The 141,072-nt window shown below is 56.7% G+C and overlaps 1 protein-coding gene and 1 non-coding gene across 3 annotated transcripts; both read left to right on the top strand.

The window, feature by feature from the left end:
- Positions 1-39,479: 39,479 nt before the first annotated feature.
- On the top strand, positions 39,480-130,214 carry PDZRN3 (PDZ domain containing ring finger 3). 2 transcript variants are annotated; one of them, XM_059664542.1, is made up of 10 exons: positions 39,480-40,573; positions 47,634-47,720; positions 53,597-53,704; positions 119,046-119,293; positions 119,672-119,759; positions 123,240-123,338; positions 124,605-124,667; positions 125,834-125,935; positions 127,069-127,185; positions 127,936-130,214. In XM_059664542.1, the coding sequence occupies exons 1-10, from the start codon at positions 39,851-39,853 to the stop codon at positions 129,382-129,384; spliced, it is 3,084 nt and encodes a 1,027-aa protein (XP_059520525.1). In that variant the 5' UTR covers positions 39,480-39,850; the 3' UTR covers positions 129,385-130,214. The 2 variants fall into 2 exon arrangements, with proteins under 2 accessions (XP_059520525.1, XP_059520526.1); XM_059664543.1 differs by lacking the exons at positions 39,480-40,573; positions 47,634-47,720; positions 53,597-53,704 and adding an exon at positions 106,822-106,965.
- On the top strand, positions 126,488-126,626 carry LOC132215995 (small nucleolar RNA SNORA67). Its single transcript, XR_009448681.1, has one exon. It is a non-coding gene; the product is annotated as a small nucleolar RNA SNORA67 (small nucleolar RNA).
- Positions 130,215-141,072: the final 10,858 nt, after the last annotated feature.

Below are 141,072 nucleotides of genomic sequence, written 5' to 3'. Positions count from 1 at the left end.
TATGATGGTCCCCTTGCCCAGGCCTGAAGCCTGGGTCAGAGGCGTCAGGCTTGGGCGGGGGGTGGAGCAAGCGATCAGAGGGAGATGGGGGTCCCCTGACCAGGCATGATTCCTGGGCCAGAGGCCTCAGGCCTGGGCGGGGGTCAGAGCCAGTGATCGGGGGGAGATGGGGGTCCCCTGTCCAAGCCTGACACCTCCGGCGGAGGCGTCTGGCCTGGGCAAGGGGCCAATCAGGCGATCGGAGGGCGATGGGGGTCTACGCCTCTGGCCGAGGCATCAGGCCTGGGCAAGGGGCAGAGCCAGCAATCGGAGGGGTTTGGGGGTCCCCTGCCCAGGCCTGATGCCTGGGCCAGAGGCATCAGGCCTGGGCTGGGGGCAGAACCAGTGATGGGGGGAAATGAGGGTCCCCTGCCCAGGCCTGACACCTCTGTCAGAGGCGTCAGGCCTGGGCAAGGGGCCGATCCTGCGATTGGAGGGTGATGGGGGTCAATGCCTGAGGGCTCCCAATATGTGAGAGGGGGCAGGCTGGGCTGAGGGACACTCCCCCCACACACACACACACCCAGTGCACGAATTTCGTGCACCGGGCCCCTAGTATATATATATTTTTATTGATTTCAGAGAGAAAGGGAGAGGGAGAGAGAGAGATAAAAACACCAATGATCAGAGTGAATCATCGACCGGCTGCCTCCTGCACGCCCCCTACTGGGGATGGAGCCTGCAACCCGGGCATGTGCCCTGACTGGGGAATAGAACTCCTGACCTCCTGGTTCCTAGGTTGATGCTCAACCACTGAGCCACACCGGCCAGACTTTTCTGGGATTTTTAACAAATGTTTTCTGTCCTCAATTAGTTGAATCCACAGTGAGAAACCCCCGGAGACGGAGGGCTGACTGCAATGTGTGTTTTGGGAAACGGTGACTACCCAGTTACTCATCCGCCGGCTTGGTCTGCAGGGGCCGCACAGCTGGTTGGCTTGTCTCCGTGACGGTTGCCAGGTGGTGACTGATTCCGTCATTCGTTCCGCGTTTACTGGTTGCATCGTCCTGGAAGGAGGAGCCTTCCTGTCCCTTCATTAATTACTTCATTTGTCCCCGGACGGACCCTGGCTCCCTGTTCTGTGCGGCAGGTCATGACGATCTCCCGTTTTCCCCGTGTGGTGAGGGCGCCTACAGGTTGGCGCCTGCTCCCTTGGGCACGTCCCCGACATCCTCTGAGCACATTCCATCTTCTGGAGTAACGTCAAGTTCTGGGTTCATCTTGCTTCTTATTTCTGTGTCTGTTTTGCCTCTTCCCTGGATCAGCTATCTCTCTACGGGGCCTTAGTTCCTTTCAGGGGAAAATGGTATTTTGAAATCGAGATAGGTTTGCATGTGGCCACCAAGGCCTCTAGAGCTAGGAAATACACAACGGCCCCAAGTCGACTCAGAGGCACAGGTGTGCACACACTCCCCTCTGCTGTGTCCATCTCTATACCCATGTCCATGGCCATATAGGTAGACAGTGAGTGTGTGACGACCTCCAGGCGAATGACCTCCAATTGCCGTTCAACAGAATGAGCTGATTCTGCCCCCTGCCCTTTGTTGCCCTAAATTCCCTCCCCAATGGCCTGGAGCTCAGCTGCTGGGCCCAGTGTCTTCACCTCTGTGCTCTGCCCTGGGCTACACAGGAAGTGCTTCCAGAATGGCTCACCCATGCTGGGGGGGGAGGAGAGGGGAATGAAGACCCATTAGGTAGAGGCAAATATCTGTTAGTAATTTCTTGGTATGCACCCTGAGAGTTGATAGTCCAAATACAGTGTTCAATCAAAGGGCATACTTTTGAAGATTCTCAATACATATTGTCAAGCTGACTTCCGTCCTCAGCAATGACTAAGAGCAGATGATCGATAGCAGCTTACCAGCGTTGAATGTGGTCATTCCCCAAAAATGCTTACGAATGGGTAGGTGAGAAAACGGCCCTAGTATCAGTGTTTTTCTTGCATTGTGAGTGCAAGTTATTAAAGTTATTATTGGGGGGAAACCATTTTGAAACCCCAGATACTTTCTGAGAGTCGGCTTGTAGAAATGAACAGATCAGATCATAAACTAATGCCCCTGGGATTTCCCCCAAATCTGGGGAGGCCACGCAGTAGGCAGTGTCCAGGGAGGCGGGGCAGGGAAGACCCGGCCATCACCCAAGGAACCATCCTTGCCCTTCGCCCCCCAAACTCTAGGCTGTGGGTTTTGTTTGGGGTGACTTTTCTATCCCTCACCCTGAAAATTCATTTTAACCTGAGATCCCTGGATTCTGAGGTGGGTGGGGAAGCAAGGCCCCTACGCTGTGCCTTGCTTCCTACTCCGGCCCCAGTGGGCGGGCCCTGTTCAATAACTGACTTCCAGAGAAAACCAATGTCATTATAACGTCCTGTGGATCTGACACTGATGATAAATACGAAATGAATCACAGATAAACAAGAAGGGGCTCCATGGCTCAAGCAGAGAGGATCCGTCCTAAGCAAACCACGTTCCCTGGACAGGCCCTGGGTCTCCCCAGCAGGACCCAGGACTGTAAATGACGCCCAGCAGGTCTCCTTCATTTGCTCATAGTTACATAGACTGCCCACTGGGAGAGCTGCCTGGCCCTTCACACACCAACACAGTCCCCACAGTCCACCCAGCCACCCCCACTGAACTATCCCCTACTCGCTTTATATGTGTGTGTTTGTTTGTTTGTTTGTTTCAGAGAAAGGAAGGGAGAGGGAGAGAGAGATAGAAACATCAATAATAAAAGAGAATCATTGATCAGCTGCCTCCTGCATGCTCCCTACTGGTGATCAAGCCTGAAGCCCAGGCATCTGACTGGGAATTGAACCGGGACCCCCTGGGTCATGAGTCGAAGCTCAACCACTGAGCCACGCAGGCCGGGCAAGCCCCGACTTCCTTTAAAGTGGTGAAGTCTATAGTAGGGGAACTATATCTCAACTGAAAACATAGACAACTGCCTAAAGCCGTTTCAAAGATAAGAACTAACCTCTGCTGGGTGAGTCAGAGCCTCTTATTCCCCTTTAACACGAGGAAACTGAGGCTCACAGAATAGGGGGGAAAGTGCCCCAAAACTTGCAGTCATAAGTGGAAGAACCAAGACTCACACCAACTCTTTTTCCTTCCAAACAGGCCTTTCGCCAGCAGCACGCCTGACTTCAGGGGAGACGTACAGGTGCAGCCTGCGGTCACGGCAGAACACGGCCTCTCCACGGAGCCCTCGGCCGCAGGTAGGGGCCGTGGCTGACGCCTGGGAGCACTGTTTTGTATGAGGGTTCGGGGTCTCTCTGTTTCTTCCCCAGGGATTAACTGCTCACCTGAGCAGACTGACGGTTTCCACCAGTAGGTTCAGCATGTGACATCACAGGCCCTGAGCGGAGTGTCGGATGTGAAATCCTAGGGTGTGTTTAGCTGCCGAAAGGACAATAAAAGGGCGTTGGGGCTGTGGGTTTAGGACAGACGGGGCGGCCGTCACGTAGGGTGGAGCAGAGCTTCCGGAAAGTTCAGTGCTCGTGCGTCACCCGGGGCTGTGGCTGAGGTGCAGGTCTGACAAGGCAGACGCAGGTGGGCCTGAGACTGCGTGTCCCGCAGCTGCCAGGGGACCCGGGGACGCCAATGCTGCTCGTCCGCGGACCCCACTTGGCAGCGGGTTGTGACCGGGGCTGCTGTCCTGTTGGATTCTCCGGAGCCCCTGTGACAAAGGCACATCCTCAGGGTGGCCCAAATCGCAGGGCGAGACCCTCCGGGAGGGAGGCCAGGGGAGCACAAGGTCACCAGGCCCCGAGGGGCTCGGTTGGAGCCCTGGTCCACACGACCCTGGACGTCCAACGCTGGGCCCTCCGACAATACAGATTCCGTGGAAATCCAAGTGTGGGCCTCTTTCAAGGTGTTGGTTCAGCCGATCGGTGCAATGTCAGTGATTCATGGGACCGCGTGCGGGACGAGCTGTGTGTGGGGGAGGCGGGCACAGTAACTTGGGCCCTGCCCGTCTCCGGGTCCCGCTGTACACCGTCCTGGGAAACGGACTAACAGTGACAGATTCTGTGATACGCGTGCTGGGTGGTGATGTGCACATGCAGCTGGGGTTTTGTTTGCACAAGAATGTTGGTTGTTCCGTGGTGCAGACTGGTGGGGAGATGGAGAACGAGGGAAACTGGTGAGACTTGAAAGCAGGAAATGCTGGCGGCATTGGACGCGGGTGCACAGTCGTCGTAACCAGATTGTCAGTTCCGTTTGAGAGGAGCCCGGCTCTCCGTGTTTAATTATGTAATGTCAATGTTCGTCATGTCACTAGCAAGTGGACACACACACTCCCACATACTCACGCACACTCACACACACACTCACACACACTCACACACACTCACATCCACACATACACACACTCACATCCACACATACTCACACACAGACACACACACTCACACACACACACTCACACACACATACACACACACAACACACTTACATACACACTCACACATCCACACTCACACACACTCACACACACATTCACACTCTCACACACACTCTCACACACATTGCAGTGGCACATGGTGTTCTCTGGGAAGGAGAGTGTCTGTGGGGCCAGTTGTGTGCAGAATTTCCCCATTTGGCTCTGAACCCCTTTCTCTTTCCCACGAACCCCATCTTGCCAAGTAGAATCTTTGAAATGAATAAGATGTCCTGTGACAGCGCTTCCGCGACTCAGACTGCGATGAAGTGTTTTCCTCGGCTTTGAGACGAGGGAGAAGCCCTCTGCCATGTAAGTCCCGCGCAGACCGCGTGGCCGACACGGGGTCGCCTGGGAAAACGGATTTAGGAAAGCGGGTTTAGGAAAACGGATCGCCCGCCCCTGGCTGGAGAACAAAGTGCCTTTCTCTCCCATCCTGTCCGCAGCCCGGTGAACAGGGATGAGGTTTCCCGCTTAGGGGGAAGGGACGGGACTTGGCCTTTTTAATCAAGCCCAGCCCTGGAGCCGAGCAGAAAGCGCGTTGACTTCGCGCTCGGGGTACCCCGAAGCCTGGAGGCCGTGTTCACACTGTACGTTTACCCTGACGACGAGTCACCGGGGTATTTGTACACAGAGCCAGACGGCTGGGTATGGTTCCAGAGTGTTTATACAAAAGAAGTCAAACGAATAAAATGTAAATTCTCTGTTTTAGAAAAGAAACTGTAGAAACACGTCAGAAGAAAAACGGCTTTCTTCTACTTTGGCGTCAGGCAGGCAGTGCACCGAGTTTTTCTCATTTCCACAAACTGTGTTTACACGCGTGTTGCCCTCCCTGAGGCTCCTCCAGGCGTTGGCTAAAAATAATCGAGACTTGTGGTCCCGGGGGACAGGTCCCATGGCCCTCCGGCACCCTGTTTTCCACCGAGACCAGAAACAAGCAGCTGAGAGAACGCGGCCAATTCAAAACGCCGCTGGCACACCCCGTTCCCCGGAGACGAGGTCTCGGTGGGCTCCTTCCCGCCCCCGGAAAATCTGCAGAGCAAGTGGGTCCCATCACACGTGGGGGATTTGAACGGCGTCCAGACATCTGTGAGACGTGTCCTTTAATCGCCTCCGATGTTCACTCCCACGCCTTGTGCACCAGCGCTCGACACTGCCATGCGGCCTACAAGCCGGATGGGGTCCCCGCCCCCACCAGGGGACGTTCCCAAAAGCATTTGTTCCCAATTTCCACGGTCAGGGGGAGAGGCTCCCGGCCGGCTCTGCCTCCGCTCCCCTCCTTCCTGACCACCCTCGCCGGCAGGGACTGCCTCCTCTGCCCGGAGTGATGCTCACTTCACTGCTAATGAAGAAAGCGGGCCGTGAGCATGCAGCAGGCGTGACGTGTTGTAGAGCACTCGAGTGCAGGGGGGTTGGTGGATAGTATGTGCCCGTGCCCCTGAGCTGGGTGTTGTGTTGAGGACGAGGGTAAAATGGGCAGGAACGATCAAAGACGTAATGACTCTGGAGGAGAACATGAGTCCGGCTGGCGTGGCTCGGGGGTTGAGCATTGACTTATGAACCAGGAGGCCACAGTTCAATTCCAAGTCAGGACACATGCTCGGGTTGGGGGCCCGATCCCCAGTAGGAGGCCTGCAAGAGGCAGCCGATCCATGAGTCTCTCTCATCACTGATGTTTCTATTCCTCTCTCCCTCTCCCTTCCTCTCTGAAATCAATACAAATATATTTTTAAAAAAGAAAAGAGCACAAAAGGTGCATCTATACTAGTAATTCCCATCGAGGGTGGCAGGCAGGCAGACGGAGCTCTGAGGCAGAGGGGGCAGAGGGAGGGGGACGAGAGGAGGCTGGGCAGATGTGCGGTCTGTCCCCAAGGACACAGCTCACACCTGCAGCTGCTGCAGGACATCAGCCCCTTTCATGTCCCCGTTCGAGTGAGACTGTGTGGTCACCGTGTTCTCGGAAGCCTGAATGTGGGCACGAGGACAAGAGTGGGAAGGACACCCCAAAGGAAGTGAAGGATCAGCTTAAGGAAGTCAAAGGGGGCGGCGTGTGCGGCCCTGCCAGGCCTGGTGAGCAAAGCCAACATCAGAAGGCATCTCAGGGGTTAGCAGCGGTTCTCAACCTGTGGGTCGCGACCCCTTTGGAGGTGGAACGACCCTTTCACAGGGGTCACCTAAGACCATTGGAAAACACATATATAATTACATGTTGTTTTGGTGATTGATCACTATGCTTTAATTATGTTCAATTTGTAACAATGAAATTGGGGGTCACCACAACATGGCATTAGGAAGGTTGAGAACCACTAGGTTAAAGCATCGGCCTGCAGACTGAGGAGTCTCAGGTTCAATTCCCAGTCAAGGGCACATGCCTGGGTTGCAACTTTGATCCTCAGCCCAGTCAGGGCGGTGCAGGAGGCAACCAATTGATGTGTCTCTCTCACTTTGATATTTCTCTCCACGCCCCCTCCTCCCTCCCTTCCACTCTATCTAGAAATCAGTGGAAAAAATAGCCTCAGGTGAGGATTAAAAGAAAAAGAAAAAGAGGAAGAAGAAGGCGGCTAGTTTGTTACCTGTGTTTGGGAAGTGACTTAGATTGCCTTCTTAAAATTACAAAAATAAAACTCTGGTCCACAGTAAACTAAAATAGAGATGAGGAAAAAGACCCATAATTTCCCATGATTCCTAGCACCTTGTGTCCGCCATGGTGAATATGTGGTTGGATTTTTGAGAGAGAGATTTTCTCTGCAGAAGTAAACCCCCAATTGATCTGAAATATGCCGTATTCTCTCCATGTGTACAGTTATACATACCTGTTCATATCGGCAAATATCATGCATCTTTGTTCATTGTCTCATGAAATCCTGTCGTAAAGATTAACAGCGACAGGTTAGGCAAGTTCCTAGGTGGGAGGGCTGGGACCTTCAGACTCTAATCTTCGCTGCTGTCAAAGCCGCAGTGCCGCGAGCCTTCCTGCGGGGAATCTGTGTCAGGTTGTCTGATCACTCCCGCACCATACGTGACTAGAACTGCACTTTCTCACTAGACTTCCTGGAAATTTTAGACTCGCACTGGAGAAGGTCGGTCACCCAGGCCATGGCCTGTTGTCACTGCATCCCCAGGGGCGGCAGGAGCCAAGCTGAGAGACCTCTGACTCATCTCCATCCCCCGACAGACACCTGAGAGTTCTGAGTGATGGGTCCTGTGTTCTACTCTGGCTGGCTGGTTCCAGAACACTCTCCACCACAGAAAAACAGGTGGTTATACACTGAGTGGCCAGATTATTATGACCACCTGACGTTTGTAGGCAAATTAGCCGTACTCTGCATCGTATGGGATATGGAAGCCGAAGGCCTGTTCGAACACCTTTGCTGTCTGCAGTTACCAAGATAAAACATCTCCAATTCGCACAGGAACACAAGAATTGGACAGTAGAGCATTGGAAAAAAGTCATGTGGTCCCATGAATCACGTTTCCAGTTGCATCATGCAGATGGCAGAGTGAGAATTTGGCGGAAACAGCATGAAAGCATGCACCCCACATGCATGAATACAACCCTTCAAGCTGGTGGGGACGGTGTTATGGTTTGGGGCATGTTTTCCTGGCAAGATTTGGGCCCTTTAATTCACGTGGAACAACGTCTGAATAGTACAACATACGTTGCCGATCAAGTTCATCCTATCATGTTGATGGCGTATCCCAATGGCGATGGCTTCTTCCAACAAGACAATGCGCCATGCCATGGTGCTCATATTGTACAGGAGTGCTTTCAAGAACATGAGGGAGACTTTACCTTGCTTAGATGGCCCCCACAGTCACCAGATCTCAATCCAATTGAGCATTTGTGGGACGAAGTTAAAAGAGCCATCAAGCAGCTGGTTCCACAACCATCAGATCTCACAGAACTGGACAGTGCTATTCATCAGGCATGGTGTCAGATTCCTCGCGTCACCTTTCAACATCTCGTGGAGTCAATGCCAAGAATAATCGCTGCAGTATTGAAGGCAAGAGGTGGCCCAATGAAGTACTGATGGGGTGGTCATAATAACCTGGCCACTCAGTGTATATTTTATTGACTTCAGAGAGGAAGGGAGAGGGAGAGAGAGAGGAATATCAATGATGAGAGAGAATCATGGATCGGCTGCCTCCTGCATGCCCCCCACTGGGGATGGAGCCTGAAACCCGGGCATGTGGCCTGACTGGGAATTAAACCCTGACCTCCTGCTTCATAGGTCAATGCTCAACCACTGAGCCACGCTGGCCGGCCAAACAGACAGGGCCCCTCGATGCTGATTGGCACATGACAGGTGCTCAGTGACCCAAGAGAGGTAAATGGGTGTCATCGGTGGCCGTGGACCTGAAGCACTGACCGGAATAAGCCTGCCCTTTACCCGTCAGCATGATATTCTAAGCCCTCCGTAACCACAGCAGGTGTGAGAGTGTCGGTGTCCAGTGACCGACGCCAAGAGGGGAAGTGCCCAGAGAAGGACTAAGGTCATGGGGAAGCTACCCAGAACCTGGTCTCGGTGCCCCTGTGTCCCTGCGGAGGGTCCGCCGGTGCTAGGTGATCCAAGGTCGAGCTGCAGCCGCAGCCAGAGCGCAGCAGCATGACGTTCCGCAGGAAGCCACGGCTGCCAGCAGCTGTCGCCGCGGCCGGGCTGAGTGACACAGCACAGCCGGCTCCAGAGGACGGCGGGATTAGCCGGGTCTCGGCTCTGCCAGCCCGAACAGCCACGCCAGCCGCAGATGCCACGGGCGATCGGGTGTCACCTCCGCTCGTCCCCATCTGTGCGTGCGGCTGACCCCAGAGCCGGCCTCCTGGGCAGCTGGGACCGGGGGGCATGAGCAGCAGGCAAGAGAATTTGGCAACTGTGTGTCTGATGTGCACGGCTAAGTCACAGAAATGACCAGGGCGAGCTGCCCGCTTACGACCTCATTTCTGCGTCTCCTACAGAGCGCGCGCTCCCCAAGCAGATCTCCATGCCGGAGACTTAGGGCCACGCACAGCTCAGGGACCGGCTGGGTCCCACGTGGGCTGGGCCACACGCTGCCCCGTTCACCCAGACGGAGGAAGGTCACCTTGGGCCAGTGTCTCCGGATGTACAGTCGCAGGTGAAACTTGAAACTGTGCGGCCAGACTTTTGGGTCTGAACATGAGCTCAGTCCTTTCCAAGCTGTGTGACTGCAGGCAAGTTTCTTGGCGTCTCTGAGCCTCCGCTCCCTCACCTACAACAGGAATGCCAGCACCTCTCAGCCGGGCATCGGGATTAAATGGCACAAGCCGCCGTTGCCCTAACCGGTTTGGCTCAGTAAATAGAGCATCGGCCTGTGGACTGAAGGGTCCCAGGTTCGATTCCGGTCAAGGGCATGTACCTTGGTTATGGGCACATCCCCAGTAGGAGGTGTGCAGGAGGCAGCTGATCGATGTTTCTCTCTCATCGATGTTTCTAACTCTCTATCCCTCTCCCTTCCTCTCTGTAAAAAAAAAAAAAAAATCAAGGAAATATTTAAATGGCACAAGCCGCTTGATGCACGTTGGTTGAGGTTTGGTAAATCACCGTAGCTTCTGTTATCACCGATATAACTTACCCGAGGTTTCTCACAGTCCTGAGGAAGGAATCAGAGACACACCTCCACACCCCCACCGAGATTCCTCAGGTTTGGGAACCACCTGGGACATCTGTCTTTTTTCTTTAAATCCTCACCCAAAGGTATGTTCATTGATTTTAGAGAGAGAGGGAGAGAAAGAAAGAGAGAGAGGAGAGCGCAAAACATCAATGTGAGAGAGAAACAGCTATCAGTTGCCTCCCATATGCACCCAACTGGGGATGGAACCAGCACTCCAGGCCTGTGTCCTGCCCGGGGATCGAACCTGAAACCTTTTGGTGCACAGGACGACCCTCAGCCAGCTGAGCCACTGGCCGGGGCTGAAGGAGACGCTTACTCAGTGGTTTGGGGAGAATCTCTTGTTCCCTCGGCTTCAATGAGACCCACACACTCCAATCGCGCCCCACGCCCACCTTCGCCGACACACACACGGAACCCGCCGTGGAGACGCGGTGCTGGATGCTGAGGCGCAAATACAGGCCCTGCTCACCGCCTGGCCTCAGCCCCGCCACCTGCTCACGTTCTGGTGGGAAATATTCCATTTCCCCACAGAGGCCCGTTTCCTGAACTGCAGAGAATGTGCATAGCTGGCCCACAGTTAGGCAATTAACAGACTGAAGCACAGGTGTGAATCTCAGCGTCTGGCGGAAGCAGAAAACCAGGGTTTTCTTGGGGATCCATCCAGTCCTGGGAATCATACTCATCATGAAGCTCCAGCCAATGTGGGCAAGACAGCGGGCGTCATTCCAAACCAGTCCCCAGCCCCGGAGCCAGGCGCTGGGACGGCTGAGACGGCCAGGGAGACAGCGCGGATTCCACGGGACCGGGGTTTTTAAAACCCACTTAGAAATGCCCGTGTCACACACAGGACGGCTCACCGCTACGTGTGCAATGAAACATATTGAGAACCAGGAGACAGAAGTGCTGAGTCACAGGCACGCTTTAACGTTAAGATGTGGACAGACATTCCCTGTGAATACGTGGCTCTTACCACGCACACCGCCAGCGTCACGGCCGCTTCCCCGCTCCCTCTTGCGGTCCGCTGGGGCCCCAGCCCTCTCCTGTCACTAGGGCCAGGTGCCTAGAGAACGGGACCTGGGACAGCCTCATCGCTCACAGTGGTGGGCCTCCGCCCCGCTGGGAGGTCCGTGGGGATGTCGGCAGTGGCTGTGTCCTCCCCGACGCACCAATCGGCGTGAATCCCATCCCCCAGGCATTCTGAGGTCCTGAGACCTGTCACCCCACCACCACGGGTCCCCCAAGTCAGGCTCCCCCTCAAACTGATCTTCTGGAGTGTGGAGCCAGTGGAGCCTTCCAGGCACTCGGAGCCACTAGTTCACACTCAGATCTCCCCTCTCTCTCTCCTCCTCTTCCCCCCCCCTCTCTGAGTCTCTCTCTTTCTCCCTCTGTCTCTCTCTCTCAGCTCTCTCAGTCTCTCTCTCTCTCTCTCTCTCTCTCTCTCTCTCTCTCTCTCTGAGTCTAATTCTCAGTCTCTCTCTCTCTCAGCCTCTCTTTCTGAGTCTCTCTCCCCCCCCCCCCACCCCCGCCCGAGTCTTCCCCCTACCCCCTCCCTCTCTCTCTCTCTGAGTCTGTCTCTCTATCTCTGTCTGTCTGTCTCCCTCCCAGGCCCCTCCGCTCCCCTGGGCCGCTCTCGGGATGACGCTGGCAGGCCATGAATCACAGCGGCTATTTCTGCTCTCGCTCTGAGAATGTTTACAGCACTGGGAACCCGGCCGGTGGTTTAACGCTGTGTATATTTTCAGAAAACTGACTGGTTTCCAAAGTCAGCGGACAACGGTGGGACCCACAGAGGCCTTCATGTGGGGGCACCGGTCCTGGGGCGCGTGCTGACCTCCGCCCCCACCTCGAGGGTCCGGTCCGGAGGCGCTGACATGCTCTCTCCTAACAAGGCCGGCCCCGACCAGGGGCTCTGAGCTGTGAAAGGAGAAATTCAAAGCTCAGTGCCTGTGAGGGGCTCCGTGAAAAGCCCCTGTGGCCTGATCAGGTGACCCCTTCCACCACCCGCGCCCCCGAGTGCGGGGGACGCATGGACCATTCCGTTAGCACACAGCGCCTCTTGGATCCATCTCGCCGTGAAATATGAACGTAGCAATTACAGAATTTTCCATTCCCCATCCCCTATCGTGTTCCTCGCGTGTTGGATCCTCCTAGAGGAGCTTTTAACTGTTTTCATATGGGCTTCGGCGGACATCCTACAAGATTCAGAATAGCCAATAATTTCCTTGCACCCTCGCTAGTCAGGTCCCCACTTCGTTTTTCTCTCTTCTTTCCTTCTTTTTTGTTTTCTTGCTACAAGTTTTAAAATACGACTAAGGCAGATGTGTCTGCTGATAGCAGGTCTGAGGTGTGGGGGGAGGGGCACGGGGATGTCCAGGGGCCTGTGTCTGAGGCTGGAACCAGGGGCCTGGCGGGCTGCCCAGCGTGGTCAGGGCGGGGGGGGGGGGGTGTCGTTCTGGTGCCGACACAGCCCCCCGAGCCCATGACCGGGAGCAGAGACGCGGGTGGGTCAGTGCGCGGCCGAGTGGGGCTGTTGCCTGGACCCCGGCTGACTTCCCACCCCGTTTCCATCCCCGGCTCCATGGCACTCAGGCCCGGGGAGTGCTGTCTGCTGTCTGGGTGGCTGCTGGCTCCCACGGGCTCGCTGGCCGGCCACCCGCTGCGGGTGGAGACGGGAGAGTCTGGCGTGCACACACCCCGGGCGTGGGCAGCCCGAGGCCCGCAGCCCAGTTTCACTGGGTTGAGGAAACTGGTTGGACCGGACGCCCATGCCCTGGCCCTGGCCCTGGACTGGCCTGCGGTGTTTATCATGTTCTCCATTCCCTTCTGGTTGGAATGCTCGTTCTCTCCCTTAGAAAAGTGAAAAGGATAAGAAAATGGAAGATGACAAGTGGCTGGGGGTGTTGGTTCTGGCTCAGCAGCCTTACGCTTCATGAGAATTCCTTTAAATTGTCCGGCATTTGGGAACGGCACGGCCCCACGGCCCTGTGATTGCTGCCTGCACGGGAGTGACTGTGAGGACGGCCGGGACCTCACTTGGGCCAGCAGGAGGGAGGGAGGGGCTCCGAGGGAGACACGGGCGGACCCAGGCGGGAGCCTGAAGGTGGCGTGGCTGCTGTACCCACGTGGCACTTGGCAATGATGACAGAGCTCTAGTGCTGGGCGGGTGAGGGTGATGGGGGTGGGTGATGGGGGTGGGTGACAGGTAGTGGGTGACGGAGTGGGTGACGGGGAGTGGGTGACGGGGAGTGGGTGACGGGGGTAGACAGAACAGGTTTGGGCGTGATGAGGTCCAGAATGACAGGGCGGCCAGCCTGTTGATGTGGCTGAGGCTGAAGGGGGCGAACTCTCGGTGCTGAGAGACCGCCGCCCCCGGTGGGGCCTGTGTCTCCTCCTGTTTCCCAGTCGTGTGCGGGACAGGAGAGCGAGGCTCGGCGCCGAGCTCAGGAGCATGTAAACGTCGGACTTAAATACAGTGGGGAGGGTCGGCGGGATCCGCCGTGCAGACAGCACGCATTGCACAGAACAGAAGGGGCTTGTAAACTGGGGGAAATTCGGGGGATATTTTCCCAGTTCGGGTCAGAAGGTATTCACAAATACTTGCGTGTTTGTGCCGTTTCCAAGCTCAGAGGGGCCTGGCTGGGGGATTTTGGTGACTCTGAACAATGCCGAGGAACCAAGTGTCAGATGGGCCGGGCTCCCCTGCGGCGCCCACACCAGGGCGCCGGGCATCTTTGGGCGAGGTGTGTCCGCTCACTCACTCAGGCCTTTCAGCGAACTCCCCAGGTCCCAGGAGCAGGAGGTGGACGGAGGGCCCCCTGTGGGAGGTCTCACTTCCGCGGCTTTAGGCCCGTCCACGTGATGTGATGCCTCTAGCGGACCATGTTCTCCTTCCCACCCGGGCTCCACGAGTTCAGAGCTAAAGGTGGGAGGGCCGCTGACCTGTGCGAGCCCGGCTGGGGAGCTGCCCACGCGCCTCCCGCAGCTCTGCCCTCGGCTCCCCGACTTCCTTTCTCTCACGCGTCCTGTTTCATGCAACTTGTTCATCTTGCCTTTGGGAGTCTCTTATAGGTCAGGAGTAAATCAATACTGCAGGGCTCTGTTCTGGTGACTTCGGGAAAATCGCTTTTACTCACACGGGACCCTTGGCCCATGTAACTCAGTGATATCGTCCACCAGCCCAAAGCAGAGGCGTGGTCCTTGGGTGGTCAGCAACACGTCACCGCCGGCAGCGATGGGTTTGTTACCAAATAACAGGGACTCGCCCCCAGGTGGAGGACCCCTGAGTCCATCTGATCTCTGAGCTTTGAAACGAAAACCGCTGCCATTTGCTGGGCGTGTGCTGTGTGCCAGGCAACGCACTACGCACTCGACACGAATCCTTTCATCTGATTCTCACGACAAACCTGCAAGTTTCTTCCTATTGGTGCCCCTGCTTTCCTAACGCGGTCGTACAGAAGTTATGTGTGTCGTCCAGGGTGGTCCAGCTGGGAAAGAAGAGGCCTGGCGGCTGAACCCAGGTCTGAGTCCAGGGCTCGCGCAGTTCATCTCTATCCCATGAAAGGATCAGCCCTCTGAATTCTTTACCTTTCCATGTGCCCCGAGCAAAGAGCCCTCCCGTCCCCTCCCCCTGGAGTTCATCAAAGCTCTGCAGGGTGGGTTTCCGGAGACACGGGTCTGTTCCCCGTCTCAGGAGGCTATGCTGACACTTGAATGCACTGTTTCGAGGCTTTCCCGTGAGCTGGGTCCGTTGGAACATGCACAGCAGCGTAGCATTCCTGCCCGGGTAGCGTGAGCTGGCAGGGCGCGACCTTTCGTGGAAGGGCTGGGATTCACAAGGGCCCCTCATGTATGACGTCTTCCTCCCCGTGCCTTCTTGTTCTAAGGAGCTTTCTCGGGGCCTCTCTTGCAGAGCAGTGGGGGTGTCATTCAGAGCAAAGGAAGGCCTCACCGCTGAGTGTGAGCCCTCAGATTCACCTGAGCTTTACTAGGGCAGCACTTTGCTAGCCTCTGAACATTGGTCTCTCCGTCTGTAAAGCATAAATAAAAAAGTCCCGGTGTTGCCCGCCTGGCGTGGCTCCGTGGTTGAGCGTTGACCTATGAACCAGGAGGTCGCGGTTCATTCCCAGTCAGGGCACATGCCCGGGTGGCAGGCTCAATCCCCAGTGTGGGGTGTGCAGAAGGCAGCCGATCAATGATTCTCTCTCATCATGGATGTTTCTCTCTCTCTCTCCCTCTCCCTTCCTCTCTGAAATCAATAAAAATATATTTTAAAAACAAAGTCTCGGTGTCATAGGGTTTTTAAAAGGATAAATGAGATCATAGCCATAAAAACATGAGCGTGGTGTTTGGCACAGTGAGCGCCCCGAGAATGTTAGCTGTTTAGCAAACATTGCCTCCTGGGTGATGGCATTCATTCTGCGGGTCGAGAGTCATTCTTACTCACAGCTCAGCGTGAGGCCTGCGGAGCGCAGACGATCCAGCATCTTTCTGGATGGGGACGGCTTGTTATTCCCACGGAACAGACACGACGTTTTCAGCCCTGCAGCCCTACGCTCCACAGTGTCAAGACGACAGAGCAGGAAGGAAGAGGGTTCAGGGGGCACGGGGCGCGGTGGGCCCGGGAGGCCGGCACCCACAGGAACCTGGGGAGTCCGCGTCTGCGGGAGCCAACCCGGGGGCGCTCCCACCTGCGCCAGGAGAAGTTGGCGAGCATCTGGCCGTGAAGGGATGGCTGTTGAAAGGGTCTGCGTGTCTCGACGACTCCGCATCCTGCCCACCCGAGTTGCCGCGCCGACGCTCCCCACCCTGGCACCCCTGCTCGCCCACACCCACGTTAGGAACGGCTCCTGGCGAGGACCTCCCAGGCCACAGCATCTCCGTGCTGACCGTGGACCCCAGCAGCCGGGAAGGCCTCTGCTCCGAGCCGAATGCCCTGGGGATGCGCTAGGAAGAAGCCCACGTGACATCCAAGAGGACGTTGCTGCCAGAATTCAAACTCAACTCCCTGTTGCTCTGGAGCTGAGCTGCCCAGTAGCATAGGCACTGAACACAGGCACTTGCTTCCATTTAAATCAACCAAAGTGAAATACAGTTCCCCATCCTGTCTGATTCGCCCTATTGCACGTGCTCCGTAGCCACCTGGGCCACCGACCATTGAGCTGACCAGAGCAGGCAGAGAGTATTTGCATCGTGACTGGACAGTGGGGCTCTAAGGCATACGCTCAAGCATCAGGCACAAATGATTTATATGAAAATCGTGTCACAGCAAGGAGAGCTAGGAATCCCACGCCCCTGGTGATTTAGAGCAGCCATAAATCCTCTGGCATGCCACCTGTCACACGCAGGATCCGAGCCCCCGAGCCCCCGCCTGGCCTCTGGGCCCACCTCAGCGACTTGTAACGCGTTGAGGGAGGGGGAGGAAGCTGTGAGTTTTCTGAGGCTGCGTCGGGGAAGGCGGGAGTTTCTGAACAGCTCTGTCTCTCCCCAAACACTCCCCGTTGGGGGCCAGGCACGCGTGGGTCCGCAGCCCCCAGCTCTCACGGCCCCAGCCGACACCAGCATTAAACTCTGGCGGTGAAACGCTCAGATGGCACCTGCGTGAAGCTGGTGAAAGCCCGAGTGGGCGTGGTCACCTCAGATGGGCTAGAAAAAGAGGTGAAGGTGAGAGCAGAGGCGGGGTGAGGGGGTCCACAAAGTGTGTCTGACCCAGTCAAGCCTTGGGTCACTCAGCTACGCTTCTGCTGTCTGTCCTGCAGTTACAGTCTCTTTCATGGTGACAGCCACCGTCTTCTCCGCAGACTGGAGGTGAGGGCGGGAGGGAGCCGGCCAAGCGACCCCGTAGCCTGGCCTGAGGCTTCACGGACATTCGCTGGGTCATTCCTTCACCCACTGAGCGACTCACCCCCAGGAAGGAGATACAGCAATACAGGTTGGGGAGAAAGAAATAAACTCATCTCCGCTTGCAGGTGACATGGTTATCTGCGTGGGAAATCCCAAAGAATGGGGGGAAAAATACAAAAATCAAAAAATCCCTCCCACGACAAACAAGTGAGCCCCTATTCTGTATGATTCTGCAAGGCTCTGCATTTGTCAAAACCCACTGAGTTCATAGCACAAAGGCGTGATGGACGGGATGGAGGCGGGCAAAGCTTCTAGCTTTGCATGGACTTCCTGAGGCAGCGCCCCCCAAAAATTCGTGATGCGTGGACTGCTGTTCCTCCCCATGGGACGCTGGGCGCCACGGCTTAAAGAAGCTATAATCTTACCCGTGTACAACCAATAAGTGATGCAGGCGAGATTCAAACCCCACCATCTGGCCCCAGACCTCACACATTATAGCCTGTGCCTCTGGGCCCTTAACACCTAATGTCACAGCAACGTGGAAGGAATTTACATTTTGCCAGGTCTCCCAGGCTGCCCGGCCTCTGTGCCCCGATGAAGTCCCAGGGGCTGTGTGGGGTCCCTCCCGTGGGGCCAGTCTCAGGACTCGGGGGACAGAACCTCCTCCCAAGGCTGTCCTGAGCCCCGTTCCGTTTCCTTTTGCTCCCCACTCCAAAGTATTTTTTAAAAAAATTTTTTTTATTGATTTCAGAGAGGAAGGGAGAGGGAGAGAGAGATAGAAACATCAATGATGAGAGAGAATCAATCAGCGCCTCCTGCACGCCCCCTACTGGAGATCGAGCCCACAACCTGGGCATGTGCCCTGACCTATGGAACCCCGACCTCCTGGTTCATAGGTTGACACTCAACCACTGAGCCACACTGGCCGGTTCCCACCTTAAATGATTCATCGCCACGTGGACTTTGCTCGATCATAGCAGCTCATCTCTGGTTCGTCTTTCTCTGGGTCTTGCAGGAGAGACACAGAGACCCAGGTAAATGCATGGCCTCCACGCTCATTCTCATGACCACACTATCTAGTCCTGACACACAGCCCTGGGACCGCTCAGCAGGTTTGGCTGAGAAGAAAAATAAGCCAAGGATGGGAGGGAGGCCCCGGGACAGGACCCTTCCCTTTCACCCCGGGGATGATGAAAAGCAGCTCCGCCAGATAGCATCAGGCAGCCCAGCGCAGCCCAGAAAGATCTGTGGGCTCCTTGGTTTCTGTGTTGTTTTACCTCTAAGTTCAGACCTAATTGTAAGATAATGGCTTGAGAGTCCGATAAAACTCAGGGAGACTGTCGTATTGGGGGCGGGGAAGCTTTTATTCAAATTGGATGTCTTTGATGATAGAAAAAAAAACCAGGGCAGATGTCAATTGGCATTTTACAGCAATTGCCTAATTGCTAAATTCCTCCCTAAGTATGGGGCTTTTTTTTTTTTATGAACAAAAGAGCAAAGATGAGTTCTTTTCAGCAAGAATTTCCAACCAGTCATCAGTCATGTCCTGCGGTGTGACATGAGCTGACGTTTCAGTAGAAAAACGGGCTTTCAGTACACCACTCGGGGCCCAGCTCGCACCCCTGTCCGTGTATCTGAGCGCCATCGGATGTTTTAATGCTCCTGCAGTTTGTAGAGCCACGGCGGGCTGCACACGTGTTTCCTGAGGAATGAAACTGGGGGAGATTTCGCAAGTCACCCTGTTCCATAAACAGCCGTTTCATGGCTGCGCCGTAAACTATATTAGGCTGGTTGCTGCTTTCGCCGGTGCTGTGGAGCCTATAAATTAGAGACTCACGCCGTGTAAACAGCGAGGGAACGGTCACGAAACCCCACCCCCCCCCCTCGCCACCCCCACCCCCAGGCCATGGCAGACAGACGACTTCTCAGAACACTCTGGATCTAAGATAAAACACCAACAAAAGACCTTTGAGAATGCCTCGCGCTGACGCTGACGCTGACGCTGACATGACCGCCTCCCCATCCTCCCCGCTTCCTCCCTGCTCAGGGAATCTGTCCCCCATCCCGGAGGCAAAGTGATCTTTGAAAAATGCAAACCGGGCGATGTCGCTCCAGCTTCTCACCCACGACGGGCCTTCCACCACAGGCCCAGAGTGAACCCCAAAGCCGTGACCTGGATGGGCCCACGCGCCCTGCCCGCTCCGCGTCCTGGCCTCCTCCCTGGCCACTGCCTCCGCCCAGCACACATCCCCGCTCTCTCACCCTCCGGCGGCCATGCTCATCCTGCCACAGGGCCTTTGCACTCACTCCTTCCTCCTCCTGGAAATCCGCGCCCCACAGCTCACGCGTCTCACCGGCTTTGTTCAGAGAAGAGATCCTTGTCCTCACTTTAACACTGCCCCCCAGCGCTCACCCTGCTGGGCACAAACCCCTGGTCCCAGCCCCACCTGGACCTGGTCCACCACTTCTCACGGCACAGGCTCCCTGTTCATTTGTTAGCTACTTATCTGCTTCCTCGTGAGAATGCCAGCTCCATGGGGCAGGCCGTTGCTTTTTCACCGCTGTGGCTCCCGGGCCTTGTGCGGGTCTCCTCGTAGCAAATCCAACAGCATTGGCTGAACTGATTCATTAAAAGCCAGTGCCACCTCTGCCCCAGCCTCGTGTGCCCCCTCCCGTGCCAGCCTCTGCCCCAGCCCCATGTGCCCCCTCCCTTGCCAGCCTCTGCCCCAGTCCCGTGTGCCCCCTCCCATGCCAGCCTCTGCCCCAGCCCCATGTGCCCCCTCCTGTGCCAGCCTCTGCCCCAGTCCCGTGTGCCCTCTCCCCTGCCTTTGGGGAAACATCATTCAGCAGGGTTTCCCCACACGTGGGCGCATCAATCTTACAATAACTAGATCTCAGGTACTGAGCGTGCTCCGCGGCAGGTATCATGCCACGCCCTTGACCTGCAAGGCCTGACTCATTCTCAGAGCAGCACCGCCAGGAAGTGACCCGAAACTGTGCCCATTTTGGTGACGAGGCAACGAAGGTGTAAAAGCTGGGGCGGGTCCAAGGCCGGGGTGTGCAGGCAGAGCTGCCCTTGCCCTCTGACCGCAGAGTCGCCCTGCTGCTCTCCTCTGTCTGCACCGACATGCTTCTCAGAGTTGGAACAGAACCACGTCATGTCGTATTTTTTAAGCTCTTGGTATGTTTTGTGTTTAGTGAAGACATTGTGAATGCGTATCCACGTGAAGGGAGGGGACCTGCCATTTTAATCAAGGAGACGCCCCTTTCCGTTACATTTTTACAGTAAAATGCATGTTGTTTGCACAATGCGCTGGCTGCCTCGGGCACACGAGTCAGGAGAATGTGAGGCAGCCCAGCATATCGGCGATCGCGGCCCCAGCAGGGCCAGCCTGGAGCAGCGGAGCCGGCCGCCCTGGCCTGGTCTCAGCTCGGGAACAGGGTCCCTGAGCCTCGTGCAGAGCCTCCTCCTGGAAAAAGGAGCAGCGTCTCGCCCAGGACCTGGCTCCAGCCCCGGCTGCGCATCTGCGTGAATTTTGAAGCTGAAACTGCTCTAAACGCACATCCCAGGTTGCCTTCGTTTGGAGCTTTCAGCGAGCGACAGAGACCATTTCAGCGGCTCAGAGCTCCCGGCTCAGTCAGAGCAGCCATGGGCACACCCTCTCTGAGATCCATCTCCATTCATTAGCGCCAGCGAGAGGCTTAATTGGCTCTAATCACCTGGCATCGGAGGCAGGAGCAGGTAATTTCCCACTTGGCTCCAGAGCCCTCGCAATAATTAAGCCCTGTCTCCACGGCTCCCTAATGAAGAGCCGGGAAGAGTGGAAACCCAGCACAGTCAGTCTCCCAGCCCCATGGATACGCGGCTCCCTCCGTCCCTGCGGCTCCGTTTGGGTTTTCATCAGAACTGAGGCACCAGCCAACTCGGGGAGATGCAAGCAAACGGCAGCCACAGGCACGAAGCAGGTCCCCGAACCCGACATGAGGGGGAAACGCTTACCGAGCCGAAGGCAGATGTGGGAGAAAGCGGACGCCCCACGACAGGCCTTTCTGTCCTGATGAACGTGGATTTAGTGGCTGCCCAACCCTTCAGACACCTGGGTGGACAGCACCCTAAGCATTGAGGTTATGAATTTATATGTAACTAGAGGCCTGGTGCATGAAATTCGTGCAAGGGGCTCAGCCCTTGCAGCCCCGGCTTCTTCTGGAAGGTCATCTGCTATTCAGCCTAATTAGCATATTAGCTCTTTATTATATAGGATATCAGAGCATGTTCATGTCCGTGATCTCACAGGAACTGGAGAGGAGGCAGTTTTGTGCGTGAGACACGGGTGCTGGGGTGGACGGCCGGGTTCCCCCGACGCCACCAGGGACCCCAAAGGTACAACCCAATGCAAATTAGTTCATCGCTCTGCGGCTCACTTTCTCCTTCTGTGACACGGAGAGGATAAAGCACCTCCCTCTCGAGGATGAAGGTGACATCCGTTAGGAAGTGGGGTGCCCCCCGCAGTGTATACACACTTGGAATAAGTAGTCATTCTGATGGGTTAAGTCAGGAAAGAAAGAAGCATCAGCTGAGCTAGCAGCTGTTAAGGGGTGTTCATTTTCCAGGGGACACCCCGTATGTACAGACGCTTAGAACGTCGGCCTCTAGTGAGCTCACCGTGGATGGTAGCTAATGGTGAGGCTCTCGGGAAGGTCACAAACCCCAGGCCCGATGGCGTGGCACACAGCAGCAGATGGCACACTGCCCCACATCCCAGGGCAGAATGTGGCCCACTGCCCACTTCTATGCGGTTCACACACTATGGATGAAAGGAAGAGGAATTAGTTGCCTGTGAAAATTATATAAAATTCACATTTCAGCACCCAAGTAAGGTTTGTTTGAACAGAACCACACCTGTCAGCTACTAATGTCAGTGTCCACACTAACCGTGGCCTATCTCTGCCCTCGTCCTTGGCCTCATGAACTGTGGCCTGTCTCGGCCCTCGTTGGTGGCACAGCGGCCCAGCTGTGACAAAGCTCTAATGTCCCGCAAAGCCGGCGGTATTTACGGTCTGGCCCTTTATAGAAAAGGTTTGCTAAGCCCTGGGATGGATGTTAAAGTTACAAGATTCAGACCTCAAAGTGGGACAGCATAGGAATAAGGGAGCGGAAGTCAGTTTCCACAGACAGGAGGGGGGATGAGGGCCGTGCTCTGGAGCCAAACGGGCCTGGCTGGAGTCCTGGCTGCAGACGCCCGGGACCTTGGACACGTCCCTTACCCCTGTGGGTGCCAGCCTCCTCCTCCAGAAACACGGCTGCCTTCCTCAAGATGGTTCGAAGACGGCGTTCGAGAACACACACCACACCGAGGACTCAGTAAGCTTCCAAAGGTTGCGGATGACTCAGAACTAGAAAATAGGAAATGAGACTCAGAGAACCAAGTCCGAGTCCTGGAGAGACAGGGCGGGCAGCAAAGGCCTGTCCTCAGGTTCCTACCGGAGCCAGAGGCGGGAAGGGAGCCAGTCCGCCTGGGGCCTCCTCACAGCGGGGTCCTCCCTCTAGTTTTAGATCCAGAACTAAAGCAAAGCCATGGCCCAAACGTGAGAAAATTACCTGGTTTTATGAGATTACTTGGGCTTTGAGTCCGAAAGGCCGGAGCCAGCGTCCCTCGTCTATCACTCCCTCTCTGTGTAACGTTGAGCAGTGACTTCCTGTGAGCCTCAGTTTCCTGATCTGTAAAATGGACATCACAAAGCTTCCCTGGCCTGTGGTTATAAGGTTGGATAGCGCGTATAAATGCTTAGATTTGTTCACGATGAAGAGAAAAAATGCCTAGCAAACACTACCTTTGTGAGTGCTCTTTCTGTTACTGCTTTTAACCAGTTTTGAAACCTTTCAAAAAATAGGTTTGTTGCCCTGGCCAGTATCCTGGAATGGTTAGAGCACCAGCAAGTGCACCAAATGGTCTTAGGTTTGATTCCTGGTCCAGGGCACCTATCTGGGTTGCAGGCTCAATCCCTGGCCCTCATCCGGTTGCACGCAGCAGGCAACCAGTCGATGTGTCTCTCTTTTATCGATGTTTTTCTCTCCATCCTCCGCTCCAGTCCCTGTCCCTAAAAAAAAAAAAAAAAATCAAAGGAAAAAACATCCTCAGATGAGGATTAACAACAACAACAAAAATAGTTTTTTTGTTCTCCCATTTGGCCCCAACAAATTTTCATGAAAAATTCAGACCTTTCCAAATGTTCCCATGGCCTTTGACATGACCGCACGATGCAGGACACGTGTGTTGTAAGGAAGGCGTGCACAGGGTGTTGCAGTGTAAATTATTGATATGTTTGGAGCACATGTGAAACGAGACGTGGGGGAGGGACAGAAAGCAAATAAAGAGACGCGTCTGAAAGAAATTAGATTTACGGGCACAATTAAATCCCTGTGAAATAATCCTGGCTGAGTAATAGCGATGTAAACAGCTGAGAATAAATTAGAGAAAATTGAGTCCATGAAAGTTGTTTAACGGCAAGGGGGTGGGGGTGGGGCGGTAACGCTAAAGCCGTAACCCTCACATTGCCCTCAGCGGGCGGTTGGCCTGATCTTTAATGTGGAGATGATGTTGCTGGAATTCAGTTGGAGGACAGGAAAACTACCCGCCTTCTCAGTGTCTTGTAGAAGCAAGTAACGCATTCTAACAAATTAACCGTGATTTCCCGCGTGGCACCTGCACACACACATACGCACACTCACACACACTCACACACTCACACACACGTGCATGCACACTCACACACACTCACACACACACACATACACACACTCACACACACACACACTCTCACTCACACACACACATACACACACGCACACACACATGCACACACACACTCTCTCACACACACTCACACACTCACACACAATCACACACACGTGCATGCACACTCACACACACTCACACACACATACACACACTCACACTCACACACATGCACACTCACACACACTCACACACACACTCACAACTCACTCTTCAGCTTTATCATCAACAAGTCTGGTTCCCTCCCCCGACTGTCCAAAGCACAGCTCCCCGCTCAGCACTGGTGCCCGTGACGACCTGGATGCATCCTAGCTAGTGTCCTCTCGCTTCCCTCCACGTGCACGTCCCCTCCATCCTTGAGAACAGACCTCCAGGCCTGGCCAGAGTGGCTCAGGGGTTGAGCATCCACCTTTGACCCAGGAGGCCAGGGTTCGGTTCCCAGTCAGGGCACATGCCCAGTTTGCGGGCTCGATCCCCAGTGTGGGGCGTGCATTCCCAGACCCTGAGTGACAACGCGGTGTGGTGCTCCTCCAGGGTCTGAGCCTGACGCTGTGAGAGGTCAGATTGCTTCTGGGGAGAGAGACAGTGTGAGAATCTGGCCCAAAGGAGCCCAAACCATGTCCTCCCCTCCCCCGCCCTCCCGCCCCAGTTCTGGCTGCTCAGAACTCACCGACATAGCCTGTCTCACAACCACCCTGACATGCATCAAATTCCATGCTGACTTAAACATTTTTGGACACATTTTTTAAAAATATTTTTTTATTGATTTCAGATAGAGGAAGGGAGGGGGAGAGAGAGATAGAAACATCAATGAGAGAGAAACATTGATCAGCTGCCTCCCGCACGCCCCCTACTGGGGATGGAGCACACAACCCCTGGCATGTGCCCTGACCTGGAATCAAACAAGTGACCTCCTGGTGCATGGGGCAATGCCCAATCACTGAGCCACACCGGCCGGGCTTTGGACACATTTGAAATCTACAGAGATCCTGGGGCGGCAAGCCCTTAACTGAAAACTGATCGCCTGATTTCACTGTTTCTTGATGGACTGTCTGGCCCATAGACACAGGACCTCAACGTCCAATGCCCACAGGAGCACATTCAACAAAGACATGCGCTCTTTCCCGCCTTTCTTGAAAGATGTGGTCGTCCGCACGTTGTCCCCACATCTCTGAATCAGCGGCAGGAAGTGCTCTCTCTCTGGGTAATGTTTGCGTGAGCACAGTGACACGCAGCAGGGGGGCCTGGCCGTGGGGAGAGGCATTGTCCCGGGCAGGCTCCGAGGTGAGCGCGGGAGGGAGCAGCCTGGCCCCGGGAAACAGGCTGCTCAGCAACCAGGTACATAAGGAAACAGGAGGCTTTGTTCCTGGTTAGAACATCACCTGGCGCCGGGCAACCATTCTGCAAACAGCACCTGCCACTATCACCGTTGTTACTGTCACTGGCTCCAGCGGGTGGAGCTGGAGAGGGGAATGAGCGGGCAGAGTTGGGGCAGCCACTGAGTGGGATTAAAGAAACAATTTACTCACTTTTTCCATCCAAGCTTTTTGTCCTGAGATTCCTCTCTCAGGTCGGTGCCTCCCTCTCCCGGGGTCCCAAGGTCCAGTCCTACCTGTGCTTTGAGGCTCAGCTCGAGGCCTCCTTCTGGCCTGGGACCCCCAAATAGCATCCAGCGAGAGGAGCAATTGTCAGACGTTCGGGAACTGCCTAAGCCAGTTGTTAAACACAGTCATTTAAAAAAGCCAAATCACTTAAACTTGGAATTCAACAAATTACATTTTTTTTAAAGAGAATGTATTTCCTAATGCTTTGACCATATCGTATTACTATCTAGGAGGCCGTTTAGGCGTGTCCTAAGACCTAGATGATGGAAATACTGTGTAACGGTGGCCCCCGCACATCTCTCTCTGACTATGTGTTGGGGGGATTTTAGGGTGGCAGCTTGAACTTGGCCATAATTGGAATATTTAAATTTATGGAAATCAGGCTTCCTCCAGGACCGTTACTATAAAGCCTGGACTGAGCTTCTAGATCAGGGGTGGGCAAACTTTTGACTCGAGGGCCACAATGGGTTCTTAAACTGGACCGGAGGGCCGGAACAAAAGCATGGATGGAGTGTTTGTGTGAACTAATATAAATTCAAAGTAAACATCATTACATTAAAGGGTACGGTCTTTTTTCTTTTAGTTTTATTCATTTCAAACGGACCGGATCCGGCCCGCGGCCGTAGTTTGCCCACGGCTGTTCTAGATCCTTCTCACACTGAGCTCAGAGCAGCATCTCCATACTGAGAGTTAGGATTGATCGAGCCCTAGCTGGTTTGGCTCGGTGGATAGAGTGTCGGCCTGTGGGCTGAAGGGTCCCGGGGCCGATTCCGGTCAAGGACATGTACCTGGGTTGTAGGCTTCTCTCCGGCCCGGGCCCTGGTCCTGGCGCCTGCAGGAGGCGGCCAATCGATGTGTCTCTCTCACATCAATATTTCTCTCTGTCTTTCCCTCTCTCTAAAAATCAATGGGGAAATATCCTTGGATGAGAATTTTAAAAAAGAATGATCAAGTCTAAGATTTAAATGTGCATTCTGCCACCGTCCATTATAAGATAGTATTCAATAATATCGGTAATGCGTTTCTGCTCAAAAGTCAAAAAGGAATAAACAAGGTTACCCGAAATCCAAATTAAATACCCAACAAACAAGTTCAAAATGTTTTCTAGCAGGATGTGGTCTTGTGATGTGGGCCAGCTATAAACAGCTTGGGTTCTTGCACAAGAGAAGAAAACTATTTCAGAGACAGAGACATGGTAAAGGAAATAATCCCATTATGAAAACTGCTAGGAAATCATGAGGAGAGACAAAAATCCATGGGGGGGGGGGGGGGGGGAGGGAGATCGTCAGGGAAGCCGGAAAACAATCGACCATAGAATGTAAAACTTTTCTAACAGCAGCAAAGATCCAGGGATTCAAACATGGCAAACTTCGCAAGCACTTTGTAGCTTTCAGTGCGTTCTAAGATACAAGAGACACAGCCCAGTTAGTACTCGGGGTATGTTTTGTCGTAAAGCACTTCCACATTCACTGGGAAATGTCAAATCAAACTTTTAAAATTAAATGTGTGGGCATCTTTCTAACTTTCTGTGTTTGTCAAAGAAGAATTTCAGCTGGACGTGACCCACGAGGTCCTTGAGGAAATCATTCCTGAGACTCGGGAAAACTCTAAAGCGCGTCCCTTACCGGCCTTTCCCCGAGGGGGGGTCTGCGCTGGGCCATGTGCGTGGGCCCGAGAGGGGACAGTGGCCTCGCTCCGCGGGTGGACGGGACCCTGACATGTGCGGCAGCTGGAGCTCAGGTGCCCTTGGGCCTCCTGCCTTGTGGCTTTTGCTGGGAGGAGAGATGGCGGGTGGGCGCTCAGATTGCGTCTGGATTCACATGCTGTACGTGGAGGCGGCGGCTGCTCACATGTCTTCGCCCTTTTTTCCCCCAGGAGAAAAGTCAAATATTTTAAAATGTTTCAACCACCAACGCACGCTGTGATTATATGTTTTCTTGACGCTACAATAATTGTTTACATAATCTGTGCCTGTAAACACTTAAATGCAAGGTCGTGTGTTTATAAACAACCGAAAATCGAAAGGACAATGGGCCGATGTGAGGAAAGTCAATAAACCCCTAATTAAATCCCCCTGGGCAGACATCTGGCTCTCCACGGAGGCTCCCCAGCGGGGAGAAGACACGTTGTAAGTGGGGTTTCCTGAGAGGGGTGCTCAGACCCCGCTCCTCCGTGTGCCTGGAGGCTCCTCCCACCAGCAGGGATCTGAGGAGCTGGCTCAGTCCTGACCGTCCCCCTGGAGATGGACTCAGGCCCTCGGCTCGGCCCCACAGACCCCCTGCACTTCAGAGGCAGCGACAGGCCCAGGGGGTCTGAGAACTGCTCACAGGACCAAGGGAAACCCATTTCCTCACTGTGACACAGGCTGTTAATTAAAGGATAAGAAACGCCTGGCCGGCGTGGCTCAGTGGTTAAACCAGGAGGTCAGAGTTCGATTCCCGGTCAGGGCACATGCCGGGGTTGTGGGCTCCATCCCCAGAGTGGGGCTTGCAGGAGGCAGCCGATCCATGATTCTCCCTCATCACTGATGTTTCTCTCTCTCTCCCTCTCCTTTCCTCTTTGAAATCAATAAAAATATATTAAAAAACAACAAACAAAAGGGTAGGAAACGACAGCTCACTGAAGAGACACAGGTGAGGGCCTGAAGAAGGAGTTCTGTCCTCCTGGAGCTGGGAGCCCCGCAGACGCCCGGAGAGGCGAGCGGCCTGGCTCGCCAGCGCGGGAGTCTCGGAACAGGGACAAGAAGCTGTCCCCGTGGGTTCTATGGGGCCTCCTGCTGCACTCTCATTGGCCACTGAGGCTGAGTCAACCTCCAGCTTGCCCCCCCCCCCGGGGTCCCCAGAAATCCTGGATTGGGGAGGGGACTGGACATTACAACCCTCCAACCACAGGAGGCTTGGCTACTGTTGGCCACCAGCGGCCCCTGGGGTGGGGTCCAAAAGCCAGCTCATCGGCACAACCAGGGACACGGTGTTGTTGTCATCGCTTAGCAGGTGCCAAGGGGCTTGGGATTCATGAACCAGCAAGGGCCCCTGTGGACGAAGACCACATACACCAGAGCAATATCTTCAGGTCCTCTGAACGATGATACATATATATTTCTTTTTTTAAAAAAATATTTTTTATTGATTTCAGAGAGGAAGGGAGAGGGAGAGAGAGATAGAAACATCAATGATGAGAGAGAATCGTTGATCAGCTGCCTCCTGCACGCCCCCTACTGGGGATCGAGCACGTAACTCAAGCATGTGCCCTGACGGGAATCAAACGGAAACCTCCTGGTTCATAGGTTGACACTCAACCACTGAGCACACTGGCCAGGCAAGATATATATATAAAATCACTATATCACAGTGGGGGAAAGTGAGACAGTATGGGAAAAATTCTGAGGGGAGTTTCAAATGACTGCCAAAATCGCATTAAATTATTGAAAATGAGAAATGAAAGGAGAAAAGGAAGTGGCCCCTGGTAGTGAGAAATGGTAGAACTAGCAGAACCCTTAGCATTCATGTCACCATTTCATTGCTATTTCACCGTTGACACTGAGGTGCGGGGCGGGGGGGGGGGGGGGGGGGGCGCAGGGGGCGGGGTGTAATGCGCCCCAGGCCACAGCGGGGATGGAGGGCCCGGTGGCCAGCTCCTCTCCTCCCCCCACAGGGCCATCCAAAGACACAGAGCTTTCATTTGTTTTTCCGTCATAAAGGCAGGAAGTATGTGCGTTCCCAGGAAAATGTTTATATGTTGTTGAAGTGGAGGCTAAGCCCCAGTGCACACACACAGGAAAACAAGCACGCTGCCTCCAGCCAGTGCCTTCCTGGGGCCCGCTCTGCCTCACACCGCAGCACAGGCTCAGGCTCGCTTCTGAGGAGAGAGTTCCGTGGGGTTGTGTCGCTTCGCGTTGGCAGGAATTCGTGCTCCTTCCTCCCACCGTCACTTCACGAGTGAAGTGATACTCGCAGGACCCAAACCCCACACACAAAACCAGGCGCGCGGGGGAAGTGACTGGAAAACCGTCGCGTTGTCCTGGGGTGACCTCTGGCAGAACGGGCATGGGTGGGCAGTGAGCATTCTTAGGGTTCCATTTTCATTTCACACAGGACTGGAGAATCATTGTCATTTCAGGATGGCCAGCCTAGTGAGTGCTCTTTTTCCATTTCCGCAGAGCAAGCCCCCAGGCCTACCATCACCTCCAGACCACGCCTTCCACTCCAGAACCAGCCCTGAGCCGCAGAAATTAAAGAGCAACAGTGCAGCCAGTGCCCGATACACACGTGATGAGAGCCAGGCAGGTGGGATGGATCAGGTGGGTCTCTAAGCGTTCAGTTCCAAAGGACTGTGGACTTGGTTGCTAAGAGCTCCCCGCCCTCCCAACCCTCCATAGTCAAGCAGATTCACTGGCTCCTACGAATCTCAAGGAGGCTCATTAGTTAGATTAAAGCAACAGCAATAGGTCATGCTGAGTTTAAAATTAATTATGGAATTTAATCACCAGAGACAACCATGACGTCCATCTTTGTCGGATTTTCCAAAGGCCAAAAATGTCAACAAGAACCATTGTAAATATTTGCGGGTTGCCCTCTCTCTTCTAGACCTCGGAGTGGCTCTCAAAAGATCCATGTAGCCAGTGTGTGTGTAGGGGGTGGGGGGGGGAGGGAGGGGTGTTCCCTCCCGCTGTTTTCTCTTAATGAGCTTGGACTCCCGTATTCAGTCCAAAGTGAGCCTCTGCCTTCTGCTTCTGCTCTTCGTCACCCAACCGCCCCCAGGTTGGGACAAAGCACAGCCACCCATAACCGCTGGCAGGGGCGGCTCTGGGCCCCAGCTGCCAGCCAGGCTCCGCGCAGACCCCGTCCGCACGGTGGGAGCTGCGTGCCCCGGGCAGCCTGAACCTGCTCTGTGGAGGTCTCCCTCGCCTGGCCATTGCATGCCAGGCCCGAAAGCTGTCAGGGTCGTGGCCAGGAACTGTGTAAAGTCACTCGCACTGGTTGGTAGAGCATTCCCTCCACACCAGCGCGCCCTCCCCGCCCCCCCCCCCCCCCCGCAGCCCCCGGCCCCCGCTCAACCAGATGCTGTCTCGCCGATGAGAGTATATAACTTCCACACATGACTGTGTTGTTGTTAAACTGTAGCCTCATTGGCTCTGCCACCGAAACGGTACCCAGTGGTGTCCCTCCGGAAGCCTGAGGGTGTCCCCTCCGCTCCCCCATCCGCACCCACTGTCGCCCCTTCACCTGGACACGCAAGCGGCCGCCTCTCTGGTCCTTTTGCTTTCACTCTCCTTCCATTCACCGGGACCTGCTCTTCCTCAGTAGAAACATCTCCCTCTCCATCACTTCCGAGCGTAAGTCAGAGGCCCTTGGGCCGCGTCCCGAGCTGCCACTCCGAGGGCCCTGCCGATCAACCAGCGTCAACAGGCCTCACCGCGGACCTGGCTGTGACCGCCACCTCATTCGTGCTGCGTCCTGAATTCCAGCCATGTTTACTCTCCACATGCCGAGGGGACCCGGTGTCAGGGGCGCTGCACCTGTGTCAGTAGCTAGGTGCCCGCCTCGTAGGGTCACCGCGTCTCATCGTTGGGGAAACGTGGGCACGTAGTTTCTTTTGTTTTTATTTTTTCTTTATTGTGACTTCAGAGAGGAAAAGGGAGGGAGAGAGACAAAGAAACATCAGTGATGAGAGAATCATGGACCGGCTGCCTCCTGCACGCCCCCCACTGAGGATCGAGCCCGCAACCCGGGCACGTGCCCTGAACGGGAATCAAACCATGATGACCTCCAGGTTCATAGGTCGATGCTCAGCCACTGAGGCCCGCCGGCCCGGCTGTGGGCACGTTTTGATCGCCTCTTACGCGGAACGAAGTGCAAGGGTAGTTGCAGGCCAATTGACTGGAACCATCGTGACGTGGGGGCGGGAAGATGACGTGATGGAATCTGGCCCCGGGATGTGAAACAGTAACCGTGGAGGAAGGAGCAGAAATAACGCCATGGAGAGGACCTCACCGCAGAGAGCCGGCTGCTCGTGCGAGGCCAGGGCTCACGCAAACGCAACAACAGAGAGAGAGGGGAGCGTGGCCAGGTTTCCACACCCAGTCAGCAGTCAGGACCCGGGCGCTCAGGGAAGACACGGCATCCTCCACGTGTGAGGGGCGGAGGCTGAGTGGAAACCACCACGTCCCTCCACCGTGGACAGCCCCTCACAGGCCTCTGCAAGGTCCCTCGCTGCCACACTCTGCAGACACGCTCCACCCGGCCCTGTGCTGGGGCGCACAGTCTACACCGGGGACGCTCTCATCCCGCTGAGCACGGATCTCGAGGAGGATGGGGACCGGGAGGAGAGAGGAGGCCAGAGATTCCAGGGCCGGGACAGAGGAAGAGTTGGACAGGGACCCCCAGGAGAGAGGAGTGTTTGATGACGGCCAGCGCTCGTCCCCCCTCCGCCTCCCCCCGCACACCCCCACATCCAGCTGTTTCCTCCACCCTTGCCACCAAAGCGCAGTGATGTCATAATTGTCCTTGCAGGATGGCGGACTGGTGGGGGCGAAGGCCTGGATCGCTCTCGAAGGCTCGCAGCAGGCCTTCTGGTGGTTGGGTTCGGGAGCCCTGAGCTGAAAATGCCTGTTTTGGACAACAGTACAGTGGGGCTTGACTTACGAGTTAATTCGTTCCGAGACCGAGCTCGTTAAGGAGCTTGTTAACTCAAATTACTCCATCAACTCAATGCAAAAAATCAGCGAGAGACAGCTGGTATCTCAAAAAACTCGTTAGTCGGGACACTCGTAAGTCAAGGCCCCACTGTATGTCAACAGGAACATCCGTGTGACAGGTCAGTGGAGGGTCATGGATATGTGTCGGTGCACTGGAAACGGTACAATATGCTGCTGCCCGTGCCGGAGGACACACCGGGAAGTGGCCGGGCGTGCAGCGGGGCTGTGTCGTGTCTTTGTCCTCTGGCACTTTATTCTAAGAGATGGCATCGCCCGTTCCCTGCGGGGACCAGCCAGGGCCACTCCAGTGACCGCTCCCCCTGCCCGTGGCAGCCCCGGGTCCACGGATGACGGAGAAGCTGGAGATCCCAGTGGATGGAAAGAAAGGAGAGGAACCCTGAGCCGGCCAGGCCTGTATCCCACGGAGGGCGGTCCTAGGAAACGGCCTCGCCAGGCTCTTGATGAGGGGAACAGCCCGAGGCTGGCCCAGCTTTTCCGCCTCACCCCACCCCGGCAGCGGTGGAGGCCTGCCTCTCCCCGGGGGCTCCTTGCGCACTCGGCCGTGTCTTCTCCGGGTCTGACTCACTGAAGAGGAGAAACCACTTGTGGCTGTAAAACCAGCGAACCTCTCACCTTTATTTAACCTCTTGCCCTTGAAAATATACCTTTTTATGGTTCGCATGTCATCCGACCCAGCCGACTCTCGGCTCTCCCTCCGTGAGTCACCGGGAGAAGCAGTGGAAAGGGAGAGTGACCAGGTGGCCTCTCAACCTCTCCTTCTCCCAGCACCTGAGCCCTGCAGCCACGGCCCCCGTCTGACTGACACAGGGGCTCCGGTGCAGCTTGCGAGGGGCACGGAGTCCTAGGGTTCGTGCATGAGCCATTGTCCCTGCCCTGCCTGTCACATACAGGCAGAAAGCCAGCCACGGGGCCTGGGTGCCACGTCGGCATCCGCACCGAGGGACACGGTGCACGTCGGGGAGGAGAGCAGAGATGGCTTCCGGGGAAACACGTCAGGCACCGACCTCAGCAACCGAAGCTGCTTCTCTGGTGCTTGTGTCAGGCATGTCCGTGGGAATTCTCAGCCCTTTAAAATGCAGTGGGCAGACTTTTCAAATGCAGGGGAGGTTGAGCACTTTTACAGATGAAGAAACCGCGGTGAACAGTGAAATGCGGGTTGTGCAAATGTCCTGTGGCCAAGACGGGCCAGAACCAGGATGTGCAGGGAGGCGGGCCTGACTCCAAGCTCATGACACTCCACCTCCCCTGAGTCCAAAGTACAGCCCTTTACTGAGCATCTGTCTATGGAAAAGTCCAGGCCACTCGGCGTCACTGTGGCAGTCTGAATAGTCTCAAGTTGAGCTGATTTTGTTTTTCAAAAAACAGTGTATTATTCACTTATAACAGTGGCCGCGGTGGGCCAAATCCCGCCCTCCTGCCAACAACATTTTCTCAGGAGCAGCCTCAGCCGTTGGTTTGCACATTGTCTGCGGCAGTTTTCTGCGGAATAGGGATGACCTGGCCCTCTAAGCCGAAAACATTGACTATCTGGTTCTTTACAAAAAGGTTTGCCAGACCCTAATATGGACAATCACCCCTGTTGTTTCTGGGATGAAACTCTTTCTAGGGATATTCGATGGCTCAGGGTTATTTCCACTGTTAAATTAAATGTCCATATTATTTGTTCAATTCAATACATTTTTATTAAACACCCCCCCCCAAAAAAAAGCCAGATGTCCATGGTTTGGGGGGGGATTTCTGCACGGAGAAGAATATGCAGCCTTCCCCCAAGTAACATGTGACGTGTGAGACCGCCTGCCACTTTCCCCAGAGGCTCCCTGCGTTTTGCCACCCCCTCCCCGGGGTGTCTTCAGTTCCTATAGGGCTTCCTGCTTCTATTCACAAACCGGCTGGGGGGTTATGGTTGCCTGGGAAGCAAAAACAAAGCACAGCCCAGCTGGCGTGGCTCAGAGGTTGAGCATCGACCAATGAACCAAGAGGTCACGGTTTGATTCCTGGTCAGGGTACATGCCTGGGTTGCCGGCTTGATCCCCAGTAGGGGCCGTGCAGGAGGCAGCTGATCAGTGGTTCTCTCTCATCATTGATGTTTCTGTCTCTCTCTCCCTCTCCCTTTTTCTCTCTGTAAAAATCAATAAAAACATATATTTTAAAAACAAAAAGCCCCGAGGACAGGGTCCCCGCACGCTCACTTACCCCCGCAGGTTAAAGGGCCATCAGAGCCTCTTTGGTTCTGCACAGAGCCACCCCGGAGGAGCACTGGATTCCAGCGTGATCTGGACTGCACCCGGGCCCCGCCCCCAGGGAAATTACAGGTTACGCAGAGATTCCCACCGGGACAGGCGGCACTCGGGCCTCGGGCGCTTTCGTCTGTGGGATCCCACTCCTGAGGCCCTCGGTGCTGTCGGGACGCGGTTGCTGTTTGCCAGGGCGCGTCCGCCAGCAGCTGGACACACTTTCCATTGGGCCTGCACAGAAACGTGTTACCGTCCCTGAAGTTTTTCCACGATTGCGCTGCGCTGTGACAAGCAGCAGGGCCAGCTGGGAGAAGTGCTTGGTGTCTGTTTCTGCACCGCCTAGGAAACAGCAGGGAGGGCTCAGGCGGCTCCGGTCTTTAACTTTGCAGCAAATAGTTACATGAGAAAGAGAAACCCAGCCCCTGTAAAACTCTCTTCCTTAATGGTGTGAGTCAGCTTCTCACTGCCGAGTGTGCACTAGATCTGGGTACCAAAGCCACAGTTTCAGGACAAGATTCCAAAGAAAGGCGATGGCACAGTTCTCCTGATTGGCTGGCATCTCAAGAATGGTTTGCCCAGCCCTGCCGGTGTGGCTCAGTGGTTGAGTGTCGACCCATGAACCAGGAGGTCACGGTTTGATTCCCAGTTAGGGCACATGTCTTGGTTGTGGCCTTGATCTCCAATGTGGGGCGTGCAGGAGGCAGCCAATTGATGATCTCTCTCTTCTCTCTCATCATTGATGTTTCTATCTCTCTCTCCCTTCCTCTCTGAAATCAATTATATATATATATATATATATATATATATATATATATATATATATATATATAGAGAGAGAGAGAGAGAGAGAGAGAGAGAGAGAGAGAGAGAATGTTTTGCCTAAAGCCCTTCCAGAAGATAAAAAGGCATTCTTTTGGTCATAAAATGATAAAAAGGGAAAAAAACACAACAATGGGCAAGCCTCTTCTTTTGACCGTCAAATGGTCCTTAAATGAAAATAATTGTGTGTTAGACGCCAGGGGGAAGGGCCCTCAGGAAACCCCAGGTCTGAGCTCAGACCCGTGTATGCGGTGTGTGTGTGTGTGTGTGTGTGTATGGGGTGTGTCTGTGTGTGTGTGTGTGGTGTGTGTGTGTGTGGGGGGGTGTGTCTGTGTGTGTGTGGGGTGTGTGTGTGTGTGTGTGTATGGGGTGTGTGTGTGTGTGTGTGTGGTGTGTATGGGGTGTGTGTGTGTGTGTGTGTGTGTGGTGTGTGTGTGTGTGTGTGGTGTGTATGGTGTGTGTGTGTGTGTGTGTGTGGTGTGTGTGTGTATGTGGTGTGTGTGTGTGTGTGGTGTGTATGGGGTGTGTGTGTGTGTGTGTGTGTGTGTGGTGTGTGTGTGTATGTGGTGTGTATGGGGGGTGTGTGTGTGTGTGTGTGTGTGTGTATGTGTGTGGTGTATGTGTGTGGTGTGTGTGTGTGTGTGTGTATGTGGTGTGTGTGTGTATGTGGTGTGTATGGGGGGGTGTGGTGTGTGTGTATGTGGTGTGTGTGTGTGTATGTGGTGTGTATGGGGTGTGTGTGTGTGTGTGTGTGGGGTGTGTGTGTGTGTGTGTGTGTGTGTGTGGTGTGTGTGTGTATGTGGTGTGTATGGGGGTGTGTGTGTGTGTGTGTGTGTGTATGTGGTGTGTGTGCGTATGTGGTGTGTATGGGGTGTGTGTGGTGTGTGTGTGTGTGTGTGGTGCTGCCCGAGGCCACCCTGAGCTGCAGAGGCCCTCGGATGAGCCGCTGAGCTCCCCTCTGGCTACTGAGGCCCAAGTGGACAAGAGACTGCTGCCACGCTCAGGGCCTGCTGGTCACATCAGCCAGCCTGGTGACACCGGGAAGCAGTATCCCCTTCCACCCACGGAGGGGCAGCCTCGGCGGCCCCACCCACACAGGCAACACCCCGGCCCTCCCCACCCGCCCGAAATGACACCTCAGAGCACCTGTGTGAAGTCTTCAGGGCTTTCTGCACATAAAAATTAGTCAATTAGCAATGATTACCGTACGTTAGGCAAGCGCGGGTTGTTATTATCCTAATTTTACAGAGAAAATGAGAGTGGTGGAGGTGCCAGGAGAAAAATTAAAATTAACGAGTTCCTAGATCATAGGCCTGAGCTGCAAGGACTTTAAAGAGCTTGCTTGTTAAAAAAAAAAAAAATGCTGTAAAGGGAAACTTGAATATTGCAAAACAGACTTTCCGAATTAAAACTGTTCGATTTACTCATGGAACTAGCGCTGGGATTCTGTTTTTCATTTATGACTGGAAGCTGCTAGGTTTTTTTATTTCATACCTTCCTATACATCTGGGAGGGCCGGCCATTGAGTTTGATGGGAGATTCCGTCTTATCATGGATCTTCACTCTTCAAATTGAGTTCCTCATTTATTTATTTTTCCCTTCTTAGGAATAACCCAGGGTCTCTGATGTTTTAGGAACCTGAAAAATGCGTTTGGATCCGGGAATATTTGGGTAAGTTGCGTTCAATGAGTGTCCACTGTGAGCCAGTGCCCAGTGTGGCAGCTTTCTTCAAGACTTAAAAGTTGAATTTGATTTTAGAAACTGGCCCATCATGTGATTTAGCTGAAGGAGGAGGGTCTGTGGGTGCACAAGCCATTTCGAATGAATTTATTAAGAGGAGCATTGAATCGCCTTCTACATGCAACTTCCCTTCCCAGATGACTGCTTCCAGGCAGGGGTCCTGGTGATGGCTGGGAGGGTGACTGGGGTGCTGGGCCTTCACTAGAACTATTGGGAGAAGGATGCTCTTCGGGTGGGTGTGGCGAGCCTGCGGGATGCAGGGGCTATGTGTGCCACATGGAGACCTCCGGGGAAGACCCAACTCCCCGCCCCCCCTCCCCACCCCATCCCCGCCCCCGAGGAGGGCCCAGCAGGCTCAGCGGCTGTCTCAGCTTCTGCTGTGAACATCCACGCTGCAGTGAGCATTCGAGTCCGCGCATTTGTGTGGATGTTCGTTCTGTTCTCGTGGGTCCACGCCAAGGAGTGGGATTGCTGGGCCACACGGTCACTCCATGTGGGACATTCTGAGGAACATCCAGACTGTTTTGCAAGGAGGCTGCCCCGGCTGCCGGCCCACCAGCCACGTGGGGAGGTTCCGAGGTCTCCCTGTCCTTGCCCGCCCTTCCCCGCCTGTCCTCTGATGGTCACCAGCTGAGAGGGTGTGCGGCGATGCCCGTGGGAAGCCCGCCGCTTCCCAGCGGCTCAGTGACCCAGCAGGTCCCGCGGGAGCTGGCTGTTCAGAATGCAGGAGAGATGTTGTGACGGGAGTGGTGTCCTGAGTGCAGGTGTGTTCCCCAAACAGCCACCCTGTGTTCGGCTCCCTGTTGCGGTGGCATCACCTGTGAGGAGGTCTGAGAGCAGCGCTCACCTGGAGCAGGGGAGGGAGCCCATCCTTGTCCGACATGAGGGGGCACCTGGACACGATCCTCACTCTGAAGGAACCAGACCTGATCAGCTGTGTCCCCGGCTGCCCAAAGCCCTGCCCCGCTCTCCAGCACCCCCAATCCGTTCAAAGTCCTCACCACGTGTGCCCTGTTGGGCCCCTGGAGATGGGGTCCTGCCCACCTCTCTGCCTTTACCTGCCTCTGCTCTCCCCTCTCTCCCCGGCGTTCAGTTCTGGGCCAGCTCTATCTCAATCCCTCAGCACCTCCGCAGTCCTGTCCCCTCTGCCCAGAATGTCCTGCTGTCACCACTGGCTCCTTCTCACCCTTCAAGGGACAGCTCACACCCCTCCCATCAGATACCACCCCTCCCCCACCCCCCAGGATCAGGCTCCTCTAGTTTCTGAGTCCCCACTCTGTTCATTTCAGCCCTGAAACACATGCCTGGCCACCAGCCTGACAGGCAGGGGGGTTCTTTCCCTGAGGCTAAAATTAACCCGGAGGCACTGCTGGCTCACACAGACTCTCCTTTGCCTAAAGAGGCGAGGCCCCCACCGCACCCCACCCCACCCCCTGGCCTCAGCTGCAGCGTTTCATCAGCCCCTGGTCGGCTGTGGGGGCCACGGTTCTCAGAGAAGCTACGCCCAGAGCAAGCACTGATCTCCCGTTGACGGTGTCTGAGAGCTGGGCCTGGGCCTCAGAACCAGTTTGGTTTGAAGATTATCACCCTGTTGACACTCGCCCACCCTGGGACAGTGAGGAGCCCACACAGCTCTGTTGCAAGAACCCGTTTCTTGCCCAGTCGCTGAGACACTGTGAGCAGCTAACACCGGGAGGGCAGACCCCGCACGTGCTCACCTGGACAAAAGCCGAGCCAGTGACCCCACGGCCACCACAGAAGGGCACCGATTAGAGCACCGGGATGAAAGGCCCTCGAACGGCAACAAACACCAGTTTAAGCCCCAATTAAAGGTCACTGCCCAGTGGCGGCTTCTGAAGGGTCAGTTCCAGCAAGTAGCCCCTCTGACACCATGGCGATCCTTGCACTCGATGAAGCAGTTAAGTAGCGGAGGTCAGAGGTCGCAGCAGCAGCCACAGAGGGCGAAGGAGAAACAGAAGCAATGGGCGAATGGACGCTGTCACCGGCCTCCCAAGCCCACAGCCACCCTGAGCCCAGCCAGGGGGTCAGCTTCAGAAATTGGAGCGTTTTCTCAGCCTCGGGAGAGAGTCCCCAGTCCGCGGTGATGCTGTGAACCCCCAGGGCTCCCTTCCACACGCAGAGGCGCCGCTGAGACCGGCCCGAGGCCCCCCCGACCTGGTGCGAAAGGCCCACATTCATGGGCTGCCACTTGCCACCTGGATGGAACCTGGACCAGGGCGTCAGTGTCACCTGTAAGCTGGTCACCTAGGGACTCTCCAGACCCTGGGTCAGAATCCGCATCCGCAATAACATATGGGAATCACCTCTCCACGCGGCCCTGCAGGACTCCTTGGCCTTGTCCCGGCCTGAGCTGCCCGCTGGAGGCGACGGGGGGGGGGGGGACCCGACCGCCCACGCGGGCGCAGAGCGGGCCTCCGAGCCCGGGCTCCCCGCGGTCCTGCACGAATTCGGCAGCGGCCGTAAGTGCCGGCATAGCGGCCCAGCAAGTTCCGCCGGCGCCGCCAGAAAAGCGAAGGGGGCGGGGAGGGGCGGGGCCCGGACTGCCCAGGGGGCGGTGGTCCCGGAAGGGGCTCGGCGACCCGGGCGGGGCCACAGCAGCCCAGGCTCCAGACTCGGGGAGCTTTTCTCGGCTGGAATTTGCCTTCAGAAGCGAAAACTGCTGGAGAGGGGGCGAAGAGTCCCCGGAGAGGGGGTGCGGCTACGTCCTGGGGGCCCGGCCTCTCGGCGACCCCAAGGCCTCCCCGCCCCCTCGGCCTCCCCGCCGCCTCCCCGGAGCCGCGGGCGGGCCGGGCGGGATGTGTGTGCGCTCGCGCTCGCGCAAATACGGCGGAGGAGCTCCGGGCCTTTTCCGAGACGTCGGCCGAGTTGGGCTCAGTCCGGGGCGAGCGCGCGCGCGGCCGGGTCTGCGCTCCTCGCAAGGCGGGCGGGAGGGAGGGCGCCGCGCCCGGGCGGCGACCCCGGCCCGGCCCCACCATGGGCTTCGAGCTGGACCGCTTCGACGGCGACGTGGACCCGGACCTGAAGTGCGCGCTGTGCGGGAAGGTGCTGGAGGACCCGCTGACCACGCCGTGCGGCCACGTCTTCTGCGCCGGCTGCGTGCTGCCCTGGGTGGTGCAGGAGGGTAGCTGCCCCGCGCGCTGCCGCGGCCGCCTGTCGGCCAAGGAGCTCAACCACGTGCTGCCACTCAAGCGTCTCATCCTCAAGCTGGACATCAAGTGCACGCACGCGGCGCGGGGCTGCGGCCGGGTGGTCCAGCTGCAGGCGCTGCCCGCGCACCTGGAGCGCTGCGACTTCGCGCCCGCGCGCTGCCGCCATGCGGGGTGCGCCCAGGTGCTGCCGCGCCGAGACCTGGAGGCGCACATGCGGGACGCGTGCGACGCGAGGCCCGTGGGCCGCTGCCAGGAGGGCTGCGGGCTGCCCCTGACGCGCGGGGAGCTGCGCGCGGGCGGCCACTGCTGCGCGCGGGCCCTGCGGGCGCACAACGGCGCGCTGCAGGCCCGGCTCGCCGCGCTGCACAAGGCGCTCAAGAAGGAGGCGCTGCGCGCGGGCAAGCGGGAGAAGTCGCTGGTGGCGCAGCTGGCCGCGGCGCAGCTGGAGCTGCAGATGACCGCCCTGCGCTACCAGAAGAAGTTCACCGAGTACAGCGCGCGCCTGGACTCGCTCAGTCGCTGCGTGGCCGCGCCAGCTGGCGGCAAGGTAGGTGCCCGCCCGACCCCTGCCAGGCCCAGTACGCAGGGCACCTCCGGTTCCAGGGCACTGGGATGCCTGGGGCTCCCTGGGCGCATCTCTGCCCCTCCTCTTTCCGCTGCTTGCAGCCAGATCACCAGGAGCTGGGCGCTGAGCCCACCCAAGCTTGGCAACTCTGGTCCCCATAGAGGACCAAGCACACGGGGTGGATAGGGTCCGAAGCTTCAAGGGCCTGGAGAGACAGAGAGGAACCCACAGCCGGGGAGAGCCAGGGGGCTTCTAGTTTCACTGCTCAGACCTGCTAGGCTAGGGTATCTCCGTGGGAAACCGTGGTCCCTACGTAGTGACACAGAGCAAGATGTTGGCACGCGGGGTGAGCTATGTCCAGGCTTCCCCGGGGCCCGGGGCCAGTCCAGGGTACGGAAGGAGGCCAGAGAGGCCGCCTCAGGGCGGTCAGGCTCAGCCGCGGACGTGCTGGCAGTGTCTGCTGACCTTGAGCGAGCTGCCCGGACAGGGATGAACACAGCCGGGCACCCTCTGTGCCTTTCACCCGGGATCTCGGGAGGAATTAAAGGAACCGACACCAGGCGTGAAGCAGTCATTGAGACCGAGTCCCGTGAATGTGAGCTGTTTCAGTATCTGGGCGCTGAGCTGACCGGCTGGGTGACCTCGAGACGTGACCCAGTTGCGCCGGTGCCTCTAAATGTGAAGTGGTTGCTGTCAGCCTTCAAGGAGAGAGGGCCCTGTAAGGAGGCCCTGGCGCTGTGCCTGGGTGGGGTGGGGGTAGGGTGGGGGTAAGTGCCCAACAACTGTGCCTGCAATGATCTTCAGGCCCGAGGCCTCCCCGGCGCTTGCTGGGAGGCGGTGTCTCACACCGTCTGAGGGCAACTTTGCTCGGGGCCCAGCGCTGAACCCTTCTCAGCTGTTTGCCTGCTGCTCACAGGTCACTGGGGACGCGTCTCGTTTGCAGATGAAGGAACAGAGGCCGGGGACGGACAGTCATGGGCCTGGGTCCCAGCTGTTAGGTGGGGGTTGGGTTCTGCACCCACACATGCCCGTGTCTCCCGCCCACACTCCTGGCCCCTGCGGTGTTGCCACCGGTTGAAGCCACGGGTGCCATTTACTGAGCGTGGACTGGGCACCAGCCACCAGGGCCGCACTTGCTATGCGTCACTGCTCAGTCCGCTGAGGGGAGCGGGCGGGCTCACAGAGGTCCCAGAGCCAAACAGAGTCAGACAGCAACTCGGGGCAGAGTGGGAATCGCGTTCTGCCTCCGCTGAACCTCGGGACCCACGGGCACGGTGGCCTGTAATCCTCCATTGTGGGATCCCTGCCTCGACCCTAGTAGCACCAGCCCCCATGTTTCCACAACCCAAAATGTCTCCAGATATTGTCCAGTGTTCTCTGGGACGGGGGAGGGGCGGGGGCGGGGGCGGGGAAATCACCCCCTGAGAACTGAGGTTTCCTGGTTGCAAAGGCCACGTTTTCAACTACAGGGGGCGGGACTCCAGCCGCTGCCCCTCTGGTTGCCTGTCCATATGGCTCCGAGGAGGAGACATTTCTGCCCCAGGGCCCGAGGCCTGCGTCTGCTTTCCCTCCCGCTGGCCCAGCCCCCTCCCCCCAGCGCACACCAGGCCGCAAGTTTTCCGACCCCCTCCGCCTGGCCCCGCCTGCCTGTCAGCTGCAGCCTGAGCAGCTGGCCTCGCTGAGCTCAGGGCAAATATTTACAGCTCGGAGCTCACCGGGGACCGCACAGGCTACAAAGGACTGCAGAGGCCAGGAGTCACCCCAGCGGGGCCCGGGCGGAGGGGCCCGGGTTCCTGCTGGCCGCGCTGTCCTCTGGACGCCCCGCGTAGTTTTAAGTGATGCTTGTTTATAAATAAGCCCTCCGCTCCCCAGGGTTGGCACGCCATTCATTGTTAGGCGAGTTTATTATTTCTCTTGCCTTTCTGTTTCCTTTCTGGAGTGTTTGGGTAAATTCTCTCAGAATCAAAAAATACGGAACTTGGATGAACACTGGACGCTGGTGAAGCTCTGAGCGGGAGGGTGATGGGGCCTTCGGCTGGGGGCCCAGATGTTGCCTGTGGAGTTTACAGAGCAAGTCTCCGGGCGTTGGAGCCCCGACTGCTCTCCGGCCCCAGCCCCGCCTCAGCCAGGGCTCCCGGCTGCTCCTCCGGCTCCAGGTGCCCCCTCAGGGCCCTTGCTGCTCCGCAGGCTGTGTGAGAACTGGCTTATTGCATCGGGTGAACTCTGCCCCGCCGGACGGACACTGTTTGTTCTCCGAAGGCAGGCGGGTCGGTGTCCCCAGAAGCTCCTGCCTGCACAGCAGCGTTGCTTTTCCATGCATCCTGATGTCTGCACCTGTGGCAGCTGAAGGAGACGGACGCGGCCAGGAGCTGTCGGCGCCAGCGCTTCGGGGCCTCGCCCTTGTCCCATAAAACGCCCTGGCGTCGTCTAATGTGTCTTTGCCGGCCGAGTGCTCCGGGTGTGCTGGTCTCAGGTTCGCTTCTCGAACACCCCACGCACGATCGGAATCACCGGGAGAGCTGGTTCACACAGATTCCCGCGTCTTACTCCGAGGTTCTGACCCACGACGGGCGTGGGGCCCGCGTTGGTGACACGCTCCGAGCCAGGCGGGCCACCTGTCACACTTCGTAGCTTCTCAGCTCGACAGAGGTTCGGCTCCGTGCGGAGAAGGATGCGCTGGGCTCCTCTGCGCGGTACTTCCTTCCCGATCGTTGTCTACACGGCCCTCCTGAACGCTCTGAGGAACACCAGGGCGAGTTCCGGAACCCCCTGACCGCCTGCACGACGCAGTCCGTTAGGCGGCCTCTCTTTAACCGACGTGGAGCCCCGTGTGGGCTGCCACAGCCTTGGCGACACTGGGCTCGAGCGAGTGAAAGGGCTCCGTTCCCTGCCTCGGTTTCCCTCCCTGATGTACCCACCTGATTCTGAGAACAGGCATTCCACAGCAAAGCATCTTGGGATTTCTGGGCACAGCATCCCGGGAATTGTTAACGTGGGGCTCCTCCTAACCCCCTCTGCTGTGCCCCACACACACACCGTCTGTCCTTCAATCCTGTCGAGTTTACCCCCACACATGCCTGTGCCCTGAAGGTGGGCACTGGCCTCAGCCCCATCGGCTGCCCACCTTTGCCCACACCGGGGCCTCCGGACCTCGGCCCTGTGCTCTCGTGGCCTGTGTGTCGGGGGTGGGCGTGCAGGGCCCTGAAGGCGCTGAGCAGCATCCCTGGCCTCTGCTCCGGGCTGAGGCCTGAAGGAGGGCAGGCTGGTGACCAGGTGAGGCCACAGGTTGCCGTGTGACGTGTTCGTCTCGTGGAATCACAGCTGGGGAGGTCCGCCCCACGGCCCCTGCTGTCCTGTGAGAGGCCCGTCACCCTGGGCAGCCTGTGCCTTCCTCTGATTTGGGGAAGGAATGCTTCAGGATGGGGAGCTGGGGGCTACCTTCAGGCACGGAGCCACCGTCTGCCGTCCACCGTGTGGAGTGTGAGCGGCGGTGGCGCCTTGGACGGGGGCGTTGGTTCCCAGGACGCGTGGGCAGACGCCCGGATTTCACCAGGAACGCGGGCGAGCTCCGCGTGAGACCAGGGGTGTACCCTGAGGTCAGACTCCGAGGCCAGGGACACGGATGTTCCGGCATCCGCAGGTTATTTCACTGAAACAGCTGACGGACATGTGTATTTGGCCAGGGAAGAACTGAGACTCTTCACGTATTTCTCTCACATTATTTTTTAAAAGTCCGTTTGGCTTGTGGATGACCATTTTGTGTCTGAACAAGCGATTTCTGTTCCCCGTCCATGTCCCCTGCCCCCGGTGTCTCTCTCCCCCTCTCCGCACTGACTTTGGGGACAGACACGAGTCGATAACAGTGCCGTTGACTCTCATCCACTTTGTTGTTTTGTGTTGTTTGGTGTTTTTCCTTTTGTTCATCCTCATCTAGGATATTTTTCCATTGATTTTTAGAGAGAGTGGAAGGGAGAGGGAGAGACGAGAGAGACACGGATGTGAGAGAGACACATCAATTGACTGCCTACCGCACGCACCTTGACCAAGACCGAGGAACCTGGAACCCAAGTACATACCCTTGACTGGAATAGAACTTGGGACCCTTCAGTCCTCAGACCGACGCTCTAGCCATTGAGCCACACCCACCAGGGCTCTTTGAATTCACTTCCGAGCATCATTCCAGTGACTCACCCGCAGGCCTGAGCGCTTCCTCTCTGTCCTTTGTCCGAGAATTCTTCCCCTGGAAGGGAGGAGCGTGGCAGGGGGTGGGGCTGGTCCACACTGCTGACCGTTAGGATCAGTTTGAAGGACAGGACACAGACGTCTTGTGTAGGGAGTGAGACACCGCCTTCTTTAGATGGAATGTCTGGCACCAACTCCCCTTCCCCGCCCCCGCCCTGCACATATTTGCGCTTTCCCGTCCCCGGGCCGCAGACGGAGCCGTGTCCCAGCTGTGCAGTCTCTGGGAGCTTCGCATAATCCGAGGCTGAGGTGTCGGGTCCCCCAGATACACAGACGGGCGGTCAGTCAATTACAGTTCTCAGAACCCGCCGGGCAGCGAGTCCCACAACCGCGGGAACCAGGGACACCCGTCCTGGGGAGGAGAGAGACCGCACTGACAGGCGTGGACGGACTCCGGGGACCGCCACACCCATAGGAGGTGGCGTGCGTCCAAGCGCCCCAGCTGGGCTTTTTGGAGAACAGTGACATAGAAGCGGGACTTTGCCCATAGAAGGCAGTTTCCATTCCATAAAAATAAACAGCCGCCATAAGGTGTCTTTTGACAAAGGACATTTGATTTTTCCTTGTTCCCTGTGACTTCTATTCCCCCCACAACTCTTATCCAGTTAGACCTTGAGTTGAAAGCTGGGCAGACTGTGATCTGGGCAGTCTTAACATTGATCTAATGCAGGGGCCATTTGGATATTTATAACATCATTCCCAGCCCCGACAAAATTCAACTTAAAAAAAAGTAGCCTGCTCTATTCGGTCAGACATTTAATTAGCTCGCCCCTCACCCTTGGCCAGGCCAGACCAAATGGTTTCACAGGCCTTCTCTGGCCCGCGGGCCGGACGTCCCCACCCCTGCTCCAGCGTGTCATCTTAGTGAATCACCGTGAGGCCGTGCACACCGAGCTTCCATTTCTGCTGGCACTTCCGGGCGGACACGATGTGACCGTCCAACGAGACCCTGCAGTGTTCTGAGGCCCGACTGCCCCTGGGCGGGGTCCTGGCTGGACGCTGGGGCGCTGAGGACTGCTAGAGCTCCCTACCACTCCCCACAAGGAGGAGGGATGTCGTTGGACCCCAGGATGGCAGGCGTCTTTCTCCCCCGCCACCCCCCCGACCCCAGGCTCTCGGTGGGAGCTCCTTGCTCCCCTGGGTTCTGGCTCCCGGGGACACGTGCCATCTGGGCAGAGAGATTTGAAGCTGATGTTTTTAGTGATGTGATTGCGCATTCTCCATTAGTCGTGTGTGTGTCTGTTTGTGCCTGCGTGTGTGTGTGTTATATGTGTGTGAGAGGATCTGTGTGAGTATGTGTGTGGGAGAGGATGTGTGTGTGTGTTCTGTGGGTGGATGGCAATGTGTGTGTGTGTGTGTGTGTGTGGATAGCAATGTGTGTGTATGTATGTATGTGTGGAGGGCAATGTGTGTGTGTGTGCACTTTCTGTGTGGGGGAGGATCTGCGCACGTGTGTGTCCGTGTTCTGTGTGTTCGGCTCCCCTGGCACAGCTGTCCGGCCCATGTGAAGCGGGCTGTGCACAGCAGGGGTGCTGGAGCCCCACCCAGACCCAGGCCGGGCAGAGAGGGTCAGTCAGAGCTGAGCCCAGGCCACGCAGGTGCTGCATCTATTCCCAGAAAGAGCAGGAGACAAAGGTTTGATCAGGAAACAGTAAATATCAGGTCTCTTGTGCGATAAGCTGTCAGTGTTTCCAAGAAAGCTTATAATGAAGGGCTTCATGTTTTAAAATGCTGCATTTAAATAAGCCCGTGTTGAAACAGGATACGTGAGCAAAGCAATTGCGAGCTTACAGCCAGTGCACACACGTGATGTGCAAACCGGCAACATGTCAGCAAGCGTGGGGTTAACGCCACACCCGTCAGGCCACAGTTCGCACGTGGGCTCACCTGTTCGTGTTCATCGGTCTGTTCCGTGAGCGAGTTTGCTCGGCAGCCCTGGCTTCTCCGTCCCCGGGACAGGCGCCCATGGCCGTGAGACCTGCCGGGCGGCTCCGCATGTTTGTTGTGAGGCGTCGTGTTGACTCGCCCGCCTTGAGCCGAGTGCTGTCCGTCACTCCGCGCCGCACCTCCTGTGGTCGCCGTGTTACCTGTGACAACGCCCGCCCCTTCACTAGATCAGGATTCCTCAGGTTCCCTCGGGTTTGCACCTGACTTTTTTGGGTGGTTTGTTTTAATATTTTTATTAAGTTCAGAGAGGAAGGGAGAGGGAGAGAGAGAGAAACATCAATGATGAGAGAGAATCATTGATCAGCTGCCTCCTGCACGCCCCCTACTGGGGCTCCAGCCCACAACCTGGGCATGTGCCCTGACCAGGAATTGAACCATGACTTCCTGGTTCATAGGTTGCTGCTCAACCACTGAGCCACACTGGGGGGCTGCTCCTGACTTTCCATGTGCTGTCCGCAGCGTCACCCCAGCAGAGAGGACTGTGGACGGCCGCACATGTGCTCAGACAGCCGGGCAGGCTGTGGGTACCGTTCATGACCTAAGGGGGGTGCTCCGGTGGGGAGCAGACAGACAGTGGTGCTGACAGCCCCAGTACCCGGGTGCATCATGGGAAGACGCACTTGCAGACCAGGGTCTGATGGAGTCTCGCCAGGAGTCTCCCATGGTCACACCAGGGCCGCCAGGTGTCCGCAACCTAAACACAGGGCGTGGCTTCCGCTTGGCCCAGCGGTTCCCTTGCTTACACTCCCCAAGAGTGATGTCAGCTGGTGATCCATGAGTCCACTTAGATGGAGCGAGTCCCTGCCGCCTGCTTCCTGTTGGTGAGTAATTGTGGCCTCCTCTGTTCCCCCAGGGCGAAGAGACCAAAAGCCTGACCCTGGTCCTGCACCGCGACGCTGGCTCCCTCGGCTTCAACATCATCGGGGGACGGCCGTGTGTGGTAGGTCCCTTCCTTCCTCAGTGGTTTTCCTTCCCCGGGCGGCTGGGAGAGGGACGGGCCTGGGGAGGGAGGGCAGAACCTCCAGCGCGTCCTTCGCTCCCTCCTGTAGTTGGAGACTTCGTTATTTATGTCTCGTCCCCAGACTCGGGGACTCTGTTTGGTTGTTTCCTACGGTGGCATCGTCCTGGTAACACGTGGCTTGTTCACGCTGCTCGGGTTGGGGGTGATGTCTGCGTGTGGGGCAGTCGAGCTGCCCAGGTGGTGGGGTGCGTTCAGGTGGCACTGAACTGGAGTGTGGGCTCCGCTCCGGGTCATCGCCACAAGTCGGGGATGGGCCCTTGTTGTGGGTCTGTGAGCTTCTTTCCTCCCCCCATGGCCTGGTCCACCCCCTTGTCTGGAGAGAAGGGGCCAAGTTCCCTCCATCAGGGTAACTGCCAGGGTGTGTCAGTACCGGGCTCCTGGGTGTCAGCTCCATGTGGGGTCACCTGAATGGTGTCAAAACTGTGTTGTGCACAGAGATGCTGTCTCCCAGCTTGGTTGTTGCATTTATAGAGCACAGACAGATTTAGCATAATTTTCTCTCCCTCCTCCTCCTCCTCCTTCCCCCTCCTCCTTCCTCTTCCTCTTCCTCTTTAATCCTGACCTGAGGATATTTTCCTCATTGCTTTTCAGAGAGAATGGAAGGGAGGGAGGGAGAAGGAGAGAGAGAAACATGGTTCCTAGGACTTTGGATTGAGCATTGGCTTGAACTTGAAGTCACAGCTGCATGAGCCCCTCACAGGAGAGTCGGCCTGTCCTTGGGGCTTTGACAACGGTGCTGACGTCTCCTTTCCGGATGGCGTCTTCTCCCCACTTGGGGCTGCATCGTCGGTGGAGCAGTTAGAACACACACAACATTTACCCATTAAGTTCACTGTCTCTTATGGGCCTGCCATGTGGTGCCCAATTACAATAGAAGCATCAGAGATGACTCACCTCAGATCAGGTGACACACGTAACAATAATGAAAATGTTTGAAATGCCGAGAGAGTTACCACGTGTGACACAGACATGCAGCGTGCAAACGCTGTCGGGAAAATGGTGCCGACAGACGAGCTGACTCGGGGTCACCACAAACCTTCAGTTTGTCAGAGACACATTATCTGCGAAGCGCAAGAGCTCGAGGTTCCCTGGGGAGCAGAAGGGAGCCCCGTGCCCAAGAACCGCATGGCGTGGAGACGCGTGCCCGAGACTCCGAGACTTTGGGGAAACCTTCTCTGAGAAAGCAGGTGAGGGGTGGAGTCTGCACCTCTCAGGGGCAAGAGCACACACCCGGCCTCTGCAGTGAGGTCCTGTGGTTCGTTCTTTTGCTTATTGAAGAACATGTTTTAGGTTATTTTCTTTTTCCTTTAAAAAAGTAATTTAAGCCTGACCAGCCTGGCTCAGTAGTTGAGTGTCAACCTATGAACCAGGAGGTCATGGTTGATTCCTGGTCAGGGCACATGCCCAGGTTGTGGGCTCAATCCCCAGTTGGGGGTATGCAGGGGCAGCCGAACCATGATTCTCTCTCATCATTGATGTTGCTATCTCTCTCTCTCTCTCTCTCTCTCTCTCTCTCTCTCTCTCCCTCTCCCTTCCTCTTTCTCTAAAATCAATTTTTTAAAGTGATTTAAGTACCACCCAGACTGGATTTTGTAGCATCCTGAATGTTCTTGGTCTCTGTGGTCTTTCTGGGAGAGCTCCAGGCTGCCCTCTGAGGAAGATTTGAATCCACGTGCAGGACTTGCCATAGTGGTTTTCAAAACGTGTCTTGACAAGCAGAAATCACACAAGAAGGCCTACGTGCATTCTGCACCATTGCCTGGAGACCTGGAGGGTCATTGAGAGCCAGCGGAGAGGCCAGGTGGGCAGCAGTGCTCACACCAGGCCCTGATGTAGGCTGTCCATCACGGGCGCCTGATGTTGGCTGTCCATCACGGGGCCCTGATGTAGGCTGTCCATCACGGGGCCCTGACGTAGGCTATCCATCACGAGGGCCTGATGTAGGCTGTCCATCATGGGGGCCTGATGTAGGCAGTCCATCATGGGGGCCTGATATAGGCTGTCCATCACGGGGCCCTGACGTAGGCTGTCCATCACGGGGCCCTGACGTAAGCTATCCATCTGTCCATCACGGGCCCTGACCTAGGCTGTCCATCACGGGGCCCTGACGTATGCTGTCCATCACGGGGCCCTGACGTAGGCTGTCCATCACGGGGCCCTGACGTAGGCTGTCCATCACGGGGCCCTGACATAGGCTGTCCATCACGGGGCCCTGACGTAGGCTGTCCATCACGGGGCCCTGACGTAAGCTATCCATCTGTCCATCACGGGGCCCTGACGTAAGCTATCCATCTGTCCATCACGGGCCCTGACCTAGGCTGTCCATCACGGGGCCCTGACGTATGCTGTCCATCACGGGGCCCTGACGTAGGCTGTCCATCACGGGGCCCTGACGTAGGCTGTCCATCTGTCCATCACGGGGCCCTGACGTAGGCTGTCCATCTGTCCATCACGGGGCCCTGACGTAGGCAGTCCATCTGTCCATCTCGGGGCCCTGATGTAGGCAGTCCATCATGTAGGCCGCGCTCAGCACGCCCCCAGTGTTCTTCATGAGTTCTCCATCCTGAGGAAGTGGCCGCCGCTTGGAGCATCACCCCCGCCCCTCGGAACCGCAGGCCACGGTCAGGCCCTCCCAACATTTCACCTCCCAACCAGGTCCCTCCACCTTGCCAACAGCTGACTTTAAGCGCCTTAGGAGAGGAGCCAAAGAGGAGATAAGGAGACGCTTCTTAAAAGAAAAATGTAGCTATCGGGGTGGACTTGATGATTTTCTTTGACTTCTGTTCCCACCCTCAACACGGTCTTTATTTTTTAAATAGATTTTTCTTGATTTCAGAGAGGAAGGGAGAGTGGGAGAGAGAGAGAAACATCCATAATGAGAGAGAATCATGGATCGGCTACCCCCTGCACATCCCCCACTGGGGATGGAGCCCGCAACCCAGGCATGTGCCCTTGACCAGGAATTGAACTGTGACCTCCTAGTTCATAGTTCGATGCTCAACCACTGAGCATTGGGCCTACACGATCTTGCTTTAACCTAAACTGGTGTTTGCTGTTGCCCCTTCTCTCTGGGTTTTGCTGGGATGTTCAGATGCTCCTAGAGAACAGTGACTCGTGTTGGCTGCCGTTTTCTGCAAGAGGAACCCACGCCAAAACCCCATCCCATCTCCCTCTTCCTTCCAGCCAAGAAATGCGCAGCCGTTAGAGCAGAGTGAACACAGATCTCTTTCACTCGCTCTGCTGACATCACCTCCGAGGGAGAGCTCGGGCTTGTCCATAAATCCTTTGTGGTCCACGGAGACGCCCCAGCGTCTCTGGTGGAATGTTCCGCCCCCTGGAATGCTGGTCTTCTGCATCCGCGTGTGTGTTTTAGACGTTTCTTGGTGGGAGACAGTATTGCACTCAGAGTGTGTGCCCAAACAGTGGCGCATTCAAACTATCCTGAGTTTGAACCTGACCTATGCTACCTTTTAGCTGTGTGACCTTGGGTAAGTTACTTAACCTCTCTGTCCCAGTTTTCCATGTGCGGAATGAATACGAATAGTGCCGCTTGTGGCCGTCATGTGCATTACATGGTGGACAGGGGGGTAGATATTGGGAGAAACACTGACTGCTCTTTTTAGGCTGTGACTTGGGTTTCTGTGAATCACAGTTATAGCTCCGTGTGTCTGTGAACATCATCTGCGTTCCATCATCTGGGGCAGTGGTCATTAAACTGCGGCTCGCGAGCCACATGCGGCTCTTTGGCCCCTTGAGTGTGGCTCTTCTACAAAATACCACGTGCGGGCGCGCACGTACAGTGCGATTGAAACTTCGTGGCCCAGGTGCAGAAGTCGGTATTTTGTGGAAGAGCCACACTCAAGGGGCCTAAGAGCTGCATGTGGCTCACGAGCCGCAGTTTGCCGACCACTGATCTGGGGAGTGTGGGCTCCCCCTGAGTCTCTGCTGTGGCACTTGAACAGGTGGATGGAACCACGTCCAGAGTCCTCCCTCCCCTGGGGGGACACGGGCTTTGTGGCTGTTCAAAGAGGGAAATGTGGTCTTTTCATAGTTTTTTTTTTTAAAATATATATTTTTTTGTTGATTTCAGAGAGGTAGGGAGAGGGAGAGAGAGACACACATCACTGATGAGAGAGGATCGCCGATCGGCTGCCTCCTGCTCGCCCCACACTGGGATCGAGCCCGTCCCTCCGGCCTGTGCCCTGACTGGGAGTCGAATCTGGGACCCTTCAGTCTGCAGGCGGATGCTCAACCACTGAGCTACACCGGCGAGGGCCATAGTTATTTTTTTAACAAGCGGAGTTCCGAGTTTGCGTGCAGATTGGCAGGGAGGTGGGCGTCTCCGCCCCGTGGACTTGGGGTTTGTGTGAGCAGCCTGAGCCCCCCCAGGCGTTGTGTCTGGAACCCACACTGCTGGGCGTTCAGTGTACAAGTCGCTGGCGCTCGGTGCCAGGCTTGGGAAGTCCATCGCGGTGCTGCTGGGAAGACGGCCGTGACCAGGCTGTGAGCGCGCGTTTTATGAGCGTGGGGGCGCGTTTTGACTTTGAGAAAAGGAAGGCGTGTGGGCAGGGAGCTTGCTCCTGTCCCTGGAAGTTTCTGTCCGGGCGCTGGAAGATCTGCAGGGATTTGAGGAGAGTGGGGATCAGAAATTACTAGGAAGGGGTGGGGGGGGGGGGCGCGGGCGGTGATAGCATTTCTGATGCAAACCAGAGCAAAAATAAAACACTATTGTCACAGTGAGATGATTACATAGTGGAAAGCTATCGAGCATCGCTAAGTTAAGTAAAAGCCTTGTTAAGGTCCTTTAAAAGCTGCCCGTATTACCGAAAGCTCTGTGCTGGCGAGGATGTGGGAAACGCCTGTCTGGGGGGCAATTGGGCAAAAGTGGCCAAATGTGCGTGCCCTTTGCCCCGACGCGCCCAGTGCTGGGGTTTGCCCCACAGCAGCACCCGCAAAGCCCTTCGAGATGCAGGAGGAAGGCCTGGCCCATGCGGCTCAGTTGGCTGGAGCGTCGTCCTGCACACCCAAAGGGCTCGGGGTCAATTCCCCGCCAGGGCACATGCCCAGGATGCAGGTCCATCCCCGGGCGGGTGCGCACAGGAGGCAACTGATCAGTGTTTCTCTCTTGCACTGATATTTCTCCCTCTCTCCTCTCTCTCTCTCTCTCTCTCTCTCTCTTCCTTCCTATTTCTAAAAATTAAAAATTCAATAAACATATCCTTGGGAGGATTAAAAAACAATTAATTTTAAAAATGCAGAAGGAAGGTGTTAGCACAGCCTGTCTCTCTGGAGCAGGACTTACGTCTCCGTGTTGGGTGCTGTTCAGCCACAGAAGGAGTCAGGCCGACAGTGGGACTGAGGGGAAACTCAGCGTGGTTTTTAAAGTGAAGGCAGCAATGTGGAGAGGGGCAGACATGGTGGAGAAGGGCAGACATGGTGGAGAGGGGCGGACACGGGTGGAGAGGGGCGGACACGGGTGGAGAGGGGCGGACACGGCGGAGAGGGGCGGACACGGCAGAGGGGGCAGATGCAGTGGAGAGGTGGCACCTGCCGTGGTGTGTAGAGGAAGTGTGAACGCTGACTGAGGCTGCCTGGGCTGGCGGGGGCCGGGCTTACTCTGTACCGTCTGCTGTGGTTTGAATTGTTTTACCATCGTCTGTGTTCCTTTCAGTTTAGAACAGAAACTGGGGGAACAGACCGCGTTCATTGCGTTGCCGCGTGGGCTGTTCCTGGAGTGTGAGCTGCGTTGCCTGCCCACTGGCGCCTGCGCTCACCGTGTGTGTTTTTAATCCCAGGACCACCAGGATGGCTCGTCCAGTGAAGGAATCTTCGTGTCCAGGATCGTGGACAGCGGGCCGGCGGCCAAGGACGGGGGCCTGCAGATCCACGACCGCATCGTGGAGGTACGTGGGCGTGGCCAGCAGCCGTGGGGCCTGGCGGTGGGTGCGTGGCAGGCTCCGTGTCCGGCTGTGGGACGGGGACGTGGGCTGTGCGGTGCCGGTGCTGTGTGTGTGACTTAGCGAGGAGCCGATCGCGAGCGGCGTGGTCACCGCGTGGCCTTTGCTCGCGGCTGTGCGTGGGTTCTGTGCCGCGTGGAGCTCTGTGCGGAAGCCCTGGGCGCGCTGCGTGGGCCCGGTGCACACGGGACTGTAGACGTCGGTCCCCAGGGAAGAGCTGTGTCGGCGCTGAGCGGTTCTGATGTCCCCGGGCTCACAGCTCGGGCGTTTCCGAGTGAGTGTTTTCTCGTTTGTCTTTGTCGCCTGTTGCTTGTAGAGGCTGGTTGTCGGGGACGCGCAGGCGGCTGGTGTCGAGGATGTCACGCTTCCCCACCCGGCCGGCTTCCTGCTTTCCTCACCGTGGACCAGGCTTGTGCGTTTATGCGGCGGGAGCCTCGCCCCACAGCGCGTGGTGTCCCGGGCGCCCGGCTGCCTGCCGAGGGGCGACCCGTTCGCCCTCCTTGTACGGGCTCTTGTCGCCAAGTTCGTACAGAGGAGCATTTTTGCAGGAGCTTTTGACATTGGGTGGCCCTTCCGGTGTGCGGACACACGGGCTCCATCCATGGGCTCTGCTGGCGGGCGCGTGGACTGTGGGCCCACGGTGCTGTGCAGGGCCCACGGAAGCTGGTGCGTTAGGGGGACACCGGCAAACGGCGCGGCTGCCTGGTGCTCGAGTTCTGCGCACAGGCACATGGCCTCGGGGTTTCTGGGTGCATTCCTGGCCCGTTTCCAACGCGTGGGCCGAGCCGCGAGCCGAGCCGAGCTGGTGGGACACTTGGGGCTGAAAGAGCTGCTCTCCCGTCTCCCTCAGGTGCAACCCTGTGCGAGGCCATGGCTGGGGGCGCTCGACCGGGGAGGGGGATGGCCGTCCCACCAGGAGACGGCGGGGGAGGGGGCTCACTGGCTGTGAGGGGGAGCCTGGGTTTTGTGTCGAGGACACTGTTAGTATCGCCGCAGCCTGTGACTTTCTGAGGGTTCTTAAACCTGGGCTCCTCGTGCCGTGGTTGGGAGGGCACGTGGGCGTGAACTGTCTCGTTCCCGGGAGAGCGGGCGCCTCCGGAGACCCCTGTTCGGGAAGATGCGAGCAGCTCCCGTTGTCGAGGGGCCGGGGAGCAGCCCTCTCCCCTCAGCGTGGATTCCACCCGTGTCTGTGACGGACGAGCCCGCAGCCGGGCGGCGTTTTGCAGAACCCTGACCGCGTCCCATCCCCGAGGGGGCTCTGTTTCTCTGCCATGCTCGACCCCCACCCCCGACCGTGTCTAATGGGGTGAAGGGCTCCGTGGACTTGTCCACGAGAGAAGTAACACCCGTCCCTGGCGCCCTGACGTCTGACTGTGACATCAGCCGCGGGCCCAGCTCCCTGCCCAGGGGTGGGGGCTGGGGCGGGGCCGGAACCATCGCTGCCAAGCCCCGCTCTGCCCACGTGGGGGCACGTGCCCCTCCCGTGGACTCCCTGCTTCCATGGGGGTTTACGTCCGTGGCTCCCAGTTACCCCTTCGGAGCAAGCACTTAGCGATGAAGAATAAATCAGGAGCGACGGGTGTCCCACTGAGATTTTCAAGCGAATGTTAGGTTAAAAGTGAGATCTTCGGTACTTTTCCGAGGACAGGACAGAGCGTGAAGCCCTGGGGAAGGTACCCGTCACGTGCCGTCACCGGCTGCACGTGGCCGCCAGACACTCAGCTGGGAGTTACAGGGTTTGAGGGACAGCCACCGTGTCTTATTTTTTTTCATTGTAATTTTTACTTTCTGCCCGTTGCTATGAGTCAGACGGAGCTGGCTGCACGTGCGTCGCACTTGGAAGGTGTGTGGGATGGTCCGGCGCGCACTGTAAACGTGCTTTCTGGAGAGGCGCGTGGGGACCTTCTGGCAGGTGGATGAGGGGCTGGAAGGGAGAGGGACAGCGGGGCTATCCACCAGGTGCCGGGCAGTGGGGTCAGAGGCCGGCGCTGGGGGTGGCGGGCAGACACGCTGGCCGACTGGCAGCAGCGAGCCCTGACCTGCAGGGATGCCCGTCCCTGGGACCGACGACAGGGGGCGCCGCAGAGCTCAGGTGCCTCTGTGATGACCGGTGACCCCGGGCCCCGCTGCACCGAGCGCCACCCAGTGCTCTCCTGGCTCCCTAAGGGGCCGGGCCGCAGGCTGAGACCCTGCTGTGGAGGCCGAGCTGTACCTTCCGTGCTGACCCCACGTCCTTTCTGACACTTACCCCCGCGTCTCACACCTGCCGGGGGCCATCTGGGTCCTCGCCTGCTGGCAGACAGCGCAGTCAGCTCTGATATTGGAATATAATCCGGCCTCTGCTCCCTGCACCCCTGGGCCTGGCGGGCAGGGGTGGCCCTGAGGTTGGAAGGTCGGTGGGGTGGGGTGGGGCCGAGGCGGGTGCTGCTCTGGGGATGCTCCGGAGCAGGTCACATGACCGAGCTCTGTGTCTGCCATGTCCCCAGGACCCAGCATCCCGCCTGGTGCAGGGGATTCGCCCGGAAACATCTGTCGCCTGACTTGGCCATAGATTTCCAGGTCACACAGCCAACTTCTGAGGGTCCCACTGCAGGAGGTCAGACGTTAGAGCAGGAGGGGCAGGTGACCCTGTGTCCTCAGGTCTCGGGACATCGGACCTCTGACAGCGACAGGTGGAGTCTGCCAGCTGTCCACACGGGGAATAGCAGCGGCTTTAAATAGCCTCGTCCCCGGTGCCGGGCGGGGCGGGGCGGGGGTGGGGGTTAGGAGCAGGCAGCTGCTTTATTTGGAAGCAAGTGACTATAGCTGCCAAAGAGAGGAGTGTGGAAGCCCTGTTACTACTTTTTTTAAAACAGTTTTTAAAATTGATTTCAGGGAGGGAAGGGAGAGGGAGAGAGAGAAACCTCAGTGATGAGAGAGAATTGCTGATGGGGTGCCTCCTGCATGCCCCACACTGGGGATCGAGCCTGCAACCCAGGCAGGTGCCCTAGACCCTGACCTCCTGGTTCATAGGTCGATACTCAACCACTGAGCCATGCTGGCCAGGCTGTGCTTTTTTTTTTTAAGACGAATCTAAAGGTGTGATGCGAAGATGGAGGGATCCATGTTGGAGACGCCACTCTGGGTTTTATAAACGACCCGGGACAAGCGGCTGCACTTCAGATGCGCAGGCTTCGTGTCTCAGTGAAGACCAGGCTTCCTGTGCAGCTGCCGGCCCCGGAGCCGCGTGCGCTGGGCTCCACGCGCTTCCCCCAGCGAGTCGCCCCTGGCAGGTGCGCCTGCTGCTCCCACAGCCGAGCAGATGTGGGAAATACTTCACGTGGGTCCCCTGTGCTCCGCCGTCTCGGTGGCTTGGGTGAAATCGGTGTAGCTGAGTTCCGGAAGGTTCCTTCTCCGGCTTGTGTTTTGAAGGTGCCATTTTCTGCCGTGGGATTTTCACACACACACACACACACACACACACACACACACACACACACACACATACCAGGAAACAATGGCTTCATTCAGACAAGTTGTCAGGGAAGCGCTGACCCCGGTGGGACCGGGAGGGCCTCTCTGGAGAGGATGTGACGAGGGTCAAATGGGAGTTCCACTTTTAATTTTTTGAGGAAACGCCTGTCTGCATTCCGCCCGCAGTGCGAGGCTCCCTGTTCTCCACACCCTGATGGCAGCCATCTGACAGGGCGAGGGGGTAGCTTGCTGTGGTTTTAATTTGCATCTCTGATCGGTGACATGGGGCATCTTTGTTATGCCTCTGGGCCACCTGCGCGTCCCCTTCAGAGCCGTGTCTATTCAGGCCTTTGCCTACTTTTTATTGGGTTGTTTGTTTGGTGTTGAGTTGTATGCGTTCTCTATACGTTTTGGATATTCGCCCTGTGTCCGTTGTATCATCGGTGAACGTCTTCTCCCATTCCATGGGTTGTCTTTTCGTTTGTTGATGGTTTCCCCTGGTGAGCAGGATCGTCCTAGTCGGACGTAGCCCCGTTCGTCGATTCCGGAACCATAAATCACAGGCAGTGACGTCGCCGGCAGTTCTCACGCGAATGTTTTTGGTGCTCTGTCTCCTCGCGCGCAGGAAAGGAACTAGCAATGATCCGATGTGTTCACAGTCTTTACGGCCATCCTATCGAGTTACACAAGTCCGAGTGTTTGCCACAGGGATGGAGCCTGCCCAGCTTGGAGGTCTCCTGTGCGTTAAGGAGCTAATGTTTCCAGGACCACACTTCGGAGCAGCGACGTCTCCTCGTCTCCTCTCCTCGCAGCCTCGGGAGCTGGGGGGGGGGGACCGGTCGCACTTGACCTCACACCACAGTTGGGATTGTTTAGCACCGGTCTGGACAGAAACGGGCGCGACGAGGGGGAAACGTGGATTCGGTTGAAAAATGACCTTCATGTCTTCTGGGTTGAGTCAGTATTGGCCACGGCCTTTGGCTGTTTTGCGGGAATAAATGTGCTTGTTGGACTGAACTGGTGACTTCATCTGTTTTCTCAGACGTGTCGGGGAGGCCGAGCAGGGCCCTCCCCCCCCCCCCCCCATCAGCCCGGTCAAGTGCTCGGCTTGGCGGTGGGAGCTCCCACCGTCTCAGCCAAGAAGACAGGTCTGTCGGGGCCGTGGTCTCGGTGCTGAGGGATTAGCGGTCGAGAGGCTCCGAGAGAGGGGTTAGTGTGCGCTTCGGCCCCGGGAGGTACTTAACGTTGGACATTCTTTCCTTTCGAGGCGAATGTCAAATATCCGAGGGCTCGACCGGCTCGCTAATCCTGACAACTGCCCCTGCTCTGTGATGCTGGAATAAAGGGCGTCTGCCCCGTTCATGGCAGCCTCCCGGCCTCGCACACCCCTCGTGTCCGAGACGTGCTGGTGGCCTTCCCGGGGCCAGGAGCCAGGAGCCAGGAGCCAGGAGCCAGGCAACCTGCGCCGTGGCTGAGACGGAACAGTCTGTCCTCGGGGCGGGAACACCATCAGGATCTGCTGAGATTGGTTTATTTATTTTTAAGATATTTTTATTGATTCCAGAGAGGAGGGAGAGAGAGAGAGAGAGAGAGAGAGAGAAACATCACTGATGAGAGAGAATCATGGATCGGCTGCCTCCTGCACACCCCCTACTGGGGATCGAGTCTGCAACCCGGGCATGTGCCCTGACCGGGAATTGAACCGTGACCTCCTGGTTCATAGGTCGATGATCAAACACTGAGCCATGCTGGCCGGGCTTGATTTTTTTTTTAATTGTTATTATTGGCTTTGAAAGGCTTTAGAGACCCGAATGCTAGCTGTTCACTCCAGCTTGGGTATCTGCAGAAGGAAGGTGCTACGTAAGTGATTTTTAACCTTGTTTTCTGTGTGAGTTGAATTCCATGGACACAACGTAATTGATTTCTGGAAAGCTATCCTGTTGTCCCTCACTCAAGTGAAGTCCGAAATTTCCTGAGACATTCACCTCCAAACCTAAGCCCGTCTCTCGGTCTCTGTCCTGCCCTGTCCCAGCCCGAGGACGCCAGCCGGAGGACGCATTCAGACACCAGCTCTCGGCTCTGCTCTCTGGGTCTGAGCGGGCCCCGGGGACAGAGCTCAGGGACCCACCTGCTCCAAGGCGGACCAGGTGACTCTCGGGGCTGCCCCTCAGGCAGCTGTGGCTTTGATTTGATTGAAAGGTATGTGGCCTGGAGCCGACGTCAACCCGGTGCCATGGTCTTTGAAAAGTGTCCCTGGGCCAGACCTGTTTACCCAGGAATTCCGCCCTCCAGGGAGCGTGGCTTCAAATGTGTAAGGATGTATGCCCAAATGGGGCCCTTCTGACACAGCGGTGATGTCCGAGCAGTGGTGGCCGATGCTGTTTTCTCAGATCCGGGTTTTGCCACGAAGGCAGGGTTTATGGTGGTACAGCTGTGGGCAGGGGGTAGAGCTGCCCACCCCCGCGTGTGGAGAAGAAAGGGATAGAGACCCTTTAAAGGGCGAAGCACAGGCACCCGGAGCCTCTCCCTTGGGAGCTGACTGCCTCAGGGGTTCATGTGGAGGGGGGGCGCGTCTGCGTGTTGTTGAAGTGACATTTTCATTTCTTCATGAGGAAAGTCATGGGTAAGATGGACGCTTATGAAAGGGAATCCTAAGGGCTCAGTCCACATGCGGGACGGAGTGAAACGAGGCTTTTTTCTTGAGGGCTTGCATGCTCCTCGAAGCAGGTGACTGTGATGACGAAGACCTGGGCCTTTGTAGGGCTGCCACACAGGTGTTCGCTCCCACAGCCAGGTGACCAGGAAGAAGCACGGGCACGTTCAAGGACCGGACGCTCAGGGTGACCACCTGATGGAGCCCGGGGTCCTCTCTCCTGGGCACCCCCCCACCACCACCGTGCCCTGGGGACTGGAGGCGTCACACGTGACAGCTGGAGACTCCTCTGGCCTCTGGGACCAGCGTGACGCTGGGCAGCCAGCTGGCTGGAGTGGCCAATTTCCTCACAGGGGACACATCCCTTTCTAGTTGGTTCTGGGGACCCACTGTCCATCACTGAGCTCACAGGGAGAGGCTGGGGCCGGCGGGGAGCAGGTGCGGGGCAGGTGAGGGGGCGGGTGAGGGCGGGCGAGGACTCCCCTGCCTCCAGGTGAGTTCATCCTGAGAGTGTTATTTATGAGCAGCCTTTCCCTTGTGACTCATGTAAAGACGAAGGATCCCTGTAATTACTGTCATCACCTACAGTTCACGTCTCCCGTCTCGCGATGCCCATCGCGCGGCTCCGGGACTGTGTGCCCAGAGCTGGCCGTCCGTACTCGCTTCTTCACTCATTCATCCCGCTGTGCGTTCACTCATTCATCCATCCGAGAGGTGCCCACGCCCTCTACCTGCCCATTCCCGTGCCCGGTGCCGGGCCAGAGCCGAGAGAGGACAGGAGTCCGGTGGCTCAGGTCCTCGGAGGGAGGGCAGAGCCAGCTGCGAGCCAGACGGGCGTATCCTGGGCCCTGTGTCGTGTGGAGAGCGAGTGCCGGGAGGAGAAGGAGGCGGGTCGGGGCAGGACGGGGTGGAGGCTGAGGCAGGGCCACTGGGCCTGTTGCCCTGACAGCAGCCCTGTGACAGATGAGGAAACCGAGGCGCGCTGTTGAAGAGGCAGCAAGGTGACCCAGGGCCTTAGTCACAAGCTCCACTTTCATTGTTTTTATTGAGGGCATTTATTATTCCATTTTACTTACGGGTCTGTCTCCGCCGTCAGGACGTCCCCTCCACGAAGGCCAGTCCCCCTCCCTGTGTGGTCCCCGAAAGACCCGGGCCCTTCGTTAACGTGTAGGTGAGGGCGTGGGAGCTGGAGCTTTAAAGGCGCAGCTGCGCATGAATGTCGATGTTCAGAGGCGGCGGGCAGAGAGGAGGAAGGTGACTGAGGTGTGAAGGTTGCCATGAAAACACGTTTCTCCGAAACGCGCCCGCTTGGCCTTGGGTGGGCGCGGTTTCCTGAATGACTCCTGGCAGGAAGCAGGGCTCCCCGTGGGGGTTTAATGCAGAGGATGTTGAATGAGAAGTAGGCTCGGGGCTTGCTCCACCGGTCGAGCTGATAAAATCTGTTAATCATCCATGTTGCTTTGAGCCCTCAAGGAAGCTTTAAACCTCGGGAACCCAGGCCGTGGCTTTGAGCTTTCATTTCTTTAGTGTGGAGACTGCGGGCCCTGCCTTCTTTGATCGTTGGCACATCATGCTGTGGAGGACAAAGGTGTCGCCCACCTGATGGGGGGGGCGGGGCATCCAGGTCCCAGGTGAGCGGGAAGAGCTCCCTGGGTGACGGTGTCCCTGCGGCTCACCTGCCAGGTTCTGAGAGCTCGGGCCCCAATGTCCTGCCGCCTGGACGAGGCTCACACCTGGTTCTGGGCGTCCCCTCCAGGGCGAGTCTGATGAATGACTAGATACTTCCTTCTGCTTTTCCCCGGGACCGACTCTGTCCCTTCAGGCCCAGGCTCCTGCCTCATCTTGCTGTGTGGCTTCCAGCAGATGGCTCTCCCTCTCTGGGTACCTCCGTTGCCTTCTCTGTGCAGGTGGGATGGCGATAGCACTCAGGAAGTTGTCACAGTTCAGCAGGCACTGAGAGCAGGCCGCTCACCTCTGCTTTAACGGGCCAGGTGGTAGGTGTTGTTGGCATTTGGGGCTATGTGGTCTTTGTTCTGGCTGTTCCACTCGGCTGCAACATGGGGGGAAATCCGGGCATTTGAGAATTATTGTTTGTCGTAGAGAATTTGCAGACAAGCCCACGTAGGTGAGTGGCCCCTGGCTTTCAAATGAAAGTGCATGAAAGGTAGCTGTTAGACTTGGGGCGCCAAATTGAGAACGCAGCCAAATGCAAAGAATAGGGAACTTTTTTAAAAGACAGGGTTTTAGTCTGTGTAAGTGTGATTGTAAGAGGCATGTTCTTTCTCCCAAACACTGCTTTTTTATATATTTTTTGTTGAATCCTCACCTGAGGCTATTTTTTCCATTGATTTCTAAAGAGAGTAGAAGGGAAGGAGGGAGGAGAGAGAGAGAGAGAGAGAGAGAGAGAGAGAGAGAGGTGTGAGACACATCGATGGGTTGCCTCCTGCATGCCCTGACCTGGCTGGTGATCAAACCTGCAACTGAGGTTCATGCCCTTGACTGGGAATCAAACCTGTGAAACTTCGATGTGTGGGCCGGCACTCTAACTACTGAGCAACACTGGCCAGGGCCTAAATGATGCTTTTGATTTAGCCAGCTCCTCTTTTTTTTTTTTTTTTTAATTAACATTTAGTACTTTTTAAAAAATTATCTGCCTAGCTTCCCGATGAGCCCCTGGGACACCCCACCCCCAAGCAGCTTCTCCCCAGCACAGAGCGAACCTGGGATTCAGTTTCATTTTATAAAAAGCACTGGTTCCACTGCAGAGGCCTAATTTTGGAAATAGTTTTATATTTTTCCTTTTTTTTTCACATTTCAGAAAAACACACACACGAAAGACAGTTTTTTTCATACTTAAAGTAATACGTTTTTGGTTTTTATAGAAAAAAAAAATACAGAAAAGCCGGTGACAGTGAAGTCCCACCAATGAGAGGAAACCACTGAATATTTGGTGTTTCTCCTACTTTTCATTTTCGTACACAGAAAAATATACTGAGGGTCAGCCATTCAACTTACTCAGTGACTTTTCTTATTTCTGCTTTTCTCTCCTTGCCTGTGAGACACAAATGGAACTAAAGGGTGTCCACTGCTCTACAGCTCACTGATTAGAGTCGATTCCGTGGTCTGGAACAATGTTTTAAAACCTTACTGAATCGCCTGCCTTTCTGAGACATGATGACAACATCGTCTCCCCTGTCTTCCCATATTTCCCCCGATACACTGTTCATCCTCAGACATGAGACATTGACATATTAAATGGAAGGTAATGAGGTTAGTTGTTTAAAAGGGGGGAGAAACATTCTAGACTTGTGATGACTTTTCTTTGCAGCCCCTAGTTTGATTACATAGCTTCTGATCGGAGGCCTTGGATTTAAAATGCATCGTTATTAACCTAAAGTAGGAATAAAGAAGAGCCACACACTCTCTTTCTTTCTTTTTCTTTTTTTATCACCACAAACATGAAAGATTCCGATCATCAGATGAGACACAGTCCCGGGAACCCAGCTCCCTCACTGAAGACTGGTGACCAGCGTCCAAGCACAGATAACTCATTCTGTGCGGCTGGAGCAGCTGTTGCCTTGAATGCAGCCCTTTTTCCCCGGAAATGGAAAAGGTCTCATGAAGAATGCCTGTGTTGTTTCTTTTTGAAAGCAGCTGGCTTTGCATCCTTGAGCTGGGATTTTTTTTTTTTTTTTTTTTTTTTTTGGTTCAAAAACAGGCTCTGGAGGTTTTCCCTGTGCAGGGGCCGGAGGGGGAAGGAGAGGCAGCCCTGGCCCGTCCTGTGCAGGCCCAGCCCAGCGTGGGGGTGTGGGGGCCGGGACAGGGAACCCCAACACCAGCCCGGCTGTGTCACCATCACAGCCCTGCCCTGTGGAGCCGCCCGGGAGGCAGAGGCTGGGGCAGCAGAGGGCGGGGACGGTGGGATCCACAGGGCCACTCGGGTCCCTGCCCAGCCGTCTCTGTGGGGACAGGGAGACCCTGGGGCCAGGAGGCACCCAGGTCCTGGGCTGTTTCTGCAGATTCCCCGGGAGACCCGCATCCTCAGGGCCCCTCGGGTTCCCGGGGCAGAGCTGTTCCCCCCCGGGGCATCTTCTCTCCTGGGCTGGAGTCCCTGTCCGTAGGTCACGTGATTGATGAATGTCTGTGCCTCCCTGTCTGTCCCCGGCACCAGGCACCTGCCTACCTCCCCACAGGAAGCCCCAGGAGACCGTCCCCCACCACTGCCAGGCTTCATCTCTCGGCTTTGTTTAGGGGCCCAGCATCTCCTGGTGAAAACATTCACGTCATTCGCCAAAAGGAAAAAGTTGCAGTGATGGTATTCTTCATGATGCCTATTTACGATACTTTTATATTATTAAAATACTAGAGGCCCAGTGCACAAAATTCATGCAAGGGGCTTGGCCCTTGCAGCCCCGGCTTTGTCCAGAAGGTCATCCAGAAGGTCGTTCGGCTGTCCAGTCTAATTAGCATATTACGCTTTTATTATCATACATGTTTGTAGCATTAATGTCTGAGCCCATGATTGTTGGCAAAGTCTTTACTTTTTGCTCAAATTCTTTTCAAGTGAAAACATTCATCGCTTCTGAATGATGATAGCTTATCTTGGCGATTTCCTTGGTGTTTCAGCCACTCGCCAAATTTCAGCGATGAGAGAGCGAGTGTGTCACGGGTGCTCGTGTTACGGTGAGGACCTGGACGTGGAGAGGATCCCTCAGCCCGGGGCGGGCAGTGGGGGCATTGTCAGGAGGTCCTACCTCCCAGTCCCTGGGCGTGTTTCGTACCGACGGCCCTTTCTGAATCCCCTGCCGCCTTCCGAGGAGCTGAGCACACACCCTGCGGGTATCCCGTGCCGGCCTGCGGCCTCGCTTACGTGAGCACTGAGCTATGCGGGAGGACGTGGCAGGAGGACGTGCCTCCAGCTGTCAGCAGGCCCTGGTTACGCCTGGTCTTTTCATTTTCATATGTTTTAAGCAATAGTTGCCTGACATTCAGAAAGAGAACCCAGGTTCCCCTCGGCGCCCAGGCCCCTCTCCATCTCCTGGATGCTGTTTTCTCCGAGGTTCCCTCCTTCTGCCGGGAGCCGTCAGGGCTCTGCCGAGTTCCGGGCTTTGAGACGCACCCTGACCCAGGCTGCGTGCCGGGAGCTGGAGGCTCAGCCGCAGCCGGTCCGAAGCCGCCCTGGCTTTAAGGACGGGCGCCCATCCCAAGATGGCAACCCTCAGTGACCCCGAGGACGGACTTGTTCCTGAACGTCCTGAGCTGCGGGTGTCTGCAGGGCTGGTCCTCAGGGGCGCGGGGTGTAGCTGGCTGTTTGGTCTGGGTGCCCCCCCTCCCCGAGAACGGAGGCGAGCCTTCCTCTCCCCCCGGGGCCGCTCAGGCCCACAGTCCACGCTCTTCCTGCCCCTTTGAGTCGCGAGGGCTCCTTCCAGGGGACGAGCGGTGGCTCCAAATGTTCCTGGAGGATGTCTTCCTGGGCGAGAAACCGCACTCCGCTGCGACCCTAATTGCTCTGAAATGCAGAGACCGGCATGTTTCATTCTCCTCACCCGGCACCGTATCGGCTTGGCCCGGTGGTTAAAGCAGCACAGCCAGGCAGGCATGTGCTGGGAGCTGGTCTCCCTGGCATCCAGGGATGTTGTGGGGCCTCGAGGCGTCCCAGGCACCAGACAGGGCCGTGTCACAGGGAGTGCGGTGGGTGGGGGCCCATTTCTCCGAGGCTTTTCCCGGTGGGCATGGGCTGGCGTTCTGGGGGACCACGTGTCTCTGGCTGCGTTCAGGGTGTTTCTGAGTTGTCACTGTTACCCTTCTGCGTGGACGGTGATGCCACTGTTGACGGTGTCGCAGACACAGAGCGCATACCGTGTGCCTGGCGGTGTTCTTACCACTGCCTTGTGTCCGTGTGCGCGCGAGAGAGAGGGAGAGAGAATCCTCACAGCGGCCCGTGAGACACTATTCTGGTTGTTGTCCCCGTTTCATGTTTGAATGGAGGGAGGGCCACAGGAGTGCTGTAACTTGGCGGAGGTGACAGAGCCCGTCAGTGTCACAGCTGGGACTTGAGTGCAGAGAGAACCTGTGGGTCTACATACACCTGCCACCACACACACTCCTCTTCCCGCTCCATCTGGGGCCCTCGTGGAGGCCGCATCTCGGGCTCGGGCCTCGCACCCCCCAGCTAGTGCCCTGTGCGAGGGGCGGGGGGACCCCAAGCTCCAGGCTCTGCCAGCGAGACGGCTGCCAGGGGTGTCGGCTACTTGCTCCCCAGCCCTGTTCTTTCCCACCCGTGTTTCCCTTCCGCCCCGTGGCCCCGTCAGGATGCCATGTGTGTGCCACGTGTGTTTCAGCCTCGGTGCCCACCCGTCCAGGTCCTTCTCCGCAGTCATGTGCCGCCGCTCCTCTGCCTGGCCCTGGGCTGAACGGGAGTCGGCCCGGGTGCAGGTACGAGGCCTGCGTGACTCAGCTTGGCCGACCTTTGCACCCTCGCCTGTCACACGGGGTCAGTCTTACTCAGAGGACCGGGAAGGAAAATGGGCGGAGCGTGTAAAGAAGGTCAGGTATCTTTTACTCCGATTCACAGTCCCAAATGTCATCTGATTGTTCTGTTTTCCGCAATAACGTTGCCTCTTTAATTTGTCGGGGCCGGAGCGTCAGAGACGGGGCACAGGGGTGGGCGCACAGTCTGTGTGTGTCCGGGACGTGCTGCCCAGAGCGTGGGCATCGGCTGCAGGACTGGGCTCTGTGTATCCCCGAACGGAAACATTTACCTCAATTCCCGACACCACGTCGGAGCATCTTCCCATTCCAACCTATTACGCTTCTCCACGCGATGGCACCTCCTGGTAACGGGGTTCACACAGCAGGCGCCCCGGGAAGCGCATGGGATCATCTCAGGTGTTCCTCATGGCCCTGTACATTGGGAGTTTCTTTACCGGGAAAAAATGTGAATTGCAAAGCGCATACATATGTGTCTCCATGTGCGTGTATGCACATATGTACCAGTATGTGTATCTCTGTATATGTATGTTCGTATGCATGTGTGTGTTTTTGTGCATGCATGCGTGTGTGTGTCAGCAACACCACCCTGAGGTGGGCGTCCTGGGCGCAAGCTCAGCCACGTCCGGGCACCCGCCACCCCTGGTCCCTCCTGACGTGCAGGGAAGCCTGAACTTGGACAAGTCGCTGCCCTCGCCACACTCTGGGCTTCGGGGTTGGGCTTTGAACCCGAGCGACTCGGCCTTCCTGCCGTGTGACATCTCTCGGGGGACATGCCCTGTGCTGGGACCGGGAAGAAAGGAGCCCATTCTGTCTGTAGACAGACCCTCAGTTAATAGCAGACGAAGACGGGTGTCGCGCATTCACCATTGTCCGCCGCAGCCCCTCATCCCGCACACAGCGCCCCTTCTGCGGCGAACGGGGACAATGGCACCCTTCAGCGCGGGACGGAGCTGTCGAGGGTGGCCTCTGCGATCGATCGGGCGAACCTCACGGTCGGCAAACGGGAAGCACTTGTGCCACAGGCCCTGCCAGCAGGAGCTGGGGGGTGGGGGTCCTCGACAGCGGCTGGCGGGGAGGGGCAGGGGAGGGGGGCCGGTGCATATCTGGCCGCTCCCTTCCCGCTGGTTCGGGCATTTCCCTGTGGCCACGGCTCCTGGGTTCTCCTTCACCAGCATTCGCTTCCCCGGTTTAGGTTTTGTTTTCTTCTTCTTCGGTGAGAATTGCTTCTCTGGGCTCGGACACACTGGCTTCCCCGCACGTGAAATTAAAAGGCTGTTTAATTTTTAGCCACAAGAGGCGTTGTGTGAGCGACCCTGTCACATCCTCATCAACTCCTCTGCTTTATGACCCTCATCACCCTCTTAATGAGAGCACGTGCCAGAGGCTCTGCGGGGAGGGCTCCGCTCTCCTGGCCCCCAGGGCCGGGGGGTCCAGCTCCCGATGGCACCGCAAGTCGGGATCGCTGCTGAGTGAGCCCCTTGCGCTGCGGCCCGTTGGGGACCCACCTCTAACAGAGCCGCGAGGGTGGGGTCCTAGGGACGTATCTAACAGAGCCGCGAGGGTGGGGTCCTAGGGGCGTACAAGTTTTGTATATTATGTTTCATGAGTCCCAGCAGCTCCAAAATGTCCATTTTATTTTATTTATTTACTTTTTTGGGGGGGGGCTCAAGTCCCCAGTCTCAGAGAAAGCCCACGCCCGCAGTTGTCAGTGTGGGGTAAATTCTCTCTCTCGCTAGCATCTAAGGTGCGGGTGGCTGCGGGAGACCCGCGGGGCAGGGGGGTGCGTGCCAACCTGCGTTCCGGTGGACACGCGTCCGAGGCCCGCAGCGTTCTCGCCAGCCCCGCCGTCCAGGCCGGCGCCCGCCCCTGCCTTCCCGGCCCCCGCGGATCACAAAGGAAGCGAGGGCCATGTGTTTCTAATTCATTTGCATGTAGCTCATCAAAATGCAGTTTGGTGCGAGCTCTTTGGTGTCCAAGCAGCAGTTGGAGCCTTTTTATGAGACTTTTAACCACCACCCACCGCCCCCCAACCAGGAAGCCGGGACTTGCCAAGAGAAAATGAAGTCAAGGTTGGGGCCATGCCGTGTGCTCCCGCCCGCCGTGCTCCATGGGCGGGGCACTGACGCCCTCACCAGTGCACAGCTGCTGCTCCACGCACTGCTCCCCCGTCACTGGTTAACTCTCTGAGACCTTCCTGCCCCACCAGGGACCTTCCTTTGCCCAGTGACGACTGTCTGTCTGCTGGGACGGTGCCCGGGGCGCCCAGGGCTCTGGGCCAGGCTGGGCCCTCAGCTCGTGACCTTCGGGCAGTTATTCTTCCTTCATCAGAAAGGCTGCTGAGCTCCAAGGAAGAGTAGCGACTGCCCTTAGGGCTGCACAGCTTTGACCTCTGAGACCACAGACACCAGACACGGCGGGCGAGCACAGTGGGCGCCGGCTCGGGCCTCGGTTTTCTGTTGAGGGACGGGCAGGTGATGTCCCAGGCGACTCGACACCGACTTGGCGTCTCCAGTCCCCCGGGGGGGGGGGGGGCGGTCAGAGCGAGTCCTGGGCTGTAGGACAGGTTCTCCCGGAGCCTGAGGCACCTTCTGGGCCGCCTGGACCCAGCCCACGCCCCCCTGGCAGAGTAGAGACTTGAGCCCCAGTCTTTTGGGTCCCTTTTCCCTCTCCTCTTGAAGTGGTGAGCGTGGGAGGGGCGGTGAGCGTGGGAGAGGTGTCCTGGGTGGAACCTGCACAGGGAGCTTAGGACGGCGGCCGCTGAAGCGCACATGTGTTGTTCACGAGGGGACCCCTCCGCCCCTGAGTTATGGGTGTTGGTTTGAAGAAACCTTTGTCTTAAAATAAGTTCTCGATGCTCAGGATTGGAAGCAGCTGGGCGTCTGGGGACGGGCAGAGGGTTCAGATCTGCGTCTGCGTCTGCGTCTGCGTGTGTCTCCGGCGGCCGCGGCAGATGCTCCCGAATGACACACATACCTGACGTGCCGGCCGGGCCACAGCATCCGTGTCTGCCGGCGGTTTGGGTGGCCCGCCCCCCCTCCCCCGCGTCTCCCGCCGGGGATCCAGCTGTGGGAACCCCTCCTCCGTTCCCATCTGGCCGGCCCCCGCGAGTCGAGAGGATGTGGGAGACGTGACGTGGAGCAGGAACCCAGGGCCTGGTCAGCGGGTTCAAGGCGATGCACTGAGTCCCGGGTGTGCGCTCCCACCTGTGTCTCGGGCGCAGGGGCCACGTCTGTCAGGAACGGGGCCGTGGCGGGTGGCCGCCTCGTTGCAGCGTTCAGGCCGGAGAAGGAAATTACAGAAACATGCGTGGGGTTGTTTGGACCCAATGTAGCATCAAACAGCTTGTGGCTTCCCTATCTCAGTCCCTTTATGAAATGTGTGTTGAAGGTGCCTGTCCAGATGGTATCGCACTGTTTACCTTGATGTCCCACAGCCTGTAATTACCCACAAGCCCGAGGCCTCAGCCTGTGCCTCGCCCTCCCCTGCAGGGAGCCCTCAGCTGGTTTCGGGGGGCATGGCTGGCATCTGCAACTGGTGGGCGTGTGTCCCCGGTGGTGTGTGTCCCGTGTGAATGCATGTCCCGTGTGGGTGCATGTCCCATGTGGGGTACATGTGCTTACGTGTCCTGTGTGGTTGTATGTCGCATGTGGTTGTGTGTACCATGTGGGTGTATGTCCCCTGTGGGTGTGTGTCCTGTGTGGGTGTGTGTCACACGTGGCTGTGTGTCCTACAGGGGTGCATGTCCTGTGTGGGTGCTGGGTACACGTTGCCCCCCCACCCCAGTGCACGTTCCTTACAGGGCCTCTCTCCAAGTCACTGCAGATGGTGAGAACGGCCGCGGAGGGAACGCAGGTATGAGGCGCAACTGCTCCGATCGTGGGTGGACCCACAGCAACGGGGTTGGGCCCATGCTGCCATCTGCCATGTGACTTGTCAGGTGCAACTTTCCCATGACCCCACGTGCTCTCTGAGTCTCCTCCTGTCGCTGTGGGAGCACCTGTTGTAGACACTGCAGCCGCCAAGCCTGTCAGAGCCCCTGAGCGTCCTTTGGGGCCTGAACTAGCAGTGATGTTACTTGTGGGGACTGGGGTGTTTATCTAATGACTTGGTGATGTTACATGTGGGGGGTTGGGATGTTTAATGACTTAGTGATGTTACGTGTGGGGGCTGGGGTGTTTACCTAATGGCATACCTTCTTCTGTGACTAGATCCTAGGCCCCTAAAGCAACAGCAGGTTATGCTGCGGCCACATTTTCATGTTGGAAGGAGACTGTTTGGAAAACCCAGGATTATAAATTTAAAAGAAGCTGTCATTTGTTTGGCGTTGTCTTATAACTTTCCCAACAGTGAGTCATGTGTGGATCATTTAACATAATAACAAGTAACATTTATGACGTACTTATGTAGCCCAAGGACTTAGCAGTTAGGTCCACATTTGACCCTATTTCTTTCATAACTCTGGAAGATAATGAAATGACCCTCTTCGTTTACCAGATGGGGAATGGCCATCCAGAGAGGGTGAGTCAGCTCCCCGAGGTCACAGAGCTGCACATGGACGTACAGAGTTGAGCTCTCGTCTCCCCACACCCCCTGTGGCGCCCCGGTGATGGGACAGACACGCCCCCTCCTTCAGACCTTTGGACGTCAGCACCGGCTCTGTGCTGGCCAGTGCACACGCCTCAGACACTAAATAAAATCAGCACCTTGTCTTCTCCCCGGGGAGGCAGAATTTGGGGGACCAGCAGGGATGGAAGACCCACCAGAACTCAGCTGCTGCGGTAACGGCCCGGCCCAGCTCAGCCCCGGGAACTGTGCGCATTGTTTGTCGAGTTTGCTTTGACCTGAAAGAATCCTGAGCCAGAGAGCATAGCGGGCCGGGCCGCTGATCACCACGGTGTCACCAGACCACCGAGGGGTCCGGGCTGCCTGCCACGACTGGAGCCGGTTCAGCAGAGAGCGGGTTGAATCCTACGTGAGCGTGTACTCCCATCCTGCCGGCAGCGTGGGAGGGCAGCGGGTCACCCACAGAATCTGCTCCGCCCTCCCCGTACACCGGCTGCTTGTGTTGGGTAGAAGGACAGAGGTTCCATGGGGAAGGAGGCAAAGGGTAGACCACATGGGCAGTTTACAGGGAATGGGGGCTGGAGATTTGCACAGGCCTGTGGGTATGCAAAGGCTGGGGGTCTTCAAAGGGCTGGCGGCTCTGGTTTCTGCAACAGGTTCTTAATCTTCCCATGGCCATAGGCAGCTCCCTGAGGGGGAGGACGGGCTGCATTTCCAGGTGAGCTCCCAGGTCCCACCTGCACCTCCCAGCCCGGTTAGAACGTGCCTTCTGTAATCAGAACAAACCAGTCCTGGTCACAGAGCAGGATTAACACTTCTTACAATGGTAGCCGGTCCCCAGCATTCTATTTCTGCCCCTGTCACCTGTGCACGGCCTGCGGCTCGCTCTGGAGATGTGGGCAGCTGCCGGCACTCAGCACCCTGACGAGGGCAGACCTCTCTCCAGGGTTTGTTTCACGTCGGAGCTTGGGGTGACTGGGGCCGGGGCCAGGGCTCCATTTTTCACGGGGATCTGTTCATAGGTCTGACTATCTGTGTTTTCACTCAGTCTACCCAGAAGCCGTAACAAAAAGGATTGATAGTCGGCCTACATATGGAAAGCTCAGGACTGAATGTGGCGGCGCAGATACAGTAAAATAAGAAGTAAGCTGGCAAGAGCGGACAGGGGGTGGATTCCCTGCTTTCCGAATGTGCTCCCACACGTCAGGGGAAAAGACAAGCTACCCAGGAGAAATCGAGCCAAGAATGCCACCCGCAGACGTATAAAACGTGCTCGGCCTCGGCCATAATTAAGGACACGCAGAACGAGACGGTGTTGGCAACGGTGCGCCCGCCTGATAACATGCAGCATTGATGAGCCTGTTGACATAAGCGCCCCCGTAAACGGTTGGTGGGCGTGTAAATCGGGGCGGCCGTTGGCGATATCTGTGAAGACACGCGTTCCGTCTGGCTCATGCATTCCACCGTTAGGCCTCTGCACGTGGCTGCCAGGGAATGCGTGTGCCCACGAGGCAGAGGCTGGTCTGCCCGGTGCGGTGGGTGCCCAGCCACAGGCCGCCCTCCCCCCAAGTCAGACGCAAGCCCGGTGCCGCCGGAACGGAGGGCATGAAGCTGGGCTGCAGGCCTCAGGGGTCAGAGCTCAGGCCTCCTTGTGGGAACAGCAACTGGGTTCCCCGGAGATTGTGAGCAGGGTTAAAATTTGGGGACTACTGTTAGGGATGTGGGGAAGCTTTGGGGTTTTTTAAATTTTACTCTACACTTTTTAAAAAATATATGCTTTTATTGATTTTAGAGAGGGAGGGAGAGGAATAGAGAGAAAGAGAAGCATTGATGAGAGAGAATCATTGATCATCTGCCTCCTGCACGCCCCCTACTGGAGATCAAGCCCACAACCCGGGCACGTGCCCTGACTGGGAATTGAACTGGTGACCTCCTGGTTCATAGGTTGATGCTCAACCACTGAGCCACACCGGCTGGGCTATTTTATACTTTTTTAAAACAACTTTCCCCCCATGCATTCAGTTTATTTAAAATAATTAAGTGTGACTGCAGTCTATTAGGAGGCCGTTCTGAGAGTTGCCGACCGAGGTTTCGCTCTGGGTCCGGATCTGGCCGAGGCGCTGTCCCGAGCTGCCCTTCGGAAGGGAAGGCATGGGGCTCAGTGTCGGGGCTGAGAGCTGCTCATCAGAGTAGCGGACCACGTGTGTCCTGGGCTCTGCGGACATATCTGTGAAAATCCATCTTTTAAAGTCTTGGGTGGACTCGAGCGTGTAGGTGAGCTCACTTCCTTGCTCACAGGACTGGGGGGAGGGGTGTGTTGGGCGCAGGTGTGGGGGTGGGAGGCTCGCCCGTGCCAGAAAGGAGCACCCAGGCTTTTGTGTCTTTGGAGCCGTCAGTGCCCAACCACCAACGAGCCAAACTGTCGACAATTGCTGGAAGGGCGGACTCTGGTTTCAGGGGCGGCTTTTCACGCTGGGAAACAGAGAGGGACTTTGCTCTGCAACCAGAGACTAGATTGGAACGCGGCTTCCTTCGCCTCCTCACGTGGCGATCTAGCGTGGCTTGTTACCATGTCGGAAAAATGGGCTGATGAGCACAGTAGCTTGCTTACAGGCAGTTGCTAAAGGGTAAACAAGGGAAAACAGGGAAACACTTTCCTCACACCTGGCACCAGGCAAAGGTGGTTGGTACCTGGCATTATTGCTGAACCACAACTGAGCCACCTCAGCCCAGGGGTCAGTGCTGTGGACGAAAAGCCGGGGGTGGGGGGCCATATGCTCACCTGACAGCTCAGGGAAGGCCCGTGTGGCAGCCTTGCAAACTCAGAGACCTAAAGTAACCACAAAGGATGGTCTGAAATGAAAATTTTAGCTAAAAGCAGTGATGGTGGGTAGTCACGTCCTAGGCCGGTATCTTCCCTGACAAAGGTCAGTCTTTACCTTAACTGAGCCTGTCTGTGGTCTTTTTGCATCTGCCATAACATATTGTTGGAAAGTCAAAGTAATTTTCCTTTTTCTGGACCCCTCGAAGCGCCGGCACCGCTCTGCGGAGACCACAGCCCCTCATTGTTACTGAGTTCATCGTTGACTGTGAACTGTCCTGCACCCACCTAAGTAAGAGAAGTGTGTGTCTATCATTTTACTTTTTATCCAGTCCCAGAGGTGTCCCCACTTTGCTTTCTCCCGCCTCCCTCATCCATCTCCAGTGGAGTCCATGGAACCCACTTACCTCTCCTCCTTTGTATAAAACAAGGTGAGAAACCGCCGTTCTCCAGAGCATTATCCCGTTACGTTGAGATTCTGCTTCCCAGCAATTGTCCACAGTTTGGCCCAAAGAAACTCACAAAAATCCTACGGGATGTTTTTTTATGTTAGCATTGCACTTCTGCCTGCACCCCAGCAGCTCAGGGAGGGCGTTGCCTGGGGTTCTGACAGTTAGTTCATCGGGTTCCAGAACCAGCACCGGTCAACCAGCAAAGCAGGCCAGAGGGCCGGAACTCAGAACCTTTGACTCCTTTCCCAAAGAGATGAGCGAAAGACGCAAGACACAGGCCTGCTGGCGGAGGGTTCTTAGGCCGGATGTTTCCTGGGCGTCGAGGAATGCAAGGATCTCTGTATCCCTGGCTCTCGGAGCCCAAACCAAGACCAGAGAGCTTGCCCAGATAGAAAAGACCCAAGTAAACTCAGTCGTACCATCCTTCACCCTCTCACACCCACCCCTCTGTGAAGTCTCTTTTCAACCAAAATCTTGATGAAACCCTAATTTATTCTTACACACGCACACGCGCACACACACACGCACATGCACATGCACACACACCCGTTAGGTTAGAATCCATTTGCTTACATGAGCCGTCTGGCTCAGGCCTGCCCCAGGAAGGGTATGTAAGGTCACCCCAACCTTTAAGTGCAGCAATTCCCACTTGAACTAAGCAGGATACAGGGACCTGGAGACCTAGCTTTTCAGTCGTTGTGAACCTGCCTTTCAGGGCGATCAAAGGTTCCCCACCCTGAGGACCCCCAGCTCAGAGAGCCTGTGTCTGCTTAACCCAGGCCCAGTGTTTCATTTCACTCCTGATCGCCTCCCCAGCAGCATTGTTCCTGCAATTAGATGACTCGCCCCTCCTGGCTCCCTTGTGTTTGACACAGGCAGCCTGACCCTGGAATCTACCCGCTAGAAGGTCACGGTTTTGTATAGAAACAGAGGATTTTTCTGTTCAGTCCTTATTTTTAAATAGAATGCCATCAGTATGCCTACATTAAAGATTGGTTCATTCAAGCACAACAAACGAAGCCATTACAGTTGCCCTGTAACTGTGGGTTGGAACGTTTGGCGGTGGGGGGGTTGGGGGGGGGATAGGGGGGAGAGGACCCGTGTGTCTTTGGCTGATGGTTCCCGTAAAGGCTCAGCCGCTGTCATCCTGGCTCAGTCCAGCGTCTGGCTGTCAGAGGTCCTGGTTTGAGGCAGGGAGTGGGGTTCCGTGCTGGGTGGATGTCGGGGAACAGCCGTGCTGCACCTTCGGACACGGGGGTGCTCACAGGTTTGCTTCTCAGGGGCGCTGGTTAAACCAGTTAACCAAGTTTAACCCGTTAAACGGAGTCCAGCACGCTGGTCATTAACGGGGGCCGTCGGCGGCCACCCCTGTTCAGAGTCCCGGCTGCCTTTCAGTTCTGCGGAGCGGAGCAGCTGTGAAATCTCTTCTCACCGCCGCCCGGTCGGCCCTGCCTGGGGGGCGGGGAGCTGCCATGGCTTAGGGGGCCAGTAAGCATTTGATGCTCAACTGGCCAAGTTTTCATCACACCTGCTCAGACACAGAGAGGCCGCAGGCCTGGACCGCAGCCTGTGGGCGGGCAGGACGCTCCTGTGCTTGTGACCCGTTTCCCTCGGACCTCCCACTGACCCAGGGTCTCTCCTTGTTGTTCCTGACTCGGGAGGAACCAGGTCACGGGTGGTCGGGGCGCCAGGCGGCAGGTGTCTGTGGTGGGAGATCTGGAGGAGTCTAAACAGACGCAGACAACAGCTTTTAAAACTCTAATGTGCCCTGGCCTGGTGGCCCCGTTGCTTGGAGCGTCGTCCTGTACACAAAAAGGTGGCGGGTTCCATCCGGTCGAGGCACATACGGGAGGCAACCAGTGGACGTACCTCTCTCACATTGACGTTTCTCTCTCTCTCTCTCTCTCTCTCTCTCTCTCTCTCTCTCTCTCCCCCTCTCTCTCCCCTCCCCTTCCTCTCGCTCTAGAAATCAGTTTTTAAAAACCCACATATCCTCTGGTGAGGATTTTTTTAAAAAAAAACCTAATTTGCAACATGCCAGCTGACGAATTTTCATTTCAGTTTATGAAAACGGCATTTTAAAACATGTAACGTCTCCACGTGTCCGGGTGTGTTTGGCTGCAAGGCCTCTGGATGACGGGCCCTGTGGCTGGAGGTCTGATCGTCAACCCCGGGGACTTTTTCTCCACGAGGGCTCGTCTGGGTGTTGTTTGCTGTGCTTGGCACGTTAGGGGATCTTGGGCTTAATTGATACTCGAATTCAGTACTTTTAACATTTCCTTTTACAAAACAAGCGCGCGTCTGGCTTTATTTACGGAGGGAGGGAGGGAGTTATCCCCCGAAGAAAGAGAACCTCCCTCGTGATGCTATGGAATGCCTCCCTTGGGGGGGGGGGGGGGCCGTGTTCCTGGGACGTGTTTCACGTAACGCACACGTGTTACATGTGGGCTAGAGGCCTGTGTGTGACCTTCTGAACCCAGGGGTATGAAACTGGTGAAAGAGCATTTCGTTGAAATGAGAGATAAGTATGTGCAAACAATTCCGAGTCCTGTGTTTGAATGTGAGGGGCGTCCCAGGAGTCGGTCCCAGGGGCTCATCTGCCGGGGACTCCGGCTTCCCTGCTGGCGCTCCGGCCAGGCCCACGGGGACACGCCTGACCCAGGAGACACGTGTGTTCTGATCGATTACATTGTTGCTAAATTCGAAAAAGCAAACCTTACAGAGTGAGTGATGAACCCCTGGGTGCTGCCGCTGGGCCCTCAGCACCCCGGGCTCCCCATCCTCCCCGGCCTCCCCGTCCTCCCCGGCCTCCCGCCTGCCCCAGCCTGGCTTCTCTGGAACAGACCCCGTGTGTTCAGCCAGACGGCGGAGGCCGCTCGCTCGTGTAAACACCAGCCCCTGCGACTTCCCCGGCAGCCGCGAGGCAGGCCCGGCACAATGAGGTGTCTGTTCCCCTGTGGCCCCGGAGCCTGGTCCCAACACAGGGGTTGTGTTCTGTGTGCCAGCGGAACTGCCTCTCCACACGCCCTGCTTTGTCTGCGGGCCGAGGGGCCGCAGGGCCGGGAGCCGTCTCCGTTTCTGCCTCCGCCCCTGGGCCCGCCCTGGTCCACGCCCCGACGGTTTCGGGTGAGACCTGCAGCCAGGCCGCTTCCTCCAGGAGCCGGTGCCCACGGGCAGGGAGAAGCTGGCCCATCAGGAACGTCCGTGGGCACAAGCCAGGCCGCTGCTTTCACCCACCTGAACGCTGCCAGCTCGGGGGGCTGGCTGGGGAGGGGCGAGGCCCCGGGCTCCGTGGCAGGTTTCCTGCTCGGGCCCCTCCTTTTGGCGACGGCTAGAGCTATGTCCTCCCCAACGGTGGGCACCTGGGAGACCCCATAGGAGGAAGGCTGCCCATGTGCTTTCTCCTGGGGTGAGGGATGGCGAGAAACAGAAAAGGAACCGAGAATCTCGCTCGTTCTCCTTAAAAGCAGCCACAGCCACCGCACGTTTCGAGCGCCATTCATCTATCGAAAAGTGGCACCTGAACACCATTCCTTCATATTTTGACATTAGAATTGTGGAGCGTTACATAGATAACTGCCAACCGATGGTCCCTGGCACCAACCCACGCCAACAGGAACCCCCAATCTGGGGGGGGGGGGGCGGGGGCTGGGCATGAAGATGGAAGCTGTATTCGGTTGTGACTGGGGATGGCCGTGGGACAGCTCGGAGGTGAGGTGGCCTGGGCTGAGGTGTCTTTGGTGTTTCAGCTCCAGCTCTGGCTCCAGCCTGGGAACAGGCTTTGGTAGGAAGGAAAGTGGGCCTGGGGCTCTAGGGAGCTGAGGGGAGCTGGCTTATAGAGACAGAAGTCCCCGCCCCTCACCCCTGATTGGTCCATCCTCGTGCACATAAAGATTCCGGGTGTAGCTGTGCAGCTCTGATTGGACGGGAAAGCCTCAGTCCTATTGGTTGAAATAGGATTCCAGGGGCCCCTTTATAAGGGCTGCTCAGAGGCAGGAGCACAGTGCAGGCCGGAAGTTCAGGGCAGCTTTCTCCCTAACGTGCTGTTTGCCCGAAAGGCCCCTGTGAAGAAATGGCTGCTCGGCTCTGATTTTTAATTTGAGCCCAGAGCGCCTCCAGGCGCCCTTCTTGTTAGGGGTCTTCTCAGAGTCCACACCCCTGAAACTCTCAGATCACACACACGCACAAGCACACGCACACGCTCCACGTCTCCCACCGCGGAGGTCAGCTCCTCCTGTGAATTCCACGTGTCCTTCCTGTGTGCATTTTCCGTGTGTGGTCCGGCCTCCTCTCCGGCACAGAGCACGCTGCCCAGTCCCCTTCGTTGGCATATTAGGCTGTTTGACGGCTGTTTTGCGTTCCCAGCAGTGCGGCCATGAGCCACCTTGCACGGTTTCCCGTGTGCGTCTGTGCTAGTGTGTCCAGGAGAGATCCCCGGGGTGGAACTTCCTGGGCTGTGTGTGAGCCCCCACTCCCCACAGGGACCCACCGGCCACGTGCGTGACGATCGCGCTTGATTTCCGGCCGGTGGATCCATCGCCAGGAAAAGGGGCAGAGGAGACAGGACAGGGAGGAGGCAGCCCCCCCCAACCCCCCAGCAGCGGCTGAGCCTTTATTGAGCCAGTTGCCCGGTGTGGGGTTTCCCTGACTGTCGCAATGCTCGCCCCGGTAGGAAACAGTTTGTCCCAGGGCCTGTCCCCGCCCACCCCCACTGGACGGCAAGTGAGCCGCCGGGCTGGGGGCGAGACAAATGGCTCTTTGTTGTTGCTGCTGCTTCAAAGATAATCTGTTGTTTTCAAAACATTTGCGACTCTTGCTTTCAAGGAAAGGTGGCAGGAGGCCCGGGTCCCCGGGTTTTCAGAGGCGCGCCCACGCCAGGACTCGCGCAGGAAGTTGCTTGGTGTTGGCTCCGGAGTTTTCTGCCCAGAATTGATTTTTCAAACAGAGCCCTGAGTTGCTTCAGGCGGTGAGGGAAGAGGCGGAGACCCCAGTTCAAAATGAACTCTGTGTGTGACTTTCCCCCATGAGACACTCAAAGGCCCAGGTTAGGGAGTTAATGGGTCCTAACAGCCTGGCCCCTGAGCCGTGGCGCTGGGGGGCTCGGGGCCGGGAGCCCTCATCTCCGCCGCCGAGGCCTCGTCTTTTATCGATGGGGAAACCGAGGCACGGAATGAGGTGAGCAGCCTCGTTCCTGCTCGGTGGAGACAGGAGGGACAGACAGAAGGCAGAGGTCACTTCGTCTGCCTTTCAGGCAGAGACCCAGCCTGGATCCACCCCAGCACCCACGGGTGCCAGCCCCCCTCTCGCTCATCCGTCCCCGGGTGGCCGGTTGCCAACACGACTGTGAAGGCAAAGTCACTTCCTGGAGGGGTCTTGGAAAATAAGAAGGGAAAAGCCGAACACGCGAGAAGTATAAACAGCAGAGGAGGCCTCTGTGTTTTTAAAATTGTTGTTTACATCTTGCCTCCTTCCACAAAGGATTTGCGGCGGCTTAGGAGGGAGGCCGCGGGGAGCGCCCTGCCTGCGCGGCTCCGGGCGCGAGGTCGTCTGCTGCCGCCGGGGTTCGGGCCTGAGGCTCACCGATAAATAGAACCTCAAAAGGACAGGGTGCCTCTGTTGCCTGCAGTTTTCCTTTATTTTGTCTTTGGGGGAGGAAGCCCTGGTTATGGGTAGGCCCGGCCCTCCCCTTCTCCCGTCTCTGGCAGAGAGCCCGTTCTGCTCCCGTACACCAAAATGTCCGCAGAAGTGACATTGATATGTTACAGTTACATGTACACCAGGCCTCACCCGGGAGCTGGCCCCCCAGGGACTCAGGTGGGGAATGGGGCCTCGCTGCTGGGCTGAAGGATAGAAAGTCTTGTGCCTGCAGTGCCCCCTGGTGGCCGTGCGGGACACTGCGGTGTCTGGGAAGCACCCCCTGGGCCTCAGGTGGCTCCGAGGTCAGTGGGACCAGGACCGTGGACTCTGAGGGGAGGCCCCTCACTCGGCTTTTCTTATTTCCTATCTTGGTTTTTTTGCTCCTCTGCTGTGTCCCGAGTTCTAGAGGTGACTCAGGGCAGGTTTTGTGCACAGGACTCTGATGGCTGCCACCCTGTCTGGGCGACTTGGTGGGGGTTCGTGCAGGTGTCTGCAGCTCAGCCAACGTGGGGGGCGTTTTTCAAGCAGCCGAGCACGTCCTGAGGACTGGACAGACAGACAGCAGGATGGCAGTAGCTGCGTTTGCCACCGCATTTCAGGAGTCTGACCGTGAGTGCGGTGCCGGAGCAGGCGTCCCACAGGCGCTGCCTGGTTAATGCGGCTCTCGCGTCCTCTCTCCTTTGCCAGGTGCTCAGCTGCCAGTGCTGACTCCTCGTGCGGCTTATTCCAATCAGACCTGACCCCCCCCCCCCACCTCCTCCCAGTGACCAAAATGACGCTGTCACGGGTCTAAATGTGCCGAGAGCCCAGAGGGAGAGGTCACCTCCATCTCCCGATGCAGACAAAACCTATCAGTGCGTCCCTTTGTGTTCTTTACGGGGTGTGTGAGTGTGTGTGTGTGTGTGTGTGTGTGTGTGTAAGTGGAGGGCATGTATGTAGCATTTGTGTGTGCCTGTGTGTGTATATGCATGCATGAGTGTGAATGAGGGCATTAGAGAAGATGAGAACGGAAATGCGTGTACACACACGCACGCACACGCACACACAGGATTTGTAGAGGCGCATCTCTTTCCTGGTGTGTGATGGCCTGTTTTACTCAGCAGCACCGTGAACAGCAACCTTTGTCCTTATTTTAAAAAATAAACAAGGGACTTGCTGCAAATAAAAACCCCGACAGAGCCTCGTCCCAAAGGGCCAGGAGCACCTGTTAGCGGCGCTGCTGTCGTCACAGACGTCGCTGCTGCGTTGTTCGCTATTTATTTTGAGAGACGTTCCCAGAAAGCCTTTTGATGCGTTTCCCCTCACCTGCACAGCCCTGCTGTTCGTGTTAGGTCGCACGCGTGCCCGTAAGTCACCCTGAAGCGGTGATGTCCAGGTGGAAGGTGCAGTGGCTTCCGCGGTGTCCACCTGGGGCCGGGACGCGCTCTGCGGCTCCGGGGACGCGCTGGGGCTGTAGGGAGTTGGGTCAGAACGTGACTGGTTGCTGGAAAATGAAGCCCTGGGCGGTGGAGGCACCGGAACACGGGTCAGGTCTGTGATCACCGGCCGCCGACGATTTGGGAGAAAGAGCGCCCAGAGGCAGCCCAGGCCCGGGTGCGCCTGCTGGTGGCCGAGAGGCCGACCCGGGAAACCGGCCTCCGCTGTTTGGAGCTGGGAGCGTCGTCATGGAGATGGAAACCTTCCTGGTGCCACAACCCCCGCTTGTCATCAGGTGGCGCCGTATTTGTTCAGGTGGTTCTAGCAGGAAGGGCTGAGGCAGAACAAATTTGTTCTTCCTGCAAGGCGCCCTTCTGCGCACAAAAGAGTAGTTTCCTCTCTTTCGTCCCCCAGCTAATGGCCCATTATCAGCCAATTAAACCCATGTTATACAGCCCCCGCCAACTAGCCCTGTGTTCCTGTGTGTTTAACCATATACTGTTTTAATTGAGGGTGCGAACGGGGTGCATCGGGTGGTCATCTGGGGCGAGTAATAACGTCACACACACAGCCAAGAGTGCAACTTAGTTCCGTGTAGTACAGAAGCCGGGAGTGTGAGTAAAGACGTCGTCTGCGTGTGCATGGCAGCGTCAGGTTACCCTATCCACGTCTCTGTTCTGGCCTGGAAAGGACTAGCCAGCCGATGTCTGTCTCGCTGGGCTGTGTTCAGACCTGGAGGTCGTCTCCTGCTACCAGCCGCATCTGTCCGCGGCCTCTCCCTGCCCCTGCCCCCCCTGCCCCCCCCCCCGCCTGTGTGTCGGGGAGCAGCGCTTGATCTGTGTATGAATTTTGCATAAAAGCTTTTTTTTTTAAAATATATTTTATTGATTTTTTACAGAGAGGAAGGGAGAGAGATAGAGAGTTAGAAACATCGATGAGAGAGAAACATCGATCAGCTGCCTCCAGCACATCTCCCACTGGGGATGTGCCCGCAACCCAGGTACATGCCCTTGACCGGAATCGAACCTGGGACCCTTCAGTCCGCAGCCCGACGCTCTATCCACTGAGCCAAGCCGGTTTTGGCGCATAAAAGCTTTAATTGTAGGTTTTTTCTTTCAGTCTGTGGTGCCTTCTGCCCCACAGAAGTTCAGAGGTATGACCGAGTTTCATGAGACACATTTACGGTCTCGCTGAGACAGTCGAGCTCAGACACAGCAAACGCGGTGTTCTATTTTTGGAAATGCACTTGTATTCTGTCATTTAAGACTTTTGCAAAGCGGATGGGGAGAAGCATTAGATGATGTCTGTAATCAAAAACTACCAAACGAAGCAAAAGAAGGATTTTTTTTTTTTTCATTGTCCGTTAGCTGAGGCTGAGGACACAGTGATGGGAACGATGTTTGAAATGAAGCATAATGGGTAAAGAATTGGTTTAAAAACGAAGAATTTATTTTTTTTTGAAGCCTGAAAAATTTATTATTTTTTTAAACTATGAAACCCCACGTCCTTCAAGACTAAACATAAAGAGTTGTTCCTGTGTGATGTCAGCACTTGGTTATGCATGCCTGTCATTTGTGACTGGAACTCTCTCCAGATTCATGACCTCAGTGGAATCTTCCGGGTAAATAAAGGACCACTTACACTTTTGCTTGTGAAAGTAGAGAAACTTCTGAGGGAACCATTAAAATAAGTCTAGGTTGAGCCTACGAAGGCAACACAGCTCTCTAAAACTCGGTTGGTTTCTTCTAAAAAGACTGAGTTACCAAAAGACTTTGTGAAGAGTTTTTTTATGTTTATTTTTAAAAAATTATAGTTTTAAAGTTGAGATCAAGAAAACGTTAAGATAAAATTGCCGTATCTAAAACGGGGGCACACCGAGCCTGGCAGTGTGATGGCCTCTGTCCGCGGGCCCCCACACCAGCCCCAACGGTTCAAAACCATCTCGTACAGCGTTTGCGTCTTTTTGCTCATGGGGAGAACTTAACTTTCCATGTTTATTTAAACAGCATCAACGTGACTCCGATAGAAAAACGTGTTGTGTGTGAAACACGGCTCTGCCAGCAGGTGGCGCTCCGGCACCACACGTGTCTCTCGCTGCTTATAGCTGAGTGGGCTGGCTGTGGGCTTACGCCCTCTTTTCTGTAGCTGACCCTGGGGTTGTCGCCTGGGGTTCCCAGAGGCCAATTCCAGACACAACAGCCCACAGAACCGCCCGCCTGTGCCTGTGTGTTGGGGGGAAGGGCGCTGTAATCAGAGGAATGTCGAATAGAATGAACAGATATTGAAGAAAATGATTTTACTTGTTAGTGGCCTAATCTCTTGGAAAACGAAGTCCCTTCCCCTCCTTTCTCGAACCCACCTGCAGTCAGTCCCCGATAGGAGAAGCCGTTCGCTCAGTCTGTGGTGCCTTCTGCCCCACAGAAGTTCAGAGGTATGACCGAGTTTCATGAGACACATTTACGGTCTCGCTGAGACAGTCGAGCTCAGACACAGCAAACGCGGTGTTCTATTTTTGGAAATGGGTCGCAGCCCCAGTGGCAGGTTGTTAGCGGGAGGCACCCACTTCACAATGGGGTTCGTTAGCGTCTAAGCCAGCGGTTCTCAACCTTCCTAATGCCGCGACCCTTTAATACAGTTCCTCATGTTGTGGTGACCCCCAGCCATAACATTATTTTCGTTGCTACTTCATAACTATAATGTTGCTACTGTTACGAATCGTCATGTAAATATCTGATATGCAGGATGGTCTTAGGCGACCCCAGTGAAAGGGTCGTTCGACCCCCAAAGGGGTCTCGACCCACAGGTTGAGAACCTCTGGCTTAGACGCTAACGAACCCCATTGTGAAGTGGGTGCCTCCCGCTAACAACCTGCCACTGGGGCTGCGACCAAGTTATAATTTGGCTGAAAACGTGATCATTACGTCAGACAAAGGCGTTAGTGACACCTGACCGTGCATGGCGGCCCCGGCTGTCGGTTTCCCCTCGGCCTAATGACAACGCTAAGGAAAGAAAGGGTCTCCTTTGGGTAAAAGCGGAGGCAGTTCACAGAGGCCCGTCTTCCCACGGCTCCTCTCAGGGTTCAGCCACCCACCTGCTCCCGGGAAGCGTGGAGCCAGCGGGTGAAACTGAAGGAGGCTTCCCTTTGACCCCGAGGGCCTCGCCTGGCGCCTCCTCTCTTCCCAGCGTCGCTGGTTAGGCTTTGCAGGTGGTCGGAGCCTGGAGCGCTTGCTGAGTGGGCCGCTGCTCGGTGGTTAGCGGGAGGGGATGGGTCTTCTCCAGCCACAGGCGAGGTGGTGGGGCCGGTCCCTGAAATGACGGCGCGCTGGAGGCGGGATGGATGGGCCACGGAACCGGGAAGTCATTTGGCTCTGCACGTGGGATTTCATGCTGACTCAACTGTAAAGAAGAGTATTGTTTGCCGACGCTGCTCCGTTTGACTCTATAGCTAGAGACTCAGGGAAGGAGAAACCCCTTTGCCGGGCCACTGTGGCCACTGGGACAAGTCTGCTGCCAGGGTTTGGCCCGCGGTTCCCTCTGAGGACACGCAGGTGCTGGCGTGGGAGGGGACCCACACCCGCAGCAGGTGGTGACACGGCTGGACCTGACACCGTCTTCGGGTGGTGCCGGCGGCAGGGCCTCCCTGTGACCGGAGGAGGGTCCCCGGGGGCCGCAGGTGCGCTGGGGCCTGAGCGCGGAGTCCCTTGTTTAGGAAAAACGCTGTGTGTCGTGTTCTGCGGAGCAGGCAACGCCGTTCAAGTCAGGTCCCCAAAGGGTGTCAGCGGACCCGCAGGCTCACGCGTGAAGAGGCGGGATCGGGAGGAAGGGGGCTGATTCCCGAAGCGACTCACGAGACCGATCGTTACTCCGTCATCGTCAAAGCTCCCGCGGCCCTGGCGGTCTGGTGTCAGCAGTCATCAGCTGGGAGCAGGCAACTGTGACATCTTCATCTGCGTGTCCTGATGGGCTGGTGAGTCCCTCGGAAAACGCAGGGAGGGGGCCGCCTTCTCGGGGTCGTGCGGGCAGAGCTGAGCGAGTCGAGGTGCCTGTGCTCCGTGTTATGTACGTACCTATTCTATCGGTGGCTTTTCCCCGTGGGAAAAAAAAATCATTTGTATTCTTTTCGAAGAACATGATGTTCTAATACGAAGATACGGAATCAAACGCTACTGTAATTCAGTAACAAATTGCTTTTGAGAAAAGGCCTTGAATTTCAAAACCCGGAGCTGTCACTTTAGGAAATACCTCTATAAACTTAGAGGCGTCAAGGCTGATTCCGGTGTAGACGGGACATTGGGATACGGCTGTGCTTTAGCTGGGTTATCGGTGTCGGGGGCCGGATGGCATGCAGCCACCCTAGCTTCGGGGCAGAAGATGTTAACGAGAGAAGCGCCCCAGCTGCTAAGAGACGGGGACTGAGGCTGTTTCTTAGGTTGATTTATTCTTCTCTTTCCAATACCTTCAAAATTCACCCGAAATGAAATAAAACTCCTGACCTGTGACCTGCCTGCTGATCAGGAGCCGACCGCCTGCGGCCGCTTCACAGATCATCAGAGCCCACCCCCCGCGAGCTCCCCCTGCGGAGACACGTTGTGCCTGCGCCGCCCCAGCCAGCAGGTGGCTTTCCTTCCTTCTTCTTTTATTGTGGCAAAATCCGTAACATTTACCACCTTCACGATTTTATACTCAGAATGCTGTACCAGGTCATCATCTACTTCCAAAACCCTCGTCACCTCAAACAGGAGCTCTAACCACTAGCAAATGTCTGGCTTCCTGTGGGTTGTTTTGAGTTTTCTAAAAATCCTTCCACTGCTGCCCCCCTGCAGTCCGAGTCCCCCCACCATCCATCCTGGGCTCCTGCACAGGCCAAGGACTCGGGGTGATTGCCCAGCGGACTTGGACTCAAGCTGTTGACCGAAAGCAGCCACCCAGCCACCAGCATCTCCAGCCACGGCATCTCTGGCCCACAGCATCCCTGGCCACCAGCATCCCTGGCCACCAGCATCCCCGGTCCATGGTGTCCCCAGCCCATGGCATCCCTGGCCACCAGCATCCCTGGCCACCAGCATCTCCAGCCACTGGCATCCCCAGCCACTGGCATCCCCAGCCACTGGCATCCCCAGCCACTGGCATCCCCGGTACATGGTGTCCCCAGCCCATGGCATCCCCAGCCCATGGCATCACTGGCCACCAGCATCCCTGCCCATGGCATCTCCGGGCCATGGCACCTCCTGGCCCACAGCTCCTGCTCCTCCCACTCCCCTCAGCCTGACCCACTTGCCGCCCGTGATGAAGATAAAGTTCTTGGCCACGACCACGCTGTGTGGGCACGGACGTTGGTAACAGCCTTAAATTCACTTAGAGAAATTGGAAACAGTGAGTCACGTGCCGCCACTGCCAGACGGGCCGCTAATGACTGGATGAGATGCTGTGGCCGCCGTTGGGTGTAATTATAGGTTTTTATCATCCTTGCCCTGCCTGCGAGTTTTTCCAAAGACAACGGGCAAGGCCTCCTCAAGTCTTTACACCACACGGCCTCTCCGAAGGGCACTCAGCAGGTGCCACCCGCTTCCCCAGAGCGCGGATCAGATGGGCGGGCACAGGGACAGGCAGCCAGAGACAGAACACACCCTCCCTTCCATCCCTGTTAGTCACACAGAACAGCTCTGGGCAGACCTGGGGCACGTGGAGGCCAAGTGCTTGGCGCTGCACATCTAACACAGCAGCGCCCCTTCCTGTGCTTTTGCAAGATCACCGGGGTCCAAAAATACCAAATAGAAAATTCTAGATGTTGAGAAAGAGAGAGATCACCTTCACATAACTCTTTAAAAAATATATTTTTATTGATTTCAGAGAGGAAGGGAGAGGGAGAGAGAGAGAGAAACATCAATGATAAGAGAGAATCATTGATCGGCTGCCTCCTACACGCCCCCCACTGGGGATGGAGCCCGAAACCCCGGCATGTGCCCTGATTGGGAATCAAACCCTGACCTCCTGGTTCATTAAGTCGATGCTCAACCACTGAGCTACGCCGGGTGGGCTCGCATAACTTTTACTACAGCGTACTGTTATCACTTTTCTACTTTGTGATTAGTTATTGTAATAGCTCACGGTGCTAATCGATAGGCTAAGCCAGCGGTTCTCAACCTGTGGGTCGCGACCCCTTTGGCGGTCGAACGACCCTTTCACAGGGGTCACCTAAGACCATCCTGCATATCAGATATTTACATGACGATTCATAACAGTAGCAACATTACAGTTATGAAGTAGCAACGAAAATAATGTTATGGTTGGGTCACCACATGAGGAACTGTATTTAAAGGGCCAGAAGGTTGAGAACCAGTGGGCTAAGCTGTATCTTCGGTGTGTACGTTCAGAGCAACGCCGTGGGTGCAGGGTTCGGTGGCTCTGAGGTCTCGGGCATCCACGGGGGTCTCAGAACGGATCTGCGGGTGAGAGACGACCATGTGGAAGCGGGAAGCTGCCCAGGACCCGGAGAAGGTCTCAGCAGTAAGGACTTGCCCGCCAGCAGGAGCAGCCCTGGGTTGGGGGAGGGGGGAGCAGTTCCGTGACTGTATGTGAATCCCCAGCGAGGGGACCAGATGCCTGCACTGCCCTCGGCCACGCCCCCTCAGCCTCGCTCTTGATATTCTGTGGGCACTTGGGGTCGCCCTGCCCTGCGCTGCTGCTCTCAGCGGTTCCAAGGTGCCCACCCCCTGGCGAGGGCTCATTTCACCCCGCACAGGCCGAGGCAGGGAATTTATATTCAGTCGCCACTCGGCGTCTCCCAATCTTCTGGGGACAGATTCGCCGCAATCTCCCTTAAATGGATTTCGTGGCCTTTCTCTCGGGCCTGCATTTGACATTTTCTCAAGAATGTTTATTTTTTAATTTACAACTTGGAGAGGTTGATTTGATGAGATGAGTTTTATGCAACAGAATAAGATGGGTTCGGGGGGGCGGGGGGCCTGTGGGTCTGGAATTGGCTGCCAGGTGGCGGGATCATTCGTTTTCATTTGTGGGAGAAGAGCGGTGGCACCCGGGAGGGCAGAGAGGTTCCGGGCCTCGATTCGCAGGCGGAGCGGGAGCTGTGTTGGCCATGGCAGCTGTTTGTGAGGCTTGGGGAGGACGGGCGGGGGTGCGAGCTCTCCGTGGGGCTTCACAGGATCCGCTTGGCAACAGGGGCCTTTTGAATGGAAACAGAAGCAATGGGAGGCCCCTGTCTCCTCAGAGCCCTGAGCCTGGCCTCACCCGACAGGCCTGTCTCATTCCCTCCATGGCTCGTGAGCTCCCTTCTGGTTTGGGAGAGCAGAGCCCTGGGGCCAGGCCTGGGTTTGCTCGCTCTGATGACATCATGGTGAAACGCTAACTTAGCAAAGCAGAGCCTCATCACCCCTCTGCCCGTTTGGAGCAGAAAGACTGGCAGCATCGCCAGCTCCCTCCCATCTCGGCCCTGGCCCCCCGCCCCTTGTAGTGGGGACCCTGAGACCGCGGGGCTGTCCTGAGGCTGCGGGTCATGAACCCACTCCCTGCCCTCGGCACCTCACAGCTGGTCCCTTCTCACCCTCACTCCCCTTCGCTTGGCGGAGGACCTTCCTGGGCTGGATGGGCATGGACGGGCCGCGGCCGGCCCGGTGTCGAAGCCTCTGGTCTCCAAACCCTGGGACACGGATCTGGAAGGGTCCAGTCCGTCCAGAGCGAGGCCCAATGGGTTCCAGGCCAGGCCCCACTGCACAGACGCTGTGTGACGAGTTCTGTTACCATAGCTACGGAATCACCTGCGACAGCCCCAAACCCTGGGAGCTGGAGACAGTAAAAGTGTTTTGTCAGAGCCAGACTGGCTCTGCTCAGCATCAGGGGCCTGGAGGTCCAGCTCTGAGTCCCTCCCAGCCCTGGGCAGGTGTCCTCACCACGTGGGTCTGCTCCGACCTTAGAGCCGGCGGCCCAGGAGCAGGCACCCTGAGAGCAGGCACCCTGAGGTCGGGAGGGGGGAGAGCAGGCACCCAGAGAGCAGGCACCATGAGAGCAGGCACCCAGAGAGCAGGCACCCTGAGATCGGGAGGGGGGAGAGCAGGCACCCTGAGAGCAGGCACCCTGAGAGCAGGCACCCTGAGATCGGGAGAGGGTAGAGCGACCAGGCCAGAAGCCTTAGCATCTTACACCCTAATCTCAGAACTGACATGAGGCAGGTCTGCCGTGTCCCTGTGGGAGGGGCTGCAGGCCCAGCACCAGGCAGGCCCTGGGGCGTCCCAAGGCTGGCCGCCCCGCCAGGTGCGTTAGGTAACGTCTCTGTGCCCCCATTTCTCCGTGTGAACAGTGAGGGGGACTTTCTCTCTTCAGGGGTTCTGGGGAAGCCTGGTTTCCGTGAACGTCCGTGGGGAGTTATGGTCACTATCATGTCTCCACGTCCCGCTGTTCTCCCTTTGCACTGTATCCCTCCCGCCTCCTTGAACTTCTCCCTCTTTCTTGGCTGCGCCCAGCGAGACCCATAGGAATGTCAGCAGGAGAGGCCGAGCCCTGGCCTGTCTCCACTGCCAGGACCCGGGAGATGGCCGAGGGCAGGGTGTGCGGAGAACCTGCACGTGGGTTATGCCACTAAGTGATAAAAGGTCTCTGCAAAAGGAACTTCCTCTCAGAGAGAAAGAGGACCAGGGCCTAAGGCAGTGATGGCGAACCTATGACACACGTGTCAGGGGTGACACGCGAACTCACTTTTTTGGTTGATTTTTCTTTGTTAAATGGCATTTCAATATATAAAATAAATATCAAAAATATGTCTTTGTTTTACTATGGTTGCAAATATCAAAAAATTTCTATATGTGACACGGCACCAGAGTTAAGTTAGGGTTTTTCAAAATGCTGACACGCGGAGCTCAAAAGGTTCCCCATCACTGGCCTAAGGGCCTTCTCTGCAGGGACCAGCCGCCCATGGCCCCGCCCCAACCCTCACTCCTCCCACCCTGGCCCCGCCCCTCCACAGCCCCGCCCCAATCCTCACTCCTCCCACCATGGCTCCGCCCCTCAGTAGCCCCGCCCCAACCCTCACTCCTCCCACCCTGGCTCCGCCCCTCCATAGCCCCGCCCCAATCCTCACTCTTCCCCACCCTGGCTCCGCCCCTCCGTAGCCCCGCCCCAACCCTCACTCTTCCCCACCCTGGCTCCGCCCCTCCGTAGCCCCGCCCCAACCCTCACTCTTCCCCACCCTGGCTCCGCCCCTCCATAGCCCCGCCCCAACCCTCATCCTCCCCGCCCCAGCCGGCTCCGTCCTGGCCCCGCCCCCACTCCACTTCCTATAAGGACCTGATTAGACTTGGAACCTGCCTCCAGGTCAGAGCCCACGTGCTCGCTCCAGGTTTGCTCAGATTGTGAAGGGTCCAAGCTCCCATCCGCTCATTCACCTCCAGCTCCCATCCACTCACTCACCTCCAGCCACATAAAAGGCAGGGATGCAGTAAAGGCCAAGTCCCACTGCACCTTTTTCTCTGAAGGGATAGCGATTTCGTGCCCTTTGGACACACCAGCCATCCCTGAGCCACAGGCACGAGGCTTGTGGTGTTTTGACGATTTCCTTGGACTCCAGCTTTCAGAGCGGCGCAGTGACCAGTAATCTGTTTTCCTCGGCCATGATGTAATCATTAAGTTGCCGTAATGAAGATTGAAGGTTTAATAATGGGAAGTGTTACAAATTCCAATTTAATCATTCCTAAGTGGATTAGCGGCTCTCCCCCAGTGCCTGGCCCTGGAAAACAGGGGCCTCAGAGAGACAAGTGCCCGGTCCCGGCTTGACGAATGGGGCTTTGGAGTGGCTGTAATTGAGTTACTGAATTTACTCATCTTCCAAATGATGTTTGCACTGTCTCAACCACATGTGTCGAGGGCCGGGGAAAGGTCACGGGAGCTCCAGGCCGAGGGCACGTGCGGGTTACCTCGGTTTTGAGCAGCGAGGTCGCGGTGAGTGGATTAAAAGAAACACGGAGTGCTGGTCCCGTCACAGAGCGGTCGGGCGAAACCCCGAGGCCTTCTTAGGGGAGTGAGGGTTGTGCGAGGGGAGGGCTCCTCGGCCTGGGGCTGTGTCCCCCCTGGTGGCAGGGTGAGTCCCTGCGGGCGGGTTGCGGAAAGGATGTCTGAAAACGACGGTCAGAACCGAAGTCAGCAGGTGACAGCCGGCCTCACTGCCACGTAGACGTTTTACGTTTCCAGGTAGGCTCTTCTCGGCAGCAGTACCTTAAAGACGGCAGATCAGCTACACTTCCGTTCGGACATGTTGAGAGGAGGTTTGCTGTCCGTTTCCCGAGGCCCACCAGCCTGTCCCGTCTTTGCCCACCGTCCCGGGGTGGCCACCAAGCCGCCGTGGCTCTCTGCTTAGTCAGTAGTCTTCCTTTTTTTCGGAACCTCTGAATAGAGCTGCCATATGATGGACATTTAACCTAAGATGTCATCTTTACACACCCGCCAGGTTTGTGTGAATGAACATTCCAACCTTAGGAGCAAAGCCGGGCCACTCTGCCTGGGACCTAGAGAGGCAGGTCCTGGGGGCGAGGACAGAAGCGTCCGGAGGGACCCGGCACCCAGGGTAGGACAGGACAGACTGACGGCCCAGCTGCCAGGGGGCGGGCGAGGTCACACTTGGGCATGGCGTTCTAGAAACCCTGAAAACACCACCTGTGTGTTCCCAGGTCTTCTTCCCTGGGGCTGCCACAGGGATTGAGTCCCTCATCCATAGCCACCGACAGAGGGATTTAAAAATAGGATGTATTGCCCGGCTGGCGTCGCTCAGTGGTTGAGCATCGACCTTTGAACCTGGAGGTCACGGTTTGGCTCTTGGTCAGTGCATGTGATAGGGATGCAGGCTCGATCCCCAGTGCAGGAGGCAGCCGATCAATGATTCTCTTTTATTGCTGTTTCTATCTCTCTCTCCCTCTTCCTTCCTCTCTGAAATCAATAAAAATATATTTTTTAAAAATAGAATGTGGGCATCTGAGCTTTGTTTCCAGAAAAGCTCGACCAGGAGCAGGTGTGCGTCCCCTGCCCGCTGCAGAGTGGCGTCCACACAGGTGGGGAGTCAGAGACCCCGATTCAGGTCCTGCCACCACTGCCTCAGGGTGACCTCCGTGCTGTGCTGGTACTGACCTTGATCCCACACTCAGCTTTCCTGAGCCTTCATCCCTCAGCGTGAAAACCAGAGGGTGACGCTGAGACGAGGTGGCGAACACAGGCCCGAGCACACAGTGAGGCTCAGGGACCCCCACGCACCCCACGCTCTGCCCGGCCCCAGAGTGCAGCATAATTTTAAGTCATTAACATCATACATTTACAGTTACTTACCGTTACATTTAACTTATATTTATTGGATGGACAGACGCTATTAAAAATATAAAAATGTTTCTCTTATTTATTGATTGATTGATTAATGCATTTTTGTTATTGATTTCGGAGAGGAAGGGAGAGGGAGAGAGAGAGATAGAAACATCAATGATGAGAGAGAATTACTAATCGGTTGCCTCCTGCACGCCCCCTACTGGGGATCAAGCCTGCATCCCTGGCACATGTCCTGACTGAGAATCCAACTGTGACCTCCAGGTTCATAGGTCGACGTTCAACCATGGAGCCATGCCAGACAGGCAAAAATGTTTCTTTTAAATTCCCCACAACTGGGGGCCATGACGGTGACTCTTTCTATGTTGATATTTTAATTATCTTTTTAGCAAACAGCCGTGCTTGGCCACCTGGGAGTCAGCACACTCCAGGGCAGGGGTTGGTACCAGGGAAGCGTAGAGATGTGGTAAGACTTGTTGGTTGTCTCAGCTGGGGTGGGGTGTATCCCTGACACCAAGTCTAAGAGACAGAGATGCCCTCTACACCCCACAAAGCCACGGCCGCCCTACGCGCAGGACTCCAGCGCAGCCAAGCCCGGAAATCCTGCCTCAAGTCCAGGGGCATGCTCATAAGTGCTCCCCTCTGATCAGTGCCTCCCATCGGAAAATGGGCGCCTTAAGTAGCACTTTGCTTTTTATTTCCATCCTGCAGAGAAAACGATTTCAATCAGAAGCAATATTTTCTAATGTTATGAAAGGGGGAAAAAACAACCCTGCAGCTCAAGTCAATAAGCATTTGATGAATTCGCGTCTCAGGGGTCGTGTTGCTGATAAATGGCAGGCGGACGAACCTGGCGCCCGCAGCCTCGGCGGCGGCACAGGGAGGGCACACGGCACCCGTGATGTCACTCAGAGCCCGCCAAGCCGCAAGGCCACCCCAAGAGCACGCCTGCCCCGCGCAGTGGGGGGATTCGAGGTCCCTGGGACTATTTGGCAGAATCCCAACAACAGGAGTCGGGCCGGAGCCACAGCGGAAATGCTCTTCTCGCCCGGTCCCCCCAGCAGCTCGTGGGAGGGGAGTGTCCATCAGCCCATTTCACAGCTGCAGAAACTGAGGCTCTGAGAGTGCGCGACAAGCCGGCGCGGGTGCAGCTGGCCGTGGCAGGGCCAGGGTTAGATCCAGGACGCTGCCTCCGGATCCCAGCTGAACTCCGGGATCATATTTGCAACATGGAGATGGAGATTGGGAGAGGGCTGTTCTCATCATCCAAGAGAGCGGCCTGCAGTCGAGCGGAGCTAGAGTGTGTCGGACACCTGTTTGCTGTCTGTCCTGTGGCCGTGGTGCCTCTTCTGTGTGCCAGGTGCTGGGACACTGGGTCTGCCTTTCACAGCCCTGGAGTTGGGCTGTGTGCTTGCCAGACCTCAGGTGTTCACAGACATCCCCACAGGTCTGCCGTGGGCAGGTACCTCGTCACCACCACTTCCGAATATGTTTTAATTGACTATTTTGGGGGGTGAGGGGAGAGACGGGGCCCTTAAAACAACGCAGGTTTATTGATTCGCTTTCCCACGGTCTGAGGACAGCGAGACGTCCACGGGAGCAGACTCCGCTGTGGCTCCAGGTTGACTCAAGGCCTGTCCTGTCTGCCTGAGCTGGCCAGGTGTCCTGGGGTCAGTACTGCTGAGCGGGCGGGCGGGACAGCGAAGCAGCAGCTCGTCTTGGGGAAAAGCAGGCCCTGCCCCTGAGGAAAGTGGGGTGTCTGTGCCACTGGTTCATGGGTACACGTACATCCCACCCTCCCTCTTCCCCTGGCACGTTCCAGGTGGTCCTCAATTATGCGTCGCCAGGTGGTAACCAAGGGCTGCTTCATTCCCCTGACAGTAGAGCATGACCCGACCCTGCCTTTCCCAGGGGGACCTGGTGTGGGGAAGCTGCTGGTAATCCCGCCCAGTAACCCCCTGGAGATCCCAGCCTTAGCGGGAACTTCAGCCCGGAGCCTCTGGCAGCTGGGCTCGATGAGACGGCCGCTGGGGGCTGGGGACAGTCCCGGTTAAGCTGGGGGCCATAAACTGTGGGGGTCTCAGCGGATCCCGGGTAAGTTCCTGGGGACCCATTCTGCCCGCCTCGGCGCCTGTCTGCACAGTGCCCACGGAGGCAGGATGAAGGGAGCGCCCCCACCCGGCAGGAGGAAGGGGGATCCGTGTTGTTCTGTTCCCGGAGGGCCTGGCATCGTCCTTCCCTTCCTTTGCTGGTTAACACAGAATCCAGAGGCCTCGCTGGAGGTGTCTCATTTTATTTTATTTATTTATTGTTTAAAAATACATTTTTATTGATTTCACAGGGGAAGGGGGAGAGAGAATGAGAGAGAGAGAGAGAGAGAGAGAGAGAGAAACATCCATGATGAGAGAGAATCATGGACCAGCTGCCTCCCGCACGCCCCACACTGGGGATCAGGCCCACAACCTGGGCATGTGCCCTGACTGGGAATTGAACCGCGACCTCCTGGTTCATAGTGGTCGACGCTCAACCACTGAGCCACACTGGCCGGGCTGGGGGTGTCTGGCCTTAAACAAGAATGATGCTGTGATGAAGTTCTAGGAGTCACATCAAAGCAATGTCACCATCCCGACCATTCATTCAGGAGTGTCTGTGCGTGGGGCCAGCAGTTCTGGGTCCTCGGTGTCTGTGCCGACCCCGCCTTCACTCACCCTCACGGACGCCTCCCCGGGGTCTGCGCCCTCCCTCCCGCGAAGGCCTGGGCGCGATCAGGCGTCACTCACGAAGCCGGGTTCTGGGTGAGGTTCTGTTGTCACCGCTTCGCTCTCCGGGACACACATCCACCCTCAGCGTCTCCCCTCTTGTCACGAGGAACTGGCCTCTCCTGTGATCACTGCTTTACTTCCCCAAGAGGACTCTGGGCCGTCCCCTGCTTGTCCCTCACTCTCGCGAGGTCCTTCTGGTGGTAAGTGCTTGGGGAGAGAGGCGCTTTGCTGCTCGTCTCGGAGAGGATGCCGTATGTCAGATTCGTAAAATCTTGTTAACATTGTGTTTTCTTTGCGGAGAATTGCCCTCCAGGAGGGAAAACGGAGCTGCCAATTACCGCCGCCTCCTGCTGCGGCTAAACGTGTCACGTCCCCGTCCCAGCCTGACAGGCGGCGTCGGGCAACGCGCAATTAGCCCGCCTGGCAATCAGGAAAAGACAGTCTTCAGCCTGAGTTTTATTTTAGAGTCGTCTTGTGTGGGGACATGTCCCGAAGCGTTTACAGTCCTTGCCCTGGTGTGAAGTTCAGTTGATTGGAGGCCAGCAAGGACCCCTGGCGACCAGGGAAACGCCGGTGTCAGGTGGTGACGGTCACAGGGACCCATAAATCCCGGTGGCAGGAAAACGACCGCGTTTTTAAAGCCGACTCCTCTGGGGGGGATTTGGGTCTTACTCCGAGCTCTTCATTTTATTGGGACGAGATATTGCAGCAGGAACTCGTTTCTCAGGCACTAAACACAAGTAATGTGCAGCAATAATCGTGAGGTCCCAGCCGCCGGCCCTGACCCGCAGACCGGCCACGTGTCATCCGTGTGTCCTCATCACCCCGTCCCTTCGGAGAGTTTCCTTAGAAACCGGGAAGGCCAACTGAAACACACAGAGACACGCCCATCATGCACCAGGTCCCGAGTGAGCCTGGTAGGTGCTGCCCCCCCCTACCCCGGCCCCCCAACCTATGAGCCTGTGCTCTCTGCTAGGGAGTGGGGTGTACCTCGGCTGCAGAATTAACACTCAGAACACACCCAGCCTGGGTGTCCGACACCTAGCAGAGGAGAATCTAGATTCCAGATTTTTTTTTAAATGCACCCTTGCCCACGTGGTTTGACTCAGTGTTGGCCTGTAGACCGAAGGGTCCTGGGTTCGATTCCAGTCAAGGGCATGTACCTCAGTTGCAGGCTCCTCCCCGGCCTGGGACTGGCTTATTTCACTTAACTATAAATTAACATTTTCTCTAACCTCTGGAAATGGAAAATCAGAAATGTTTGTCATTAAAGAAGGAATAACCGAAAAGTTAAACGTGACAGCCTGCGCCGGGTGCTCAGCGTGGTCCCTGGTCTCTGTGGTGGCGTCTCCACTTTGCCCCTGAGAGCACGGGGCAGGAGGCCACACACAGGCTTGGCTTCCTCTCGACACCGGGACACCCGCTGACACGGATCTTTCCGGTGTTTACTCAGTGAAACGGGGTCTCCCAAGTTCACACCGCCGACCCTAAGATGACACAGCTTCCGGTCTTGTCTACCCAGGTGGCTAAGGAGGGCCCTGAGGTGCTGAAAGTAAAAACATACATGTGGCACGGCCTGAGGGACGGTGCCTGTTTTCACGGAGACAAATGAGAGGGTTTCAACATTCAGCCGCTTCCCAGCGTGGCCAGGCGAGACCCAGGGCTGGTCTTTGTCCATTCGCTCATCCTGAGACCCGTCGACACAAATTGTAATGAGTAATCGTAAACATAACCCGATTCCCTGCATCCGTGCCTGTTCCGCACGCGCGCTGGGCTAAGTTCATTTGCCGGGTGAAAATGCATCGCTGATGTGTGTCTTGTTCCTGATCGAGTCAGAAGGTTCTCTCCAGGAAGTCTCGCCATCTGAGCTGGGTTATCCAACCAGCGGGAGGTGTCGCCACGATACCAAGGGAAACACACGTGTGCACATACACACGCATGCATGCATGCGCACACACACACATGCGCGCGCACACACACATGTGCACACACAGCTGCCGGCTCCTTGGCCACCCAGGAAGCCCACATGTATGCTTAGAGGGTAAGGACCGTGCCCAGTATTGTATGTTTATGCTAACACTATCCCCCAAAACCGGAGACAGTGTCAATTGACTGCTGGTGACTCAGGTTTCGTGCGTCCCGCCCTCCGGCCATCACTGTTTCCTGAGAGGCCAGAGACGGGGCTGTTTCAGCTGGGCTTGTGCTCCCTCTGCTGGCTCCGTAATTAACTAATAAGTCTAATTCCCACGACTCTGCTGATGTCACGGGGGATTTCTGAGCCTGGCCGGGGAAGTCCCGGAGCAGCAGCGTGTCCGGATCAGCCGCCGTCGGCCATTCGCAGGGTCAGGGTGCGCCGTGGGCCTGGCGAAGGGCGTGAAGAAGCCGTGCCTTTGACTCCTCTGCTTTGGTGTTTGGAAACCTAAATGCAGGTTCACGCTCATTCTTCGCTCTTTGCTGGAGAAGGGCGACCGCCGTCGCTTCCACGGGCTTGTTACATCCCGGCCTCTCAGGAGTTTGGAAGCAAATGGGGTTTTTTTCATCCTCAGAACCAGGCTTATTAAATGTGTGTTGCAGGGGAGAGACGTGGAGGCTCAGAGGCCCCGTGCCTGGCGGCTGGGAGGGGTGTCTGTGGGGCCCGCGGGGCCAGGTCCCCAGGCCCTGGGTCCGTCTGCCCTGGCGAGGGTGGGGCAGTGGCGTGGCCGTTTCGCGTGTCCTCACAGCATCGCGTCACCACTAGGAGCCGAGGTTGAATCCTGTTTCCAGCACCTACTGTGTGAGTCTCGGTGGTTTACCCAACCTTCCCGGCCTCACCTTTCTTGCTTACACCCTGGGAAGATGAGGCAAGAGGTTGTCCCTCCCGGGGTCACTGCCAGGATTCAGGGATAGACACCCCCCCATCCCCCCCACCCCCCGTGCAGAGCGCCGCTCAGGGTTTGAGGGGGAGGAGGTCTGGGCACGGTCGTTGGGCATCACTCACGGTGATTCTGTCTCCAGCACGACAACAGCTTCTGTCCTGGTGATAACATGTAAGCCTACCGTGAAGATGAGGAGTGGAAATCCCGGATGACAGGGTTTGGCTCAGGGGAGATGAGATGTGGGTTTTCCCGAACAGTGTGGAGCGGGAGGCGCCCACGGGGAGGGACCTCTAGCAGAAATCAGCCAGGGCACCGGGAGTGTAGACGTTCGAGACATACGTCCCTCACTCAGAACTGAACATCAATACTAAGAAAATAATAATCACCACACCTAGGGATGATAACGATGAAGTGCCCTGAAGCGGCTGACACCCCGGCATCAGAGGTGCGATTCTAGTGAACAGCCGTGGGCGTTCCGTGTTCGTGTGTTTACTCGTGCGTGTATCCGCCTGTGTGGTTGTCGGTGCGATGGAGCCACGCTCCAGCCGCCTCTCCCGCCGTGACTGCGGATCTCCACCCCGGTCCTGGGCAGTGTTATTCTCCCCCGCATTTATAGGTGATACCACTCCACCCAGCTTAATGACAGCCCTCTCGGTTATGCAGATTAATTCAAACAGCAGCCCGGGCAAAGCAAACACAACAGGTGCGTCTGGAGTCCGGTCCGCGCAGACCTTCTCGGAGCTCCGTATCAGCGACCCCGGGGGTGTCCCGTGGCCCCTCCCATGACCTCTTCCCAGGGGACGTTTGTTTGGAGACACGGAGATGCTGGGATGCGTCTCCCTGCTCAGGTGAGGGCCGGGGGTCATTGCTAATGGGCTGCAGGGCGGGGGCGCAGCTGAACTGAGAGGGTCTGTGCTCTCTCCTCCTGCTCTGAGCACCTCCCTCCGATTGGCCGGCTCCTGTGGGTTTGCCGAGGCCCCTGGTGTGTGTCCACGTGGTGGTGGTTTCCGCCGCGGGCATGACACTCTCCTGAGACGCACCTGCCGGGGCTGCCCCAGGCGCTGCCGTCTGCGCTTATGTTCGAGCTGGTTTCGGAGGAGGGAGCCCGGTGCGAGAGCAGCTCGCCAGGGTCTGATGACTGAATGGGAATCTGTACCCGTGCTCCCCACAGGCCTCGCCTACCCTCTGCCATGAAAGCATTTGGGATTTATTCTTCAAACAGTGGGGGCCACTGGGTTGTTGGTTTAGAACATGCTGGAGGCTTTATGGTGGTTCTTGACGTTGGCCGGCGCGGACCCTCCGAGGGTGACCTGTTGGCGTTGGCCGGGGATGAGAGGCGCAGCTCAGTGCAGGAAGCGGGACGAGGTCAGCAAGAAAGGCCGCGTTTGCTTCAGTAGCGGAGTCCGCGGGCGGGCGCACCTGCAGGCCACGTCGCCTGCGATGTCCGCAGAAGTGGCCGGTTCGTTCGGCCCACTTGCAGGGATTAAGCATTCCCTTCAGGGACATTTCAGAGGGTTTTTCAAAGTACGTGCTCTTAATGTAATAGCAACATGGTCGGCTTTATAAAATCATTGCCGATTCTATAAAATTACATGCAGCCCCGCCAGTGTGGCTCCGTGGTTGAGCATCGACCCATGAACCAAGCGGTTCAGGGTTTGGGGCTCGATCCCCAGTGTGGGGCATGCAGGAGGCAGCCAATGGATGATTCTCTCTCATCATTGATGTTTCTATCTCTCTCTCCCTCTCCCTTCCTCTCTGAAAAAAAAATAAATGAGACATATTTAAAATTACACGTGGACGTCTGTGTAATGAACACACTAAGCAAGCGCCTGTGTGCATTGAGGTCATTGTGCTGTTTTGAAAGAAAGCAGCACAGGGTCGGGCCATGAAGTAAGTGTCCTTGAAGGAGTCCGTTCCTGTAGACGCTGCCAGACCCGGTGCGTCACCCGAGCCTGCGGGGAATGGGGGACCCCCCTTCCCCAGCTGTCCCCTCCCCACGGCACCCCTGTCCTATATTCAGCCTCAGTGTCCACTGCTCATAGTCCATTTCCCAGGTCATTCCTCGCTGCACAGATGTCACAGAGGAGACGGGGCAGGGCATGTCTGATAGCCGCCCAGCAAATCTGTGGAAGGAGAACAGTGCATAGGACGTTGAGGGGTGGAGGTGCAGCTGGGGAGAGTGTCGTGGATGGGTGGGCGGGGAGTGGGGAGGCTGGCCTTGTGGACAGCCCTGTCAGCTCATGAACAGCTTATCAAAGGTTCCAGCCGCATCATCCTAGGAAGGTGTTAGCGCGACGGGCAGGGGCACACTGGAGTGGTAGAACTCAGCCAAGTGCGACGGGGTTCCCTGCAGGGCCCACGGGATGCGCGGTGCTTGGAATTCCCATCGCGCGTGGGCGTGTCGGGCGACACCGGCCGGTGGGGGGTGGACTGGAAGGACCGGCCCAGACGTTGGTTCCCTGTGAGCTGGGCGTGCCCGGCGCAGGCTGTGCCCTCAGTGAAATGAGAGGCAGGCAGTTGAATAGAATCACCAGAGCGGGTTCCCCTGCGGGGAGTCCGTGTGGCGGGTGGTTCGTGGTTTCTTGGGGGGAATAACAAATGATTGTGGTCATGTTGGTGCCAGAGAACAGTGTTTGTTGCTCAAGTGCAAACTCACCCCCCACACACACACCTCCACTCGCGACCCTCCACTCGAGACCCTCCGCTCGCCTGGACCCGCCCGCTCACCTGCCGTATTGACCGTGTTTGTCTAGTCCTGTCCCCTCCGCCACCTGGAGGCCACATTTGTGGAACAGTGGGCGGGGATCAGGGTTCGCTCTGTAGCCATGCGGCCGCTTGCGTGGGCACCAGGCTCCGGCCGGGGCCTCGGCTGCATCCATCTGTGCGCTCACCAGCCGGACAACCCGGGCAGGTTATTTCTTGCACGTGCACGTCCGAGCTGATTGTTCGGCCGCCTGGCTCTCCCTGGGTTCCCCGGTCCTGCCGGCAGGAGTCCTGTGACTTACATGAGAACTGACTTCCCAGCCGTCAACCTGAGCGGCTTATCTCTCCATCTGGGCCGCGTTAGGGCCTGTGTGACCGGAGCGGGGTGTCTGTGGGACTCCGTGGGGGAGCTGATGACCTCATGCAACATGAAGTGATTATGTGTCAGCGAGATTACCTGGCGTCAGCAAGCTGGTGGTTTGGGGAAGGAAGGCACACACCTAACGAGTCACATTCAGACGGGGAGCGGGCAGCTCAGCGCCCCTCTGAAACCATTTGCTTTGGTTTTCTCCTCCGACTCACTTTCTCTCCCTCATGACCCAGGCTCGCACCCTGAGCAAAGTGACAGGCTCTGGTCTCTGTTGGGTTAATCAGTGTGTTCTTTGATCCACGACACATGCTCCCCGCAGACATTTAAAGTCAACACATTCATTTGTGGTCAGTGGCTCAGCGTTGTTAACCAGCCTGATGGACGGGTTTGGGTATTTGCTTCCCAAAGACTGCGCTCTCTCTCTCTCTCTCTCTCTCTCTCTCTCTCACACACACACACACACACACACACACACACACACACACGTATCCACTCCCAACAACACAAATGTTGACGGTCCCGGTCATTCGTTACCCGTAAAAATTTGAGAGCAATTACACTTTTACTGCGCTTGCCCTGGAAGACACCATTAGCTGCTTTACTGCCTGTGGGTCGGAGCCAGTTTCGGTGACCCGGGAGCCCGAAGTGTTTGCGGCCCCGGGGACGGCACAGGGTGGCGTGTGCCGTGGGACGCCAAGCCTCCCGGCCGTGGGCCCGGCCTCCTCCCGACGCGGGGAAGCCAGGCGGGCTTGGCCGTGACGGCGGGCTCCGTGCAGGCTCAGCTCCAGAGTCAGGTGGGCCGTGTGAGTTTGGAGCATGTCAGCTTTTTCTCAGGGAGCGTGAGGCATGTCCCACATCATCCTAGAAATAATCATCGGGGGATACGTCTGGCCACTAACGGTGATGGTCTCCCCCAGGGGCGGAAGGAGCTGAGGGGCGTCCCCCAGTTTCCCTCTAGACCTGCTGAGTCCCTGTCTTCCGCGGGACAGTCTGGATCGTGTTCCCCCTTCCGGTTGTCAGAAATGCAGAAACGCCTTCTGGGATTCAAACAGGTGCCGAGCCAGCTTGGCTGTGCGTTCCTGCTCAGGCTGGGAAACCCGACAGTCACATGGATCAGGACTGGGCTGGCTCCTCCGTTAGTAAAAGGCACGGGCTGTGCGTGTGGCATGTCCTCGCCCCGCTCCCCCAGAGGAACGTGAGCTGCGTGACTGGTGCCTGACACCTGGCAGGCCCCCCAGCTGCTGTTGAACCCTCAGCCGGAGACGCTGTCCCCACCGTGTCTGCTCAGCAGGCGTGTGAGCTGTCACTGACCTGTCACCTGTTTTCAGGATTGGTGGGAATAGCTTCGGGGTACGCTGAGCAAGGGCTGGAGAGGGTTCCCTTGCTCCACAGGATGCAGAGGAAATGCTGGGAGAAGGACTGGGGGACCCACGGCCCTCGGTTGGTCCAGCAGAGAGTCTTGTGGGGGACCCCACCCCGAGAGCCAAGGCTGAGGGGTCACTGGTGGGAGGTTTTCTGAATCCCATGCCGTTGGGACTCGAGGGGGAGCTGGGCTGCTTTAGCCTCTTCCTTTCAGGTGCTGTCTTAGTAAACGTGAACCGAGGTGAAGAAGGCGCCGTCCGTCCGTCCATCCCTGCCTCTGAGGGGCCCTCCCTCACGCCCCCCCTTCAGGAGCAGCCACGGGGCGGGCCGCTTGGTGTTGGGTGCCCCCTGGGGCAGGGGAGGGTTGGGGGAAGGGGGTTGGGGGGGGCGGTAGGCTGCTTTGGGTTTGTTTAGCGACGGCCTTTTCCACAAAGTGAGCCAAAGTGAGTGTAGTAAGAGCAGGCGCCTCTTTCGCCTGGACCGACCGGTTTCCCTCAGGGAAGGGGGGGCGGGAGGGGAGCGTCTCCGCAGCCTGAGCCCAAGAATGAAAGTTCGGGTTCCCACGCGGCCTTGGCCGAGGGCTCCGTACAGCGCGCTGTCACTGGGTACACAGTCGCTTGCTTTCTGAGGCGCCGTTCCGTCTGTAAAGCGAGGCCGGTGTGGCTGCGGCAGGAAGAGGGAAAACCGTCACCCCTCACCGTGCGAGCCCTCGTCCCGATGCGAGCCGGTGGCTCCGTGGAGGCCGTGTCGGCGCGGACCGCAGGCCTCGGGGCGGCCGCCGCCCCCCCCCCACCCCCCACCCCCCGGGATGGAGCCCCGAGACGCGGGCTGCCGGGCGGCAGTTATCTCTCCGATTTTTAAAGACGGATGTTCAACCACAACCCGGAGCGCAGCCTCCGCGCCCAGTGCCCAGACGTGAATTTTAATCAGACGTCGGCCGGGCTCCTCGCGAGCCTGACAGCTTAAAGGGCCGTTCGTTAATTAGGAGACGACTTGGCACGCGGGTCCCGAGGCCCTGGCCGCCTTCCGTCTCGCTTCCCGTGTCCGACTGACAAGTGGGATGACATCATTACTCGCCGTTTCCCTCGTTAGCCCCGCCAGGAAGTGGACGTGTCTCGGCTTTCCTTACTGCGACGTCTCCCTGCTTCTCAAAGGCCAGGCTTCAAACGAAACTCAAAGGGACTCGCAAGACCTGGGGGTTCAGAGGCCCGGGGAAAGCAGCCTCTGACCCCGCGCCCCACACACGGCGTGAGAACGCAGGTTCTTCATCGCGCTGGCGGCTGGTCGTCATGGTGACGGCTTTAAACCTGAAGGCACCTGTGCCCACCTGAGCCGCAGGTGTGGGCCTGCCCCCAGGTGTTTGCGGGGCGCCCCGACCGCAGGTGTGGGGGTGCCCGCAGGGGGTGCCCCCAGGTTGTTGTGTCTGTGCTTTCCGCCCTCCACTGGTGGCCGGACTAAGCAGGAAGCGTGAACTGCTTTTCAAGGGGCTGGGCAGCCTCGACTCCAACCCCCCACACCGTTCCATGGGGAGAACCGTCAGAGCAGGCGACTGTTTACCGAACCGTGACGTTTGCCAGAGGCAGCCTTTTCCTGCTGAAGCCAAAATGCCCCCAAAGCTTGAGTAATTCTGTTCTAAGTATTGGGGGTGGGGTGTTCTTGCCATGATATTGCTCTCTGCAAAGTTTCATTTTATGGGTCCGTAGGGCAGCATAATTCGGGGAAGGGAAGCGGGGTTCAGACTGGGGTTCACTGTCCCCGCCGCCGGTCAGAAGCCCTGAGGAAGACTGGCCTTCACCCCGGCAGGCGGTGCACACCTGTGTCCCCACCAACGCAGGCGCCTGTGCAGGAGGGCCGGGGAGGGGGGGCAGTACTGTGGATGGAACAGTGTTTCCAAGAGGTCGGCGGGGGGCAGGGCAGGTGAGCGCCGTCCTGAGTCTCCCGTCCCCTGTCCTGTCACCGGGAGCTGGACCGAGCTGGGATCCCAGGACGGGGAGAAGGCGGGGCCGGGTTTGTGAGGCCCTGGGCCACCTCTGCTGTTCACTCAGCCACGTGGCCCCGCCCCGGGCTGGACAGGTGAGGCCAGGCCCACCCCGCCCTCAGGGAGTGGGGTCCCTCACAGGGACGGCACCACTCATCCTGAAGTGGCAGGGGATGTGACGCCAAGCGTCCGAGGGTTGAGAACTAAATTGGCACAGGGGCCCGGCCAACGCTTTCTCCGGAGGCTTGTTGCGCGGAGCTGGGTGCTGGGTGGTCAGGAGAAGGGGATGGTCCCACAGGAGACACAGCGAGCCCAGGACGGGCCTGGTGGGCGGGCATGTGGGCATGTGAGCATGTGAGCACGAGGACAGGGCACGAGGACAGGCCGAGCAGAAGCTGGCGGGCTGGGGCCAGAGCTCCGGGCAGTAGAGATCCTGACGGAGAATTCCATTTCAATCCGGTGATGAGACGTCCTGGGGAGGGTTAAGGAGGAAGGAAGTGAGCGTATTCCTTTCTTGTGCCGACCGGCCGGGCTGGTGTGTGGAGGGAGCTGGGCAGGGCATCCTGCGGGCAGCAGCCACGTCCTCGGGTGACAGGTCGGAGATGTTGGGGTCACGGAGCCGTGCAGATGTTCCGGGGACGGGCTGTGGCTGAGGCGGCGGGGAGCAGCCTGGCTCCTGGTGGCGTGAGCAGCTGCGGTGCCCGTGGTCACGGCGCAGCCCGGGCAGCCAGTGTGACCCTCCTTGGATCCTGGGACACTGAGAGCCGGTGACCGGCTCCTGGACCCACAGGGCCCTTCACAGCGCCCAGCAAACAGAGGTCAGCGCCGCTGTCCGACTGTGGCCTGGCCTCCCCTGCACAGCCTGCATCCTCTGCTGCCGCCCAGGTGACCGCAGGTGACAGCCAGACCTGACGCTGCCCCCCCCCCCCCCCCCGCTGTCCTCGCCTCAACGTCAGGGCCTGAGAATCGGGACCAGGTGTGTCCGCTGGCCGCCAGCCCACGCGGGTTTCCTGGGGCCGGTTTGGTCATGTCAGAGGGGCCTGACCTCCAACTGAAAGGTGGCTTTATTCCCCGGGCCCCGCGACGCCTCCTGCGGGGACGTGGGAGGCCTCCGGAGACAGTTCGCTCTTTGTGCCGGGAAGGGGCGAAGGCCGTGGAAGCACCGTGAGCGTTTTAAACACCAGCCGCTGCCCGAGGAAGGGGTGCTGGCACCCGTGTCCTGCAGGCCGTGGGGCGAACATCTATGGATAAGGTTCCCTCCACCTTCAGTGCCAGCAATTCGTGGAGAATAAACCCCTACCTCTGAGCTCAAGAAACAAAAGGTTTTTTAAAACCGTGGAACGCCGTGGGCAGAGGCGTGAGCGTGGGGGACCCGTGCCACCTCCACCTGCCGGCGTCTCCCTGCTTTCCTGGCCCAGCAGGTGGGCACAGCTGTGGAGCCCAGCAGCCGCGCTGGCACCCCCAGGCCCCCAGGCCTGGTGCCCGCCACAGTGCCCTCGTGCCGTGGCCTTGAGACCAGCCAGCACCTGGGTGGCCGTGGGAATGGTTAGCGCTGGTGGCTCCAGGCGGCTCTGGGATCATATTTGCAACGTCCCAGCGCTGGTGACATTCTGCCCTGGGACCTGAATCACCTGCTCGCTCCCCTCCGTCCCTACCCCCTGGCCACCCCGCATGTGCACAGGTGTGTCTCACAGGTTCTCATTGTATTCACTTGGGGAGGATCTCTCCCACCACTGAGGAAAGCACTAAGCATGGTGTGAACGTTATTCAAAACGGGTCCACGCCATAAAACCCGCGGATGGGCCGTCATTACCTGCAGCATTAGGTCCGTTTTACGATATATTTAAACGGAATCTGTGCTTAGCCTCAGCGCGTCCGGGCTTCTCCTGAGAGACCTCGCTGGGAACGCAGTCCCGTTCGTCTGTCGCGCCGGCAAAGGGCTTGCGCAACTGTCAGTGTCCTTTATTATTCCCCACCGCCGGAGCGCTCGCTTGTTAATTAGAGAAATTTCAACTGTCCTCGTTGGCAATTACAGCTTCTGTGGTGGTGTCTGTTATGAATAGTCAATGAGAGCTGATTAATATGCATGAGCAGCAGTATATATACACGTGTGCGCCGGAGCACAATGCAGCTGCCAGTCGGAGGAGGGAGCGGAGTGCGCGTCTGTGCAGGCTGCGAGGGAGGCGAGGGCGGGGAGGGTGCTCGCGGCCCGTGTCCAGCGCGGCAGCTGCCTGAGGCCCCGGGCACGGAGGGCTGCTCTCCCTCCCGGGGGCTGGCGTCGGAGCCGGCCGTGGGCGCGTCTCTCAACATGGGATGCAGCCTGTGCAGCCTGCGGAAGCCAGAGGAGCAGTACCGGCTACTCTACGAAGTTTGTCAGGTAACCGTGGCCTCTTCCTCTCCTGGGGAAGGAATCAGAGAGCCTGGCGTCTATTTGTGTTCTGAACGAGACAGCCGGACTTTCCTGCATATTTCCTATTAAGTCTTGTACTTTCCGTCGCTGGGGCACTCAGGTGTCTGTCGCCGGGAGCTGGGACGAGCTGGGATCACGGGATGTGGTGGTTTGGTCTGTGATTCCTGCACAGACATCTGAACATGCAAGCAGGTGTCACAGAGCCGTGCCCCAAGGCGCCTACACCTGCCCGTGCTCCGAGCCCCAGGCAGGACGCGGTGAGCAGCGTCTACCGCACGTCCTCTCGGCAGCTTCTCCTGGCAGGACCTGTGGCTCAGACCCGCGCTCCGCTCTCGCCACGGCTGCCCCCCTTCCTCTGGGAGAATTTTAGCACCTTCAGGAGCAGGTGGCTGATCTTGGGGCTGTCACCACAGCAGGTGACTTCTGTGACTTCCTAACAACATGAAATTGCAGCGGAGAGTGAAAGGGATACTTAAAGTAGAGCCCAGTTCACTTCTCTCACATTTGGGTTGAGCGTTTTCTTCTTATCTTTTGTTTTTTATTGAATTTATCGGGGGTGACATTGGGTAATTAAGTTATATAGGTCTCAGGTGTACAGTTCTATAAAAGATCTTCTGTATCTTGTTCTGTGTGTTCACCACCCCAAGTCAAGTCCCCTTCCATCACCATTTATTCCCCTCTGAGTGTTTTCTTTGTGCACATGCCAGTCTTTTCCTGGGCTGGGAGGTTCCCATACTGCTATGAGTAACCTAAGTTGGTACGTAAGCATTTTCCCCTTAAGCCAGTGGTTCTCAACCTTCCTAATGCCGCGACCCTTGAATACAGTTCCTCATGTTGTGGTGACCCCCAACCATGAAATTACTTTCGTTGCTACTTCATAACTATAATGTTGCTGCGGTTATGAATCGTCATGTAAATATCTGATAGGCAGGATGTATTTTCATTGTGACAAATTGAACATGATTAAAGCATAGTGATAATCACAAAAACAGTATGTAATTATATATGTGTTTTCCGATGGTTTTAGGCGACCCCTGTGAAAGGGTCGTTCGACCCCCAAAGGGGTCGTGACCCACAGGTTTTGAACCGCTGCCTTAAACTCTTCTAACACCTTCAAATTTTTCTTCAGTCTTCAAAAAAATCATAATCCTGTTAAAAAGGTTTTTTGACATAGAATGTTAGAATAGGGTTGTTATAGTGAGAAAAATGTTCTTGTTTCTTCATTTATCACGATCAGTAGTATATTAATATAGTCTTTAAGGGCCGGACTTGAGTGGAAACATAATTTGATTAGCGGTCCATCGGGTGTCAGTTTTGCAAACACCACCAGAGGGCGCGTGGCGTTAAAAAGACCCTGAGACCCAGCTGGCTGTCCCTGCCTAATGATGCTCTCACCCTGGGGGAATAAAGGGGGTTTGTGTGTCTTTTCCACAGTGAGGCACAGAGACGGCCAAAACAGACCATTTGGGGCTTGACACCCCACCCCCACCCCCACCCCCCGCCAGATCTGACCAGACACGGGCATCTTTAACAAGCTTTGGACACGCAGTTCATCTCAGGACTTCAGTCTGGGGCACGGGGGAGTCTTCCCCGTCCCTCTGCGATCGGGTGGCAAAGCTGAAATCCTGAATTTGCCGAGTTACCGTGTGCCGTGAGCAGTGAGCCCAGAGCTCCGGGAGCCGGTCACCCAGGAGTGAAGCAGGAAGAACAGGGCATCACCAATGTGTGCACACGTACACCACGAACATAGGACACATACAGTGCCCAGCATGTCGTTTTCCTAACTCGGTTTTTTCCTTTTCACCATCGATGCACAAAAACATTCTTTACCGGCCGTTACTGTGCATGTATTAGTTACCCTGGCCGCCTCCAAGGGGGTCCCCCTCGCATACCCCCCCACCCCCCCGCAAATCTGTGCTCACCAGCGGCTTATTCCTGTGTTATGTGGGCTCCTCCTGCCCAGCCCCAAAGAGAGGGGGTCTGGACTCTGTTTTCCACGAGGTGGATGTCTGTGGGAATATCTCTGGCCCAAGCATCGTGCAGCGAACGGCTGATAAATGACTTCCATGTGGAGTGCACGGTGTCAGCAATTTAGGAAGCCGTCCAGATGGACTTTACGGGAAATGCCAACTGCTTTTCGGACCCGTTACCTTTGTGCCAACTAAGTAGAGTCCCCTTCTCCTATTGTTTGGGGGTCCTGAACCGTAGCATAAAGGAATTCACCAAAACACTTGCAGGAATTAATCACTGCATCCCCGCTCTTGTGACGCGAAGCCTTATTAGAGCAGAGAAACGGAGGTTTCCATAAATTACAGTTCCAGAGGTCCGGCGCGTCTGGCTCCCTCCCGTACGCCCTCCTCGCGCAGCACAAAGAGGATCAAATATTCTGGGGCTCAGGCTTGATCCTCTCCGCATCCCGGGATAATTCAAAGAGACGCTCTTCATTAGGGCCTCTGGCAGGCTGCCCGCCGCTTCTTGGGGGGCTGCTGTGAGCCTAATGATGCCGAACAATGGCTATGCCTCTGTGCGCACACACCTTATTGTACCTTTAATCACATTAGAGAAACAACAGCACGTGAAGTAGCCCAGCGCTTAGAGGGCGCTGCAAAGAGCGCGCGCACACCAGCGATCTGCGCCGGGCGAGCAGTGCCCGGAGGGTTTGGGGGTGTTCGCCTCCTGCCTGCCCGGGGGGTTGGGAGGTCAGTGGAGCTACAGCCGTTGTTTATGTTTATGCTTTTATGAGAACTGGGTGGGGGCAGGGGGGGCGGGGTCCTGGGAGACATTGAGACAGGGTCTGTGCCCATTGGAAATTTAAACGTTAAGTGAGCAGCGGCTTCTTGCTCTGAGCTCCAGCCTGTCTTGTGACTTGGCTCAGCCCTGTTAACGCAAAAGGACAAGGAGGTAGGAAGGACGATGCTTTGAGGCCGTCGAGGGGTGCCGCCTTCCGCTTGGATAAGGTAGCTGGCCCCGACCTCGTGTTCAGGGGGCAGGGAGAGCTGTGAGGCTCCAGGGCTGGGCTGGAAGCCGGCTAAGGCTGGTCACCTGGCTGTGGGGAGGGGAGGGAGGACGGGTTTGCGGGGATGGGGGTGGCTGTGGCTCCGCTGGCTTGGTGCCTCGATGCAGGCCCAGCTCTCCAGCCCTCCCTCCCGCGGTGCCCTTCCAGAACAGGGACAAGGCCAATCTGTGGGGGCTGTGAGGAGGGTCTTCAGATGGAGGCCTGGGTGGGGGAAAGAAGCGACACACTGGTCAGTATCATTCATTCCCTTCACCTCCTCTAGGTCAGCCAGAGACTCTTGGAGAACAAGGATGACTTCCCTGGTTTGACTTGGCCACAGGGAAGTCATTCTGGTTGGGATTGAGGCTTCAGATTCGAAACTGTGATAAAAAAAAAACATGTTCCCCAAAGTCTGCAGGCAAGGAAAACATATATATTCGACTTCCGTGGCATTCATCGCAGCAATCACAATGTGAATTGAGCACCTGCTGCGTGCCGCAATGTGCTGAGTGCCTACCACACGCGTCCCCTCACAGTAGCACCAAGAGGTAGGTGAGGTTATTCCCATTTCAAAGATGAAGAAACTGAGGCACAAAGGAATGGTAAATGGGGCTGGGATGCTATCTGTGCTATGATGCCCATGTCTTGAGAATTCTTCATTTCCATCAAAGCCAGTGAATCGATCACCGACATTATGGGGAACACGGATTAAAAAATTTAAAAAGTTTGCTGGCACCTCCATCAGCCTGAGAGGACCTGGGTCTGCTCCCCGACCAATGCGAGGGGCTCCCGCGGAGCCTCTGCCCTCAGTCGGGGGACAGGGTGGTGGCAAACAGAGGTGCGCCCCCGGGAGCACAGAGCCCGCTGGCCTCCCAGGCAGTGTGACGACCACGTGACTTGAGAAAGCTCACGTTCTTATGCCTATTGATAGTAACTAGCATAGCAGCTACACGCAAGGTGTGTCTCGCATGCCACTTAATGTTGGTTTTAAAAAAACAAAAACGTTGCCCAATAACTGTAACTTGCCAGAAACAAAGATGTATGTATCTGTGACCCTTGCTCTATCCGTTAGCCAGTTGGTCAGAAAAACACAGCTTCCTAAAATGGTAATCAAGTTTAAGGAAGGTTCTGGAAGCCTGACTGTATACAATCCTATTTTCGTATTCAATTAGCGCCATGCAATTCGAGATGCGTGTCTGCCTGCGAGCCGAGCGGCTGTGCGGCTGCGGAGATGCAACGGCGGGTGGCCGGGTTCGCATAGGCAGAGGGACGGTGGGTAATTGGATGGACCTAGACTTGACCTCCAGACAGCAGTGTCAAACCTGGTTTAGTGCGCTGGCAAGGAGGAGTGTGTTTGTGTAAACAGCCTGTCCATTCTGAAAGCTTTGTTTTAGAGCCGCTCTGCACCCCGAATTAGGGCAGGCCGAGCAGGTGCAGGAGAGGATGGTTGCCTCCTCCCGCCCTGACAACCTGGGGGCCCTTATTCCCAAGCCTGGCGCCCGTCCGTGGCCGGGAAAGTCGCTGTTTTCCATGTGGGGGCTTCTCTGTCACCGCCTATTGCTTGCTCTTCAGTGAACAAAGTGAACAGTGGGGGACAGGCCACTCTTAAGCTGAAGGAGGGTTAGACCAGGGCCTGCTGCCCTCTGTCTACCTGTCTCTTCTTCAGGTAAAAGCTTTAGAGACCAAGAGGAGTTCTGCTTTTCTCTTAGGATGGAAGCCTGCGAGCCACCACGCCAGCTCTGGTGCCCTTCCGAGTGCTCCCATGATGCCCCATGCACTCCTATCCCAGCACTGAGCCCTCCCATGATGCCCCAACGCGCTCCTATCCCAGGACTGAGCCCTCCCATGATGCCCCACACGCTCCTATCCCAGGACTGAGCCCTCCCATGGTGCCCCACGCGCTCCTATCCCAGGACTGAGCCCTCCCATGATGCCCCACGCGCTCCTATCCCAGCACTGGGCCCTCCCATGGTGCCCCACGCGCTCCTATCCCAGCACTGAGGCCTCCCATGGTGCCCCACGCTCTCCTATCCCAGCACTGAGGCCTCCCATGGTGCCCCACGCGCTCCTGTCCCAGCACTGAGGCCTCCCATGGTGCCCCACGCGCTCCTGTCCCAGCACTGAGGCCTCCCATGGTGCCCCACGCGCTCCTGTCCCAGCACTGGGCCCTCCCATGGTGCCCCACGCGCTCCTATCCCAGCACTGGGCCCTCCCATGGTGCCCCACGCGCTCCTATCCCAGCACTGGGCCCTCCCATGGTGCCCCACGCGCTCCTATCCCAGCACTGGGCCCTCCCATGGTGCCCCACGCGCTCCTATCCCAGCACTGGGCCCTCCCATGGTGCCCCACGCGCTCCTATCCCAGCACTGGGCCCTCCCATGGTGCCCCACGCGCTCCTATCCCAGCACTGGGCCCTCCCATGGTGCCCCACGCGCTCCTATCCCAGCACTGGGCCCTCCCATGATGCCCCCTGTGCTCCTATCCCAGCACTGGGCCCTCCCATGATGCCCCCTGTGCTCCTATCCCAGCACTGGGCCCTCCCATGGTGCCCTGGGTGCTCCTGTGTCTGGACACAGCCTTCCCGTGATGCCCTAGGCGCCCACCAGTGTATGAGTCTCCACCTCGCCTCTCCTCACCCCCACTCCCAGATTCATGGTGCCTTAAGGGTATTCTCACATTTTTCCCCTCTTTCATTGCAAAAGGGGGTGGAGGGATGGAATCTCATTTTTACTTGCGTTCTGTCTCAAGGTACAGAAATTCCTCCAGGGCAGCCGTTCTCAAACGTAAACACGCATCTCAGCCCCCTGGAGGGCTTGTCAGTACCTGAGCCTGTGCTCCACCAGGATTTAGGTGCTGCTGGTGCGGGGACCACCCTCTGCTCTAGGAGCTACACGGAGGGTTACCTGTGCACAGACGGGGGTGGATGGAGGAAAGGACAGGAGGGAGGAGGAGAGAGGACCGGAGGGCACCTAGAGCACAGGCCGCTTCGGTCTTCCTCATGCCGACTTACTCATCGCCCTGGCCGAGCCGTTCTGGTGGCTGCGCATCCTGCCAACACTTGGAATTGTCCTGCTCTTCACTTTTCCAACGTAGTGGCTCTGCAGAGGCGGCTCACGCCGGTTACACTGGCTTTACCCTGACTGCTCATGAAGGTGCCTGTTTTATGTCCTAGCGGTACGTCGGCCACTCTGAGTGGGGCAGCACCTGTTCGGGCTCCGCCGGTTCTCCGTTGGGGTTTTCATCTCCTTCTCTTGGTGGCAGGACCTTAAAAGCAGCCTGCCTGGACTCTCGTCGTCCGTCAGATCTGAGTGGCCAGCATTCCCTCCCCGTGTGTGGCTTGTGTTTGCCTTCTCTTCATGGCGTCTCCCATGGACCCGAATCCTGTCACTGACTGGAGTCCGATACCCGTCCTTTCTCACGGCGTGTGCTCCTAGTGTGAGGACATACGCTCTCGGCCGTGATTTGTTCTAAAAGTGTTACATGACTGTCGCCTTTCGCAGCTGTTTTCAAATAGGATGGGATGTAAGGCTGGATCTGACTTGACTTGTTAAGTATGGTTTTGCCGCCAGGGACCTCGTACCTTGTCTCAGACCCACGTGTTTAGCTGAAACACAGCCACCAGTGCCCATCCCCCCAGCGGCCCATCTCCGGAAGCATCAGACACAAACAGCGCCAGGGTCAGCCCTCTCCCTCTGAACCTCCGCTCTTTCAAAAGCGGGCTGCGTCCTTGCCCCGGCCTTAAGGGTGACATAACCAGAACCCCACCCCATCCCGCTCCCCGCCATCCCCTCTGGAAACCCCTACCTCTTCTCATCTTCTAATTGCATTATCAAGTGTTTGGCCCATTAATTCCTTCCCAGAGGACCGGCTTCTGGTTGGTTTCTAGCAAATCCTACCCACGTCTCATAAATCATCGTAGGAAACGCTGCCGGTCCTTCTCCGTCACGGGGACTAGAGCCCACCCGCTCATGCCCGGGCCCCTGCCGACGGCAAAGCAGTCCCTTTAGCTTCCTCCCCGAGCCTCCCTGACAGTCCGGCAGCGAGAGCCTTCAGACTTGGGCGCTGGCCAGCCTTCCGCCGGGGTGTTCTGTGGCCCAGCGCGCTGGCACGCGCTCAGGTACCGAAACAAAGTGTCTCCAGGTGGCTAGAGGCTGAGACTGAGGGGGGAGGGGCGTGTCTGCAGGACCCACTGCCCGATGTGATGCTCTCATGTGACTAAACTGAGGGCCAGAAACTGAAGTCGAGATGCTTTAACCCGGGTCTCATAGCGGGTGAAAGGTCCTGGAACCACGCGGTGACATTCCTACGTTAAAAGTCGCCATCCATCTTCAGTGTCTAGAGTGCGCCCCCAATTTACAGATGAGGAAACTGGGGCCAGAAAGGATCAGTGGTTTCTTCTGACAAGAGTGTCCTATCTTATTCCTGGGTCTCGAGTGCTCAGCAGCCTTTCTGTTCAAAGGGGACCAGGGCGCTCCCCGCGGCAGGTGGCGCTGGGCCTCGGCTCCCTGCGGGCAGGACCCACCGGGGTCGGGGCTGCCAAACGGCTGTTCCGTTTGAGGCTCTGAACCAGGCAGGTCTGCACCCACCGAGGGCCCTGGTGAGAGTTCACCCCACCTGGCTCTGCAGGTGAGCAGAGCCTCGGGTTGGGGTGCTGCCAGGCGCTGCGGGCGTGCGCCCCGTCTGCCAGGTCCCCGTGTGGTCACTGCAGGTCCCTTCACCTTCTCCTCAGTCAGATTCCCAGTGGCTGAGCCCACGGACTCCCTGTGGCTGAAATCCGAGTGGGGGCTCCCATCAAGTGACCCTCACTACTGGGGGTGTTGGTTGTCCCCCCGGGTTCTCTTTCGTCAAAGGAGGAACTGGAGGCTCAGGGGACACCTGGCCCCGCGGTACATCTCGCTGGGGGAGGGGCAGTGCGGTCTAGGTCAGCACTTCTCTCACCCGTCCAGTGCCGCTGTCGGTGCAGGGGGCGCTCCAGGCTCACCCCGAGTTCCAGGCGTCTCCCCATGGTGCCCCGTCCTGTAACTACCTATGTCACCACAGGGGTGATATCACTCCAAGAGTCTTTGTAACCCCAGCTAGATCAGGCCTTAAAACCTTTTACTTTTCAGTGTATGGTTTATTGTCATCTCTTGCTTCCAATGGAATCTACGTTTTAATTAGTTTGGAAACATAGGTGTGATATTTTACAGAATGAGATCACTGCCCCTATATTTAATTAAATGAACCCCATAAAAGTTGGGTTTTATCCAGGGGCATAATTGACAATAGGCTGGATTTGAAATTGCATTAGCATTTACCCTGGGTCATTAGCACATGAGATAGAAATAGATGGTGACCACGGGGCGCGGGTCCTCAGAAACCAATGTCTTCCCATAAAAAGACACTGATTTTTTAATTTGGAGAGAGTAGACCGTCCTTCCCAAATACCGTATTTACACATACCCTGCCCTGCTTGCACTCCGGCCCTGGAGACCTTCACAAGGTTGCGGCTCCTGTTCGGAAAGGTGAGCCGGGTGTGTGAGGGCCTCTCCCCGCGGGCTTCCTCGGGAGACGGTGAGAGTGGAGCCTGTGTCTGGGCTCGGGCTCGGCTGGTGTCCCAGCGAGTGCGGCGGGGCGCAGTCTGGCTGTTGTAGTGAAATGCTGCCCACCGTGCCTCGCACCGTGCTGCGGCCTCACTTCTGCCCGAGGAGCTCTCTCACGGGGCACGCCAGGAGGGGACACGTCTCAGGAACCACAGCAGGTGCTTCTGGGAACGAGACAGACAGATGGACAGGTGGGCTGTCAGTAAAATGTACCCCCAAATGGGCAAGCCCCCCGCTCCGCGTTAGTCCTCAGCACGTGGGAAGGGGCAGCGGGCACGTGACCCGGGCAGGAATCGCCGCACGCCCTCAGTACGATCGTCTGGTCTCGTCTCGTCTCGGGAGGCCTCCCGCTAAAGGACACTGGAGTCCCTTAGTGTCACGTCGTATTCGCAGCTGTGATGTGAGCCCAGAGACAGGCTGATTGGATTTCCACCGTAATTGCACCTGCATACCAGAGCCTGCGGTGAATTACTTAAGCATTTAATTTATAATAAAGATGAACTTGGCAATCAGCATTTCTCGTTCCAAAACGTTCCACTTACTAGGCCGTAGAGCCGCGTAAACTGTTGTAAAAGCCGTCTGCTCCACTGGGCGATATTGCACCTGACCGCCCGCTGCGCCTGGACGCGTGTTCCTCCTGCGATGGAGGCCGCCGCCGCCCCCTAACGAGGCTGCCGTGCTCACCCCGGGAGTAGGGGCTGTCGTTCTCGGTTGGCTGGCGGCATGAGTCATCACCTCGCCGAGTCTCCCAGGGATGCGATTCCGAGATGACAGTGTAATAAGTGTTATGTGCACAAGGTAATTCAAAACAAATTTGGCTGCAAGAATGGATCGTCTGGGTTAGTGACTGCCGCCTCGTCTCATCGGCTGTTAGGAGAGCGTAATGATACCGCGACGCCTTGTCGAGAGCTTGTGCGGCAAGCGGCGAGTCCGGTGCCATTTATCTGTCGCGCCCCTAACGAGTCCCTAGAAAGTCAAGGACTGGAGGCATTAATGTGGGTGTCGGTGGCCGGGGACGCGAGATGGGCAGGGAGGGAGCCTCTCCCTGTACAGAAGCTATTCAGGCCCCTGGACGAGGCTGCATTTTGCGCCTTTGATTTATAGATGATTGTCTCCTGGGAAAAGGTGACTATCCTGGTAACGGGTCCCCAGCGGCCCCCTGGTTTCTTAGTAAATTCTTATCCCTTAGACTAGCGGTTCTCAACCTCCTGGCCCTTTAAATACAGTTCCTCATGTTGTGACCCAACCATAAAATGATTACCGTTGCTACTTCATAACTGTAATGCTGCTACTGTTATGAATGTTATAATGTAAATATCTGATATGCAGGATGGTCTTAAGCGACCCCTGTGAAAGGGCCGTTCGACCACCAACGGGGTCGCCACCCACAGGTTGAGAACCGCTGGCTTAGACGTTATACCCAGATTATCCCATGAAGCCTCATAAAGCCCCCAACCCTTCAGTGACATTCATGCTGTCGATGAGACAGGGAGACAGAGAGAGGACCGTTACATTGCCCAAAGCCCCCATGAGGGCGCCGGCCATGGCCCGACCCCAGAGGCGGTCCCTGTGCAGCCATCTGAGCCGGGAGGAAGGAAGGGGTCCCCGGTGTGTGGAGGGGCTTAGCGGAATGTGTGAGGTGAACAGGTGTGTGGCCTCCAGCTGTGACATTGCTCCCTCAGGCACAGTGGTCAGAACTGGGATTCTGAGGATCCAGCTAAAGGGTTCAGCCCTATTCAGCAGGGATGGGGTCGGGATGGTCCGCTGGTTCAGAAAGCTAGGAAGAATTCCTTTGCGTCCTTTCATTCTTTTCTCCAAGGAGGAACGGCAAAGACCGTTGTGTGCTAAGCCCCGTGTTCCCACCCTCCAGGGTGGAGGCCTTAAGAGGCGGTGGCCCCGCCATTCCCCTATTCACTGGTGCCCTGAGCCTTCGTGTGGCCCGAGTAACTCCCTTGTGACATAAGGAAATTACTTAAATAGACTGAATCCGAATCATCCATGATCCCGCCGGCCTGGTTCATCTGGGTTCGTTACAGGGGACGAACCCGGCATCTGTTCCTTGTTCCTCAACCCCAGGCTGTTTACAAGGCGTCCCCGCCTCGGGGTTCTTGTCCCGGAGGGGGCTGACAGGGCTTAGGAAAAAGTAGGAAAGGAGCTGCAGAAACAGTATCCGTGGTCGGTTCTGCTCGGACCAAGAGAAGCGGAAGTTGTCTGCCCTGTGGAGAAGGGACCTAGTGTGTGTGCCTTGAAGTCGGAGATACTGAGGGGGGAGATGTGCATGCCAGACAGGAAACGGGTCGGTGTTCGTCCTGGCACTTACGAGTACACACTAACGGCATGCCTACTGGGAGAAGGTAGTGTGCATCTAAGGGGTTTAAACTCAGGATTAAATTGCCGTGCGAGTGATGTCAATTTGCCAGTTTCTCCGCAGGGAAGGTTTGAGAAGCAGGGGGACTTGGGGAGGTAGCTATTCCGCAGCACGGTCCCTATACCACAATCCTATACTTGCCTTTAAGAAGCAAACCAACCACTCGGGGGAGATACGGAAGTAGTTCGGAGCCTGGTGGTGGCGTCCGTGTGGTGCCGTCACTAGATGTAACCAAACTACGGGACATGATGTCGTGTTCCTCCGCCGAGGGGGGTATGAGGGGGCGGGGGGGAGGAAGCGGCTGGACTTCCGTGTTGCTGGGAGCGACTTCATTTTCTAGAAACGGTGCTGGCTGTGTGTCCTCTCGTGTGAGTTGTTCTGGACGTAGCCGGGGTGAGTGAGTTCTGAGGGTGCCACTAGAGAGAATCCGGGGCACAGCACCGACATTCTAACCACCGGGCGGCCTCTGTGGTTACTGGACGCTCTGGGGAGGGCGGTGAGGACTGGGGCGAGAAGGGCAGATGCAAGGGCTGCGCACACTCAGAAAAACCCAGCAACTACACTGGCTGCTGGGCTTCCCAAGCGTCGGCCATCCGAGCTCCTTGGAGTTACCGCCGTATCCACCTGTGGCCTGTGAGTCCCTTCATATTTCCAACTGGCCTTTTAAAGAGAAACAAAAGGGATTCATTTCAAAAGGAAGCTCCCTGTCACTCGCAGGAAAGGAGCAGTCACGCCACCTGGCACACGCTGGGGAAACGCGCGCCATTACCGTGTGACAGCGTGATTAATTCCAGTCGCTGTCACTCCTGATGACGGCGCTGAGCCTGCGGCCGGGCCCTTCTCTCCGGCGAGATGACGCGCTGGTGTTACAGACATTCCAGTAGGAAGCCAGGGCGTCCCGCTGGGGATCTGGTATTGATGCCACATCCGCAGACCTGCCAACCGGCCCCTCCCACCAGGCCTTCTTCCCCGGAGACCTGAGATGGAGGGCGAGCATGGGGACCCGACATCCCCACGTGCCCTCCCGCTGGCCGCTTGCACGTGAAAACCGTCTTTCAGGTTCTGCTTACTGAGCATCGTGTCCCCCTCAATATTTCGACAGGTCAACGGCAAAGACTTATCCCGAGCAACGCATGACCAGGCCGTGGAGGCGTTCCGGACGGCCAAGGAGCCGATCGTGGTGCAGGTGCTGCGGCGGACGCCCCGGGCCAGGGCCTTCCCGGCGCCGTCGGAGGCGCAGCTGGTGGACGCGGGCACCCAGACCGACATCACCTTCGAGCACATCATGGCCCTCTCCAAGCTGTCCCCGCCCAGCCCGCCCGCGCTGGGGCCCTACCTCCTGCCCGAGGAGTAAGTCCCACCCGTGCCTCCCTCCAGGGTTCCCATGCTGCACTCTCTTGTTTATGGAGGTGATAAATTGAATCCTGTGACATATTAATTTCTTTATTATAAGCCTGGAGCAGAGTTATTCAAATTATATCCAAAGAGCAAAATTACTTACTAATGTCGTAAAAGTTGTTTCGGGATAAGATTTAATCACCGCAAGTGGCGGCGGGAGGGGATGCGGGCGGTGCTTCTTATAGACACAAAGCGAGGGGCCCCACAGGCGTACCCACGCGCCCCCCAAGCTGGGAAACAGCGGGAGGTGTGGGTGATGGGCCGGACCTGCTACCGGCCCGGCGGGCCGGTGACCGCAGGGGCACCTCACAGCTGCGCCTCTCCTTGCAGGCACCCCTCGGCCCACGAGTACTACGACCCCAGCGACTACCTGGGCGGCGCCCACCAGGACCTGGACAGGGAGGAGCTGGAGCTGGAGGTGAGGGCGCTGGTGTGGGGGCCACGGGAACACTAGTCAGTTCTCCAGACGCACAGACCGGGGCTCCCAGCGAATTTCCTTCCAAAGAACAACCGCCCGCTGTTCCAAAGGCATCAGAGAAGCAGACCCCGGGGCCTGGGGTCCTCTCAGTACCTGCAACACAGAGGCCAGTTGGCATTACACGGCGTCTGGAATCTTCCGTCCTCTTTGGCCTCCGATAACACATAAGGGCAGAGCTATGGATCTGCTGAATTTCTGCGAGATCCGTGTTGGAAAACCCCCGGCCCGCGAGTCCGTGGGCAGCCCTGTTGGGGGGCGTGGCGGGCCCCTGCGCTCGGTCACCTGTGCTCGAGCGTGAGCGTGAGGAGTGGCGACTCAGGGGCGAGGGAGGCGCTCACGGCAGTGCCCGAGGGTGCGCAAGAGCCAGGAGGGTCGGTTATGTCACTTCCCACGCCCGGAGCAGGACTGGCTGCCCTGTCTTTGGAATAATTCAAATAATTAAAAAACACACGTCAATGCGGCTCTGGGGCCTGGTGGCCGGGCCCCGTTGTGGAGGGAGAAAAGCCTGCTCCACGTCCAGGCGTCCAGCGGGAACGAGCCCCGCGGGGGTCCCACGGGAGGACCGTGCGGAGCGCGTGGGGGCGTCCTGGGGGCAGGCGCACAGGAGGGCGGTGTCCTCTCAGAAAGCAGGCGGGATGTCCCATTCACGTCAGCGTCAGGTCCCTGCTCTTGGGAAACCGCTTCCGGGTAAAAGGGCGATGCTCGCGCACACCCAGAGTCGAGCGCCAAACTCACCCAGAAGTTTCCACAGGCTGAACACCTGCCCTAGACACTCCTGTCGGCAGTTCCGAGAGAAGGCAGGCGCCTGAGGCGGCTTTGTCCTTCATCTGTTTTAATTCCCCATTTGGTGTATCAGTGGCTCCTCCCCAGTCACCTGGGCTCCGCTGACGTGATTCTGACAGCAGCCAGGGGGCGCTGCTTCCCCCAAGGCCTGGGGGGCGCTCCTCACGGGTCCCTGGAGTAGGTGACAGGGCACTGGGGGGGCACAGGATGCCCAGCCTCAGCCTCCCAGGCACAGCACGGGCTCCTCCAGATCCTTCGCTGGTCAGCCCTGAGTGCCCCCCACCCCAGCACCTTCTCAGGGCCCTCCCAGTGTCAGGGGGACTTTGCACCACCACCAGCCCCAAGCCCTCCCAGCTGCTGCACAGCCTGCACGGCACGTCCCCGAGGAGGCGACCCCTCCATGCAAAGCCCCTTCCCCGACCCCCCGGCACCACCTCCTGCCTGCTTCTGGCTCCCCCAGAATCCAGGCCCACGAGAGCTGGGCTCTGGTCCGACTCATTCACACTCCTCCTGCCTGGGCCACGCTGGCCTGGCCTGGGCACCAGCAAATACTTGCTGAATGGAGGCGTCAGGGCCGTGGTTCCCTATCCCGAATGGAAGGTGAATGGAAGGTCAATTGAAGGTGAATGGAAGGTCAATTGAAGGTGAATGGAAGGTCAATTGAAGGTGAATGGAAGGTCAATCGAAGGTGAAGGAAAAAGCAGCCTTTTAGAGGCAGCTCTACATCCCACCTAGCACCTGCTGAGAGAAAGTATTGAGATAATTTAAAGAAACGTGCAGAGCAGCGTCCTGGACCAATAGGGAAGAGTTGTGACCCGCCTTCCTACAGGTAGATCAGCCGTCACCCCGGTCCTTGGGGCCCTCGGAGGAAAGTGCCTGACGGGGACGGGGACCGGAGAGCGTGGCTCCCGCGGGGAGGGGCCTCTTCACTCTCGTAATTGGACTAGCGTTTCAGTCGTATCTGAAATGTCAGGCGGGGCCGCTCCTTGTTATCCAGGGATCCATCTACCGATAAGCCACAGGACCGAGGCGGGCTGTAACCCAGCGCGGCCGTGCATTATTCATTCCATTCGATTCACGGTCTTGGGAAGCGTGCCTCCGTCTTCACGGGCAGATGTGTGACCCCCTCCGTGCCCGCGGTGGTGTGCTCACCGTCAAAAGCAAACGTTGAGAGTGTGCAAAACCCCCGATAACTTCGGGGAATTGTCACTTCCCCCGAGCCCCCAGATACCGCGTCTGGTTAGAAATTGTCCGATAGCCACCCTCATCCCCCGGCCAGCACCGCAGTGAGGACACAGGCTGGGACGCCATGATGAGCTCCGAGGAAGCCGCTAGAAAGAGGCAGAGCTGGGATCTGAGGTCATCACAGCCCCGACTCTCCCCCACATGACACTCCACCGGGCACCGGAAAGGCAGAGGCGCTGGGAATAGTCAGGTCGTGGCGATGCTCATAGAACTTGTCATGGTTTCCCGTGACGCCCCAATAAAACGTGAGTTCTCACGGGGCCCTCGCTGGTCCAGCCTTACCATCCGCCACACTCAGCCCGCCCCTGGTCCTGGCACACAGAGCATTGCCCCCCCGCCCCCCCCGGGGCCAGGACCGCGGTGCCTGAAGTTCTGCCTCACGGCGTCCATGGCAGTGGGCACCCTGCCTTTCCCAGGGAGGGTTAGGAAGCAGCTGCTACACAACCGCTTTGAGCTTCACCCCAAAGACAGAACCCTCCTCACCCCCCTCCACCAAGAGCCTGGAGGGAAGAATTTGTCCCCAAAGACAGTGGCTCAGAGACCCCAACTCAGAGCCCCTCCTCTCGGATTGTTGAGCAGATAACACTAAATCCAGACCCAGGGGCCTGCCGCAGGGAGAGCACCCCAGGCAGCCCTTCCCATGGGCAGCGGCTGCGGCTGCAGAATCGTGCCTGGTGCGGGCTGCACCCAGGAGAGGGCAGCGAGGCCGGTCAGCTCGCTCAGGGCCCCGTACTTCCTCCCGGGCCCCGACAGTCGCCAGAGCTGACTTCGCTCTGCGGCAGGACTAACTGGCAGATACGGCTGCGTCCCCTGTGCTCAGGTGTCTCATAGTCGGGCTCTCACCTTATTTAATTTGCAGGACTAGCGGCTGAAAGTAATTTCCGGACTATGACTGTGACAGCTGCTGTGGGGAGCAGTCATTGCTGCGATCGCGTTACCCTCCTTTCTCGGATCACTTTCCGTGTGATCTGTTCGCAAGTTCTGTTCCTGTGAATAGTAAGGCAACACAACCTGCAGTCATCTAACCAAACGCATTGAGACGTGAAACGGCCGGACGGTGGGGAACGTGGAAATATTCTTATTTGTGGCAGACGTGGAAGGAATGCTTTTTAAAGCCCCCGACCTCTTGATGTTGAGTGAAATATGGGTAATTTTTCTTTGCGGGGATCAATAGAATAACTATTTCCAAAATGACTTTCTATTGACTGAAAGGTCAGAAATGCCGTGTGCATTGATCCTGAGTCCATAATCGCTTTGGGTTTGGTAAGGTAGCTCCTCTCCTAGTCGGCTGCAAAGAAAACCAGTCCATCATTTAAACGAACTATTTTTACAGCACCTGAGGCCCCGGCGGCCGCCCCGCGGGCGGGGGTCTCACGGGGCCTCTCTCGGCAGGAGGTGGACCTGTACCGCGCCAACAGCCAGGACAAGCTGGGCCTCACGGTGTGCTACCGCACGGACGACGAGGACGACCTGGGCATCTATATCAGCGAGGTAGGAGGGCAGCTCTTCACAGCCACCACATCGGGACCGAGAGAGGGGGTTTTTCTTTCTTTCATGTGGTGACCAGCCCTAACTCTGCCTCACTGAGTCCCTTGGAAAGACACAGACACGCTTCTCTGTCCCTTTCATCACACCCCATGGAGCCCCATCTTTCCTGGGGTTATGTTCCGCTGTCGGCACAGACGGCGACATTGCCCCGGGGAAGCCTGCAGGCCGGCCATAAGATGGTTGTGTGTGCTCCACCCCGAGGGAGCGGCCGACGCTCATTTCCAGTCTCGTGTTCTGGGCCGGTGGGATCCCTCCCACTGCCACGTGTTTGTCTGTCTCTCTTCTTCCTTTTGGTGGAATGTGTGTAGTCAAAGTCCTAGAAGTTGCATGGACTTCAGAGCAGGTAGGCAGAAGTTGTCTGATCTTCTAGAGAAGACTGCACAGCCAGTGACCCCAGCGCGATGCCGGGCGCTCACGTCTGCAAGCACGGAAACCGTTCTGTCGGGAACGGAACCTGTCTCGATGGCATGAGCGTGGGTGTGTCGGACCGGCTCAGTAACCTTCCCTCTGAGTTCATGTTCTCCATCCACCACGCTCCAGTGGGCCCGTCAGCACTGCCATCAGGGTCTCTTTCCCACAGTCAGTCCTCATGTCTCAAGTATGCTTCAATGGTTTTTTTGGGGGGGGTTTCTTTGTTTCATTTTTAATATATTTTTGTTGATTTCAGAGAGGAGGGGAGAGGGAGAGAGAGATAGAAACACCAATGATGGGAGAGAATCATTGATGAGCTGCCTCCTGCACACCCCCCCACCAGGGATGGAGCCTGCAACCCGGGCATGCACCCTTGACTGGAATTGAACCCGGGACCCTTCAGTCCACAGGCCGACGCTCTAGTCACTGAGCCAAACCACTTCAGTTTTAAAGTTATTTTTTCAAAATTGATTAGAAACATTTGGTAAAATAATCGAGGCACGGTTGCTAGTCACCGTAGTGATTTTCATTTCTCTGCAGCAAGAGTCCGCTGTGCCTCACGTCTCCAAGGCCGGCAGGGCCAGGACACGGGGCTGTGGGACAGGGTTGCCAGGCAGGGACCAGAGGACTCGCCCTGGGAAGTGCTTGGAGACGTGGACCGACCCATGTTTGCTCCCTTGCATCACGCGGGTCCTGTGTAGGCACGAGCCTGGCTGTGTCAGCGCCCGCCTTTGGGCCATTGTGTACGTGCGCGTTGAACTATCCGCCGGGTGCTGAGATGGTCACTGTTTTTTCCAGATCGACCCCAACAGCATCGCCGCTCAGGACGGGCGCATCCGAGAAGGCGACCGCATCATCCAGGTAGGTCGGCCTCGCCCCTGCCCTTCCGTGAAGATCAGACTGGTTGTAGTGACAGCTCAGGGTTAAAGAATGGGGGCCACAAACCAGGGGTGTAGGGAGGCCAGACGCGTTAACTTAGTGGGTGAAGCCCAGCCCTGGACAGTAAGTGCACAGGGAGTGGTGAGGACAGAGACAGTGAGGACAGAGACAGTGGGGACAGGGCACCCCGTCAAGAGGGCAGCGCCCCACACCCCAGCAGGAGCTAGCTCACCTCGTGCTCTGAGCTACTGTGCTTAGATCTGTCGTGACATTCCTCACCGTGAGTGATTCTGTCATTTTCCACTGCTTATTCAACATTCCTTCAACCCAAGACCAACCCAAACCTTGGCTGCTCAGGGCCCCCATCTTATGGAGTGCCCCCAGACCTTCAGGACGGCTCAGCCTTCCTGTGGTTGCTGTGGGCTTCCAACAGCATCTACCATCTAGCATGGCCCCCTCCTCTCAGCCACCCCATTTCTCCTTGGTAACCGAGAGCCATCACCCCAGTCAGCCCTCCACGGGCCTGTTGGGCACAGGCGTAAGGAGTTGGTGGGAGGCTCAGTGGGACCAGCCATGTCCCCTGGAGGAATCGCCCACCCTGGGGCTGACACCTCCAGACCAGCAGAGCCCCAAATTCTGAGGACAAGAAGCCGAACTCCTGCGGGAGGGTGACCAGGGGTGATGGTGAGAGAGCCCCTCCCACTGACCGTCTGTCCTGCCTGAGGCTGGGACCCAGACCCCCTTTACAATCCCATTTCCTTCTCTGCCCTCAGCTTCCATAATGTTCCCATCAGACCTGTCACGGCTGCTTCTCCCGTGTTACCCTAAAACATCTGTAATAACCCTTCATGCTTCCCTTGTACTCCTGCCCGAGTCTCACGTCTGAGTCAGTTGCTCACCTGTTCCTCTTCACACACTCCGTTCACACGGCCTCCACGGTGCCCTGGCCTTGGACACCGGGGCTCCGTCCCGGGCCAGCGCTGCATGTGTCCCGGCACGGCCCCCTGACAATTGAGCATTCTCTCCGAGCTCCGTGGACCTTCCATGTCCTCGCCCCAAGTGGGTAACAGATGGAGCAGCGCCGCGTGATTCTGCGTGACCTACTTGTGCGTTTGTCCACCCTCCACCTTCTTTTCTCTTTTTTTAAGATTAACGGGATAGAGGTACGGAACCACGAAGAGGCTGTGGCCCTTCTAACCAGTGAAGAAAACAAGAACTTCTCCTTGCTCATCGCGAGGCCCGAGCTCCAGGTGAGTCCACTTCCTGGGCCTGTATTTCGAAACCCGGAGTCCCTGTCCCTGCAGAACACGGCCCCGGTATCGGGTCCGAGCGTGAAGACCCTGTGCCCTGGAAAGGTAGTCTCACTGTGAGTTCAGGATCTGTTGGACGTGTCTGCCGCTGAAGGAGGGTGCTGGAAGCCACCCGGGCAGTTCCACTACGGGCCCGGCAGGCGCCTTAACGCAGGGATTGGAAAAGGGAGAAGAGGAAAACGTGGAATGGAAAACACCAGGGTCACGACCTTCAAGATGTTAGAGGTCAAGACCTGACCAAGGTCCCAGCCTAGCGCTGTGTCTCACTCACAACTGTAGGGGGAGCACCGCCTGGGCCTGGATTTGTGATACTGCCCTGACGCCTGGAAATCGGCCGAGAGAGTCGATTGCAGGTGCTCTTACCACACCAAAAAGGGACTGTGAGGTGATGTTAATTAGCTTGACTACTGTAATGACTTTAGTACGTTGATCAAATCATGATGTCTGCCTTAAACAGAACAATTTCAATTTTTATTTTTTAATGACTCACCACACCAAGGTGATTCCTTGTCCAAGGGGCTTAATGTGGCCTCTTTAGGGAAGGAGCAAATTGGAATAAACTCTGGCTTCAGGGTGTCAGCAGAGAAGGTGATGCTTAAAGTCCTTTGCCTTCCTTTGGCTGCCTACATGTAAAATAATGAGAGAGAGAGAGAGAGAGGAGAGAGAGAGACACGCATTGGTCAACAGACTTTTTATTAAAACAAATATAAAAGGCCAGATTTGGCACATGGGCTGCCGATCAAGGGCCCCTGAAGAGTCTGCTCTTCCTGGACAAGAAAGAGGGGGGCCCTGCTGCTTGTGTGGGGCCGGCCCTGCACCTCGGCCTGAAAGTAGCTGATGTGAGAGAAGGGGTTCCACCCTGCAAAATGAAACGGCAGACACTGGGGACCCACCCCCCACCCCCCAGACAAGGGGTGAGGCGGGGCGTTTCCTGGAATATAGCAAACAACAGGCAGACTGCCCTGGGAATGTTTTTCCCCGAGGAAATGTCTTTTCTTTAAAAATATGAATGAGTTACGTGAGAGCAAGAGCACTCTCCTCTGAGGCATGTGCTGGCTGCCGCTTTTCCCCAGCTGGACGAGGGCTGGATGGACGACGACCGGAACGACTTCCTGGACGACCTGCACATGGACATGCTGGAGGAGCAGCACCACCAGGCCATGCAGTTCACCGCCAGCGCGCTGCAGCAGGTAAGGCCCCCACTGCCCTCGCTGTCCTTGACAGGCCACGCCCAGCCCTCGCCAGGCCACGCCCAGCCTTCACCAACCTAGCCCAGCCCTCGCCAGGCCACGCCCAGCCTTCACCGCCTAGCCCAGCCCTCGCCAGGCCACGCCCAGCCCTCACCAACCTAGCCCAGCCCTCGCCAGCCTTGCGGGTGGCGCAGCTGCAGGAACCGCTCCCTGTCTCCCTTAGAAGCTTAACTAAGGACCATGGGAGGCCCCGCCTGAAAGGCAGCAGGGACATCGTGCTTGTCCTTCTGGCCGGAGGGAAGCGCTGCCCTGCACTCAGAGAACTGGGGAGGGACCATTGACCTTCCACGTTGGCGGGGAAAACACCTGTGGGGGCGGCGGTAATTTAAAGCAGAGATATGGTCACATTTTCAAAAGTGCAGCCCTTCCCCGTTTAACCTGAGCCGCCCCTGTCCCGTCATTGCCACCACCACTGTCCTCCACGCCCCACTGACCGGGAGCTAGAGGTGGCCCTGTGCTCTGGGTCATGCATCCAGGCCAGGCGACGGTCACCTCACTTTTCCGGTGGCATCAGTGGTCGCCCAGGCGGGTCTGGCTAATGCCCGGGCCCGGTCTTAGTCCTCACCTGTGCCGAGTGGTGGAGGCCGCCCCCCCCCCCCCCCCCCCCGCAGAGCCTTGTCCTGCAGGAAGAGGTCACAGGTAGTGGCACCCAGGCCTCTCGCCGTGACCGGAGGCTCTTGTTTTGTGCAGAAGAAGCATGAGGAAGACGGGGGGACCACGGACACCGCCACCATCCTGTCCAACCAGCACGAGAAGGACAGCGGCGTGGGCCGCACGGACGAGAGCACGCGCAACGACGAGAGCTCGGAGCAGGAGAACAACGGCGACGAGGCGGCCGCGCTGGCCGGGCAGAGGACACGCACGGGCAGCCAGGACACGCTGGGCAGCGGCGACCTGCCCTTCAGCGGAGACTCCTTGCTCTGGGCCGACTGCGCAGACGCAGACGACGCGGAGTGTGAGAGCTTCCGCCAGCTGCTGGAGCTCAAGTGCCCGGGGCGCGGCGCCCCCGAGAGCACCGACGGGGAGCTGGGGCTGCTGGACGCGGAGCTGCTGGAGCTCCGGTGCCCGGCGCGGGGTACGGGCAGGGGCGCCCCTGAGAGCGTGGACAGGGAGCTGGAGCTGCTCAACGCCGAGCTGCGCAGCATCGAGCTCGAATGTCTGAGCGTCGTGCGCGCGCACCGGGCTCGGCAGCTGCGTGAGGCCTGGACGCTGCACCCCGGTGGCTTCCGTGGCTGCGACACGGAGGCGGACGGACGCCGTCACGAGCTCTCCGACATCACCGAGCTCCCCGAGAAGTCGGACAAGGACAGCTCAAGCGCCTACAACACCGGGGAGAGCTGCCGGAGCACCCCGCTGGCCCTGGACATGTCCCCCGACAGCTCTTTGAGAAGAGGAGCCGAGGCGACCACAGGGGCCTGCGGGCCATCGCCAGAGAGTCCACTCTGCATCACGGAGGAGGCAGACTTGCGTGGGGCCTCGCAGAGCCCTGAGCGCAGCCCAGGGGATGGCCCCAGCCCCGCACCCTCGGTGCACGCGCCCCACAAGCTGGCCCACATCCCGGCGCACGCGCGGCGCTACCGCAGCTACATGCAGCTGGTGCAGCAGAAGTCGGCTGTGGAGTACGCGCACAGCCAGGTGAGCCTGCTGGGGGTGTGCAAGGACCTGGGCCCCGCCGGCCCGCCCGAGCCCCGCACAGAGTGGAAGGTGAAGGTGCGCAGCGATGGCTCTCGCTACATCACCAAGAGGCCAGTGCGCGACCGCCTGCTGCGGGAGCGCGCGCTGCGGATCCGCGAGGAGCGCAGTGGGGTCACCACGGACGACGATGCAGCCAGCGACATGAAGCTGGGCCGCTACTGGAGCCGCGAGGAGCGCAAGCAGCACGTGGCGCGCGCCCGGGAGCAGAGGCGGCGGCGCGCGCTCCTGCTGCAGAGCCGGCTGGACGGCCCCCGGGAGCAGCCCGCCGACGAGGACAGGAGGGAGGTGAGCATCCTTGAGTTGAGCCACAAGAAGATGATGAAGAAGAGGAACAAGAAGATTCTGGATAACTGGATGACGATCCAGGAGCTCCTGACCCACGGCACCAAGTCCCCGGATGGCACTAGAGTGTACAACTCCTTCCTCTCGGTGACTACTGTCTGAGCGTCATGTATATAGACAGCACTACCGTTGGGGTAGAAAACCCTGCCTCATTCAATGCGGCAAGTCTCTGTATGTAAGATAACAAGGTCGTGTTTATAGTCAACTCTGCACTTCCGGGGGCAGGGCTCTATTTTAAGCGGAGAAAAGCCACCCGGGACTATCTTGGGAGGCAGTATTGACAACCAGGGCCTTTCTCAGATAGTGAGGGTACTTTTTTACTTTGTTACCTTTTACGTAAAGTGTTTAAATTTCAAAAAGATCTTTTTAAGCATACTTTCACAGGATAATGTGTTTAAACTATATTCATACAGAAAAAGTTACACGTGCTTTCTTTCCTGCCGAAAATACAACTACCATTATGTATTTCTAATGGATCCCTATTTTATAATGTTACTTTCCTGAATGTGTTTCCTATGAGTGACCATTAATATATTATTTAGGTCAGGGCTTCAGCTCAAAACCACCAAACCGGTTCATGATTGAATACACATAACCAAACCAGCCGTGTTTAAACGTATGTTTCAACTGTAAACATGTTTCTGGTTAAAGTTCCCAAGCGAGCGTAAAGGTGTAAGCAGAAAGCTAAGTATTGTGCTGCTTTATGGAAGATTAGAGCATGTTTGCAAATATTGCAGCCGGTGGGGAGAATGTGCGCCACAGGGGGTCGCGGATGGAGACGGTGTGTGGACTTTTTAAGTGCTCTCCCCGCAGACCTTTTTCTGTGTAGATTTGAAGGGACAGACTCTTTTTACAGGCAAGTTCACAAAGTCATGATTACTACTCACCAACATCAAGGAAAATGAAGTTGAAATAAATTATTTTCTATTTGATATGTTTTGAAGTGATTTCTCATTTTTGAAGTGGTGCCTCTAAAATAAAAGCCCTTTGCAGTGTTGATTTTTTTCCCTTCATTGTATTACCTGCTGCTTCTCAGATCATTAAACCCTTCCTTCTGCCTGGAACCAAAAGGCCGATATAAAACCAAGGTCAAACTCACGGTGTAGCCCTGCTTGCCGGCAGTCTCACGGAAAGCCTCCACCTGGCCCCATCTCCTACAAACAGGAATAACTATGAACGCGTTTAGCGGTCAGGGTCATGGCTCATGATGAAACCTCTGGTGGGCTGCCACCATCCCTGCCTGGCGGTGGTCATTCACGTCGGCGGCAAGGAGGCCCCCCTCCCCATTTCTAAGGTGCGTCTGAAAATCGCACAACATTTCCATAGGAGGGCCAGGGTCACCAAAGTGGGTGGGCTTCAACACCGCTATCTTTCCGGTTCCTACATCATCAATGAGCTATGCCTTGCTCCCTGGCTGCAATGCTCACCACATTCCAGCTGTGGCACCTACTGAGAAGACAAAAAATAGAGACTGGGTGACGAGGGGCATCCCTTTGCCACGATGCCACGCATCTCCGGCATAGATTCCTCCCAAACTCCTATTCCAACCCAAACTCCTCTCCTTTGGGGCCAAGGAGCCTCCTCGTCACACTGGCAATAGAACCACTTGGTGAAGGTAAGGCACTGGAATACTCACGCTCACAGTTAAGCCGTCCGCCCATCACTTCTTCCAGAACCGGCCCTGCAGAGGTAATCCATTACCTGCTCAGCCCTCCAGAGAGCAGCTCCCGCAGCTGGAGTGCCGGGCCTGGTTTCCGCGTCTCCAGGTGAGCCTCCAGCAGCAGCGCCCTCCCAGCCGCTTGGCGCATGCCCTGTCTCCCAGGGAACAGACACCCCTCGGATGAACGATAAAGCGCTGCCAGGCACATAGTGGGTCTTTAGGGAAGTAGCTTTGCTCCCCTCCTGTTCGCATTAAAGATGGGGGAGGGGTACAGGGCTGGAAGAACACAGCTCCCACCTCACGAGGAGGCAGCTTCAGGGTCAAGCAGAGGGGCTGCTCACCAGCGCTCCCCGTGAGCCCCTGGATGAGGGGGTCCCCTGTGCCGCTCATGACGGAGTGGAGGGAGATAAAACCAACATACGTGTCCGTCCAAGGCCAGACTCTCCCGCCCCGACTTGTTTTTAAATCCCTTTGTCATGTAACTAACGTTTGGTCGTAATTTGCAATGCAATGCGAGGGTTCCCCGCCCCCAATCTAATTTAGCAAATCAACTCCTGAAAGAAATAGGAAGAGACCTCAGAAATCATTTTATGAATAACAGGAAACTCAAGGAGACGAAGAAATGTGGCTCATTAATGAGCCCCCAGGATGGGAGAGAAATCCGCTCCTAGCCAGTGTCCCCTGCAGCCTGCCCCCCCACCCCCCCACCCCACCTCCCCCGCCCCCCCACCCCCGCCTCCCATCAGTCATCGGCTGTGATTAACCACTGTCTTTCGTTACTGGCCTAAGAAGCATCCCGCTCCTGCCGATGTTGACAATTGTGGGAGGGACTCAGCCACAACACCTGCTTCTCTTGTGGCCTCAGGGGGTTTGAACCCAGGTCTCCGGAGAAGAAAAGTTACTTCTTTAACCTGCGACAGCAGGACCCTCCCCTTAATCCAATTCCGCTGTGGCCTGTGCTGCTTCACTGAGCACCTGGCGTGGTTTCGAATCGGTTCGGCTCAGAGCCACTGTGGGGGCAGCCGAGTCCCATTTCCAGTCTCGGTCCCTGGAGGACACGTGCTCATCCAGGGGACACAGGCACAGCCATCCGCGCTGTTTCTCTGATGCCCCTTCCCACCCGTCCATCCTCCCTCTTGTTTATTTCCGTTGCATGGAATTGAACTTGCAAAAGTCAAACCCCCTGGGGTCCAGCCAGACTCGAGTGAGACACCAGGGAGCTGTGGCTTTCCACCGCAAGAAGGCACTTTGGGGGGCAGCTCGGTGAGAAGGGTCTGTCTGCTAGACGTAGAGGTGCCCCAAATGCCCATTGGCGGTGCCAGCTTGCCGCTGGAGAGGGTCTACCTGATTCCAGACACAGCAGGTCACATCCCAGCAGCCTGTGCACCTAGTTAGCTCACCGCACCTCCTCCAGGCTCCCAGCAACCGGAAACTCTCACCTCTCCCCAGGGGACCGCTGGGTGGCACTTGGCATTCAGGTAGGAGAAGGTTCCGGAACCCCCTGCCGCTTCCCTCACCTTCCGGAGTCACTGTTCTGCCATTTCACTCCTGACTCCTGTTTTCTGCTTTAATGCCCAGCACCACCTCTTGGGCCCGCTCTTTCCTAACGCCGCCTGCAATTGAGACTCAAATAGTAAAATACACAGAACCGGCCATGTTACCAAGTCATCATTTATGAATCCAGCTCGATTCATTTGTTTAGTCAGATGTAAAGGGCAATAAAAAGCGATTGACTAAGAACAATTAAAACAGTAAAAGTAAATTGTTTGTGTCCATTAAAACCTGCTGAGGCCGTCAGTGGAAAATTGTGGGCCTCAATGTGAAAATTAAAACTATTGATTTTCCCCGAATGTATGTGAATAGCAGAGTTCTAATTTGTTTTGTTTTTTACTGGCTGCCAGCCCCTGGGGTCACAGTGAAGGTAGGCCTTCAATAAGCTCTTTTGGTGGAGTTAATAAAGATTTGGAAAGACAAATATGATAAGAAACAGCCGAGATGTTTCAGGGGGAGAATGAATGTGTCTGAGCGGCACCGTGCCCAGGCTCATACTTTGTAATTTATTGCATTTTGGGGCTGAAAATGGAAAATCAACGGCAGAATATATGATCTTCATAAGCTGAATTTTTAGGGCTTTGGCTTAATTTATGTGAGTGAGAGATTTTTTTATTATTGTCATTTTATGTTTTTATGTGCCACACTAAATCTTGTATCCCACAAACTGTTACTTTTTTAGTGTTCAATTAAAACACCAATATAAAAGGAATTCATGTGGACAGATCTTTAGCCGTGAGAGGAAACTTGGGGGAAACCCTCTGGACCAAATGAGGAGGTTCAGTCAGGAGACGTGTTGTTGGAATTCAAAAAGCTGTGAAAACAGTATAACATGAAGGTATCACGGTATCGGGTTGGACATGAGCTAGTATTAGGTTAACATTCTTAACAAATGAGAATGCAAACCGTTATACTTCTCTGGAGACCTGGGTTTAAACTTACTGTATAACAGTAATTAAGTGAATGATCAATAAACAGAAATCAGACTTCCTTTTAATCTTTATACATGTCAGGCATGGTTTTCAAATACGAGTGGATAAAGTTAGAGAATACGTCCGCACTTGGAATACGACATTTAAAAACCTATTACAATCTTGGTGTTATCTAAACCTGACTCCCAGACACTGATGTTTAAGAGAGAAAAAAGTTTCAAACAAACAGTTTCTTTGTTCCTTTCTTGGGAGACTTTTGTTTCATTCTTCACCCCCATCCCCACCGCAGAGAGTTTTCTAAAGAGACTATAAACAGTTTACCTGCAGAAAATGCTGTGGTTTCTGAACATTTCTTCTTTTTTCTCTTTATTTTTATTTCCCAGCCGTATTGAGGTGTACTTGACTGATACAAATTGTATATATTCGAGGTGTACAACATGATGATTTGCTATCCACATACATTGTGAAATGATCACACAATCAAATTAATACATCCTTCACCTCACATCGGTCCCACTGTGTGTGTGTGTGTGTGTGTGTGTGTGTGTGTAGTAATAACTCTCTTAGCAAATTTCAAATATACAGCTCAGAATTATTAATTAGAGTCACCATACTGTACATCAGACCCTCACAATGTACTCATATCACAAAACTAAGCCTCTGACCAACTCCCTCCACCCCACCCTCCAGCCCCTGGCAGCCTCCATTCTACTCTCTGCTTCTATGATTTGAACTTTTTTTCAGATTCCACATAGGAAAAAGATCATACAGTATTCACCTTCCTGTGTCTGGCTTATCTCACTCAGCATCACGTCCTCAACGTTCGTCCATGTTGTTTCAAATGGCAGAACCTCCTTCTTTATGAAGACTGAACCCTTTGCCATCGTGTGCATAAACCACCTTTGGTTTATCCGCCCTTCTCACAACACTGCTGTGTTATTCACGGCAGCCGGGACGTGGAAGAGCCTGACCGCTTGCTGCTCCTGGCCAAGACTCAGACGTGGGCCAGCTGGGCACTACACTGTCTCCCAGGGCGATGCCGAGGCGTTGCCTGCAGATATTTGGGAGGGAGGGGTCCGCAGGGTAGGATGTGTGGCTTAAGAAGTGCTGCAGGTGCCCTGGGTGGGCAGCCTCAGGACCACAAGGGGCACGGCCTCCAGAACAAAGATGCTGAAATCTTAGGGATCAGGAATCTCTGAGAATCTGCTCAGAATGATATACATATTTTCTGATTGTTTGTTTGCTGGAAAAAGTCTGCCTGTTATGGTCTTAGATTAAGAATTCCTGCTACTTTTTGTTTAAATGGGGCTGGGAGGAGTTTCACCTGGAAACAGAATTAACCAGAGAATCACCCAGCTCCCCCTGTGGGGCCTTTCACTGGTCCCCCAGGGCTAACGCAGCCTGAGAGCTGAGGTGCTGTGACCTGGTGACCTCCAATGGGTGTCCGGATGCAAGCGATGCCAGGTGAGTGGTGCCCCGGGTGCGGGCTCCTGGGTTCTGCACAGCCCCTCTCCTGATAGGCCAACGTGGCGGTCATTCCGAACTTACTCAGGAAAGCTGACTCCCGCACCATTTAAACTGGTGAATGGCGAGGAGGGGTTGGAGTGCTGGGGATGGAGAGGTTTATCCCGTGCCCAGTGCGGGGACTCCATCCCATGACCCAGCCAGCGCTGGTGTCTAGGTGGATTTAGGTTTTCTTATTCTTGAATTTTAAATAGGAAAAAAATACGAGCATGGGAATTAGAACAGATACGCTTTAAAAGACATACAAACTGCTTTTCCTCTTTCTCATTTTTCTTAACTACACCCAACCTGCAGACACCCAGGTACCTCCTGTAGTTACCAGTGGGGGGCGGGGACATCCTGGCCAGGTAGGAAAATAACGAAATCTTCTCATCTTTGTGGCAGGTGTTGTAATGATTTTTGTTTGTTTGTTTTTCACTCTACACCATAGTAATTTATTCCAGACTCCGTGGGCAGTTTTAACCTTTGGAATTTTGGATGTTCCCAGGACCACTGTGGAGGTTTGTGTAAGCGCCACGCTCCCCAGTGAGGGCCAGGCACCCAGCAGCTGCAGTTCACTGGGGCCCTGGAATGGGGCCTCCACAGCGAAGAACCTGGGCTACATCGGGTATCGGTAGTTAAGTTCTTCAGTGCGATCTGGGCAGTGCCCGCTGGGCACCCTCACCCAAGAGGGGGCACGTGTTCTCCTGGTTTCAGAGAAAAACGCTGTACTTTCCCATAAACCACCTGGCGGACGGGCCCATCTGCCGGGAAGGTGTTGGCAGGGCTTTCGAACCCTGTTCGGACGACCTGGGAGATGAAGGGCTAGCCCTCTCAGGCCCGGCGGACACGTGATAGACTGGCAGTGACATGAAAGCCTTGTCGGGCTGCTCGGGGAGCTGTGTCTGTAGTTAAAACAACGCTTGAGAGAAAATCGAGAATGTTCAAGGAAATCCACACGCAAATATTTGTGGGGAAACAGCCACGGCTGGACCTGAAGACTTGAAAGGCTGCGTGGTGGGCGTTCCTGTCCCAGAAGGGCGCGGCGGGGAGCCCCAGGCCAGCACCTTCCATCTGAGGCACCCATCTCACGGCTCTTGGAAAACACTCACAGCAGCGCACGTGTCCAGGTACTGCTTTCACTTTGATTTTTTTTTAAACTGCAGTTTTGATTAATGACAAACATATTGATGTTTGGGTGCTTCCCCGTACTTTCTCCGTGAAGTCTGGACCGAGGCGGCAAACAAAATCTAATTAGCCCTTTTGAAGTTCCCCCAAACCCCAGTTCTAAGCACTCCCCCCCACACACACACACTTCCTAGTCTAACATGAAGTGTGTGGTCTCTTCTGGTTGTGAAAGTTTTTTTCATTATTTATATATTCACATGCAGTTTGCATGTGATGCATATGGAAATATTTAGGGGGAAGTAGACTGGTGCCAGCAATTTACATTGAAGTATATAAAAAAAATTGATGAGTGGAGCAGTGGATATACATGTGATAAAGCAAGACTAGCAAGATGTTAATCGTGGACGCTATGTAGTGGGCATTCAGGGATTCACTTTCATGTGTGTCTGAGAATGTTGACAGTCAAATACGGGGAGGGGGAAAGAGCAGGTCTCTGTCACGTAGGTTTCTTACTCGGATGAAACCCAGGCTCTTCTTGCTGTAAAAGTCCTGATTTACAGGCAAACTTGGGGGTGCTGATTGCCTCTGAAGACTGGGGAAGTCCCAGTAAACATGGGTTTGTTTTTCTTGAGTCTTTAATTTGTATATTTACAAATCTAAAAGCCCTGCTCTTTTTTAAAACATAAAAATTATATACATGTACAACTTTTAGAAAAAAAAGAAAGAAACTTCCCCTAGAACAGTGGTTCTCAACCTTGGCTGCACATTAGAATCACCTGGGAATCTTTTTAAAATCCTGATTTCTGGGCCTCATCCTCCGGAAATTCTGTTTCTTTGTTACTAATGTTGTGGTCTCACCCCATCACAAAGAAAGAATTTCCGGAGGATGAGGCCCAGAAATCAGGATTTTAAAAAGATTCCCAGGTGATCCTAATGTGCAGCCAAGGTTGAGAACCACTGCCCTAGAACGTAACTCTTTCTTCCAATGATCCACCTGTCCCTCATGGTAACCGTGATCTCTTCAGATCTTGCTGCACTGGTACTGACCACTCAGTTTATTTTTTTATCTCACAATAAAGTTGGGACATCTTTCCACAGCACCACGTGTGGCTCTTCCCCGTTTTTTCTCAAAGTCTCCATAGCTCTCCAGTTTCATGCATTTGCTGTCATTTATGTAACCAAATATTGGCTGATAGATGCCTTGACACAACAGCCCTAACAACAGCATGGAGGGGCAGGGAGTGCTTAAAACACATCATTTGCTCCCAGTTCTGGAGGCTGGAAGTCGAGATGCCGGTGCCGGCAGACCTGGGGGCGGGGAGCCCTCTTCCTGGCTGCGGACAGCTGGCTGCCCTCTCGCTGTGTCCTCACCCGGCCTTCCTTCGGTGCCGTGGGCAGGCAGAACCCTCCAGTCTCTTCCTCTTCCAGCCAGGACACCGTCCTATGGGGCTGAGGGCCCACCGTGTGACCTCACTTAACCTTGATCACCTCCTGCCCCACCTCCAGACACGGGGACAGTGAGGCCGAGCTTCAGCATAGGACTCTGGGGGTCGTAGTTCAGGCTCCAGCAGGACACCCGTAAGTGGTTGCACCTGTGGGGCCGCCATCAGCAAGCCTGCCGTCAATGCACGTGCACGTGGGGAGCTGCGCTGCCGGCTTGCAGATTATCCTTTTAAAAACGGGTAAAGCTGATCTATCTGCTTGAACCAATCAGGTTAACCTTTCTGTCTTTCCCACACATGGCCCACACGCTCCTCCTCCCAGCCCGGCCTTTCACACCTGCTAGGCTGTCACTGGCACGTGTTGGATCAATTTGTTTTCCTTTGCTAATGAGTGGTTCCATGTTATTCCATTTAAATACCTTTCGTGTTCTTACGGACCTAGCATTGTCCTGCGAGGTCATCTGGCTTTTTTATGGATTTCCAAGAATGAAGGCGTTGTTGGTAACCAAGCGTGTAACCATCTCTCTCCACGTTGGCTTTTTCCCTTTTAGTCTTAGGTCTTGTTTTTATAGTTTCTTATACTGCCCCTGTGTGTTTTCTGGAGGCATTTTCATCAGAGTAGCTTTTCTCTCTTATAAACTGGCATTGTTCGTCGTCTAACAGCTTCTCCACTGCATCCCCTCTCCTGGGCTCAGGTCCCCAGGCCCCATGGTCTGCAGGGGACAGCGCTGGCCCCACCAGGAAGCACCAGCTGCCCCCTCCCTCGCCTGCCTGGTCTGTGCGGCCAGGGCCGCTGAACCCACTGGTGCCCGGCGGTACCAGCTGTTAAATATTGGGCCTCTCACCCCCGCCTGGAGCCATTGGAGCTGCTGACCCTGCTCCGCAGAGAAGCCGCGGTCAGCTTTCTGTGGGAACCCACATTTAGATGCCGACTCCGGGTCCCTGTGTTACAGGGACAACCTGGGAGAGTCAGAATTCTCCACCATTTCACCAGTGAAATTTCCATTTCTCCATGGAATCAGAGGAGATCAGAAGGTCTGCCCTTGTCTGTGCTGATGGAGGGGCGCCCTAGGAGGCCAATCTGCCTGCGGCTGAGGCCCTCCTGGGGGACAGTGTGTCCTGATGAAGTGAGGGGCTCAGTGGCCAGACAGAGTCCTGATTCCCGTCGCCTCCAGGTCACGGCTCCTCGCTGGCCTCGGCGAGCAGAGAACATGTCCCACGGGAACAGTGCTTCTCCACCAGCGCTTGGCTGTCCCTCCCACAGAGCTGAGCTTGGAGGGATAAGGAGACTCCTCCCATCGCTGCCCACCACGAGCACACCTGGACCTCATAGGCGGTGGTGTGACAGAAGAGGTGGCCCTCGCTGTCCTGTCCCAGCAGCGGCCCAGCCCCGGGCCACGTGGCCCATCTCAGTCACAGGGGTGGCCTCTAGAGGCGCTGGGGGAGCTCATGTGCTGCTGTCCCATTCCAGGGACCAGGGAGGGGGACCCCGTGGAAATAGGAGGACAGAGAGAGGCACCGGGTCACGGTGTTTAATGCGGCAGCCGCTAACCCCAGACACAGGGGCAGAGACACCGTAGGGCCCGCAGGAGCAGGATGGAGGGAGCCCCCTGGCATCGCGGTTATGGGGTGACCCTGTCCTCAGGCAGGTGATGTCCGGGAGATCCCTTTCCATTCATGCCCATCGTGGGCTCCCCAGTAGACGGGAGGGTCATGTCTGATACTGGCCATGAATTCCCACCTCTTGGGGGCTGCTACTGGGATCTGGTGGGCGGAGTCCAGAGCTGCTGCTCAGCCCCCAGAGGCCGGGACAGCCTCACTCGTGGGCCAGGATGGCAAGCCTCGCTCCAGGTGTGAACGCTCACGTCTGTTTACAACTCACTGTAAAGTCAACACAACTTGACAAACCGCATTCAAATCAAACCGTCAGACCAAGGGAATTGAAAGGAGCCGTTCAATGGGAAGTTGAGGCTGCGTTGTTTTGCTGAAGTTGACCTGAGCTCTGAGTGCGAGGGGCGGTTTGGTGGCTCTCGGCCCTGAGCCAGACACTCCACCCCTCAGCCATGCTCTGCTCACCACCAGGCAACCTCTGCCCCACGGGGGCCCAGGGTTCGCGTGGGCCTTTATTTGGCACCAACAGTTTTCATCTGGAATCTACCGTGACCCTTTCTCACTAACCCGGGTGCATTGAAGCTACGCCGACTGGTGCCAATATGTTCATACGCTCACTAGCGCAGGGGGACGCTCTGTCAGTGCTCGGTCCTCGGATAGTTTTTAAGATGTCATAGAATTTAAGGCGGGAGTAACATCACGTGCTTATAGAGAACCTGTGGGCCCTGCGCCTCCGTGCTGGGCGAGGAGCGTGTTCTGGTCTCTCGTGGGAACAGACCCGGCTTCCTCCCAGGCTCGAGAGGGAGACGGCCTTTCCAGCCAACGCACCCCCGCCCCCCGCGGCACGGTGGGGGCTCTCACGCAGTCCGGTCACCCCCTTCGCTGTGGCTCTTCTCCGTGGCCTTCCCCCGCGACGAGAGGACAGCGCTGGATGGTTTTCTCTTCGTGCCGAGGTTGGCCGGATCCCCCCCCCTGGCCCCCGGCTGGGGGCGTGTGTGAGCTTCCGCGGGCTGGGGAGGTGCGCTGCGCAGACCTGCTCTGCACGGGGCTCGCGTTCCCCATCCCACCCGTCCTGCCGCTCACCCGCGATCACATCGGTCTCAACACCCTGCCCTGCGCTCGGGCTCACGCGTTCACACCTTCTGCAAATCCAAGACGATTAGGAGACCATTTGAAAACAATCACGCCTAAATGCAAATGCTAACGTCTGATTAGACTGTGCGCATGTAGCTGAATTATTTCCTTATGGTTAATTACTCCATTTCTTTATAGCTGCCCGGGACTGACTGCGGGCGAGACTCGATCCTGCCGTTAGAAAACACGGCGACGCGACCGGAAACGGGCCGGGGAGCCCACCGCCCCTGGCGCACCCGCTCTGAGCTTTTCGTTTTTCTTTGTTTGTGGCCAGTGGAGTTCTTCGATGTCATGTAGTTTTTATTTTTAAATAAATATTTAGCGACGGGGATTGTGATGAAAAGCTCTTTACTGGCTTAATGAAGGATTTTTATGGGTCTCCATCACATCAGTGTCTTAATTACTACAAATGGGTAATAAACCCTTCCTCATACACGAGGATGGGGAACCCAGAGTGCATGCCATTAGGAGCGATTGGATTTTCACTTGATAATTCAGTGAGAAAAAGGAGTAAATACTGTGAATCACAGCCCAAGGGGTAGTCCCTGCAGAGCCACCAGAAACCAGGCAGCATAACTAATCTTCGCAGAGATTTTCTCCGTGTTTTGGGAGGGGGGGGGGGGGGTTGTGGTAAAAGAAAAATAGAAATTCATGCAGGGAATGAAATGGTGGTTCATTTGGTGGCTGCTAATTAATTTCTCGGTGTGCCAGAGACACGTCCTTCCCCAGAGAAATGGTCCTTGAATTTAGGGGGACATCCAGAGAGGACCTGCCTCAGGGAGGGTGCTGTGGGTTCTCATTGTGTGTGTGTGTGTGTGGTGGTAAGAGA

The sequence above is a fragment of the Myotis daubentonii genome, chromosome 14 (genome assembly GCF_963259705.1).
Source record: "Myotis daubentonii chromosome 14, mMyoDau2.1, whole genome shotgun sequence".
NCBI classification, from domain to species: Eukaryota; Metazoa; Chordata; class Mammalia; order Chiroptera; family Vespertilionidae; genus Myotis; species Myotis daubentonii.
Note: the sequence above shows the minus strand (reverse complement) of the source record. Positions and strands in the feature narration are given on the sequence as shown.

Coding starts and splice junctions, on each gene's coding strand:
- PDZRN3 (XM_059664542.1), top strand. CDS start 39,851: ATGGGCTTCGAGCTGGACCGCTTCGACGGCGACGTGGACCCGGACCTG. Junction 119,760..123,239: donor GGGAGGAGCTGGAGCTGGAG/GTGAGGGCGCTG, acceptor CTCTCTCGGCAG/GAGGTGGACCTGTACCGCGC. Junction 127,186..127,935: donor CCGCCAGCGCGCTGCAGCAG/GTAAGGCCCCCA, acceptor TGTTTTGTGCAG/AAGAAGCATGAGGAAGACGG.